Raw genomic sequence first — 140323 nt, forward strand, 5'->3', positions numbered from 1 at the left:
TATCGACGAGGCTTTTGAAAAAGGCAAGAACTTTATTTGGGAAAATAAATATGGTCACTTTGAAGAGTCAAAACTGTTCTTGGCTTTGCTTTGTTCATAGTATCGGTATCGGTATCGGTTTCAAAAAACCAATATCGTGCATCCCTAATTATACATGTTAACCCCGTTCGCAGGTGTTTGTGTGCTTGGTAGCTTAGCTTGTTACTTATTAGCCAGCTAAGGACGTAACCCTTTATGCATACATATACATTTTAGTTTATGATTCAGCCTTGGGTAAGACTTTTATAGTCTATGGCTATGACACCCATAATGCTAAACGGGAGCAAATGTTAATAGGGGACCCAATTATCCCAGTGGTGGCCGCCGGAGCTAACGGAGCCGCAGGGGGCTAGCTCCAGCCGGCGTCCCGGAGCTAGCCCACTGCGGCTCCGTTAGGTCCGGGCGGTGGAGTCCGTCTTTTCTCAACGTGTGAATGACAAGCATTAAGAATAACAAAATATAGCTAATTCTCTTGCAGATTGTCTCATTTGATTATGAATGTAACGTTTATATAGGGGAACTACACTGTTAGCAGTAACTTGGTATGCATGTATTTCATGTTAGCTTAGCTTCTTAGTCTGAGCTAAATCTGTTTACTTCCAGTTCGGAGGCAGCAGGATTAGACTCTGACGTCACAGTCGAGCCGTTAGTGGCCGACTCCGCCTACTAAGGGCTTCACGGCAACTCTGCAGAATCCTATGGGTGACGTCACGGACACTACGTCCATTTATATATGCAGTCTATGGGTGGGCCCCACCCTCTGGCCTCCTTCCGGTATAAATAGGAAGGCGGCCCGGCAATCTGCTCCCTCTTTTCTTCAGCAACCAGCAGTACTGAAGCACAGGAAGATCAAATCATGAGCAATGATAGTGTCCGCGAGTGTCCCTTGTGCAAAACGTGCATGCGCATGAGCTATGATTTGCACCCAATATGCGAATCCTGCCTGGGGCCAGAGCACGCGGACGCGGCTCTCAGCCAGCAGGTCGCATGTTCACATTGTGTTCGTCTCCCATCATCAGATAGGAAGCGAAGGGCGGACGCTCTAGCTGCTGCGGGTGAGGAGGACGATTGGCCCATCCAGAACAGGGGCAGCCTGTTTCTAGAGGTGAGTGGAGGGCTCCTACCCCGTCTCCCTCCATGGCTCGCCATGCGGCTCTCCCCTCCCCCCTCTTCCCCGGATGGGGGAGACGGGGTCGGAGCGAGATACAGGGGTGGGGGCTAGCACGCGGTCCCCTTCTCCGTAGCCACGACGCTACCGGCGTTGGGTGGCATTATGCTGGAGCTGCCGGAAATAATCAGCAAAGCAGCAGCATGAAGCTGAGGGCTCCGGTGGCCACCTTTGTCCCCTTCACTAAGGTGGCGGGATTCACAGAGGAGGGTTTTCCAACCACCCCCGCTCTGGAACCGAGCTTAACGGCGTTCTTCGGGGTTAGGCAGGCCAACTTGATCGCCGCCACCAAGGACCAGTATGTCGCCCGCCAGGCTGACCGGGCGCACCAATGTGCGTTTGAGGCGTCTGCAGCAGCGAACAACATCGCGTTGCTGACCAACTCGGTGGTGACGCTGGTCGAGCGGTGTCCACCACCGTGGCACCAGAGGAGGCGGAAGAGATCGGCAAGGCGGCCAGCACGGCACTCACGCTGTGCGCAGCCGTGGCGGTCTCCCAGGCAAGGATCGCAGCCTGGATGACGCAGATCCAGCGCCACCTCTGGCTGCAACAAGCAGCGGTTACAGAGCCAGCCAGGAAGGTTTTGCTGGATGCTCCGGTCAGCCCGGGTGGGCTGTTCGGACCCCAGTTCCTGACCATGGTTGAGTCCATGAAGGCGGCAGCGGAGCAGGCGGATGACATCCGCCAGCACGTCGGCAGCACGTCGGCTGGCTCCAGCCAGCGGTGAAGCATCAGCGACACCAGCGGCAGCAGCAGCAGCAGCAGCAGCAGCAGCCAACCCGGCCACAGCGGCAGACAGAGAGACACTCGCAGCAACAGCAGCCGAGGCGTCAGACTCGTCCGTCAGCGGCGGCTGGGGCACCGTCCCGCGCCTCCGCCCCCCCACTAGCAGAGAAGGGGGGTAAGAAGGGAGTGAGGTACTCCCGTTCGGCGTCTGCTCCACGAGAGCCGCCGAGAAAACAGAGCCGGCCCTGAAGGTTTGGGGGGGAGTGTGAGGGAAATAAAACAAGATTATTTCCCAACATGTTGTCTGAGTCATCAGTTGCAAATGTGTTTCACATCTCCTCCACCCTGGGTGAACCGGCTGCCTATGACCTATCGATTAATAGCCAGCAGGGTTCGTTACAAAAGCCTGCGCAATTTAATCTATCGATTAATAAGCTGCGGAGCACAGTAACTACACCAGCTGCCTCCAATCTGTTGATTAGTAGGCAGCAGGGTTCGCTGCAGAGGCCTGGTGGTTATAACTTTTCGGTTATTAAACCACAGACCTCGCGGCATTCCTCTGTCCGAGATACGCCACCTACACACGGTCACAATAAGCCCATGAGCGCCGTGGTAACGCCTCATGTGGATATCACTGCACACACCTCCCTCCATCCTCTGAGCGTGTACGCGCCTCATGATGAGAGTCAGAGTAAAATGCAGCGTGTGGAGGCCTCCTCACAGCCCTTTCGCTCTAGGCCCATCTTGGGTTGCCTCACGGGCAGCGGCGGCGAGGGCTCTGGCGTGGCTCGTCGTCATGACGACCACAACACATCTCGAGCATGTGCGTCCGCTCAGAGTGTTTCTCGGAGTGGCAGCGCGTGTGTCTGATGGACAGATGGATGAGCAGGCTGATCAGCAGAGGGTACACCCTGCAGTTCGCCTCCCCCCCACACAGTTCAACGGGATACAGGTGACACGCCTGTCATCCCGAGAACAGTGTCTTGCGCTCCAAGCAGAGCTACGAGAACTCCTGTTGAAAGAGGCTATTTCCAGGGTTCCCCAAGAGGAAGAAAATCAGGGGTATTACTCCCGCTATTTTCTTATCCCGAAAAAGACGGGGGGAATGAGACCCATCCTCGACCTGTCAGCTTTCAACAAGGCAATAATGAAAAGGCCTTTTCACATGCTGACGGTCAAAAGGGTGCTAGAGTGTGTTCACCAGGGAGATTGGTTCACCTCTATAGACCTAAAGGATGCATACTTCCATGTACCCATCATCCCGCAACACAGGAAATTCCTGCGGTTTTCATTCCAGGGAATATCGTACCAGTACAACCGTCTGCCGTTCGGTTATTCCCTGGCTCCTCGCACTTTTTCAAAGTGTGTAGAGACGGCGCTGCAGCCGCTACACAGAGAAGGGATGAGAGTACTATTTTACCTGGACGACCTGCTGCTGCTGGCTCGCTCCAGGGAGGAAGCGGCTTTACAGACGGTACAACTCATATCGCATCTGTCAAAGCTGGGTTTCATAATAAACTGGAAAAAGAGCTGTCCTCTTCCCTCCCAGAGTATGGTTTACCTGGGGGTGGAATTGAACTCAGCCCGCATGAGAGCACGACTCTCACGGCAGAGAATGGAGACGCTGACAGCTCTCCTTCGTAACGCCACTCTCCGTGATGCGGCTGCTCGGCATGATGGCAGCAGATCACGGGGTGATTCCCCTGGGTCTCCTGCACATGAGGGGACTACAGAGGTGGTTTATCAGCCTACGCATCGACCCCGTACAACAGAAGAGGCGCATGGTGGTCATCCCTCTGTCCGTGGGTTCAGACTTAACCTATTGGAAAAGTCCCCACGTCCTGTCAGAGGGGGGGCCCTGGGCAGAGTTACGTCACACATCTCGGTGTTCACAGACGCATCTCTCTCAGGGTGGGGAGGAATGTGCATGTCGCAAGCAGTGGGAGGACAGTGGCTGGCTCACATGTCCTTCCACATAAACGTGCTGGAATTGATCTCCGTACGGAGAGTAATTCAGCATTTTGCCCCGTTGCTGCGGAATCAGCATGTGTTGATTCGCACAGACAACAGAGCCGACTGGTCAGCTTTCTGTCCCCAGAGTCAGAACTAAACATGGTAAAGCAGCGTTCAGTTATTATGCTCCAAATATCTGGAACAAACTCCCAGAAACCTGCAGGTCCGCTGCAACTCTGACTACTTTTAAATCCAGGCTGAAGACTTTTCTTTTTGTCGCTGCTTTTAATTGAACTATTCATATCTTAGACTGCACTGTAACTTTTATCCATGTACTTTTTCTTTTAATGTTTATTTTATTAGCTTTTCTTTTTAATGACTGATTTTAAATGCCATTTTCTTAATGTCTTACATTTTTTGTAAAGCACTTTGAATTGCCTTGTGTTGAAAAGTGCTATATAAATAAACGTGCCTTGCCTTGCCTTACATCAATCGCCAGGGCGGTGTACGCTCAGCGCAGCTTCTGAACACAGCCAGACGGCTGTTGATCTGGGCGCGCGCACACGTGCTCTCCATCAGAGCACTGTATGTGCCCGGAGAGCTGAACAAAGGGGCAGACCTCATGTCCAGAGGAGGTCCTCGCCAGGGGGACTGGAGCCTCCATCCCGAGCTGATCGCTCAGGTTTGGAGCCGGTTTGGTGGTGGATCTGTTCGCTGCACGTGGGAACGCGCAATGCGCTCTCTGGTTCTCCCTGTCAGCACGGGACCACCCCCCCCTGGGGGTGGACGCATTCGCATATCGGCCATGGCCCAGGGGACTGCTGTACGCCTTCCCACCAGTCCCGCTGATTCCTCGGTTCCTGGACCGAGTGCAGGAGGAGCGGCTGTCAGTGATCCTAATTGCCCCGGACCGCACGGGAGCTTCCTGGTTTCCATGCCTACAGCGTACGCTGTCAGGCAGGCCGTGGGAAATTCCGTGGCGGGGGGATGCTCTCTCACAGGTGGAGGGAGCGATCTACAGTCACCCAGTGATAGGCCAGCCCTTATGGGCATGGCGCCTGAGCGGGAACACTTAGAGAGGTTGGGTCTCTCTCAAGATGTTGTACGCACCATTCAGGGAGCCAGGGCCGCGTCTACCAGAGCGTCCTACACAGCCAAGTGGGCAGCGTTCCAACGTTGGTGTGTAGAAAGAAGCCTGGACCCCATTACGTGCCCCCTGCCTCACGTGCTGTCATTCCTCCAGCTGTCCACCCAATAGCGATAGCCTTAGAGGGCGAAGCCATATACGAAATAGAACTGGGGTTACCTACTGTAACCCAGCTTCTATGAGTAAATGGGGCAGCCCTCTAAGCGCTGGGCCCCACTGGCTCTACGAATAGCTGAAGAAAAGTTATATTGTATGGGAGCAGATTGCCGGGCCGCCTTCCTATTTATACCGGAAGGAGGCCCGAGGGTGGGGCCCACCTAGCGGTTGGGCGTGGACTACAAGTGTTTCAGTGCTGCGCGGGGGCGCAGAGGGATAACCCAATAGCGATAGCCTTAGAGGGTGAAGCCATTTACTCATAGAAGCTGGGTTACAGTAAGTAACCTCAGTTATGTTTGCTCCAGGGATGTAAACACCAGTGTTTGTTGTTGCCATATAGTTATTTTCTGTAATATTTAGACAATATTTACAGTTCTTCATCTTATTGTTCACTTAATTCTGAAGCAAATGTTCTTGTCTGTGTAGCTTGGAACGATGTTACTTCACTCTTAAAAGACCCTGGTCACTTATCACTTGAATAAGGTCTTATTGCTTATGTTAACATGCATATCAAGAGTTTATGATTTGGCTCTGTTAATCTGCTTCTAGTTGATTATTCAAGCTGCTGTTTATATGCAGGATATTTGTGTTATTTGGTATTCATTTTAAATGAATCTTCTTTTGCTTGTTGTTTTGCACTTTGAATAGTGATTTTGAAAAATGTGATGATGAATTTTGTCATTTTTTCTCGTTTCCTCTGACTGCTCACTTTGGTTGAGGTTATTTTATACACTTCACCCATGTGATTTTTATTTTTTATTTTAGTTATTTACTCAGCTACTGTACTTAAATACTTTTTTGTCATACTTTAATTGAACTTTTTGCTACTTTTTAATTCTAGTCCACTACATTTTTAGAACATTTATGGTTCTTCTTTGCTCATTACTACATGTATTTAACAAAAATAGTTACCAGCTACTGTTTACACATAAAACACATTACACTTTATATGATTATATTGCAGTATGGTACTACCAATATCCATCCATCCATCTTCTCCCGCTTATCCGTGGTCGGGTCGCGGGGGTAGCAGTTCCAGCAGAGAGCCCCAAACTTTCTTTTCCCTGGCGACATCAACCAGCTCTGACTGGGGGATCCCAAGGCGCTCCCAGGCCAGCGAAGAGATATAATCCCTCCACCTGGTCCTTGGTCTACCCCTTGGTCTCTTCCCAGCTGGACGTGCCTGGAACACCTCCCTAGGGAGGTGCCCAGGTGGCATGTTCTTAATACTAACAAACTAGAACATTTAAATGATCTTACATGTATTTGTAAACAATTAAATAAGGAATCATTTAATATTCTATAACAATATAATACTTTCAACACAGCCATGGTGCATAATGGGTTCTTTTACTTTTGATACTTTAAGTACATTTAACTGGCAATACTTCTAATTAGGTAACATTTTGAATTCAGGATTTTCAGAACAAAGTATTACTGCTTTTACTTAAGTAAAGGATCTAAATACTTCTTCCACCACTGCATCTCAGGTGTTTCTGTGTCACAAACCATCTGAGTAGCCATCATTGGGAACTGTTTAGAAAAGGGAAGGCACTTTCAAAAATACTTGGCAGGTGATTGAATGAAGCATTTGTCAATCACATTCTTGCCAAAGCTTATTAGGGAGGAGCAGTTCTGATATAACTGATGCTATTGCAGCATCTACGCCAGGGGTGTCAAACTCAATTTCATCGCGGGCCACATTCGCATATAGGTTACACTCAAAGGGCCGGTTGTAACTATACAAATATATATATATAAAATAATGTATTATATATATTATATTATTGCCTCTGAATTGGATTATTATCTGATAGGATAATAACTTAGTAATTAACTACGTCTGAAAGCAGAAGTCCAGGGCAAATAATTTCAAGTCTCTTCAGTGCGCATGTCACAAAACGAGATGCATTGTGGGACATGTAGTTTATGGGCAACCTGCTTCTGTAAAGTGGCATGTAAACGTATAAGAAACGTATTATATTCTTTGCAAGCTCTTGCAGGGCCACATAAAATGAAGTTGCGGGCCGGATTTGGCCCCCGGGCCTCGAGTTTGAGACCCCTGATCTACGCTAACCTCTCTCGAAGCCGCTACCATTGTTTGACAATAACTGTCTTCTTTTTTTGTCGCATCACAAACACCTTAAACAACGCCGTTCCTGCCAGTAGCTCCTTGCAGTGTTGTAGTCAAGTCACCAATTCACGAGTCCAAGTCACCCTCGAGTCACCACTCTTCGAGTCCGAGTCCAAGTCCGAGTCACCAAGGGAGAGTCGTAGTCGAGTCCGAGTCCAAGTCCGAGTCACCCAAGGAGTGTCCAAGTCGAGTCCGAGTCATCATTACCTGTGTTCGAGTCCAAGTCCAAGTCCGAGTCACCCAAGGAGTGTCCAAGTCGAGTCCGAGTCCGAGTCATCATTACCTGTGTTCGAGTCCAAGTCAAGTCCGAGTCACAAGTCTTCATGTATTAATCTTCGTGGATATATGTTTTGAAATGTAGTTGCTCCTCTACATTGCTGTTATCCTGTCTATTGAACTGCTGTGAAGCGAGTTTGGCTACAATTCTTGTAATAGGTGCTATACAAATATAAAGCTTATTTCTAATATTAATATTATTATTATATATAAATAAACTATATTTAAAATGAGTTACCTTTTAGAGAAGTGATTATATTTGTATGCCAATATTTTCCTATTGTAAAGTTTTCGTTTTGCACTTTTATTTTGATAGTAATAAGATGGGGACTCTTATTTTGAAGGAACTTTTACGGGTTAAATCAGTTTACCGATAAAGATTTATCCCCAGAAAGCACATGGCTACTTAGCATGCAAAATGACGTCATTCTGCATGTTAAGTATGTGCTTTCGTTATCGGCTGAATCTTTATTTATTGATTAGATCACGTTACTCTGATGATAGTGTTCAAGACAGCCTATATGTCTGAACTCGATCCTTAGAGTAATGTGTTACGGAGCCTTCTCTTCTATATTGTTTCTACATAACGAGCATTTTGCACTGCTCTTTTCCAATGTGGAAGCAGAATGTGTGAAAGCATACAGCATGATGCGGGGTGTGTCTGTAGACATCTCTAGACTGGAATAGCGGGGCCCAGTACGTGAACTCGCCATACAGGATAGAGGACATCAGACTCCAGAGAAAATGTGCTCGAGTCCGAGTCCAAGTCATCCTGTGCGAGAATTCACGAGTCCAAGTCCGAGTCGCGTCAATCAGTGCGCGAGTCCGAGTCGAGTCACGAGTCCCGAAAATTGGCACTCAAGTCCGACTCGAGTCCGAGTCCGGGACTCGAGTACTCCATCTCTGGCTCCTTGCATATATTTGTGTGTGGTCTTGTGATCCTGTAATTCTAGCATAATGTTGTGCTTTTACGAAAATCCACCTGCCAAGCAAGGTAATGACACTTGACACTTTAGGGATAAAAACATGTCCATTGTCTTAGTCAAAGACCCATTTCTTCTTTGATAATTTACGAAATGTCTCCCTGCTGCCATCCATCAAGAGTCAAGTACACTGAAGGAACTGAAACGTTGACTTAAACACCTCTCAGCCTAACTCTAAGCATTTGAGACATTTCTAAACTCAATTCATCATGTTTGTGTGACAGCTTGCTTTACTGTTAATCATCTAATCATAAATGTAAGGAAGCTGCTTAGCCACCTTTTTATTATTTACACTTCTGCTCCATTACCAATCTAGAGCCCTAAGCCATGTACTGATTCTCATCTGCTGTTTATCAATACAACATCATTTATAAAAAGAGTTTGTCTTATTAAAAAAACATTTTGTATTTGTTATGTGCACAACTTAATGGGCACCTATCATGCAAAATGTACATCTTTTATACATGAGTGTCCCCGGTGTGTCAGGGAACTCACCAAGTGTCAGAAAATACAACCCTCTCTCTTTTCCTCTATACCCACATCTCTAAAAAAGGGGCTGTAACGGATCTGATACAGACTGATCCAGATTTGAATTATTTTCTATGTCACAAAAGGGGTGCTTAGTGGTCAATTCTCCACCTATCAGGGGAATGCGAGGTTGGGCCACGGCCGGCCATTGCCACTTGAAAGTGCTGGAGACGCTGTAGAACATATGCCAGGCCTGTAAGTGGCGCTGTAGTCTGCCACAAAAGCAGTGAAGAAGACTTCCCGTGCATGGTTGCCATGGTTGCCCTTCTGTTTATTCTCCGCTGTGGCTCTTTTTCTCCCTCCTCGAGGCAAGCGTTTGCGCCTCCTGCTTTAAAACAAATGAATAATGACTCTATATAATCATAATCCTTCATGCCGATCTAGATCCCTCCGCTTCGCGTCGGGCTCCTGATCAGCCTGTCGTGTTCTTTTCCCCATAATGACCGCGTCGCTGCACATTATCCCGCTTATTACATGGCCACATTCTCAACAAAGTAACGATATGACTCCCAATATTAATTGAAATGCTTTTATGGATTTAGAAAATGATTTTATTGATTTAAAAAATAGTTGTATGTATTGATTTAAATTGACATGCATCCGCTAAGAGAAATAGTCCGTTGTTACTGTTTGAACTAACGTAGCAACGGCAGGAACTGCTTCGATAGTGTTTTTGAGGAGCTTTTTGATTACAGATTTGAAAACATCGTTGCTTGCTTTAAAAGTAGCACAATTCATTATGTCAAACCTTGGAAAGTATCTAGATATCCCTGCCCTAATGCCAAAGGAACTGCACACTGAATATGTGTCGCAGTTTGATGTCTATGTCTGGACCGCTGCGTAAAAAGGAGGGTTTCTGCCCCATTACTTCTCTTCTTACTTCTATAAGAATAAAACACGGAGGACAGAGATCTCTTTTTGTCCCCCTCTTCTGACAGCCCAGCAGCTGATCTCAAAGCAGGCTCCCCTCTCCTGCAGGGGGGCGTGGTCAGCTGCAGCTCACAGAATCAGCCCCCTGCAAAAACAGCACTGGAAAGAGCAAATAGAGCGAAATGAGGCATTTGGCTAAAATGCAGGATCTTTTTGGTATTTTGAAAAAAAACACTATATTAATATACTTTATACTGTATAGGTCTGGCCCTACAATATATTGTTCAAATATAGCATGATATGTCCCCTTTAATAATTCTCTGCTGCTTTTCTGGATTGTGCTTGCTTTCTGCTGCGTGTCAAGTGAATTGGTGGGTGCAGATGTATCTATCCTACATCACTATAGGCTGTTCCTTTTAATGGCTAAAAACACTCTGTTGGAGCACATAGTGCCCACGGTCTCAATATCATCTTTGAACTTAAACCATATTCACATAATCATCCGTTCTGTGAGAGTTGGCAGATTGAAGTAATATATTGTGTGTCCTACAGTAGAGAGCCACATTCATTATATCACTGACTCTATGATGTGAGAGCATGTTTAATATATAGATTGAGATGACAGACGGTTCCAAAAGGCCCTTGAGATGACCTTGTTCTTTATTAAAGGGTAGTGTAACAATGATAATACATGTGATACTTTAATGGTTTTCCCTTATTAAAATCCCGCTCAAAATACATGAAAACCTCAGAGCAACTGTGTGGCCGTGGACTTAGAAAATGCATGGGTGGCATGTCAGTGGTTTGATCACAAATATATCTTAATAATTTATCTCTCAATTGAAATGGTGGGTATTGGAATGATTTTTAAAAGAGAAGAAATAAATGTCTCAAGTTGTATTTAGTTTGAGAGGCTACAGTATATTGTATCCCATACATCTTTCACATAGCAACACACATTTAAAAAATCCTTTAAATAACAATCAACAGGCTAAATTCTTATTTATTAAATACTTTTGAACATAGCCTTTTCTTTTATAAGTATTTTTCAGTTTAGTTTACAAAGCCCCAGCTTGTCAGTGTCTTCTCCTTAACATTTAGTTCCCAGGGTATTATTGCACTGATAATTGAGAGCAAACACTCTCAAATACACTATTGGTGTAGAGTTACATTTTTGCTTTAACCAGAGACTGAGTGGAGAACCCCCAGGCATGCCCCTCAGTAGAGGGGCTCAGTTTGAGAGCCTAGTGGAGGTTCAGTAAGGATAGGGGCTCAGACCTCAGACTCCAGGCTGGATACCCTGCCCCAGGGCTTTGGCACATAGGGACTGTTGACTCTGCGCCCCACCAACACCTGCCTCCGCTCTCTGCTCCCAGAGCCTGGGGTTTCCCTCTTCCCTGAACCATCGTAGGGCCCAAACATATTGTTGTGGTAAACCACCTGCCTGTCGCTCATACGAGGCATCATTGCTGCGTTATCTGGGCAGTGACTTGTACAGGGAAACAAGTGACACATGTCCTTGGAACTGTCATAGAACTGGGGCGGTCCCTGGGCAAGTGGCCCTACATACACCGGTAAGTCTGTGTACGAGTTCAGGTAGGTGGAGTAGTGTCTGTGCACCACTGTGGAGGAGGAGCGGCGCAGGGCAGCGGCATTCTGCAGGATGGCTTCCCTGTAAGAGGGCAGCCGGGTGGACTCACAGTACTTGAGCTTCTGCTTGTAGGGGTAGGATCCCATATGTGCCGGGTCCAAGTAAGCAGGCTCAGCAGCCAAGGGGTAGCAGGACAGGTTGTGCCCCAGACTGCCATATAGCTTGTGGGGCTTTGGGTTGGCCACTACCACCCGAGGAAAAAGGTCAGGCATGTCTACACGGGCGGAGGATGCAGATGTTGAGGGCTTTGTTTCATCTACCTGATGGATCCTGTCATTGCCCCATGTTGCTTTGAGGAACGAGGCGCGACGGTTGAGTTTGTCCTTCCCCAGGAGTGGTACGTCTTCCATTTCAGGCTCCAGATAGGACTTCATACAGGAGTTGCAACTTTTGCTGGTGCCTGGATAATGTCCCGCAGTGCAGCCAGTGGCAGCACCCACAGGGGCATGGTTGTTAAGGAGGTGATTGGCCCTCAACTCAGCAAGGCAGGACCGAGGTTCATCGTAGTCAACTCTGGCTCTGGGATCTGCAGCATCAAACACATAGCTATGGGTCCGCCTCTTCCGGCTCACACAGTCAGGGGGGTAGCTGAACTTCCTCCTCAGTGGTCCTCTATCTACGTAGATATCGGGCACCTGGAACTCTCTGTAAGGAACAAAAGGTGACGTGGGGTGCCGGGCCGGGTTTTCCACATACAGCCTGCTGCTGTGGTGGGGGTTAGAAGTACCAGGGGTAACAGGGTCCCGAATGGCGATGTGAGGACTGCTGAGGCTGGAGATGGGCAGAGTCCTCTCTAAGACATGCTGACTGTTGCGGCTGGGAAGCGTATATCGCAGCAGGGTGGGTCGGCTCACCATCCTGGGCTTCTCCAGGAGTGGCTGGGTGGAGGAGTCCCCATAATGAATTGGAAACGTGGGTGTGAGGGCTCTCTGAGGGTATTGTGAGTGGTTGTCTGAGATGCTGGAGATATACGGCAGACGACAATGAGCCATGTCTGTGGTTGTAACTCTAGGTGGCAGGCCAACCCGCACATTGTCGCCCCCCCGCCTGCTCCAGTGCTCTATTGTTTTGGTGGCATTATCTAGAGAGTTCTCCACTCTGGCAGAGGACACCATGTCCTTGGCTGTCTTCAGCATTTTTAGCATATTGGCTTGTGTATAGTTGGTAGTGACGTCCGGAGTCTGTAAGCTCCCATTGTGGTCAGTATGCTCTACTCCACTGAAGCAGCTGTAGATACCCTGTAAAGTAACACATGGTGAAATTATTATCTTAAAGAGGAATATGCTATCATATTTGTATTGTTCTAGTGTGACATTTTTGACATACTTTAATGTTCAAAGAGTGCCTAATTTTTCTCATACTGCCTGTGTTGCAGCACCACTTTTCACCCTCTGTCGTGAAAAGAGCCCAGTGTGCTCTGATTGGTCAGTTGGAACGCAATCGAAGCGCAGGTGTTAAATAGTGATGTCATTATGTTGCAGAAGAAAACAAAGGACTCCGAGGTGTTTCAGAAAGGGGTGGGGGGAGTGTGTAGGAGAGAAATTCCCCCTGGAGTGAACTTTAGGATTTTAACATTTGCAGATAATTTGCACGAACAAAAACCTATAGAAAACACTACAGAAAAAGGAAAACCACAAAAAGCATAAAAGGGTCTCTTTAAAGCCAAATCAGATGCCAGAGTTCACCAACAATCTACAAAACTCTCAAAAGGCTTTCAATCATGTTTTGCTACACGCACAGTGACCTTTTTATTGAAGTTTCAGAAAAACAGCTGTTCCTAACAAGTGACTAAAAAAACTACTGAATGTCATCACGACAACACGAGTACACATTTAGATTAGCCGTGGTAATGAGCAGCCATGCGACTGTGTTGTAGTTTGTTTATAGCTTTTTATATCTGCCGATTTTACACTGAAAAAAATCACAAAGTGGTGTTAATATAGGGATATTATCAGGGGTGCACATAACTTTTTTGCCCTGGTTCTCAAAGGAGCACCTGGAGATGTTGCTTGGTGCTCATCCTTAAAATTAAATAAACCGTAACTTTTGAGGGGGTCTTTATTTGCCAGACACACGACACTGAACACACATGCAGAGGTGAACACAGAACACACATGCAGAGGTGAACACAAGACAACATTAGCACGAGCAGTAATCCTACAAGCTGTCATCACTCCCTCCAGACTGTTCTCCTCACTGTCTTCCTCTCTGTCAGACATGGTAGCTGATGATGTAGGCCTACTACTTCTTTCTCTCTGGTTGAGTCTGCGATTAGCTGCTTGCATCCACAAGTCAACAGCTGGTTTTGGGTCGAAAGTCTCTGTTGTCATCTTAGACAAGTGGATGTAATCAAATAAGTATGTGAACATAACCAATAACCTACCATAGCCAATAACAAATGAATGTAACTTATTTTATTTGTGTTGTTCATTCATATCTTATTTTACCTTAACATTTATTTATTTATGCATTTATTTTATCTCTCCAGTTTGAAAGGATATTTTTGGTTACTGTCCTATAGTATACATTGGAATGATTTCAAACCTGTTTATCCCAATAATTATAAAGGAGTGCCTTGGAAATATGTGTTTACATAAATTGTGACCAAACCGTTTGAACTTAGACTAAAGTGAACTATCTAAACACTCAGAGTCCTTTACCTCACTGAGCTGTAGTTATCAGTCTGACTGGAGAGGACTCTCCCTCCACATTATTGTAGAAACATCTTCTTCTTATATCCGTTAGAGCAGCTAGCACCAGATTCTAATAACAACAGCGCCGGAACCGGTGCACCCTCCCTCTCTCCCTCGCTCACTGGCTTTGGCTGTGAGCTGCGGGTGCCAGATAAGCCAACATCCCCCATTTTCATCACTTACAGCGCCCATCGTACAGGGCAAATGAAACGTGTAACCGGGGTGAAAAGGGTGTTACATTTACTTAATTATGAATATTGTTACATCAAGGCCGAAAATTAGGATGAGCCCCAACGGTCAAAAATGTTTTTTTCCCTCCTAGAACTACCAGCGCAGCGCCTCCCCAGATCTGGCGCCCTAGGCGAACATCTAGCCAGTGCTACGGGCCGGCCCTGAGTTCATATGCAACTCGCAAATATCTTTTTTTTTTTTCTCTCTCTCTCTCTCTCTCTCTCTCTCTCTCTCTCTCTCTCTCTCTCTCTCTCTCTCTCTCTCTCTCTCTCTCTCTCTCTCTCTCTCTCTCTCTCTCTCTCAATGTTGGTACACAAATGCGCTTTGTTTCAAATGACCCGGTGCTCTTTTTTTGGCGGAGGTGCGCATGCGCACCTGCGCACCAGTTATGTGCAGCCCTGGATATTATCCTACTGAACAAAAAGTGTTACGTATCATAAAGGTGTGTTTGCCACAGCGCTTATTTTTTTTGTCAAGGGACCCCTTGCGATTCTAACTTCCGTGTCACTGCACAACTCTATTGTATGAAGATAATGAGGGCATTACATAATCTGTAAGAATGACTTACTCTGCTGATAGCTAAAAGGAAGTCCAGGCGCTCTGATTCGCGGACTGAATGTCGTAGTTTCCAGTAGAGCAGATGTTCCCAGGAGAAAACCAGCAGGCTCAGGCCCATGGCCACAAGCAGCATGTAGAAGACCCCCGCCATGTTGTCAATGTCCAGCTTGCTGCTCATCACCTCTTTCTTCTCATTACGGCAGATGCCTGTGAGCCAGACGGTCTGCAGCTTCTGAGTGTCGCCTGTGAGTGAGGAGCACAGTCTTATGTCATGGGATAATTAAATCCTTTAAAAAATAAACAGCACCCAACATTCAACTGGATGAGGTTTTACAGTTGTTCTGCTTGATTTAGTGAATCCCAGACCAATCCTCATCACTTTCTTATAATATATATATTTTTAAGGAGACAGCAGTTGTTTGTCCTAAAGCAAAGCAAATAATAGCTGCCCGAAATGTTTCAGCTTGTGATACCTTAAAAGGGACCTATCATGCAAAATGCACTTTTGCACGTCTTTTATACAGTGTGTCAGGGAACTCACCAAGTGTCAGAAAACACAACCCTCTCTCTTTTACTCCTTACCCAAATCTCTAAAAACGGGGCTATATATATATATATATGGGCAACTCTCCGCCTATCAGGGGAATGAGAGGTTGCCGTGGCATGGTAACAGCATGGTAACATGACGCTCGTGCCACGCCCCCCTCCTTTGCAGGGGGGCGTGGTCTGCTGCAGCTCATTTACCACAGAATCAGCCTTTGTGAAGACAGGGCTGGAATAGAGCAAATAGAGCGAAATGAGGCATGGCTAAAATGCATGATAATAATAATAATAATAATCCTTGGGCTGTGCAATTAATCGTATTTTAATTGCGATTACGATTATGGCTTGCGACGATTATGAAAACAGCATAATTGACAAAATACGATTATTTTGCTGGTTGCGCTTTCGCCCCTCCCTAAAAGCCCACTCGGCCACGTGGGAGTGACATGTGTTGTGAGTGTTCAGCGTGAGCGAAGATTTCAGAACAAGAGCAGCAACTCGTTAAAAAGAAGGGTCGCGGGGAGAATGCACTTGAACGCATCAAAGCTTTGGCCGGCGTCACCCCATGTGTCGGGGCGTGGCTGGTGAGCAGTGGGCACTAGTTCGCTGACGTTGTCCGTGTCAACAGGAATGACAGTCCGCACACACACAAGACCGCAATTATGAGTGGGAGGATGATTATTTTTGTATCTATTCCAATTCAAAGTCCATCTGTCTCATCTGCAATGCGAGCGTGGCTTTATCGGAGAAAAGTAATTTAGGAGCGGCATTTCAAAACATTGCACAAACGCTACGAGACGGAATTCCCTCCTAATTCTGAGTGGAATATGTTTTAGCAAAATGTTGGCTATGTTAAGGAGTTTTCAGTAGGTTGTAACAGTGCACTGCAACATATTTGATTTAATTTATTTTGGTCTAATTTATTTGTATTTATCATATTAATATATATTTAGTATGGTTTTGGAAGTGCGCTTCAACATATTTGTTGATCTTGTTTATTGGTAAAATATTATTTGTTTTAAAGTTCAATAAATGGTCAATGAATAATCGTCAAAATAATCGTGATATCAATTATTGACCCAAATAATCGTGATTATGATTTTTGTCATAATCGCACAGCCCTACTTTTTGTTATATATATATATTATGGAATGCTCTTAACATCCCGATAGCAATGAATACATTAAATGCTTTGACAATAAATACATAAAAAAACGTCATCTGTGGAAGCCGTGGTACTGTAAAAAGCACGACCAATCATTTTAGCCGGCCCGGCTAAAATAACTGGATGGCCTACCAGCCTGTCAGCCTTAAATGTGTATGCTGTTCCATGTTTATTGACATACTAGGAAAGGTCAACATATCTGGCAAGTTGCAACATTCTCAATGATATGACATTGCAGCTGAAAGTAATAATTTTAAAGCCTTGAGTAAGGCCTCTCAGTCCAACATGATATGCATTGGGCTGTATTATTAGTCGTGTCTTATGTCGCATAATTCTGCTAAAAGAAACCAGTGATTTGCCCTAGGCTTTGAAATAATTCGCCCAAGGAGTGGCAGAACAAGTGTCACATTTTGAATCACTTCTTGGAACTTAGCGTTGACATGCGCTTATGGGATGTCTCCAATTTGGATGAGTTTTACTATAATAATATTGTTTATCCTTGTAGCCCTGAGTGCTTTGTGAGTGTATGTATATTGGTTTAATGTAAGTTTAGGGTCATTGTCATAAATGTTGCACTGTTTTTATAAATATCTATTCTTATCCATTTATTCAATTTACTAAGTGGTTATACCTCGATTATAGCAGTGCTGGTAATATTCTGTGAAATGTAATAATAATTGCACATCTAAGAATACTTTACCATCAGCCAGGAACTGGAGCAGGGCCAGATCAATTGGTCGTTTCCAGCGTGAGTCCTTCTGCAGGGCGATGCCATAACCAGTGGTGGCAAACACTTTCCCACTGCCAATGGTCACCAGCTTGCAACCCTCATCTTTGCCAGCCATGTAATTCAGCACAGCAGCATCGTAGATAAAGGCATCCAGTTTCCTAGCAGGAAGAGAAAAAATTGTTTTTCTCAAATGGGCATTTTGTAACTGTTTGCACCGCTTTGGCTCGCAGCTCTTCTGTAAATATATTTTTACGAGCGTTGGCTGACACCTACCCTGTTTTGAGGCTGTTCAGGGCATCCTCTACTCCCTTCTGGTTGTATTTGACCATGTGGGAGTGCATCTCGGGGTAGTTACTCCTTATGTTGCGCTCTGTGCTTCCATTTGGGACCGTACCAAAGCGGAACGGAGGGTACTGCTCCTGTGGCTTTTGAAACTGTTGAGAGAGGTAAAATGTCAAAACATATTTTTGAAATCGATTTATAAAAGTTAGATTTTCTATCAGTTAGTAGTAGCGTATGTTACGTGCCGTGTTGTGTTTGTGTGTGTCTCTCTCCCCCTGATTGTCTCCCTCCTGATAGGGCTGTCCCGAATACCATTTTTCGGGCTCCGGATATGCGTTAGTAATCAGCAGCGAATATTCGTTCCGCGTGGGGGGGGGGGGGGTGCATAGTAATCAACAGCGAACCGCTTCGACACGAGTATTTCAATTTATTCACAGCATTCTTTTTGTTATTCTACAGTATTGTTGTTTTATAATTATTTATTAATGTATACAACCCAATTTGTGTTCTTTGGAATTGAAAAGGATATTGCATTGTGTGTGTTACTTTCGTTGCAGTTGTATATGTCTTAAATTAGACCCTCCAGAAAAACGCGATTCTGCGATCGCAGAATTTACCGCATAATCAGCAAAATGACGCAGATTATTAAAAGGCCGCATATTTATCAAAAGGCTGCATAATCCGCATTTTTCCACACAAAGTAAAAAAAAAATAACTCTTGACGTGAAGTGATGATGATGCGCGACGTCATCAGCTCGCGCATCACAGAAGGTAAACAACACCGTAGAGTGAACGTGTGGAGCTCACACGAGAGAAAACACCAAGATGAAAAAATGTAATACATCTCATTTACCGACGAACATTTCTGCTAAAGACCGGGCAAAGCAGTTCCCCGATGTCTGGGGGGAAACTATTCTGCACCCCGTGCAACTGTGTTGGAGCATAAGAGAACATCGACGGTGACGACCCACTTTGATTCATTCAAACATTCGAACATGCTTTCTGCTGCTGCGGACAAGAAAGCCAAACAACTCACGTTCACCGAGGCATCGACCTCCAAAACCCTTTCGAGGGCTACAAGAAACGAGGTGAGAAGCCTACAAAATTGAAGCTGGTCAGATAACGAACGAGTAAATGAAAACAGAATGAGGCGGAGAAGTGTGTGTGTGTGTGTGTGTGTGTGTGTGTGTGTGTGTGTGTGTGTGTGTGTGTGTGTGTGTGTGGTGTGTGTGTGTGTGTGTGTGTGTGTGTGTGTGTGTGTGTGTGTGTGTGTGTGTGTGTGTGTGTGTGTGTGTGTGTGTGTGTGTGTGTGTGTGTGTGTGTGTGTGTGTGTGTGTGTGAGAGAGAGAGAGTGATTCAAATAGCCCAATTGCTTTTACAATAAATACACATTGAATGTGTTTAATTGAATAGTAAAGAGGTTTAACGTTAGTGGCAGGTTGTGTGTGAGAGAGAATAAATAAATAAGACAGCCCAATATTTATTTTTTCCGCACATTTCGCAACTCCCCGCAATTTCACCGCATAAAATCACATAAAACCCCGCATGTTTGATCGCATAATCAAGGATTTTAGCCCGCATAATCAAGGATTTTTGCCCGCGTTTTTCTGGAGGGTCTATTAAGTGTAATTTGGCTTGGCTTCCTATTTTGTATGGACATGCTTTTATTTTGAAGGAGAGTTAGCGCTGTTGACAGGAAGTTGTTGTTGCTATGGAAACAATGTGACAGAGATTAATGGAGAAAAAGTAATATCTACATATAAAGACGGAGAAAGTAAACAATAACGTGTATGGTTAAGTGTTAGAACCCCCCGAAGAGGCACAAGCTCTTACGTTGATATTGGAGATTTCAATAAATAAAAATAATTTAAAAAACGAATATCCGAATAACGAAATTGAAACCCGAATAGTACTCCAACGAATGAATATTCGGATATTCGGGTACAGCCCTACCTCCTGGTGCAGCCTCTCCCTCAGGTGCTCCCAATCCGGAGTAAAGGACGTCCCATTGCTCTTAAAACTAATTTCCCTGCTTCTCGTGGTTTCCTTGCGTCTCTCCATGCTTCCCTGGTGGGAGGGACTAAACGCAGGGAAATGACGCAAGTGAGAGACACGAGAGGTTTCTGAATACTCAAATTTCCCCTCCTCGACTCCTCGGTCCTCTGGTAGTGACCCGGAAATGAATTTCAGCGCGCCATTTTGAAGGACATCTCATTTCTCTAAATTCACACCGAGGATCGAGTGTCGAGGAGGCTCTCTGGAGGAGCTATAACCGAGGAGACACTGATGGTTCCTTCACGGCTCCTCCGTGGATGCATTTCTGGGAACGGTGGAGGCGTGACGCACGGCCAGACTTATCTCAGCCAATGACAGCTCTGCATGCATCCCCTGGATATTATTTTCGAAACTGCTTTCATCGTGTTGCGATGTTTCCAGAGAGAACAGCTGTGAGGTCCATGCAGAAAGCAGAGCAGTGTGTATAATATATATCACTCGGTATAACAGGCCTACTCTCTTTATTTGCTTTAGTTTAGTAGATAACTACAAACAAAGAGTCGATATTTTCCTAAGACCATTTAGTGCTTCACAATAAAATACACAACGGCTGTAGCCTGATTATGCTTTAGGAGCTGTAGGTGTGTGTGGTACAGTGTGTAGGTGTGTGTGTCGTACAGTGTGTAGGTGTGTGTGTGGTACAGTGTGTAGGTGTGTGTGTTGTACAGTACGTAGATGCGGCGGACAGACGGGTCTCAGTTGGTTTGGTGTCCTATGCTTACTTTTAATACTTGTAAATACAACTTTTGGCCCGTAATTTCAATTCCCCATTTTAGCGACCAGAGAGAGGGGGAGGGGGATATATCCAGTCTCTGATTGTGTTACGTTATTATGAGAGTGCTCTCATACTTGTTTGATTCTGAAATTGTATATATTTGTATAAATATATATGTGTGTGTGTGTATATGTCCGCATCTGTAGCCTGTTATTGTCTCATTATACCGCACTGTCAATTAATCAAAGTAAATATATAAGTCGTCATGAACACATCTCTCCATCAGAGGGCTGCTGTGCCTCCTGTCATCATTAATGGACGTCTCTTTAAAATGAGAGGAGGAGAGGAGTTCTCATGTCTCTAACCGCCTGCTGCTTCCCATCCTCTCTCCTCAGTCCTCCGCTCGCAACTCCTGTGGGCGGGACTAAGTATCGAGGATAGGAGTCGAGGAGGGGAGTCGAGGAGGGGACATTTAAGAATTGAGAAACCTCTAAGGATTCCATTTAACCGACCTAAGATGCAGCCTGGGTGTTTCTCAATGTCGAGGAAGGCTCCTCCAGAGCCACTATTTGAAGGATGCTAGGTCATCAAGGCCCGCCGAAGAACTGTTCCAATGTCCAGGATCCTTGGAATTCTACAGAGGCCTGCGTCCTTCGTTGCGGGAAATTTCGAGGCTGCCTGTTCCACCATTCCTCGTTTTCCGAGGTTAGGAAGGATTCTTGCCTCGCTTCTGAAGGACCTGACTCGGAAGGCATGTCCTACGAAGGAAGCGTCCTCGACATTGAGAAACACCCTCTCTCTCTCCTTCTCCTCTGGGCTGCATGTGTGCAACATGTGTGGTGGAGTGTCGTGTCTCTGTGTGAGGCCTACTAGTTTAACCTGTATTTTGTTGATTGTTAGGAGATGTGCTCCAGTGTATCTTTGTGTATTGTTTTACTTTAGTCACTTTCTTTTAGGAGAAAGTTGTTCTTAGTTTACCTTAAGTTTGCTTTTCAAATTGGCTGGTGAGCCCTCTTTTTCTTTTATTAATTAAAAGACCATCTTGTGGCTTCACAAATCAGTTTTCTCTCCTTTTTTATTTTATATTTTGTTACCTCCCTTTGGTACCCCTAGTCCAGGAGGGAACGTAACAAATGGAGGCTCGTCCGAGATGTTTGAGACAAGGAGTGAGTAATTGATTGTTTGTTGTATAGTGTTAATATTGTGTTTAGTGGTGAGTAGTAGTGTGTAGAGGTGCGGCATTGGCTGACGTCTCTTGCTGTTGAACAGCTTCCTCAGTTTAGACAGGGGAGTGTCTAGCTGGGCTGAATCAGTCCTTCCTTCAGGCACTCATTTATTATTTTGCCTTTTTTATTTTTGGGGTGAACCTGGGTGGGGATTTAATCCTTGTTGGGGGCAGGCGTTTCAGGGTTTCGGCCGCTGCTGTGTGGCTTTTTTAAAGTTGCCTCGAGCTCGGCACGCTCCAGAAGATAGGTAGGTAAGTTTGTGGTAGGTAAAATCTGGGGAAGCTTGTTATTTGAAAGAGTCAATGCTTGTGTAACATCAGATATATTTGATATAGAATATATATTTGCCTATTGTTGAGTGAGGTGGTTTAATTATATCTATATATGAGTAGTTGCAAGTATGCTATCCGTGGTTAGCTGTAAGTCTATGGTGGTAGACTAGTACAGTAGTGTGAGTCTTGAAAATTAGTGTAGTGTGTTTAGTATGGCCTCCCTTGTGTGGAGTGAGTTCTCTCATACTGGTTCTAAATTAGAGGCCAAGTTGAAAGTGAGGTTACCACCACAGAATCACTCACATTTCTTGGCACTCACATAAGCAATAATCTCAAATGGAAGACCAACACAGACCACATCTACAAAAAAGCCAACCAAAGGTTATTCTTTCTGCGGCAGCTCAAGAAATACAGAGTGAGGAAACATCTCCTAATCCAGTTCTACACAGCCATCATCCAAAGCATCCTCACATCATCCATCACAGTCTGGTACAGCAGTCAGACAACCTCTCCCGGAATAAACTTCAACGTATCGTCAATAAAGCATCAAAAATCACCTGCAGTCCCCTTCCATCACTCGAATCACTTCACCACCAATGAACTGTCACAAGGGCAAAGAAAATCATTTCTGACCCCTCCCACCCAGCTCACCATGTCTTCCAACTTCTGCCCTCAGAGAGGCGCTACAGGTCACTGTCCACCAAAACCGCCCGCTTCAAAAACAGCTTCTTCCCCTTTGCAATACGGACAATAAATGGACTCTAAATAACCCCAATGAACAATCACAATCAATCACACCTTGAACTTTATGTATATATGTCATGATGTATGTATTTGCCCTGTGCTGTGTGTTGTACTTTTTATTGTCTGTTTATTGTATGTTGAATTGTATGGAACAAGCTGTAATACTCTGCACTGAACACGAATTCCAACAGCCTGGCTGTGTGGTCAACACACTCTCACTCCATAATCGTCCAGGAGCGACGTTTGGTCAGTGTCCGTGGCGTGCAGTTGTGACGCTCCTAGGCTCCTTCAGCTTCATAAAGGGACGCAAATAGCTTTCAACTGATTGCAATGTATTCCCATCTGCGGCAGGATTTGACGCTCATGGAAGCACGGCATTCGTTTGTGTCGGCTGCCCTTAAAGGCAATGTGAGCGTCCATTCCCATTGGATAACGGAGAATTGTACACCCGGAAGTAAGTATTCCCCTTACTGTCGATTGATTTTACAGTGATATCTGCACTACTCATCGACTGACCAAACATCGCTCCTGGACGATTATGGAGTGAGAGTGTGTTGGTGTGGTCATTAAAGATTCTTAAAGATTCTTAAAAGGTTAGCTCGTTTACAGTGGGAGAAGGACGAGCGTGCGCGAGAGTTTCAGCTCAGGAGGGAGCTGGAGATTAGAAAGTTGGATTCAGACACAGCTTTTAGGATGCATCAGCTAGAGCTGCAGACAAGTTCAGTTGGTACCTCTTTGGGTCCACAACCATTGTCAGGTTCTGCTGCTGTTTTTGATATTGGTAGGAACATTCAGCTGGTCCCTGTTTTTCGTGAGTCTGAAGTGGAGACCTACTTTGGTGCATTTGAGCGCATTGCTGCTGCTCTGCGCTGCCAGAAGATGTGTGGGCCAAACTCCTGGCCAGACTTATGTGGACTTCGCGAGGGAGAAGAAAATCCTCTTTGACAGGTGGTGTAGAGCTTGTAAAGCTGATAATAATTCCTTACATTTATTATAGTGCTTTTCCAGTGCTCAAAGCGCTTTACAGATATACATTACACATATTTTTTATACATGCAATGGTCACTGTGGACAATACCCACAGGAGCAAGTTCAGGTGAAGTGTCTTGCCCAAGGACACAACGGCTTTACAGACGCAGCAGCGGCGGGTTTCACCCCTTGATCTGATGATCATTGCACAGCGCACTGCGCCACACCGTCCATCTTCACGCCTCGAAGTCATCGAGGCGCTTTTACAAGTACACATTAGTATCATACATGTACTGTGGACAATACCCACAGGAGCAAATCCGGGTGAAGTGTCTTGCCCAAGGACACAACGGCTTTGGGCAATGACCTTACCTCAATGTGTGAGCTAATGATGTTGGAGGAGTTTAAAAACTGTGTACCCGAGCGTACTGTAGTTTATTTTAATGAGCAAAAAGTAACTACCCTTCAGCAGGCTGCCACTCTGGCAGATGAGTTTTTTCTCAGCGTGATCATAGAGCTCCTGACATATACGTCCCCTGTGCCAGTTTTCCGGTGTCAGGTCCTAAGCTACAAAAGCCTTGTTTTTTTTGTCATAACCCTGGTCATTTGATAGCAGACTGTGCAGCTTGGAAGCGAAAGCAGGATGCCACTATGGCGGATGAGGGAGGGATTGTGCTATCACACAGTGGTGATTTGGCTCAGAGCAATTCTCCTCATCGTGTTTCTTTCCCGGAAAGCTCGTAACAGGCGTGCCACACATGCTCATTCTGTTTCTCCTCCAGAGAGAGATTAAAGGCTTCTCAATTTTCTAATTTCCCCTCCTCGACTCCTATCCTCATGACTTAGTCCCGCCCACAGGAGATGCGAGCGGAGGAGTCGAGGAGGGGAACCAAGGAGAGAGGAGTGGAAGCAGCAGGCGGTTAGAGAAATGATAACTCCTCTCCTCTGAGCGGTCATTTTAAAGAGACGTCCATTAATGATGACAGGAGGCACAGCAGCCCTCTGTCTGATGGACAGATGTGTTCATGACGACTTATATATTTACTTTTAATTAATTCACAATGCGGTATAATGAGACAATAACAGGCTACAGATGCGGACATATACACACACACATATATTTATATAAATATACAATTTCAGAATCAAACAAGTATGAGAGCACTCTCATAATAACGTAACACAATCAGAGACTGGATATATGGCAGAGTCTAGTGGCAGAGTGTGAAGCTTGGAAGCAGCAGGTGGCAGCTTCAGAATCAGAATCAGAATTACTTTATTTCATATGTTAATTATGTGACATGCATTTTTTTTTTTAAAGTACTAAGTTATGATATAATTAGAAAAATATATATAATAAAAAATATAAAGTTACATAATTAAAAAAAGTACACATCCTGTAACAGTTCTTAGGATTTAACATCCAGGTATATATTACACAGTTAAAACGGCATTTATATATTGCACATATTGACTTCCAAGCAGTCTATGATAAAACCAAAAGACCAGAACCCAGTTGCAATGTGACAGAGTGGTGATTAAGTTCTGCGTCCGTCTGTGGGAGTGCTGTGGATGTGGTTGTTCCCGTCTCTGAAGCTGTGGGTGTGGACCTGGCTCAGAGCGGTGTAGATGTGTGTTCAGTGAGTGATGCAGATGCACAGCTGATATAAAGGGACACCTAGTGGTTAAAGCACGTTATTGAATTTCATTATTTTTATTATTAGATATTAATAGGATCCCTATAAAGTATATTCATTACTCGTTATTCTCGACTAATAGTTCATTAAAGACTGTATATAATGACTATTTTGCACATCCCTTTCAAGATTTTCTAAGGTTTACATATCATATACACAACTACGGTGTAGTTATGCAATGAATGAAAAACTTGGGTCGCAGGTTCCTCAACAGTGCATTACAAGACATCTATCAATATGGGTGTATACCTCCAGCAATGTTAACTATGTTGAAGCACTTATTTTAACTGATATTATACATATGTATTGTACTCTTATAAGATGTATGTAGATAGTATTAGAAAGGTGCAGAATATGACATTTCCCAACGTGCATTGTGGCTAAACCATCCAATCACCGAGCTGAGGATCTTGCCTACGTCTGTTTCCGGTATTTGTCTATGATGATGTGATGTGTGGGAAAATAACGTATCTATGCCACAATTTTAGATGCAGATTTTGTTAAACTAATACGTTTGCGCTGTGGACCAACACTATACATTGACTGGGAAGAGGGTAGCAATAAAGATAACACCATTAAACAGTTACACAACATAACAGAAATAATATCGATAGCAGCGTCCCTAGCAACCACCTTGGTGACAATGAAAACGTTGTATGGACACAATTTCCTGAAGTAATCTTCGTAATAACTAGCAAACTAAAGATCATGTACATCCACTGCACACATAATCTGAAATAACAACTCATATTTCTCACATCAAATGACATCAAATGGCCAAACTAACCTTAAAATAGGCATTTTCCGCCGAGAATAAAACAAAGGTCGGCCATGAATGGTGAAAAATAAGTAGGGATCCTACAATTTTTGGAGGCGTATTTGTAGAAATACTACGTCCCAAGTTGTGGACCAACATAGTTATTACACGTTTAGATGTGAGACTGGGTTAGATAGGAGGGAGCCTCGTTGAGCTGCGACTGTCGCTCCACGGAGTTCACTCCATCACGGAGGGGTAGTGTGTAGGGTGTGGTTTGGGATTGGGCCTCTCTCTCCTTCTCCTCTGGGCTGCATGTGTGCAGCATGTGTGGTGTCGTGTCGTGTCTCTGTGTGAGGCCTACTAGTTTAACCTGTATTTTGTTGATTGTTAGGATATGTGCTCCAGTGTATCTTTGTGTATTGTTTTACTTTAGTCACTTTCTTTTAGGAGAAAGTTGTTCTTAGTTTACCTTTTAAAGTGGACCTATTATGCTATATTGGAAAAATATATTGTAGGGCCATACCTATACAAAACATGTCTGTGAAGTTTTTTGCTTAAAATACCAAACAGAACCCCCATTGTAGCCATGCTTCATACTGCTCATACCCCTCTTTTGCTTCCCTGTTAGAGAAACGCGGATTTTGGGTCATTAGCTTGAAGAAAAAAAAGAGGCGGCGGAGCTAATGCCTGATCAGAATTCTACCAGAGATAAAGTTAAATTCTGCTGTGATAAAACGCCATCCTGTTCCAAACCACATCAAAGATTATTTCTGAAACAGTATGGAGCTCAAATGCTTTTTCTCTTGCGGGTTTATCACAAGGTGAGTTCCTTTTTTTATTTCCTGCTTTTTAAACATGTGCTCTTTAGTACAGGTTAGCTCTGAGTGTTAGGGAGGCTTGCTAATGTAAACAAAGACGAGATTACGTCCAAAACACGTCAGGCATTGTTTCTGATAGCAACTTTGTGTTTTTTCTCTCGCCCGGTTATTTTATATTTTGTCACTTCCCTTTGGTACCCCTAGTCCAGGAGGGAACATAACAGAGTACAAAAGCTTGGATGAAAACCTTTAGAATACATTAATATAATGACAGCCACCACCTAAGAAATGTGGTGATGTCAGCCTCAACTCCCAAGTGCTTTGTGCTAGTTATCCTGCTGGCCTTTTGCTCTACTACACATCAAACTGTACAATTCAAAGACGAGCAGACATTCAAATATCCTTGTCTGCTGTAAGAAATGAACTCTTGTTCTTTTGCTTTTGGCAGTGCTATGTGCATTTAAGTAGGTGTGAGGAGGCAAGTGAGAGAGTGAAAATGCAATTGTGAAAATTGTACTTTTTCATTAACCTTATGCAAATATGTTCTCAGTACAGTAGCAGAGCGAGAATTTGAGTTAAGTTTGTGGATGAGAATAGGGGTAATATCGTCTAGACATCAACCCAACATCTTCTGCATTCTGACATTAAACCTTAAGCAATCTCAGAGTTTTTTCTGAAGTCTGACTTTAATCTCAGATCTAGAAAAACATATCACTTTTGCTCAGATCTAATCCTCTCCAATAGATTGTGTTTATAGTGCAAAAAGGGATACAAACCTTGTACAACCCAATATACCCTACGACCTCCCGCTAAAAGATGATGTAGTGCTACAACAACTTCCTGACCTTGACGTTTATTAGGAACGTCTAATTATTTGCAAGACCATTCTGCATTTACTCTGAACAACTTAAACATTGCTTGTACTATTCTTTTCAATGACAACATGAAACACTTTTGGCATACACCTTATTGTACTACACAGGACAGAGATGTGGTATGGTGGGCACAAATGGAGGGTCGAAGGAGGTTGGGCAATGTCAGAGTTAACATGATATGTTACCCCATCACAAGGACGTATAAGTAAAGTGTCTCTCCGGTAGGGATGAGGTCTTAACACAGCACACTCTCCTTAGAGTCTCTATGCTAGTCCTCATCACTCCCCTCTCTGATACAAGGTCATTCTCTGTGGCTTCATCTTGTACTTAATTTACATTTACTTAACCTGAAGGGTGCTGCACAGCTGGACAAACAGCAGTACAACCCTGCATCCCCTCCATGCTGGTATGCAGAATACTGTTAAAAAATTGATGGAATCGCTGTTGAAATGGCTCTATTTCTTTGTCTGCACACAGCGATGTTAATGTATAATGAGAAGAGAATGACTGCCAGAATCGTAATGAGCAATGGACAGCTTGCTCTTTTCCTCAAATGCCTCTTTAATCCATTCAGTTGCCTGTGAGCAAAGTTTCTAGAAACCATTTCTTATGCTGGAGGTTTAGCATAGATTTACTTGTCAATACTCTTATAAAACACATCCTCAGGCGAGACGAATATGCATAAGATAATACCAAAGAATTGTAATAACCATCTGCCCGGAAAATCCACTTGTGTAATACATTTCATTTTACAGAAAACCCCATACAAAGAACCCGGGGATGTAATTCAATTTCACCACTTACTCTACGAACCCTTTTATGTTTTACGGGGAAAGGAAAAGTCATAGCCATGACATTGACACTTCTGGATTTTTGCCTTTCATAGCTGTATCTCACACTGTTTACACACCCACAATAGACCACTTTGTGTTTTTCCTAAGCTGTAGATCAAACACAACATCACGCCTGATAACACACACACACACACACACACACACACACACACACACGCACGCACGCACGCACGCACGCGCGCACAGCTCTGTCATTGGCAATGACAGAGCTCTGTACCTTTTTGTCACTGAGTCCGGAGACCGTGTCGATGTATTGCTCCTGGATCATGAAGGCTGCCAGGTTGGCTGTGTAGGAAGCCAGGAAGATGACAGCGAAGAAGGCCCAAACCAGGACCATGATCTTACTAGTGGTGCCCTTTGGATTCTCAATGGGGACCGAGTTGTTGAAAACGATTCCCCACAGCAGCCACACAGACTTCCCAATAGTGAAGGTGGGACCTCCGGGATCTAAACAGGACGAAGTAGAGTAGACAGTATCAGTCTATACATGGTGAACAATGCTGGAGGAAATGCACTCGTCTATTTACAATGGTCAAGATCAGAATGGTCCCTATAATGTTTTTATACTTCCGCCTTTGTGTAAAACTTTAGTCAACTAAAAAAAACTAAATTAGTTAAGGTTGGGGGCTACTGCGGTTGAACTAGCTCAGCCTGTAAGGACTTGGTTTAGCAACTTAAGGGTTGCCTGTTTGAAGTTGTGATCGGAAAATACACAGTGCTGTCTGGTAGCTGGAGAAGTGCCAGTTCACCTCCTGCCATTGAGCAAGGCATCACACTCCAGACTGCTCCCGGGCGCAGAAACAATAGCAGCACCTTCTCTCTGACACCTCTCCATTAGTGTATGTCTATAGGTCCTGTTTGTCTTAATACAAAGACAGCTAAATAAAAACACGCAAAACGTCCTAAAATACATCAAACGGAGGTGAGTAACCATGGCATGAGTTTAGTCCCTATCCTAGCCTTTCTTTATCCATTATAAGAAGCTTTATAGACCACATGGCTTCGAAATGAAACCGCAGTCAATTTGCCGGGCATTGATCCAATATGTGGCCACTGTAAAGAGGCTTGGATTTCACATACTCTCCGAATTCCCTCAAAACCTTCAAAACTTTACTATCTGTGATCTTTATATGTGGAATTTCAGGGATAACGATATTGAAATAAATTAATTCAAGCACATACAAAAATAATTCCATATCGTCTGCAGTATGACAAAGGTGAATTTAAAAACAAACAATAGTGTGGCAAGGAGATACTCCATCTAATGTTTGGCTCTATTTCATGTGCATACAAATGGCAAATGTAATTTAGTTTGCAGAGGAAAAAAGAGACTCGGCACACTGATTGATTTGCAGCCTAAAGGCTGTTTGTGCTGATCTGAATCTGTCAATCTGTTCAAGTTCAACAACAACAGAGAGCCAAGACTTACCTTTAGCAGTGACCAGGCTGCGGTTGTATCCAACTGGACTGCAGTATTCAAATATGAAGACTGTGATGGCCACAACAGTGAGACACATGACGAACATCATCACCCACACAGCTGGACTGTATGGTTCTTTAGGGGAAGAGGACATAGGACACAGTCAGACAGAAGAAAGAGTTCACAGAAACACTCAACCTTCAAAGCTCATCTGTTGCAAACTGGCAAACAATGACAAATTATTATCATCAAACTATCATACATTTTGTCATATAGGAATTGCAAGCAGCTGCATTCCATCCCACTAATACAAGTCCAATAACACTAATTAGTTAGTAATGCATATTGTATTCATGTTGTGAGGGTACATAATGTGACATTATTAATTTATCAGTTGAACAACTGTAATGAGCTAAGAAGGCCAATTTTCATCTGTTGACCCTGGCCAGAAATGATTACACTGCACCCTAATAATGTATTTTATTATATAAGGAATACAAAAAATAAACATTAAACACAAACACATACAGTTTAATATAAAAATAAATAACCAGTTATGAAATATTTCAAAAATTAAACATGCCTTCAAGACATATTACTGATTATTACAATTATAAAAAGTAAGTTGAGTTAAACTGTGACTGTTTCAAGCAAAGAGATACATACCCACATATGTATTCATTACCACAGACAAGTAGGAGTCTCTCACCTAAAAAGGCAGATGGTGAGACAGTCCCATTACTTCGGGCCACCATCACACTGATCCCCGTCTCCACAAAGGGCACTGAGAAGTCTATAATCTCTGAGCGCTCTTCGTTTATGGTCAACGAGCCAATGGCCATGTCGGCCCGCTTGTAGAATACCTGTCGTGGAGGGGAAGACAATGGAGATATTTCTTTAGGTGAGATGAGAGTGGCAAAACAGTGGATGTTTTTGTGGCATTATCATAAATTGGACCCAGTGTAACAGCATCTGACAATATACTGCTGACCTTTTAGACAAATCTCATCCATCAGTGAAGTCAAAACCCTCGGCCTCTGTCCCTGAGGGTGATGTACTGTCTGGTTCTTCCAGCAGCCACACTGGCACTACTCCAGGGGTACTCAAATACAAATCTTAAAGGTCCAAACTATTTTTAATAAGACAAAGGTCAGTTTATTACGGTCATTCAAACTTTTAAACAATTGCAACAAGATTCTTAACACGAGGTTGCAAAAACAAAAATAATCTGTATGCAGCAGTTTTCATTGTTATTGTGTCTGTGCTCGACCCCTCAGAGTCGCAGTGTGCTGCACAGTTATGAATAAAGGCAGCTGCACCCTCTTTCATTCAGCATTCCCATTATTGCTTTATAAATGTCTTGCCCCCTTGTGTGTCCACTGAGGTTCGTCAGGCCCAACACATCTTCAACAAACTCCCCCTTTGCCTCATCATAACAACTCACAAACACCAGCAACTGAGCATTGTCAGTGGTGTCAGCACTCATCCACAGCTAAGGAAATTCACTGTGCGTTTTTTTATTCCATCACAAAGCTGATTAATCAAATCACCAGCCAGTATTTATGTTCTTCTGGTTGCTGTGGAATCTGAGAGAGGATTTGCTTGATTTGACCTGTTATTTCCTCTTTTTGTTTGCCTTCAACATGGTCTCCATCACTTCAGGCATGCATTCTTTTATACTTCAGTTATTATCCAGTGGAAAGTCCTTACCTACTGGCCTAGTTCAATCAAGTGGTTACTTTTTTTTGCCTGGGCAGTGAAGTTTTACACACCGTCTTATTTGACTTTCTCAGGACTTAAAACTGTTTTTTGGGGGCAGACCCCCACAAAGAAAAAAATATATTTACACACGTAAGGTCATCATCTTAATAGTTTTGTATGCTCATCCGTGAGCAGAGCATCACGTTGACATGTCTATTACAGCTGAATGCGGCGATTACCATTTTGTTCAGCAAAACGCCTCACAAAATTAGTAAGATTCAAAGCTTTAGTGCGTTTGGATTCAATGCTGAGTACAGCCAAACTTGACAGTCTCTTCTCTGTCGTTGTAGACCGCAAATACCTCATTCCTTCAGTACTTGGGTCCGAATGCTTCTCGTTTTGCGCCGTCCCGTTCAAATTAAATCGCCGCCAATCATATTTCAACGCTCGCGCCAGGGCCGGGGGAGGGGCTACAAGACGTGCGTCTTGTGCTGCATTCACTTGCACTCGGACATTAGAGACTTTCTCTCATAAATGTCCGATGAGCCACAACTTTTCTTTCAAAACAAAGCTGCCAACTGAGGTGGCAGCTGGGGTGGCAAGGCCTATTTTTAGGTTGGCAGTTTCCACCCCATGCCAACCCGGGGTCCCCGGTAGGTGAAACTAGGCTACTAGCTACAGTACAGATGCAACTACTGTTGATGAGCTGTTAACTCTCGCTCTGACTTTTTTTTTTTTAAACACACATTTTTCCCACCCGCATTCCGCGAAGACCCGTCCTACTGTGCCTCTGATTCGCAGACTGTTGGTGGGGGGGAAAATACGCTGACGGGATGCTGAATAGAGAACCGCAGTGACGCGTCCTAAAACCCGGGAAAATGTGGGGATTGTCCACAGTACTCAATGTATGTAAGTCGCTTTGGATAAAAGCATCTAACAAATGACATGTAATATAAAAAAAATCACAGACCAAAGCAGTACACTAGGCTGTCTTCTGCCCTCTTCCTGACTCACTGACATCATCCTGTTAGTGTGAAACTGAAGGACATTTTCATCCCCACGTTCCTGGTAATCCTGCTGGTAAGTAAGCGGGAATAGAGAACTGCAGTGACGCGTCCTAAAACCCGGAAGTAAGTTAGCATTTTTTCCACGTCCGGTTCCTTCGATAAAAAGCAATGCAATTTCTCCATAGGATTTTGGAAAATAGCTGCAAATAAGGTCTGTGTTTGACACACATTGAAGAGACGGATCATGTTTTGTTCTACGACATTAAATACATCAGCAGTGACCCCGCTGGTGATTTTTGAAGAGTTTACGTGTCTGAAAAACGATGGTTGTTACCGAGTGGCTGAATAGGACTACAGAAGTTGTCCAGGCCGTTTTACGTCATTACACCGAAAACGTAAAACACTCCCACTAAGTTTGTTTGCCCTGTTCTGCTTGAAAGCAAGTACCTGCCTCCTGCAAACTGTTCAAACAAACACTTAAACTCGTACCATTTACAATCTGTATGTTTGAATATGGATCTTAATTTGGCGTGACGTTGAAGCAGCGACCCTGCTGCAGTTCCTTTATAGCATAACGTTAGCATTTGCTTCTTGCGACTAGATTTATGCTTAGAAAATTATAAAAGTAGGATAGACATGTGGATATTATCCGGCTGAACACAACGTGATCCGTCTCTTAAATGTGTTTCAACCACAGACCTTATTGCGAGCTATTTTCCAAAATCCTATGGAGAAATTGCATTGCGTTTTTGACGAAGGAACCGGAAGGAGTTTACATCCGGGTTTTAGGATGCGTCACTGCGGTTCTCTATGTGATTGGACCAATGCGTTGACAGACAGACAGAGCGCTGTTTGCAGTGGACATAGCGGAGAATTTTGACTCGTTGCGTTGTGGCGATGTCTCGCAGATAACACAGATAATACAGATAATACATATGAAAAGTATAATTTGCTCAGAGTCCAGAGACAGTTGTGGTTCGGTCCGGATCCGGACCGGAGTCCGGACTTTGAGGATGCCTGCACTACTCTATTGCCTATCCTAATGTTATCTTGCCTTTTTCCACCACTGGATTTTGTATGCATTAACCACCATCTAATCCCTCTCTAATGCATTATAAAATAGTGGAGCATACAGTATAGCAGAATGCCTATTAAATAAGGCATGCTGACAAAACATTCGAAACAGGAAGTGGAATTAATCACTGCAGACTAAACGTCCCTGGCGATCTGCAGGGTGTCAAACACTAACTTTTCGAAGTTGTTTAAAACAAAATTAAAGCTTTATTACAGCATCCCAACAAAGCCCTAAATCCTCCAAAAAATTATTCAGCACGTTCTCTCAAACAAATTACTGTATGCAAGCGAATAGATACATCGACAGGTAGCGTAGTCTTGTGCCAGTTCTGGCTTTGACAGCTGTATTAAAAGACCACTAAAGCTGCAACAATTTGTCTTCTTAACAATTAGTACATTTTCATACAAAAATGTCAGAAAAATACTGTTTTCAGCCCCTTTATTATAAAGATTCCAGTTTTTCTCTTTTTATCAGATAATAAGTGCATATTTTCAAAAGAGAAACTAAGGGAACTTTGGGTTTTTAGCCTTTGCAGATTATTTACATGCACAAAAACCTATTCAACACACTATGGGGAAAGGAAACCCCCCAAAAGTATAATAAGGCCCCTCTCAATTGACATTGACGCCTTGAACTTTGAGGAACACTGACAGACTTTTTTCACAATTTTCTTAGATTTTTAAAATAAAAAATAGAATAAAAGAGTCATCGAAAATAATATAATTGATAGTTGCAGAGCTAAATGTCACTTACAGTATACAATCAGAAATGTAATATATATATATTTTGGGATACTGTTTTGGCTATTCATATTTTATGTATCCTCAAAAGTGGTTGCCAACATCGAAGGAAACCCACATTTGGTTGTCTATTTTTCAAAATAGCTGTCAACTAGCAAACTGTTACTTTCGAGGCTTGCTCTGGCCAAATAGGAAGTGATCCTTTTTTGTTCCAAAGCCCTTGTCACTATTTTTCCCAGCCTATTCGGCCCTCCCACACCACTGTTTATCATATTGATGGAGAGCTGGTAGATTTACAGTCCAGGCACTCCTCCTCATGCAAGCCATTAACTCTCCTATGCAGGTTGATGCCTCATTGAGCACAATAGCCTTCCTGTTTTAGAAAAAAGAGGGGAAAACACGCCGACTAATGTTGTATACTCCAACTCCTCAAGAGGAGGGCCGGCCGACTCTTGCACAGGATATTTTTCATAAGGACACCTGCCCCTCCTTTCAGCAGTCCCTCCCTCACCCACCACGATGACCTTGGTACCGAGTACTCATTAATCACAACTCCAAAATTGCTTTTCCTTATTATTGTTTTTTTCTGAAGCAAAAAAGTCTAAGGAATTGAGTCTCATTTCATTCTTACTTACTATAAATGATACAACCTTAACTTTCACAATTGTTTTTCATTCTTATACCATAATGAGTAAATTATTGAGTTTTACTCCTTATACAGGAGTAACAAAAATACATTCCTTTTTGACGATACAGTTTATAAAAATCAAAAGGTCAGATTAAGAAAAAATCTCAACAACTCCACCTGTGCTTTGCAGATTGTGTCCACTCAAAAATCCAAGAAATTAAGAAATGTCTTTCTTGGAAGCACCTTAACTTTACGAATGAGTAATAGCATACTACATTTATGAAGTGTCCATAAAATATTCTTCCAAGAACATCTGAAACTATCATTAAAAAACCTAGATTTCTGAATGATTAATCCAATTTAAATACTACCAAAGTATCTTCTGACATCTTTGCAGTGAATATTTGCAATAATGCAAAGCAGCTAACAGAGGAAGAAATCAGGCACATATGGGGCTTTCACACCAACGTGATTCCTGTTCTAGCTCCGTGCTAGAGCTTTTCTGGTTCGGAACCGGTTTTTCTTTCCAGCCCCCGTTTAGTTCACACCACCCAGAGCCCGACTGGTGCTGCCGCTGCTGCGTCATGACGTCATCGTTTACGTCGCTTACGGCACTCACTACAACAACAATGGGGGACTGCGTCGGGTCGATGATCGTGTTGCTTTTAATCATACGAAGCCAGATTAAATTAAATAACGACTTCTCCAACCTTGTGCTTTTCTCCAGAGTGCCGTGGTTCATTGTTTATTAATGTGTTTCAGCTGCATTTACCGACCGCTGCAGTGCGGCTCTTCCATGGGAGTTTATTCTCCCGTTAGCTTCGGGTTAGCTCACACGGCAGCGGCTGATGTAAAGTGTTCACTGTCCGACTCACACAAGCAGCTGATGCATATCCCCAATTCCCCATAAGTGAATGTGTTTCAGTCTGAATTGACGCTGTTTGGCATCACAACGCTGTTATAAAAGTTTCTCTGGTATAAAATGGGTGATGTTAGCATAGCAACCGAAGCTAAACTGAATATCTTGACTACTTGTTGTTGCTATCCTATTGTGGCATAAGCCGTTTTCTACAGGCACATTTTACTGGCGTATTTTTCATTATGATTCTACTTGTGATAGTCGGACATGACAACCTGTGAAGCCCATGTATTGATTCCATCCGATAGCTGCTATAATACAAAACAAAACGTCTGCCTGCTCTCCACATTGATCCAAGTAAGGTACAAATCGGAGCGCGGTTTAAGCGTGCCATGCCCGGCCCGTTTTTGGTTGCATTTCCACTCGCCGTAGTTCCGGCTCTCCAAAATCGAGGTTCTTTCCGGGCCAACAACCAAATTGAGTATGCTAAACTAGTGAGAGAATCGGCCTATACAGACATAAATAAACCAGTGACTGTATTCACCATGACACATACAGTCTGTGGTTTGTACTTGTTTAACTTTTGTCTAGTTTCTAAACAGATATGAGGAGCTGTGAGCTCTGAGGGCTAACAGCTAACGGCTAATGTTGGTTTTGTGTTTCCGCATTGAAGATGACTTCACTGCTCCGCCTACACTGCGTTACTATAGTTACTACCCCAGTTCCTAAACTGTAATGGAAACACAGCATAAAGTGGGCCTGGCCTACCAATTAGGGATGCCAGTGATTATTAGATTATTCGAATATTCGTTACAGTCTCCATAATCGAATATTATTTTTAAAAATCATTTTATTTATATATTTTTTTATTATTATTTATGTTTTTCAACCAAAATATAGACTAATGCTAATAATAGTAATAGTATTAATAATTGTAAATGGCCATTGGTCACACCACCAGTTTGTTTTACTGTAAACTTGGAGGAAGCCTGTGTGCAGAGCAGACTGCTGCTGCAGCACGCTACACATCGACCACGCCCCCACCCCCCTCTCCCTCACACGTGCGACTAAAGATGAATAAAGCGGCAGGTAAAAAGAGTTCCTCCTCGTGGAACTACTTCGAACTTACAAGTCCAAAGGAAGTTAAATGCAAGCTCTGCGAAAAGACGTTGGTCTATCACAGCTCAACCTCAACAATGCGTTCGCATTTGAGTGCGAAGCACGCCAAAGAGGTTACAGAGAAAGACGCAGCACAGCCGGCCATTACCAACTTCACTTCAAGGCCACGGCGTTGTGATGACATGCGTGCAGGTGAAATAACTGCACTAATCACCAATATGATAGTGAAGGACATGCTGCCAATACGTTTCGTGGAAGGAGGGGGTTTCCTTAAGCTTATGGCAAGCGTGGAACCAGAGTACAGGGGGGCCAACAAACAAAATAAACGACAAATAAACCAACATCAACATGATGTTGGTTTATTTTTTGTTATTTTCTAAAGTGCCTGCCATTGCCTTTATTTGAAGATGCGCGATGCGCGCACAATTTATTTATTTCAATGCTGCTATTATTAATAATACAGGCTACAGCCTGTATTAATAATAGCATTGCAATAAATAAATTGCTATAATAATATGTATTGCAATGCTGCTATTATTAATACAAGCTGTAGCCTGTATTTAATAATGGCAGCATTGCAATAAATACATTATTTATAATAATCGATTATTATTCGCCAGGGCTGCCGAATAATCGATTTTGATCATGGTCAGTTTATGGCAACCCTACTACCAATGCCTAACTATACCGTACTATACCGTACGAGGCCCTGCAGTGGAAATGCGCCATAACTGCTGGTACTTCTTACCTCTCCGATCATCCCATTCCAAATGCCTCGGACCAGCTTGCCGTGCTTGCCATTGGTGACCAGGTAGAGGTCGTAGGAGAACTTGATAGTGCGGGACAACTTCTTCAGGGTGTCAATGCAGAAGCCTTTACAGCACAGCTTAGTGTACGGCTCAGTGTGACCCACAATGCTGAAAGGCAAAATAATATGGAAAAACAAAGAATGTGTTGGTTATAATGATCAAAAACAGAAGTTTATTCTTCAAGTTTCATGTGGAGGTCAGTGCAGTGTCTAGCTCTATGAGAACTGATTTCTTTTTTCTCACATTATTGGTTTATGTTGACCCAGACTGCTCAGTTGTCATTGTTATAAATGATGCCATTAAACTCTCATTATATTTTATCAATTAAATTGGAAATCACCAATAATTATATCTAATAAATAATTTAGATTGTATCATTGGAAATCCGAGTATAATCAAGGCTCAAAGGGGAAAATAAACAGTCTCATATGCAACATTGAATAATATTTAAATATGTAGGGTTGATATCTGAAGAAAGGAAAATTATAACTTTCAACAGTCATTTGAGAACATTTGAGAAACCGCTATTTTACAAAACATGCATCATGCATATAAAAAAACTAATAAGAGTTTATTGCATAACCGTGATAATCAAAAACACCTGTGTGCTATAATGTTATGCATTTTTACAGCTACTGTAGTCCTTACACAGATTTCAACAAGAACATTAGAAAGAATGAGCGAGTAAGACATTTAAAGCAGGTGACAGAGTTGATGAGAGAACAAGACGCTCTGACGTCAGTTTGTTGGAGGGGTGTTGGGAGGGACAGTAGGAGCCACTCCACAGGCTCGCACATTGTGTCACGGCCCGACAGATGGACAGACAGCTGGGTGGACTAAAACAAATCCAACGTAAATTAATCACAACAAACAATGGCAGACAGGAGTGAAACTCTTTGCTTTATTGTTTGGACTGGATAATTACAACGTGGCCATAGCCACCATTCTCAAAATGTCATAACGTAATGTAATGTCATAATGTATTCAATGAAAATCTAAGACTTCAGTTTTTCATTGCCAAGATTATAGGATATGAATTCATGATTAATTGTTTGGTCTAGGGCTGAACGATATACCGTGTCATGGCGATAACCGCGAAATGCGCGATATTCACACCGCAAAATCCTATGGAGAAATCCCATTGCCTTTTGTAAAAATATGTAAAATGTAAAAACTGTCAAGCTGTCGGTTTGCATTGAAATGTATTTGTTGTAGTTGTTGAGTCTACTGCGGAACATCTCTTATTGCTGTTCAAAAGCTATGCATTGCATCTTTTAAATATTCTAGAAACAAAGCAACACCCAGACCCAAGTTTGACCCAAACTTGGATTTGGTGTGGACTACAGTATGCTAAACTGTTTTAATGAGAGTAATACCGACCACCTGCCAAACTGCCTGAGTGACCCTGGAATAAAAAGACACGGCGTACCTGCTTATACAGTAGCCTACTGATATCCAGACAGAGCATGTAGCTCAAGCTTAACGGACAGTTTCAGGCTCAGCATACAAAGTACAAGAGGCTGACGTAAGGGTTGAAATCAATAGAGAACCGCAGTGACGCGTCCTAAAACCCGGATGTAAACTCCTTCTGGTTCCTTCGTCAAAAACGCAATGCAATTTCTCCATAGGATTTTGGAAAATAGCTCGCAATAAGGTCTGTGGTTGAAACACATTTAAGAGACGGATCACGTTTTGTTCAGCCGGATAATATCCACATGTCTATCCTACTTTTATAATTTTCTAAGCATTAATCTAGTCGCAAGAACAAAATGCTAACATTATGCTATAAAGGAACTACAGCAGGGTCGCTGCTTCAACGTCACGCCAACTTATATTCAAACATACAGATTGTAAATGGTACAAGTTGAAGTGTTTGTTTGAACAGTTTGCAGGAGGCAGGTACAGTACTTGCTTTCAAGCAGAACAGGGCAAACAAACTTAGTGGGAGTGTTTTACGTGTTCGGTGTAATGACGTAAAACGGCCTGGACAACTTCTGTAGTCCTATTCAGCCACATGTTAACAACCATCGTTTTTCAGACACGTAAACTCTTCAAAAATCACCAGCGGGGTCACTGCTGATGTATTTAATGTCGTAGAACAAAACGTGATCTGTCTCTTCAATGTGTGTCAAACACAGACCTTATTTGGAGCTATTTTCCAAAATCCTATGGAGAAATTGCATTGCTTTTTATCGAAGGAACCGGACGTGGAAAAAATGCTAACTTACTTCCGGGTTTTAGGACGCGTCACTGCGGTTCTCTATTCCCGCTTACTTACCAGCAGGATTACCAGAAACGTGGGGATGAAAATGTCCTTCAGTTTCACACTAACAGGATGATGTCAGTGAGTCAGGAAGAGGGCAGAAGACAGTGGACAATCCCCACAGGAGGAATTTGTGGTGAAGTGTCTTGCCCAGGGACACAACGACATGCTGACTGCAGTGGAACTGTGAACTCGCTACCCTGATTCGAAGTCCATCACACTATCCACTGAGCCACAGCCTCCCGATTTGATTTATAGAAAAAGTTTTCTTCTTCGTTTCCTATTTTCTTCACTAGACCAAAAGCAATAGACTTTACTATCTTTAATGGGCAAAATAACTGAATTTGTAATCCTCACAATTTATGGGATTTTATAATCCCATCAGAGGGGAAAACTTGTTGAACGTTTATTTGTTTATTAGCATCCTGAAAGTCAAGGCATTTGATTCTGATATTTTGGTTGCTTTTTATCATTAGTTGGAAGAATAGCCTGCAGGAAGCTTTTTGGTGTTTGCGTATAACAAGAAGCTAATTTGGTCTAAAGATGTAAATAAACTTTGAAAAGGTCAGAATCCGCTCTGGTGGCAGGAACTGATCATGTTTTCTACTTTATGAGCAATCAGTGATTCATAGACGTGAGAATATTCTCTTTGTAGTAATATCAACCATTAGTTGTAGTTAAACACTAATACAGGCCACTGCCTAGCAGAATATTTTTAGAAAAACTTGACGATCCATTTTCTCTGTTTATGTATCCACATACGGGTTATGGTCCCCCATTAGACTTGTATTTGCTCTCAGAGAAACCCAAACAGACACACCTCTATAGCGCATAAGGTGGGCAGTGTGAGGTGATGCGGCAGCTAACTAGTGAGCCATGGGCGCAATGCAGAGAGCACTAATGAGTCACCCCTAACCTCTCCCAGACCTTCAGTCTAATGGACTCTGCAGCCAGACATCAGGACTGGGAGGCAATGAGACGAACAGGCAGAGCTGAGCCACAACAAACCCAAACAAATGAACACTTCAGAGTCAAACATGGCTGCCAGCAGACCACGAGTAAACACAGCGCTCCTAACATCCCCCAACTCACCAGCTGCCAGGGTTCATGTCTGGCCTTTAAGTTGGCTGGCAGAATGTGGGATTTGGAATTGTGTCAAATGTATGTGTGAGGTATTTATTCAAAGTGCGGATATTGTTTAAGTTTATTGTAAAAACAATATCCGCACTGTGCCCTGTTCCTACTGGAAAGAGGTCACGCCAAGCAAGTTCAAGTGGCGAGGTCCCTGTGTACGGCCAGTTCAATGATTGGCTTTGAGCCGGCTTCCAACGCTGACCCAGAGCCAGTCACAGGGCACCGCCACTGAGGAAAATAGATAATGGAACAAATAGTCTTATCTTTAGGTTGGACAGATTCTGATTTGAGTACAGCTTTAATTGCTCTTTTTTTTTTAAATATTTTGTTTTGGGGACCTTTCTATGTTCATTAGGCATTGGACAGTTGCAACAAATGTTTGATGTGCATCTTAACCACTTGGTCACCAGGACGCCGCTAACTATAGCCACCCTATAAAACTGGCACACACACATTCACACCCTGAAACTGCCTATTATCTTGTATCTGTTCTGTTTGTCATTCCTCTGAAGCAGATCAAAGTAAGGTCCCTTGCAAAAAGGCATTTCACTTGTGGTAACAAGCTAGGGTTTTCTAACCCTAGCCTTCAGGTCGTAAGATAAGCTTTTTCTTTCTCGTGAAGTTTTACCTCCTTAGACCTCTAAGAATTATTGAAAGAACAGGGACTTTCACTTGTGAAATAGTTGTAACAGTCCCTTCACACACATGCTCTGATTAAGGCTCCCTAGACCTCTTGGGCCCTGAGGCCTGTTGGGTAATCAATTCATGATAAAGTAGCTATAAAAGGTTTGGGAACAGTTGTAGCAAACGGTATTGAGTAAGTTCTCTGTCCAAAGTGTGACTAACCAGTGAGCTTGTAAACATGAGAGTACTACACTCCCTGTATGTGAATGAATATGCAGTATACTAACGCTACGGGACACTATTAAAGTTACTACAACTTTTAAAGCATTGCATCAACGTTGCTAAGTCGAGCTTTGTCTTGCTTCGATAGTCTGGGTAGCTCATATATACAGCAACACTCGGTCTCAGCTTCAATTAAATCAAGTTATGTTCTAGCTTGCATTGAACGCAGTTAATGTATGATGACATTATCTTCCCAGGTCAATACAACCCTTCTACAGGGCATTACCTCTGAATTAATCTCCGCCACTGTGCTCTAAGAGTCTAAGGGAAAAGAGTCTGCCTGCAATACAAAGGCAGTCAGGAAGAAGATTTTCCCGCCCCTGCTGGAGAACATGTATGGCTCAAAGGAAAATAGCTGGAGTGATCTGCATTAGGCTACTTCAAACAGGTCTGAGACAGGCACTGTTGGCTGTTTGTCAGGCCTCTCTGAGAACAAATGAGGGAATTACACAGATGGTATACTATGCTGGCTCCGTATATGACATTGAAGGCGGTTGAGGGATTGGAATGAAGAACCTGCCATGTCCAATGACTCCCCATTCAGAAAGCATTGATGTGGGTCTGAGTTGTGTACACTTTGAGTGGTACAACATTAGGGCGGGGAGGAGAATTAGATAAACAAAGGTGACCCTGCTGCGAGGATTAGAGAACACAATTCCATATCGGTTCAAACAGAGGCCAAGTGATGAATTGGCTGGCTGGTATCACAGATGTGTCATTATTGCCACACATGTCTACAGACGAGTAAAAAGGGATTGCAATTCAGAAAAAAAAAATGGTTTCATGGAATTGGTGCTGGTGTTGCCATTTCATAGTTTGAACCCGTACGCTTAGCAAGAGCATGATGTGTATTTCTCTAAAAATAGTAATGTTTTGTTGTTGTTTTATATCATTGTAATTTGCTTATATTTGTTTTTTAGAAAGTTAAGTGAACAGAATTAGCAATTATTCACTTTGGGGTTTGTGAGAGTTCAAAGGGCATTCTCACTATTTTCTGAAATTAAACAAATTAGATAATCGTAAAAAAACAGTCCACTGACAAATATTGATTGAAAAGGATCTGTAGATGCAGCCATTGTCTTAATGTGCCCACATAGCTTTCTTCAGTCCGACTGTTAGTAGTGCAGAAAGCATTGTTGTCTTCAGCAATCGTCGCAACATATGTTGGTTAGTCCTCCCTCCACTTGAGGCAGAGTTACAGTGGACTGTGGACTGTGTAAATCAGTGGACTCATGCTGGGCCAAACACAACTGTTTATCTAATATTGGGCACGTTGGTGATGGAAACTGTGAAAGAGGAGTGCTGTTGAGGTGTTCGGGATCTAGGGCTGCCCTCGACTAAAGATTTTTCTAGTCCACCAATAGCCTTGAATTCTGGTGATTAGTTGACCAATCGTCATATTTATATGATAGATTATGATTATTAATATTATTTAATTTGATCCTAAAATAGTTTCAGTTTCAAGGGCTGGGAAAGAACGTTATTATAGGTGGTCTCGGAATGCTTGCTTGCGAACTCTGGAGCGGTTCATTGCTGGTGTGAACGCAGTCCGCACCAAAACATAGGAAGCGTAGTATTTAAGTGTCACAAGAACAGTGGCGGCGCCAGGGTATTTTTGTTGGGTAATCTATGGTAGGGCTAACCCATACAGTGGTGGTGCTCAAGTCAGTATTTGCAATGTAATTACATACACGCTATATCGCCCCCATTGACAGTGAAATGCCACCTGTGAGGTTTAGATTATTTCCCTGTCTCAATCAAAATGGAACTGTATGAAATAAAATGGCACATTTGTCTTGTGGTATATAAAAGGGATCATAGTATGATAGTACACGTTGAAGATCCAATGGGGATACTGAATGGCGGTTCCGATTGATCTCAATCAGTAAGGCATGACACAGACCCAACGTTGCGTTGCTCTGATTGGCTATAGGTCTATTCAAATTGCATTCGGAGGCATTTTGATCTGACCGCGGCCGCGCTAATATTATAACGCCAGAACATCCCTTTATATCTGCTCTTCCCTCTTGTCAGCTGTCATTTCAGGTGACAATACGCAACAGCAGCAGGGCTTCGTCCCAGCTCCAGGCATATATTCATCAGCTCCGCAGTCTCGAGGATTAAGCTACAGGCGGCGTTCCCCAGTCGGCTAGCGGTTCAAGCCGGCCACCCCGCAAACCCCGGACGCGGGAGGAAAGGGCAAGGATATCGGGCTCCACGGAAGTTCCTCCGGCTAATGGAAATGGACTACTTCACGCAAACAATTGACGCACGCCTTCAGTCTCTCGAGAGGGCATCACCGGCATCAGGGCCGCTCAAATGCGGCGCTTCACGCGGAACGGGCCTTCATCGCATGCCAAGCTTTACCCATTTCTGGCTTCAACCACAACCCCCTTGCAGGCAGGCAGGGCTTAAACTACACCCCATTGAAGCTACTTCTCCTCCCGGCTCAGTAGCCAGTACTGGACTGGCTCATAGGCGGCTAGCAGGTTCATTGCACAGCCCAGGCTCTCGCCTCTTTTCCCTGCGCCTCACCTCTAAAACAGGCGTCAGGGTAGCGCTGGCAAGAGGCAGTTTGCAACAAATTCACGAGATGTTCGTTATGCATTACTGCTTTAGTTCAGGGTTAAGGTGAGTTCCAGGCAGTGTCGGGTGTAACGTGTTACAGTATGGAGTTTCAGTACACGTATTACTTTGCCGTACGAAGTAACGTAACGCATTACTAATGCAGTTCGGGTAACTACTACCCGTTACAATGCTCAGTAAGTAACGCAGTTTCAAGCTTCAACACAGTCACGGATGCTGCCCCATCCGTTGGTTTTGGGGGGTTTCTTTCAGGGAGAAAGAGAAGTTCATGTAAGATGATAGAAGACAGTCTAATCACCCAATCAATCACATCAGCATCTATGTCTCACCGTGGTGTAAATAAACTGCTAATTAAGCTAGTCCTATATCATGGGTCATGTTTCAGTATTTACCTAAGCATACATCATCTTATGCTGCGCATATTGCACTTCATTTATATTTTGCTTTCATGCTCACATGGCTTACGATAAGCCAGGTTATGATATTCATGCATCACTGTACTCATGCTAACAGCTCTCATGCATTACATTGTCTACATCTCCCTTTTCGCCCAGACATCGGCTCACGCCGGTAATCCAAGATCTCTCCAGTTTACCTATGGTAAACATGCATATAACTGGTGGTGGTGTCTTAATAGCATTTCAGGGTTTCGTTCAGGATAGGTGCAGCCAACCCTGCCGCCAATCAAGGTATTTCTTCCTCATCCCTACAACAACTTGGACGGTGGTCCTCCTCTGCCTTCACATCCTACATTCGCCCGGACATCAGCGCCGTGCGGCCATCCGAAGATCTCCCTAACCAGGTATTTATGCATTTTAGTGGTAGTGTTCATCGTGTTAATGTTTAACCCTGCATCGCAGGTCATCGACCATCGTGTCGGCAATGTTTAGTGGTAGTGTTCACGTAAGCCCAGCGCTGATTCCGGCCGTCGACCTTCGGGTCAGCATCTTATGATGTACAGTGATTCCGGCAGTGATTCCGGACGTTGTTTAGTGGTAGTGTTCTCGTAAGTCCGGCGCTGATTCCGGCCGCCGACTCTCGGTTCAAGCATCTTATGATGTACAGTAAGCCCGGCAGTGATTCTGGCCGATTGTTTAATCCACATGTTAATCTCTCATTTCATCCATAGATCACCGCAGTCAGCCCACAAGGTAAGGAACTCATTACAGCTCAGTATGTCATACTTCACTTCTTTGGGGGTTTCTTCGGAGCGGTTCTTCCCCTCCTGAATGATAATCCTGCAAACCGGGGCCTAATCGCCAAACACCATTCCATTCTCCTGTCTCAATTCTGGCAATCAGTATTTCATTCATATGACGTGTCCCAGTATTAAATATGTATTTCATACATCAACGTCTCTCCTGATTGAAATGAAGCTTAGCGCAAGTTCAAGCAGGAAGACCAAGCTCTTCATTCATATTACACGTCACTTCCCTACCCTCTCCTCCCTCATTAAGTGATCGGGGGCGTCACTCCCCAGCTAACCAATCACTCCTCTCTCCATTCTCACAAGCCTATCGTTGCACCCGCTAATCCCTTTATATCTGCTCTTCCCTCTTGTCAGCTGTCATTCCAGGTGACAATACGCAACCCTCCTCCACCCCTCTCGCCTCCCGGCTCCTACAGGACCAAGCTAATCCTTCTCCGTTCAGACCGGTCCCACCTACTTATCACCACCACCAGTGTCTAGACCCCGGGGGGTTTCTTTGGAGCAGTTCTTCCTCTCCTGAATGATAATCCTGCAAACCGGGGCCTAATCGCCAAACACCATTCCATTCTCCTGTCTCAATTCTGGCAATCATTATTTCATTCATATTACGTGTCCCAGTATTAAATATGTATTTCATACATCAACGTCTCTCCTGCTTGAACTGTCGTCGGTGAAACACCTATCCTTACTGCAGAACGTCTCATTATATGTGTTCTAATGTTTTTTAACGCACATTGTATGATTATATAATCATATGCGCGGGCCGCTAGTGTCTGTTGATCTCCAGATTAACAGCAGCATGAGAATAACCTGCCGAAAGTGCCGATGCTCCATGGCGGAGGCTCCGATAGAAATTGCCGGGATTTGCGTTTTTACCCCCTTAATGTCTGACCAATGGTTGAACAGCATTTCCGTGCACATGACTTATGTTTAAAGTTTATAGTCCGTTTGAGTTTTGCCCGTGTGAACGCAAACCGAACCTTCTGAAAAATGAAACGATGTAACAAACTGTGGTCTGGTGCAGAGAAGTGGACTATTAGGTATGAATGCACCCTTTCATTTTTCAGAAGGTTCGGTTTGCTTTCAAAGACAGAGCAAAACTCAAACGGACTATAAACTTTAAACACAAGTCATGTGCACGGAAATGCTGTTCAACCATTGTATATCCGATATTGTAAATAACACGTCCCGGACGGTGGGACGTGTGCTTTTTCGCACACTGCTCTTTAACTAAACAACCGCGGATGTCTTGAAAGACTCTTTCGCTAAAGATTTTTGAAGACATCCGGGTTCTTGTGACACGTAAATACTACACTTCGTATGTTTTGGTGCGGACTGCGTTCACACCAGCGATGAACCGCTCCAGAGTTCGCAAGCAAGCGTTCCGAGACCACCTATTTTAGCGGACCAGAGTCCGGTTGTTTGGTTCACTTAAGAGGTCTCGGACTGCGTTCACACCGACCCAAATGAACCGCACCAGGGTTCGATTAAACCGGACTATAAAAGGCTGGTGTGAATGCGCCGAAGACTTTTTGAGCCGACAAACATTTAGTCTAATAATTGGGGGCCGCCCTATCTAGATCACAACCAAAACTACTTTTGGATATCTATATCAGAAAAACCTGGTAATTTGTCGCTCAGTATTCTCACATGCTGATACATTGTTAATACAAAAACATTTGAAATAAAATTTGTACTGAGAGGTTCCAGAGTCAAATTGGGATTCAAATGCAAATCCCAATTTGCATTTGGGATTCGGACTTGTCTAAAGTGTTTGTACTTCAGCAGACCACGGTACCGATTGATTCTTATTGACTTTATCTGCCTCTGCCTTGGATTTTCTTGCACCTCCATGAACATTAGCCCCACAGACTGTAGAGTTATGCAATTTATACCAGCAGGATGATTTGGTCAGCATGAGCAATGAAGCACTATAGTCTTATAACACTGAAGGGACGTGATCCTCATCTTGTGCCCCCTTCATCTGGTTAACACTATTGTCAGTAATGGATAATGGCCAGGGCTTCTTTCCCCCACTAATGCACACCAATATCAGTCTCTAGGTGTTCAGGATTGATGACATGGCCTAATCAACCCATCTAATTGATACCCTACTATGCAGCACACATATTTCCCTGACTGGGTCACAGGGTGATGCCTGGGATATTACGCTCTGGCCAAGCAGCCTAATGAGTATCTCACCTCATTGAGTGATAAGAAGTCATGCCTGGGCTAATGGCACGGGAAGAGCATCTTAATCTCATACCTAATGGCGCTCTCAAGTTGGATACAAAATCAATTAAGATGGATTTGTTAACATGTGACAGTGCATTCGGGATCGTACAGTGATATACTATAAAGTGGTTTTGCATAACAGGGATTCTTTGTGTTAAGCAATTGATTTTCTAATGATAATGCATTAAACATGTTGCAAATGTATTATCTTTTCAATTTACACACGGCATCTATTGCACGTCTGTCCGTCCTGGGAGAGGGATCCCTCCTCTGTTGCTCTCCCTGAGGTTTCTCCCATGTCCCCTTTAAACTGTGGGTTTTCTTCAGAAGTTTTTCCTTGTACGATGTGAGGGTCTAAGGACAGAGGGTGTCGTATTGTCATACTGATATTCTGTACACACTGTGAAGACCACTGAGACAAATGTAACATTTGTGATATTGGGCTATATAAATAAACATTGATTGATTGATTGATTGAACATGGACGCATTCCTGGCGTCTACAATGGCAAAAATAGATCTGACAGCGCAAGAATATATTATATAAACAACTACTTTTTTTTTGTTGAACTCCTGTTGATCAGAACAAACACATCTGGAAAATATGTATTTTTAGTAGATGTTTAAAAAACAGTCAGTCGGCGATATGCAACTAGACAGTTCTAACAGGGTATTCTTCCAGTGAAATGGGAATTGAGCTCTAGCTAATTCCCAATAATGCTATATCTAACTTGCCAACTGGCCTAAATGATACTTGGCCGTTGGCTGGTTCAACTCAGCAAGCAAGTACCAGATCTTGGGATCATTTGTCAATAACATGACCACACACTTCAAATTTGCATGCATTTTGGTAGTTCATGAAAGTTGATAGATTCAAATGTCCTCTCTTTGGAAATGATATCACTACATTGTACAACTCAAACTCAAAAATTACCACCAATTGTGAATGCAACATTATATAATCCTATTGGCCTAATATTTCTAAATCAGGACCCCCAGTTTTCAGAGCATGTTTCTTTCCTAACCGTGACAGTTCAATATGTGGATTTGTCTGCTTTAATAACAATAATAGCTATCAACCACCCCAAAAGGTTTATGCAAATCAATCCTTTAGGCTCTGAGTGTGTTATGTTGAAATGGGACTTTTTTATTGATTCTTATTGCCAACATCACTTACGACTCCGTCTTGTTGGACTGTCGTCTGCAGGGTACAGTGTTGCTGACGCATGTACCAGTCATAGGGTCCACTGCCTCCACAATGACAAAGGGCCTCTCCTCCAGCGTAGCCACTGTCAGATGCCTGTAGTCCGACACTGGCTCCAAGTAAGTGCCATACCGCGGCCACACGGGGTATCTCATTTGCAGAATCCCCATCTCGAAGGTCCCCACCTGAATGAGTTGAGAGAGAAGCGGTGAATCAACTCGAGCCAGTGAGAAATCCCTGCATCTAGCTCCAGGTGGTTACCATACAGCCATATTGCCTCACGCATATCTCCAATGAAAAGTAATGACACAACTGCATAACATTGTCTATCTTGACCTCCAATCTTAATACAGTTGTCACCAATTCTCCGACTGTATACATTGTTATCGCACATCCTTGTGATATGTGCATGTGCAGCGAAGTGAGATTTTGTTCGTAGTCGATTTGGAGGGAAATTGATTTTCGGGACACATCTACAGTATGGGATGAAGAGAGTGCAATTACACATCTTATGGAACGAAAGCAATTCCACCCTCTGCTATACTACCAGTTAGCTCATTTTAATTCGATGTTGTGGGGAAATGAGCTGAATACATAATCAACTTCTGGAATCAAACATTTGTTTGAAGAACCCGTGACCTGTTTAGGACCAGAGTTGGCTGTAATAATATTACTTTTGTCGGTAACGGAGTAGTGTAATGCGCTACTTTTATAATTCAGTAATCACACTACAGTTACTAACATTGCCCCGACACGCGTTACTTCGTTACTTACTAAAATCAGTCATAATCACACTGACACAGTGCTGCTCTTTACTACATTGTATTTAAAACATTTTATCACATGTGTAGCAAAGGCAAAACTCTGCAACTAGAAAAGGCTGAAATGAAATAAGTTTACTAAGATTGATTATGCAAAAAAAGTATCCAGGGATTGCCATTTACAATGCAGTAATCAACCAAAACTAATGATATGATCAACTATATGAATATATGGAAAATATAATTAATATTTTCATTGTACTGTGAAGGTAAAACAAAACACCAGCATTAGCTTTCGACTCAAGCGTGCTGGACTTCTGCCCCGTGTAGAGAGTGTTTTCAGGTAAAACATCGGCATTGGCAAAATTGTTACTGTTAACATCGGAATCAGCATCGGCTGAGAAAGGTGAAATTGGTGCATCCCTACTACTTACTTTGAATACTACGCAAGCCATTACTTTTCTGGGAAGGCTTTGCAGGAACTTGGTCCCATTCAGCCAAGAGAGTTTTAGGGATGTCCAACACTGTGTTGGGTGATAAGGTCTGTGTTGTAAGGCCCTGACAGAAAATGCTAATTATTCGACGTCATTGGGCAACTTTTTGCCATGTTTTTGCGTCGTGTCCCGCACTGTCTACATTTTTGCCACTTCCAACGTCCTCTGTAGGCAATATAAATTACTCTTAGATTAACTGTACAGCATTAATGAGTCTCTATTTTGCTTTTTGGGGTTTTCTATTTCTTGTAGTGTGTTACATACGTTTTTGTGCATGTAAATGGTCTGCAATGGTCTCCAGAAGGAGTTTCTCCCCCACACACTCCCCACCTTGCCTGAAATGCCAACATTGGACTGTTTTTGTTTAACAAAGAGCCTGAAAATGTAACAAAATAGTATGAAGAGATGGTATGATTATCCATATTGGGCAGGACTCAGCACAACGTGGCACGCTAAATCTGGTAATACTAATGCCAATCCAAAATGATGGGTATTAATCTACTTACTTTTGCTACTACAAAACCATCCATTATTCTTGGAAGGATTTGCAGGGACTTGGTCCCATTCAGCGACGAGAGCATCAGGGAAGTCCAAAACTGTGTGATTAGGTCTGGGTCGCAATCTGTGTTGTAAGGCCCTGACAAAGCCGATTATCAGATGTCAGTCGAGTTTGGACGTCGTTTAGCTCTAGGTTTGTCTTGCGCTGTATTTTTAGATTCTATATATATATATATATCAGTTTCTCCTTTTGAATAAAGAATACAGACTACCACTCCAGGGGGAGTAGTCACCTATCACGAAGGCACACAACATATGTAATAGCTGGCTGTTGGCTGTATTCTTGGTGGTGTGCAACTTTTTTGCCAAGATTCAGGCAAACATGAGGCGACACAACAGTTGGCCCTGTCACAACTTATTTGATTTTGCTTTGGTGTGTCAGGGCCTTTAGTTCATTGCAAAGGTGTTGGATGGGGTTCAGATCACAATTCAGTTCTGACACATCAAATTGGGTAAAAACTGTTTATTTATGGACCTGACTTTGTGCATGGGGGCACTGTCATGTTGAGATAGGGCTCTGTGATATATCCCGATATATTCTTTAATATCTCTATAATGATAAATATATATATATATATATACATGTTTTCTGGTAATTCAATCAAGAGTCTATATCAGGGGTCTGCAACCTTTTTGATCAAATGAGCCATTTTGCCCCCTTTTCCAACAATATTTTTTGTCTGGAGCCGCAAAACATATGTGATAGCTTGATGGCTTATAAAGTTGTATTTATTGTTATATCATAGACAAAAACTACATTTTCTTTGCATTTATTATTTATTACATTATAAAACTGTTTACCTCTAATAATAAACAAATAACTCTTATAAGGAGAATACAAAAAAATACACAGGCCTAATTTAAAATAAATCAACACAGCACTTGGGGAGTCCTCTGCACATTTGAAGGAAACAAAAATACAATTAAAATGGACCCACTTTGAAATAAATAAAACATATGGCTGCACCCTAAAAAGAGTCAACTGATTGAATTATGACTGAAGATCGTCAGCTGTCTTCCTCTCCCGTGTTGTTCCTCGATACGTAAAGGCTGCAGCACCTTTGGCAACTTCTCTCTACATATCAAACATACCGGCAAACCAGCATTGTTTGCTTGAAAGCAGATAACTGGGGAGAGCTTGGGATCAGGTTATTCACCTGCAAGAAAAGGCGCTGGCGTGGGACCGTCGCAGGATGCATATTTTAGTTGACCTAATGAAAAACGTTTAGTTTTTTATTTATGTGTCACAGTATCACCTCAAAATAGAAGATACGAAACATTTCAACCATGCAACAAAATGTAAATAGTCCTACAAATACTTTTTTTTCTTTTCTTTTATTTCCTTTTTTGTCTAAGCTCAAGGGAGCCAGAGCAGAGCGCTTAAAGAGCCCCAGGTTACCGACCCCTGGTCTATATGAATAACCGCAATGAAAAGCCTATTTGTGTATTTTCCTATTTGTCATCTGCAAAAATGTTGACCGAAAGTTTAAAAAAATAAATAAGATATCTCTTAATTTGAACCAAGACGGCAGGACAAAACAACTAAAAGAGCTCCAAAGGTACATACAATGGTTGACATAGGTGTCCCCCATACTGGACATACGCTTCTCATTTGTTTATCCATTTAAGATGTAGGCAACATCTAAACCCAAGTAGTGACCAATATGAAATGCCTTATTAATTATTTCCTACTACTGGGGATACAAAGTCTATTCATTTGTATCATCTGTAGAATATAAATATGTTTTTATTTTTCACAAGTCAATAACCCCTTTATCAGTCACTTCCATAGAGTAATCTATATAGTCTCGACAAGAGGCTTAATCTGCACAGTTTACCATGTGGGAATAGATGTGTCACAGTTAGGAGAAATAAGAGGTGAGAAGAGCAGTTTCCCCCTTTTTGTTTCATTTTCTGTACATGGATCAAATACACTATACTTCTGATATTGAGTAAATTGGTGTAAACGGGAGCTAACTCAAAGCCAAACATTAGTCTGTTTATTTCACACACATCAGCTGTGCTTCTGTAAAGGTCATGATATTCCTGGAGGGCTCAACAAAAACTAATTCTGGACAAAATGTTTTTCCTCCCACATAATCTCTGCTGTGTATGCAGGACGGGGGACAATCCTTTCTGATCACACCAGTCAGTAAAGCTTGTAATGACGGAATCATATAAATGAAAGGGAGGGGGAGTGCAATCCCAACTCTCTGTGGACTTTTCAGTTATTCCTCTCTCCTGCCAGTCATATTGATCAGTCTGGCTGTTTGTCGAGCGCTCCACTCATGGGCTTTTAGTCCAGTCAATCAGAATTTCTAATTCTAGGAAAATATACCGAGATGAATAACATCACGACCCTGCTCAGACTGTAATGATCTCACCAAATAAACACATTTTACACTTCATATTGAAAAGTTTGAAAAGTTGCATAGTACGGAGCCCTGGAGGGTTCATAGAGAGAAAAATAAATAAAACGAGGCCACGTTTTATTAATTCGTGCGCACGAGATGTAATTCGTGGCCTCAATTGAAATTAAACGAGGCCACGCTTAATTAATTCGTGCACACGATATACTTTCTTGTTCGCACAAGATACTTGTTATGGTAAAACACATCGAACTGCCCGATTATTACGCCATATTATTAGTTTTATGAAGAATATGTCCGGTCGCCAGGGCGTGAGTGTGTGGGCATTTGTTTATGATAGTGTCGTTCGTTCCGGTGCACTCCGGCAGGACTATAGCACTACATCGAGATTGAGATTAAACACATTTCTTTCACTTGGGAATACACATATAACTATGGAGTTAGCCAGATGTGTGTATATTATTGTTCATGGTCATTTGAAAACAAATGCCGGTGTCGGACATACACAAGCACACCGAACACACACACACACAGAGCGGAGCTGAGCACAAACACATACACACATCATGCGCATCTCCTTCATAAAATGAGTAATAGGGGGAATACTCAGGTAGTTATATGTGTGTAGAGGTGTGTGTGGTTACACGTAGCAGCCTCGATCTCTATTCAGCTGTTCTAATGAAGGGACACCCAGTGAAGTAAACCGTAAAAGGCACAGCTCTTTGCAGCTGGTGCTGCTTTTCTCAGATTCTGCTGAGTTACACGTTACTGCCTCCAGTGCCCTGTACGACGAAGCCAGTTCAACAGACCCTGGATATGTTTGAGTTACCCGGCTTAACTAACCCTAACAAACGCGATCTTGCTAGGCGGTCCTAAGAAGCTGGTTATCAACTCAGCAAATCAACCAGGGTTTCTCTCTCCGGCTGAGAGCGCGTTCAATCACAAACATGGAGAAGCGTGCTGACAGTGCAACGTGCTGACAGTGCAACGTCATACTTCATGAATGAATAGTAAATAGCAAATCCTGCTTCGTAGTACAGGCCACTAGTGCCGCAGAGATTTCATAAAGAGAAGGAGGTGTTCTTCTATAAAACAGCTGTGGGCAGCAGATACTGTGAGAGTCACAGACATGAATTCATAGATCAAAGCAGACTGGTTTACAGACTCTCCTGTTTTGCGAATCCGGTGCTTAAACAAATAGCTCTAAGCCCCTGGCCAACATGTCCCTAAATGAAGTCCGAGTTTGAAATATATCTCAAATAATGTATGCACTGCCATTTCTCCACATAAACATAACAGTCTGCAATGAAACCGTTGTCTCCTCTGTGTTCCACTTACTACTTGGCGCACTGGTAACTTTCTCGTGCGAACGAAATACTATCTCGTCTGCACAAAATAGTATTTTGTGCGAACGAGAAAGTATATCGTGCGCACAAGATAATTTTTTTCCCCTCCATGAACCTTTAGGGGCTCCGTAGCATAGTAATATTACAGGAAATCCATTGGGAAAATACTTCATATTTTTGGTTTATAACCGGCTAGTTGGACTGTAATTTAAGTGTCTGTGCGTGTGGCAGCCTGAACATTTTAGCTTTTCAGTCCTGTATATATCACCCTGCCTAATAACATCAGTGACAGAAACACTCCTTGTCTTCCTACCAGGCTTCTTTACTCCATCATTACTCTCTTTCTGTCATGTTTTTCCTCCATCTTCCCAAGTTACCTTGACTTTTAAATCCGGGAGGAAGTTGTAACACCAGCTGAACAACGACTCTTGGGAAATAGCAAAACAACTGCATTAGACCATTGAGGTGATTTAGGTTTAATAAATACAAAAGTTGAGTGTGATGCGAGTGTATCTACTGGCTCGCAGGGGAGAACAATGCCCTTCAACATGTACGTCCATCAGCAGGACAGGAGGCCCATATAAAAGTGAAAGTTGTTATTAGAAACAGCTCAACAGGAATACAAAAGGAAGGAAGAACAAAGGCTTTAGTTTGAAGGTGATCAGTCTTTGTTACCTTCCTTCTGTAACCGGTTCCTGCCTTTCATTATTTGATTGATTGATTGATTAATTTAATATTGTTTCCATTCTTGACGCCACACAGTTGCTGCTGTTTTGTGCACTGCATCTTGCAGAAGTGCAGGTAGGCAGAACAAATATTGATTGATATGATGAAGACTGGTATGCAGCATCTGTATGTGTTGTGTCCCGTCAAAAGTGTTGAGTCTAGTCATGTTTCATGTTTAGTCCATTTTTGTATTGTCTCCCACTTCCTATTTTGTTTTGACACTCACCTGTTACGTTTCATTCCAGGTTCCTTGACTCCCTACCCTTGTGTGTGTCTCCCGCTCTCATGAGCGCCAGCCCCACCCCCGATTGTTTCCACCTGTGCCCAGTTACCTCTTGTTTAAATTCCCCAGGGTGTTTCTCAATCGCGAGTAAAGCTGCTCCAGAGCCACTATTTCAAGCATACTACGTCATCGAGTGCCGCCGAAATACTGTTCCAATGTCCAGCATACTTGGAATTCTACCGAGCCCGGCCTACTTCATTTGGAGAAATTTCGAGGCTGCACATGTGTAGACTCCGCGGTCTTAAAATCCCCACAATGCTTTGCGCACGGACCAATTTCCCCAAATCTGGTGGAAAATGTAAGGCGGGGCTTCTCATATGACGCACACCTGCACACTTGCTCGCCTGTTCCACTCTTTGTTTTCCGAATGCCAGGAAGTATTCTTGCCTCGCTTCTGAAGCAAGACGCTCCAAAGACATGTGCTACCAAGCAAGCATACTCGAGATTGAGATACACCCCCAGTCTCCCCTTGTTTTGTGTCAGTTTGTCTTGTCCTGTCCCTATGCAAGTAGTCAGCGTGCCTGCGATTACTCATCTTGCCTCAAGCCTGATTTATGCTCTCAAGTTATTTTGTAAGTTTTGTTCCTCACTTAGTGAGCGATTTTCTTTGTGCCTTTTTTTAGCCTTTTTGTCATCTCGTTAAGAGTGTCGATCATTTTTTGTGTACACATTTTGGAAATAAAGTATATTACTTATACTTTACCTCTGTCTCCTGGGTCGTGCATGTGAGTCCTTTTCCCTGTGTATCCGAGTTCGTAACAGTATTATACAGTAGGGCTTTTCTATTGGCATTTATGCCAAGCCGACTCTAACATGAGGCGTTGATTTACATTTCTAACAGTTTAAGCATTGTACTGAGTTGTGCCCGATATGGACTATCATATTACTATTACTATTACTACATATTATTATTATCATACTATTTTAGTAACATGTTTAACCACTTTGATTATTCCAAATACCTAGTCCTTTTTTCCAAAGAAAATATTAAAGATATTAAATATTATGCACATTTTCAGGTTCATATTTGATTTTGTACTGTCACATGCTTACATGCTTTAATGCTTTGGGGGGGTGCTGCCAGGGCGAGATGAGGGCGGTCCGTGCAGGGGGGGTGGTTACTTTGGTTCGAGAAGTGAGGGGGATACAAAACAGGGGGTCTGTGGGCGCTCCGCAATGGAAATAGTTCTCGAGTTCCTGCTTTGCTAACAAAATAATGCAATCCAAGAAAATGTGTAGTGTATAATGCCTGGAAAACGTATCTAGTATCCTATCCATGTGAACCTGCTTTATTTGTGAGTGGATCTCACATACTCTAGGGGGGTCCGGGATCATGCTCCCCCGGGAAGATTTTTTTTTAAATATTACATAATTAGCTTTTGAAGCACCTGGGGCTGTTTACTATTTTTGGATGTTTAACTGAACACCCATACAACCAGTGGAGGAAGTGAACTCCCTCCAGTCAGGACGTCCACAACACATCCGCCCTCCTGTGGTTAAATTAATCAATCTCCAGACAAGTTAATGAAGCAACATATAAACGTGTGTGCGTGGGTTTTCTTGTAATATATTTTTAACGAGATGGAGGGTAGGAGGTGTGTGTGATGTTGTACTTTGTGTGGGGAAACTATCCTTTTATTAAATAGTTAATGGATATCAATGGTGCTCTGACTCTTCTGAATGGTCTTTGCAAACAGACCAGTGATGTATGAAATGACTGCCTTTAGCAAGATCAATGAAACCAACAATGTACCTGCCGAACAAAACTGCAATTTGTCTTTATTGTTACATAACCGTTTAGCAACAGTCAAATAGAAAATACTGATCCTTTGAAGGAAAGAAACCATAATGTGTTATCAACATATTGTGAAAGGCTCACCTTGTCCCACTGTCTCTCTCTGTCCAAAGTGATTATTGTCATGGCTGGATTCACCAGGTAACCGTTATTGTTGAAGGAGAAGTCCTTGTGTTCCCAGGTTACATTCAACATGTGCCTACAGAGAAACAAAGAGAAAGATGATCATAATTGACATTTAAAAAAAAACAACAGTATGCAATTTCCTGTAATCAAAACACCGTCTATACTTTCTTCTTGATGGACTATACTGTATATTTGAGTACTGTCCTGAATCTGAACGTTTAAACACCAGAACCCAGAAGATGCTCATCTCACCATCATATAACAGATGTCTTGGCTCTATAGTTGGAAGTATGACTGAAGTACGAACTATAACATTGATTTCTATAACATTCTGTACAGAACTTTATGGTCAGCAAAGGACGAACCCCTTTACTTTGATCAACCTGACGTTTCTTCCGGCACCACCATAGGGTTGACTTTTTAGTTCCTTTTTGAAATATCTAGACAACTATTCTGGTTTGCTTTTTATTTTGGTAAAGATATAGACTTTCGCCTCAGGAACTTAAATCTTTTTTCATGCCCTCAGTTGTCATCAAGAGACATGATTAACATTTTAATTGACTTAATACTTTGGTTCAGAGTCGTTCACAGTCCGTCAACATCTGGTGAAAGAGATATATCAGGAAGGATTTTAGGGAATTTTTCCAAATTAGGCACAAGCATCCAATGATGAACTGATTATAGTCAAGGCCAATGTGACTATAATAGTGTTACCGTAATATAATGATGCCATGATTTTAGTTTTTGTAGCTCATGCAAACATCACAATACAGTGGGCATTTAGCTCATGTGCCTCACATAGGCACAGCGTAGTCTCATTTTTATTTAAAAACATTTTTAAAAAACATTTTTGTTCTATTTAAATTTCATACATATTGCATTTACACTGTTTGAAATGTTTCCCAAGTTGTGGGAATAGCATGTGACTCTTGTGTCATAGCCATTTTAGGCTGATTGGATAAGTTCACAAATGCCTTTTCACCGCACAGAAAGCTGTGTCGTTGTCATAACAGAGACACAAGGTTTCCTGACAGCTTCTGCACCGTGATACAGAAACTGTGATCTCCTTTGATTCCATTGTGTCCTCACTCACTTCCTGTTATATTAGACCTGCGACGCGGCTCTCTCACCTCAGCCGACACTCCAGCAGAGGTGATGAAAGCCTGCTGGGAGGAGAATAGCCTTCCGCTCTTGTCTGTGTGAAAAGCCTATTTAATCTTGTAATCTGCAATAATCCCATTAACAGGTGAGCTGACTCATTATCAAAAGCTTGTGTGAAAAAAAATCTCCAATCAAGTGAGGACAAATCTGAGAACCGCGGGGGATGGTAATGTTTGATCTGGCTGGAAAGAATAAATTATGAACTATAAAGTTAATGGAAAGCGCTTTGTTCTGTCTTCCCAACCTTCATGTTACAGACCAGAGCTGCTGCTATGCAAATCAAGCCTGCTGGGTTTAGGAAGTCTATCAGAAGGGGAGTTGTACAGTATCAAAGCTGAGATAAGGTTCACTGCACTACATTCCGGACGTTTTGGGTTTACAAAAGAAAAAGTTGTCTACCCTACGGCTCTGAAGACTCCAAAAGTAAAAAAGATTCTGACATCAGAGAGAGAAAGTGATGTTTCATAATGCAAGAGTACTGTCTGACGATGTTAGCATCCCCTTGGTGACCATACAACAACATGCTTTGAACACACATTGGCCTGTATGACCTCGGTTTATATGAGCTAAAAGCTGATGCTGGTTCCTTTCTGGCTCTTCCCTCGGCTGATTGAAACATTTTACCTAAAAAAAAAAGTGCTCGACATTGCGTAGCACAGATGGCGTCAGATGGCTCTTTTGGACATGATTTAAATAAGGAGAAGCCCCACCCTTTATCGTCATCAACACCAACCCACCCAGCTTTCAAGGGACATAGGGGAGCGCTAAGTGCGGAGGACAAGAGCTGATGGATTGCAGTGAGGCTGAGGACAGTTTGGGAATGTGACAGTCGCCAAGCAACAACGTTTATTATGATCCAAGCCTATCCATTCATAAGAGTCATTATTAAGGAGAGCCGTGACCTCAGACCTATTCTACTTTCTAGGTATAAGGACTAAATAATGTCATTAAACAAGCTTTAGTCCTGAAGATTATATTTGTATTGGATTTGACTCTTGCCTAGTTACAGTAACTTTAATATTCATTGTAGTCAGGAGTTCAATTTGAAAATGAAAGTATCCATAGAGTCTAGTTCATGTTTAAACGCATCAAATCAACACACTTGAGATAGTCTAGAGCAGGGGTCTAAAGTTCAACGAGGTCCAGTTAGAGAAAATCTCCCCATGCAAAGGTCCGGAACATCAAAATGTCTAAGTTTATTAGTGTGATATTGAAGTGACCTGTAGCTTTATCAACGTCTGCATGTAATCAACAACTGACTGCCAATCAAATAAAGAAAGTACAATTCAAAAACAACAATATTTATTGTCAATTAACATTACTTAAATACTGTGGATATGTGTAATGTTTAGTTAAGTTAAATGCATCAATGTGGTGCACTTTGAGAGCAACATTAAGAGATCTATGGATACATCTCTCAACACCCATATGAAACAGAATTGTAGCATATTTTTCTTTTTAGATATTTTACAAATCACTCCCCTTTTAAACTCTATTCTTGTTATTTTTAACAACTTTTTTGTTGCTGTCATATCGTATTTTATACCTGTTTTTCATTTAGTCTCATTAATAACTATAATGATCATATCAAGGTGTGCCTTAACCTCACTGAGCTGAGGTTATTTGAGCCTCTCAGGAGAGAGCTCTCTTCCACCTGGTTGTAGAAAAGCTCTTTAAATTCGTTAGCATAGCTAGCTAACCAGATGCTAATAACAACAGATCGCCACTGTGCTTACAACTAAAGACACAGCCACGCAAACACTGCGGCATGTGTACGGCTCCTTATGGGTATTGCAATATTTTAAGGGCTGGAGCGACGTTCCGGTGCTCTCTGTCAGCACTCCTTTCAGACGAGACATATACCACGTGAAGACACGTTACGCTCGTGTTGTGTTCATGAACCAGGAAAAACAGGTACTCGCTTGTTTAATTATTTTTGCGGTCTAGATTCCTTCTTCTTTTTTGAAGTGAGAAGTTGTCCGTCTGTCGGACTGACTCCCTCCCCCCCACCCCCAAAACGAAAACTCTTCGGTTCTCCACGAATTACACAAGTCACCCAAATCAGCGTTAAAAAAGCGGGAGGCGCCGAAAAATCCCCTATTAATGTATTGAGCTCCGGGTCCGTATAGGTCGGCGTCTGGGTCCGGATCCGGACCGCGGTCCGCCTGTTGCCGACCCCTGGTCTAGAGCTACATGGGTTCATACTGTATATCACCATTAGCACCATTAACAGCCATCCACTACACAGTTGTTTCTGTGGGACGATCCTCCACTCAGTAACTCACTGTTGTCATTTATGACCACTGACTTCAAGTGGCCTAAGTGGCCATTTTTGTTCAATGTGAGTGTAGTTTACTAAGAGAACCACCACAGGCCACTAACTCCTTTTTTAACAAGCATCACAATTGTGTTAGTGCCTTTTTGATGTAGAAGAGCTGTACAAAGAATGGATGTCCAACCCCGCTGTCAAATATCCTTTTAAACATTTACAAAATGTAAAATACTTTGATCTATTCCACAGAAACCATGAAGCACGAGTCTTCCAAATAACAGTGGTATTCAAATAATGGCCATGAATTAAATACCAGCAGTTGACTAACAATACAGAACACGTGCAGTTTCTAAAAGAATGATGAAACACATAGAGGGGAAAGGAATTGAAAGTGTACATTTCCATTGTGTGTTTTTATTAAAAAAAGTGTTTGTAATTTTAGTTTTATTTATACTGAACTATTGGATTAAATATATTTGCAATATCTTCTACTTGGCTGTTTCGTAGATCGCTGCAAAGTGACTGTCAGTACAACTTTAAATGTTCTGCTCTTTTATATGATTAAAGACTTACTAAGAAATAGACTAATGTTGTCTTCTCAGCTGCCTAAAAGCTTTAATGTGAAACATGCGTTCAGGAAGTGTTGAGTTGAATTGTCAGTTCCTGAAAGCAACTAAAAGTGGACTGGTTTTGTGGAAAAGAACATAGTCGTGAATTTATCATGTAAACATGGACAAGAATCAACAGCAACAGAAGCAGATAAAAAAACAAGCTCCCCACTAAAATATCATAACATATAGTGAATATTAGAAATACCTGAACAGAGTGTCATTACTAGCAGATGGCTTGACCGGGTTGTGACAGTCACTTTGGCCCTCGGGAACGAAGCCCCTCTGTGTCTGAAAGCTCTGCACGCCCTTCACCACGATAGCCACCCCGTCCCGCACCCTCTTCCTCAGGCTCATCCTCCACCGGTCTGTGATGATGCTGATGAGCCCCACAGGGAAGCTTTCAGGCGGGGGCATGTCTGGGTTCCCCATTGCCAGGCTGGGGATAATCCAGATATAACCCGGCCCAACCAGTCCGGCCTCTGACGCCATTCTGAACAGGTACTGAGCCTCTTCATGGGAGCAGTACACCAACAGCACCTGGGCGTCGACCTGTTGCAGCAGCCTTCCTGCACGTAGGTCGTTCATGCCATCAGCAGACATGTCGAAGGTAAGCACGTCCTGCAGGTCCCATATGAAGTAGCTGGTGTCGGTGAAAGATTTAACATGATCCACGTAGGTTTCGTAGCCTGGGTAGAGGCTGGTGATGACTACGAAGCTGTCCCAGTTGTACTCCTCCATCACCTTGAACATGCCGTTGATCTGCTGCTCGATGGAGGATCCCAGCTGCAGGAAGTTGGAGCCCTCGCCCTGTAGGAAGAGGGAAAACATCATATCGATGGGTGATGGAAACCATATAAAGACCTTAATGGTTAGTTAACTGCATGCAATTTTCTCCTGACTAACAAGCAGAATTACCACATCCTAATTGAATTTGTATAATATGCAATGGGATCTCTAGAGGACCCTCTTTATACACACTAGGGAACACACGCAGAATTTGTGCTCAGACAAATCGCATATAGAGAAGTGTGTTCCCCAACCAGTAGGGTCTTTAGTGCAGAGGAGTTAAGTGATTCTGCTTTATGTTGCTCTTGCAGGCGCTGTAGACCCGATTCATCACTTAAACTCACACGTCTTACTTTTGCCGCGCAAACACTGGCCGTCATCAAGACTTGCAAATTGAGAGGGATGGTACTATCACTAGCCAGCTCTGGCCCTACATTTCCTTTTTTTTTCTGGAAATGCAATGACTTTGAGAGGGGAATGAGGGCGTTTTATCTTCCAAAAGTGGTGGGAAACATGCTTTTCACTGTCTTGTGGTGTGTGATACTTTTACCTTTAAATACGTTTTTTCGTCAATGTAGGACTCAATTAAAGAGTTTTTACAATCAGTTGTCAAAGTAAAAAACGCAATGACATGGATTGGGGTGTGGCCAAATGTTCCTGGTAAAATGCCTGAAAGAAAAAAAAACAGAAACTGTTTCTTGGCTGTGATTTAGTACCGAGTTACCCTTTAAAAGTGCTTTCTGCATCATTTTGAACGTAAAGGCAAGAAAACCTGGCCAGTGCACTTTACTGAACCATTTGTATTTGGTGAAATGTCTAGAGTCTAAGTGTTGCTTTCATCCACAAGGTAGTTAGTTGCAGGTAGTTAGTAGTATGTAGTAAGGTTGGCTTATTCAAAGGGACTTTCTTTAATTGGAAATGCTAGAAACAAGCTAAACAGTTTTGTGTGATGTGTTTTCTTACTTTTTAAAAAGGCATCAACAGGTTTGCAGTGTATCTGCAACTATTACTGTAGCTTTAATCAAAGCATAAAGATGATCACATTGAAGGAATTTCTCCTAATCTGGCAACCCAAATGTTGTATATCCCAATCTCTAAACTTTAGGATAAGTAAATGTTTCTTAAATATTAACCAATGGATAGTATTTATTTAATAAAAAAAGTATTCAATGCAATGCTTCTAAATTCACGAGCCAAAAGAAAAGGAAAGATCTCTGTACATCAGAGAAATCATCAGAAGAAGACAAACAGGGAGTAAACACTAACGGGAACATGGTATGGGCACTTCAGTATTTAAAGACTGGTTAATGGAAAATAAGCCGTTGGTACACAGTGGAGTGGACTATTTCATTTTAGCGGAAGCAACACCAGCATGTGAGCCAAGTCGTTTATGTAATACGTAGTCGTGCTTCGTGTCGGGATCCCGATCACCAAACATATTGACCAAAAACATTTTTATCAACAATGTATTAACAGACTCTTCATCAACTGCACATTTAATGACTACATCCAATAAGCAATGAGTCACGCATAAGCAAAGGTAGATTTATAGAAAGCAGAATTAAAATATAAAATATACCAGGCTTGCAGTCGTCTTAACCATGGCCTCATCTCTTTAAAGTAATTATACAGAGGTATCACGATTAATGTGACAGTGATGATGGATTGATGCGACTGTGCATGTACAACCATTCATTTCAGCAGAGATTATTGATTCTCGAGCAGATTCCTATTACTGTGCCTCATCTTGTGCTGCATTGTTCTGCAAAACAAACACTGTAATTAAATGGTGAGTCATTTTTAGAACGTGACTTTGGTGTGAGGGTATAGTTATTAGATGTATAAAATGCAAAATAACCCTTGCTTTTAATCTAAAGTAGAAATATATGTTTTGACTCATCCTCCCTTGGGCTGATAGTGTCACGATTCTCATGTTATGTCACATTTGTAGTTTTGTATGTTTGGGTGTTTGCTGTCATGTTTTCCTGCTGGGTTATTGTCTGGTCCTTTTCCCTGTGTTTTTCCTCCCGTCCTTAGTTTCCCTGGTGTGTCGAGTTGTCTGATAGTGTTCACCTGTTGTCCTTGTGTTTCTCCTCCCCTGCCCGGCTGTTTCTCGTCTTGTGATTACCCCTCCCTGTATTTAGTCTTGTCTCTTCCTGTGTTCAGTGTTGGTTCGTCTTTTGTTGGTGACTGAGTTCACCGGTGAGTGTTCTAACCTAACCTATCAGGCTCTCCTCTCCTCTTTCTCTGCTTCGATCTCTCAGGCAAAAAGCACTTTCTTTCAAGATAAGATCCAATCTTCCTATTCCAATCCTAAAAAACTATTTTCCATCTTCTCCACCCTCTTGGACCCCCCCAAAGCCCCTTCCCCCTCCTCCCTTCTGTCAAGCGACTTTGTTAACCACTTTGATAAAAAGGTTGATGATATTCGCTCTTCTTTTTCTGACTCACCTTTACTCACCGCTGGGTCACCAGACCCTCCTTCCACCTGCACACTAACCTCCTTTTCCCCTCTCTCTCCAAGTGAGGTTCTTACCCTCATTACCTCTACCACCTGTCCTCTGGACCCTATCCCTTCAAACCTCCTTCAGACTATCGCTCCTGATATTCTACCCCTTCTCACCCATCTCATCAACACTTCTCTAACTTTTGGTCACTTTACAAACAGTCTCAAGGAGGCAAGAGTAAACGCTCTCCTAAAAAAACCCACTCTCGACCTGTCTGATGTTATAAACTACAGGCCTGTCTCTCTCCTCCCGTTCCTGTCTAGAACACTTGAACGTGCTGTCTTTAAACAACTCTCCTGTTATCTCCATCAGAACAACCTTCTGGATCCACACCAGTCTGGTTTCAAGGCAGGTCACTCAACAGAAACTGCCCTCCTTGCTGTCTCTGAGGAACTGCAAACTGCTAAAGCAGCCTCCCTCTCCTCTGTCATCATCCTGTTGGACCTGTCTGCTGCATTCGACACGGTGAACCATCAGATCCTCCTTCACACTCTTCAAGAACTTGGAGTTTCAGGCTCTGCACTTTCCCTCCTCACCTCATACCTCAAAGACCGCACCTACAGGGTTACTTGGAGAGGGTCCGAGTCCGACCCTTGTCAATTAACTACAGGGGTCCCTCAGGGCTCTGTTCTTGGTCCCCTCCTCTTCTCCCTGTACACAAACTCGCTCGGATCAGTCATTAGCCCGCATGGTTTTTCATACCACTGCTACGCTGACGACACCCAATTAATTCTGTCCTTTCCCCGCTCAGAGACCCAGGTCGTCGCACGCATCTCTGCTTGTTTAGCTGACATCTCTCAGTGGATGTCTGCTCATCACCTCAAGCTCAACCTTGACAAGACTGAACTGCTTTTCCTTCCGGGAAAAGATTGTCCCACTCTTGACCTAACAATCAACATCGGCACCTCTGTTGTTTTCCCGACTCAGACTGCAAGGAATCTGGGTGTGATCCTAGATAACAACCTGTCCTTCACTGCAAACATCACTGCTACAACCCGCTGCTGCAGATACACGCTTTACAACATCAGGAAGATACGTCCCCAGCTGACCCAGAAAGCGACGCAGGTTCTGGACCAGGCTCTCGTCATCTCACGCCTAGACTCTACTGCAACTCCCTCCTGGCTGGACTACCTGCATGTGCCATCCGACCTCTGCAGCTCATCCAGAATGCAGCTGCTTGCCTGGTCTTCAACCTTCCTAAATTCTCCCACACCACGCCACTCCTCCGCTCCCTCCACTGGCTTCCGGTAACTGCTAGAATCCACTTCAAGACACTGGTACTTGCGTACCATGCTGCGAATGGATCTGGCCCTTCCTACATCCAGGACATGGTTAAACCGTACACCCCAGCACGTGCACCAGGGCTCTCGACTAACTTTTTTCCCCATCCTCCCGGAACCGTCCCGAAATACAATCCAAGCCGTCTCGAAAATGAATGTGGAGCGTCCCGATTATTTTTTTTTTTTCTACATTATCATTAGTTAAAATCATTCAAAGTGACCTTTAACATAAATAAAACATCATACAAATCATTAGATGATAATTCATCAACCTTTTTATTTTAGTAAATCATTCAATCACATAAACAAAGGCCAAATATATTTAAACAAACACACAAACGAGAAAATTACTCTAATATTGAATCCAATCAAGTCCCATCCAATTATCAAAAAAAATCCAACACTGTGTCCTGAAGACAGAACCCAGAGTAACCACTAACCAGGATGACAGTCTGTAACACAGTCAGGAGACCTTTACAAACTGCCCCGCCCCCTCGCACACAGACGGGACAGAGAGATCTCATCTGGATTGGAAAGCTCGAAAATACATCATAGACGCATATTTTAGTCTTATTGCATATTAGAAACGGAGTTGGTGAAACTAAAACTGCGATATAATGTGTATGTAGCAATAATACATATGACATATATTTTTTAAATGTCTCCTGTACCGATAAAAAGTCTGATAACGTCGGAGCTTAACGTTACCACTGTCTTTAATAATTCCGGCGCGGGGCCCGTTTAATACCGGGGCTCGGTACCCATCCCTACATGGGGAGAGGCGCAGCATATTGCTAAGGACTAAATACGATGGAGGGTTCTCATCTCAGCCTTATTACTCATAGGGGATGAAGAGGAGTAAGTAAATAAAGAGGCCGGCGCTCCAGGGTCTGGTTCTGCTGTGCGTTTTTGTGATGTAACGGTAAAACATTTCAGAATTCCTCCACGGGATGCCATTGTCATTGTACATCACTCAACCCGCGAAATACACACACTCAGTCAGTATATAGCTAGACCCAGAGCCATATTATATTAATCTGGCTAGACCATAGAGAGCGCGAATTTGCGGACCAGGAATTCGCGGGCACAGCCAGCTGGGCGGCTGGCTGACAGCCAGCGGCACAGCAGTGGCTACATGTGTGTGTATTTCGCGGGTTGCTAAATGTTTTGTGCGTGTGTGTTTATGTTGACAAGGAGGTTTAATAACTGTGTGCTACACAAAACGTGCAGTCGGTTTCATTTTCATCGCCGTTTGTAGTAGAGTTAGCAGGATATTTTTTATTTTAACTCGTCCCAAATTCGTCCCAAAATTATTTTGTATCCTCCCCGACACTATTTTTTTCGGCCCCGGGACGACGGGACGTCCTTAAGCTCGAGCCCTGACGTGCACTCCGCTCTGCATCAACAAAATGGCTCGCTGCACCCTCGCTGCGAAGGGGACCCAAGTTCCCATCAGCAAAAACACGTGGGTTTGCTATCCTGGCTCCAAAATGGTGGAATGAGCTCCCCATTGACATCAAGACAGCAGATAGTTTACACACCTTCTGGCGCAGACTGAAAACTCATCTCTTTCGACTCCACTTCGAGCGATAGAACTATTAACAAAGCACTTATATACTAATAAAGGACTGGCTTACCTAAAGCCAGTTGAGTAGCACTTGAAATGTTTTTGCTCTATGAAACCTGATGTACTTATATGATTCTGTTTTCTTCAAGTTTGTATTTTGTTGGTCGAACGCACTTATTGTAAGTCGCTTTGGATAAAAGCGTCAGCTAAATGCAATGTAATGTTCTGTTTTGTCTGTATTAGTTTCATTATCCTTGAAATAAAGGTTTATCAGAGTTATCTGCATTTGGGTCCTGCTTCCTTCACTCAACCGTGACAGATAGGTAGGTGGCCCCCTCCTGACCCTGTCTGCAAACAGGCTTGTGATCTGATTCCGCCTGTCTCCTTGTTGTCCTTGAAAGAAGTTCAGTGGTCTTGTGATGTATGAGCATCTTATGATTTCAGACGTCACAGCTAAATCCCTTGACTTTGTGCCTCTGACTGTACTGTGCTCACACCCCTGGAAAAATGTGCAGAAATCGCTGTTTTTTCTCACACCTCTCTTTTTACATCCACCAAACAGTGAGGAGGTTTTTCAAGCATTGTATTTTTATGGAAATAATGCAAATTACACCAAAACCTACAGAAATAATATATAATTACATTGTAACTGTGCCAGCGGTTTTACAATGCTATAATGTGGCAACTATGTTTAGCTTTCTTTCCCAAATGACTGATTACTGTAATATTCACAAAAATGAAATGCGGTTATCAGCGTCTTCACAAGGAATTGGTTTCAGCTCAGTGTAAGGGACATGCTGCGGACTAAGATGGATTAGTCTGCAGTGGAGGCAGGCTGGCTGCATACATCCACACTGGGAGCAAGGTTCTTATGCAGGTTAGTCACGGAGGAGCTTGAGAAGATCGTATAAATCTACTCCTTTTCTCCCTTTCCGTTCGCCATCCCACAGCAAATCTGTCAGCATTATTGCGTTATTCCTATACGTCCTGCTTCTGCAACGCCTTTCAATCAGTTTGCCTCGCGACAGGTGCTAAGGTGTCAGAGCGTGCAAGTGTTTGTGTTTATGCATGTGCTTGTGTATGCTTTGTGCATACTCACTAGCCCAAGAGTCTGTCAGAATAAAGCCCCTTGCAAACTACGATCTCAAAAGCTCAATTAGCAGAGAGCAGACTGATAGCGCAGTCCAAATGAGCCTGGGGCATTACCAAAGGCTCAGCTGCAGCTCAAAGCCTGAAGTCACGACCGCCCTGTCGATGTGCAGAGCATGTACGGTACTGTGCAAGGCATATGGTTGTAGGGAAAGAGATGAAACAGTCAGTCGGTTACACAAAATGTAATATGAATTCCTCACCAGTAGATTTTCAGGAGCAAAATGCAGACCCCTGTAGGCTTGAAGTTAACAAGTCTTATAGTTTTGTATCTGAATACATCTAAAGGCTAATATATGAATACACTTTCCACATGGCCACACTTGGAAGTAGCTTCTTCTTGGTTTCATCCCACCTTTCTTATTATCTGTTATTACAGCAGGGTATTTTCTACCAGAGATGGTATTTAATGACATTGGGATTTTTTAAAGACTCACTATCTACGTCCACATTTATCGACTATATGTAAACATGTTTTTCTGTTTTGGTTCACACTAAATGTGCATTCACACCAAGCCACTGGGAAGTGCGCCAGCTGTTGAAACAAATGTGGCTGAGCAACTTTGATAGGAATGAACGTGGCCCTGCCTCTGAAGCTGTATCCAGTTCTTTTTATACATCCATTGGTTCACACCATTGTTGTTTGGAAATAATGTTGCCAGCAGGCTCTTCACAGTTGGCTAATAGAAACTGTGATGCATAGGGCGAAAACTATTACATGTTCTATTAGTGTATGTAATGTATTTTTATATCATAATAGATCGCGAAGAACCAAAGTACTTTACCAGATACAGAAATCTAAAATCTAGAATAGAGACGATTAGAGTGATTGTAGAAATACTGAAATCTCCCCTGGTTGATGAATCTCTATCGTCTCACGACATACAGAATAATATCATAGTGCACAATACTATGGATAATGTATGTTAGATTATGACCTGGGTAAATGTAAATGGGTATCAACCATTCAGTCAGTAAGCTCTATTGCAGTGTTGTCCACAGAATCTCACAGTAATAGTCTACAGTCCCAAAGAAGATTACGACCATTGAGTGGAAGCTTAGCTTCTCAAGGCTGAGATCACATTCACAAGGGTAAAACATACAGAATAACTCATATCACTGTACCAACACACATCCAGACATTCTGCACTACAGTTCAGTCAACTCTTTTGACCATCTAAAATGTTATCAAATTTGTTGCGCTGAAATCTTGCGATGTCCAGTTAAATGAATGCTTTGCAGCTCGAAGATTAGTGTTTAGATGCTTTAAAACTGGTCTGAGTTGGAGATAGATGAGTGTAAAGCAGTGATTATCTCTAAACCACAGCTGTTTCTGTGTCAGCGTAACCAATACTTCTTCTCAGATTTTACTGGACCACTATACAAACTGCTGTGTTTACCTGCACTAAAATTCCCAATGGGTAGCTGAATGTTATTTAAATGACTCAGGTGAGGAGTGCGTATTGATAGACTTGGACTGCATCCAAAATTCTAAAAGAAACAAGAGATTGCACTCACTTAGCTCAAAAGAGGCTGAAGCCAAATTGACATTATGCATTGTGCTTTATTTGTTGTTGCAGTGAGTGGCATTATAGCGGAAGAGATGGAAGTGGTGTATGGTTCCCTTGGTCACATGACTAAACTGCAGCCATATCACTCTGTTCCTTCTGGCAACGGCTCTTTGCTGCGACATATGTCAGCCTCCGCGGCGCAGCAGGAAATGCCCTGGAGTCGCTTTCCTATACTGTTGACGTCACGTAGATCCTGCGCGGCAACCAGGAACAGTCCTACAACTCCGTGGCCATTTGCCACTTAACAAAAAAAACATGACACTGTATAGATGGCATAGAGTAATACTCAATGGAGCATGAATTTTCTCTCTGCATTTGCTAGGATAAAAGGAAGAGAAGTAGAGTAATAGGTATTTTTTCAATTTAAAACGTCTTAGATTACATATTTTTGGAATAATCTCGCAACACCATGTTCACTTTTAGCATGAAAAATACAGTAATGACAAGAATAAAGCACCTGGCACGGTTGATTGGCAATATAAATTACCCAAACAGGTTTTACAAGAAAGCATTACATTAAAATATGGCTTATCGTACTGTAATACCAAAATACAGACAGTTTAAAAAGGGCTTTGCAAGTACTTTCCTTATTTAATCACTATCTTGCATTTTTATCACCTTTCTCAAAAAGATAATACTCATCTCCCAGACAATTATCATAACAACTTTTAAAGGACCTTCTTTCTCTAGACAGGCTTTATATGATTTTAATTTTTCCTGACCTATCATACCTTTTACACTGTTATTTGCAAGTGGTCAAATTGGATTTGTTCGTCCACCATCTATCTGCATTGAGATCATCTATATAAAGTATTTATATGTATTTCAAACCACGGTTTGGATCAACATTTTTATTTGTTCGGTGTTCAGACTTTCTAAAATCATTCTGAAAACCATAAAAAACACAAACCGATTGTTACGGTAAGGACTTCCTCCAATTTCTAACTCGAAGCATCAAAGAGGGTTGGTTGCCCCGTTAACACTGTACTTGCTGATATATAATTTATTTTGTCACTATATATCTCTCTTCAACATTACCCTGATCTGAGCAGTATATAGTTTAAGTTACTCTTCACAAACTGTACATGTATACTGGATCACTGCCCCCCTGGCTGCTTTATATTACTCTTCTGTACTTGCTTTGCCTCACTTTAGACAGGTGAAACTGCAACTGTGTCAGTGGTTTTTAAATGCAGCGGATGGCAGAGGAAGAGAAAAGCAAGTTTAGGTCTGAGCCAAGACAGACAGATACAAAAATAACTGCTCTAGTTTTTTAGAAAGCCTCTGGCAAATGTTCCTGCGAAGACAATCAGAGTTTTGCTCTTGTCTGACTTACATTTGGTCCACTTTACAATGCTCTGCCTCGGAGGATGTGATCTGTCAGACCACAAGATGAATGGTTCAAAGAATGCTTGTATTTTAGGTCAGTATATTGAACTAAATGCATAATGACAGAACAAGTGGATTTTGTGCAACTGCATTTTGTGGAAATCACTGCATATATTTATATGATCAGAGATTTGTGACAACTTTTCCTGCATAATACAACAAAACAAGTTTATTCGACATGTTTGGAAGGATTTTCCTTTAAAACTAACTGTCTAACTGACTGCCCTAATAGTTTTTTCACTGTCCCGATTTCATGCTCCAGGAATTGATTAATCAAAACATAGACTAAAGTCCAGCACCATTCAGCTTTTGTAATATGAACTCAATCAATCTAATGTAACCCAAATAGTTTTAGATACAGTAATCTAGCCAAATGTTAACCATACAGGTAGCAGATTAGAGTCTATGTTGTTAATATCATGGTTTTTTTTTTTAGACTGATGAAAAACTGCTTATTTCATCGTTTTTGGAGGACTTTTCAAGCTCTGGGCTGTTTTGTTCTGCCAAAGAAACAGCCATTATTAATGATATTGGTATATCCACTGTTTGCAAATAGAGCAGACTTTTGGGAACCGATTGATCTGCTGGCAATAGTAAAGTACCTATCTTGGATTTTCTGTCAATGTGAAATTGACAAATGCCTGCTAGAATCTTAACTAGAAGAGATGCATAAACAATAAGCATTATTCTTAGTGGAGAGAAATGTAATACTTACTGTCTTAATCGTAACATTAGTTTCTTCTGATCTTTTGCTTTTTATAATTTCCTTACATTTCCTCATTGGGATAGAAAATGAAAATGGGTTGATGCTTAGTGCGCCCTGACGTTGCCGATCAACAAATCGGTCAAACAAAGTGTCCTGAGGATACACTGTAAAATATTACAATGATTTCACAATATTTAGCTGTAATAGTTTACAATAAATTACTGTTTTACCACTTTACAGTCTTTACCTGTAATGTTCACAATATAATACTGTACATTTTGAATTTCACAGTGAAATCAATACAGGCACAGTTAATTACAACAGGATAAATGATTTCCAGGATTTCACAACATGTTACTGTATTATTTCACAGTAAAATACTGTATTCAGACCATCCTCTGTGATAACACAACAAATTAAGTGATTTTCTTGCTTTCATCGCTCTTGCTTGGCTTTAAATACTAATGTCTTTCTTTGGTGCAGGTTTTACTTAAATTGAAAGGGGCACCGCTGCAGTTGCCTTAAAATAAACAATGCAACATATAAATGTAATCTTGGCTTATTGTTTTCAGGTGCTTCCTGGGCATTAATCCTGAGACGGGCTCGAAAGCCAAAAAGAGGCATGGCAATTTAAACCCCCATGTCAGCACATTCTTCAGAAAAATTGTTGACTTCGAGTGGATGTCGTCTGTAGACATGTGTTACGTGCTCCCCTCCTTGTTTTCTTTCTGTCTCCCTGCTGCAGGTGCACCTGGTCTGCCCCTGGCTCCGCCTCTGCCCAGGTGCACCTGGTCTGCCCCTGGCTCCGCCTCTGCCCAGGTGCACCTGGTCTGCCCCTGGCTCCGCCTCTGCCCAGGTGCACCTGGTCTGCCCCTGGCTCCGCCTCTGCCCAGGTGCACCTGGTCTGTCCCTGGCTCCGCCTCTGCCCAGGTGCACCTGGTCTGTCCCTGGCTCCGCCTCTGCCCAGGTGTTCCAAATTCCACTCAGCCGTGTATATATAAAGAGAAGCTGGAGGAGAAGGATGTCTCGCCTATCCTAACGCCGGGAGACACTCTCCTTAGAATACCTCTTTGCCATTTTGAGCTGTAGGCCATATTTTTGCAGATGTGTTTATGTTTAGCCTGGAGGACCTGGTAGTCCAGTTTTTGCGGCTTTATTTTGTTTCCCATAGGGTTTATAATTGATTTCTGGTTAGGGGGGGAGCTCTGGGTCCTACGGCCCGTGGTGTGGCTGGCTCGGGTTCCCTCCTTCTGTTTGTTCCTTTTGGCCAGTCCTCCAGACCTCTTTTTGTTTCCCGTTTCGCTTGTGTGAGCAAACGGCTGATTATCAATAAATGCTCGTTACCAAGTATACCGGTTATTGCATGTGTTCTTTCATGTTGCGGGTCTCAGCACGAGCCACTACGCGGAGTAGAGGTTGGGGCCGTAACAACATGTCCAAGACACTGTGAAATGTACTTTGCACTTCAATGGAGTAATACAAAGTTAAAATGGGCATTTTCTTTGTTTTTCTTTGTTGGTTGAGCTGATTGAATTGTGTAGTTATGGTAAAATCCCAGTGAACTAGTCAGATTTACAATATATTATCGTATTATTTACATTTTATATTTACAGTAAATTACTGGCTACTGTGTTGCATTACTTCTACAGTAATAGTGTGAAAATAGAGGTAATTACTGTAATTTATGTACAGCAAGGTACCATAATATCACAGCTCTGTACTGCTATATCACAGTAATTCCATGGGCATGGCAACTGTAAAGTCACAGTATTTAGTTGTACTTTTATTCTAATTTACTGTAAAATATCTACAGTAAATTACTGTGAAATATTCACAGTCAATTACCGTGAAATCCATGCAACTAGTAGCCAGTAATTTACTGTAATTTTACAGTCAAACATTTTACAGTGTAGAAATCAGTTTATAATTTGATGCTATCACTTCCAGAAAGATCAAACCCTGGGCTCTAAGCGATATGTATGAAAAGTGAATGAGCGCCATTGCGTTATTGACTACCGTTGACAGAGACCAATAAATCAATCGACGGGGCGGCGTCAGAAACTATTAAACTAATAAATGAATAAAGAGGACATATTTTTCAAATGTTCAGTTTTATCTTTGTATTTTGTGCCTCTACTGTGACATGTTTTCATGCTTAACTGTTCAAAGATACATTTTTTCTTTGGGAGAGAAACTCCCTCTGGAGGGAGCTTTGAGATTGTACAAACACCTATATAACACACTAAAGGAAAGAGAAATCATCAAAAAGTATAATAGGGCCACTTTAAAGCATTACTGCCAGAATAGGTTGTAACTAATAAATACAATACTTGAGTCACATTATACGTTAAAGAAAGAAGAAATATTTATGTAATAATTATTTGCGTTAGTACTTAGTGGTCCATTTTATTTTTTTTCGGTCCTTTGCAAACTGGAATGTGTGATATGCTGCACTATAATAACTTTTGAAAGACTATGCCCAGAGGTAAAATCCTACTAAACCAGCTCTCTTGGCACAATCCATAGTTGGTCCCTTGGATGGTAAGCAAATGCTGACAGACTCCCTCTTTCTACTTCTAGATAGCCTGCTATTGGCAGCCCCTTTTCACTGAGGCAGCATGTCACTGATGCGGCTTTCACACCAGCGCTTTTCAGTTTCTAGCTCCGAGCGGGAGCTTTTCTGGTTCAGCTCCAGTTTCCCTTTTCAGCTCCCGCTCTGTGCACACCGCCCACTGGCGCCCCAGAGCTGCCCTTGCTGCGTCATGACGTCACCGTTTACATCGCTGATTTGCCCCCCAACGGCAGCTCACAACAACAACTGCGTCGGGTCGATGATCGCGTTGCTTTTAATCACACGAAGCCAGAATAAATTGAATAACAACTTCTCCAACCTTATACTTTGCTCCAGAGTGCCGTGGTTCATTGTTTATTAATGTGTTTCTGCGGCATTTACCGACCGCTGCACAGCTGCTCTTCCACGGAGTTTATTCTCCCGTTAGCTCCCGGTTAGCTCACACTGCAGCGGCCGCTCTAAAGTATTCACTGTCCGACTCACACAAGCAGCTGATGCATATCCCCAGTTCCCCTTAGCCTAAGTGAATGTGTGTCAGTCTGAATTGACACTGTTTGGTATCACAACGCTGTTATGAAAGTTTCTCTGGTATAAAACGGGTGATGTTAGCATAGCAACCGAAGCTAAACTGACTACTTGCATCCGATAGCTGCAATAATACAAAACAACACGTCTGCCTCTCTCCACAATGATCGATAACGCGAACGGATGGTCAAAGTAAGGCACAAATAAACAGAATCACACGAAGCCTGGTTAGTGTTGCCTGACTTTATAAAGTGTGTTTATAGGCACTACTGCTTGTAGGCAGGCATAACAGTCGACCCATGGGAGGTGGGTTTAGTTTCCTGCACGCCTCGACGTGAGAGAGACGTAAGCGACGTCGCCTCTTAGCTCCAAAGCTCTTGCCTCTGGGCCGACAATTTTTTGGAGCTGAAAATGAAGCGGATTCCGGAGCTAAGAGCCGGCGCAGCTCCGGTGTGAACTGGAAAACCCGGCGCTTTTCAGGCTCTAGCTCCGAGCCGGAGCTGAAAAGGCGCTGGTGTGAAAGGGGCATGAGAGCTTGTAAAGTGGGCTAGGCAATCTCAACACTATACGGTTGTGTAGTTGTCTTTTCATTGATACTCATATTCTTTTTTTCAAATCTGAGATGGGTGAATTCATGAGACACATTGTGTAGTTATAAAACATATTGTTAACATTTCCCCAAATATAGCCTTAGATCTAGACCATAAGACTACATGTTTGTGTATTTATCTTAGCAAAGTACATTTTTTACGCACAATGTAGGGTGCCTTGCTCAATTACATACAATTAGTGAACGATATCGGCCGATATTCACTCTCTGCCGATCGATCGGTGCTCTCTATAAAGGCCGATCGTGAGAGCCGATCACATGACGTAAAATACAGAAAAGGCCTTGAGGTTTAAGTTTTTTTACACTTAACAGCATTTTAAAAAGACATGCAGTTTAAGTCCAAGTTTGAGCACCTAAAAATGGAAGATGTACTCCACGGAGGCCCAAGACCATAACAAAAAACATTTAATTATAAGGGGACACAGGGAGGTGTACATGTCAATCAGAGGGGTGGGTACCTCAGTGGGTACCAGAAGATTACATTTTGTTACCAACTGGGTTCATCCTTATTAATAATGCATGCACTCACTGTTCTGTGATGCACTTTTAATGCATTCACTATACACCATTCAGTTATGTTCTCAACTAATTAATGATATAAAAAAAAGCCACATAAATTAAGGGAATTACTGCACTCTATGTATTGTCTCATTGTGTCAAACTAAAAATAAAATGCTGCAGGATTCCAAATGGAGAAATAAAGAAAACTATAGGAAATTCTAATTCTGACTAAAATATAAGTTAAAGGTCGCATGTCATGCTTTTCTGGTTATTACCCGTTTTCTGGTTATTACCCGTCCCCTTGTGTTATGAAGGTTTTTATGCATGTAAACGGTCTGCAGAGTCACAAACCCTCAAAGTACAAACTCTAAAACAGAAAAGATCTGTCCCCAGAACGCCTCGTTGGAGATTTCTCTTTTTCCATTTTCCACTCGATGTGAGTTTGGAAAATTGCACAATATAAATCTATTTTAGTAGACCTCAACAATGGAATTATGATCAGTAGAAATGGCCATGACATGGGACCTTTAAAGACTTATGCTTTCCTTTGGAGTTGTGATCCTTTGAAGAGAAGACACTCATTTATGATATTTATTAAGTTTACTTAGTATTATTTTCACTCTATGCTGCTGAAATTAAACAAAATAAAAGATCTGATCTCCTTAGCAAACTCCTCAACAGCAACTTTTTTAATTGAATTGAACTCAAGTACTATACTTTGCAACACATTTGTGGTAAATTACTTGAATCACAGTACTAGTGCCGGGTACTTTAACCGTTACACATTTAGTACGTTTAAAAAATACTTTGCAAGTCCTTTGCCTAAATTTATATTTTTTACACTGCTATTTGGCCACTTTAACGTCAAGTGCAAGATCTAAATATGTACATGAGACTTACATTATAACTGCTTCATCACAGAGGCCTAATCTATTAGTGTTTCAGGATATATGAAACAATTCCCTCACACAATTCCAGATTGATCTGTCTGGATATTTTATAACCGGCCTCTGTTGCTCTACACCTGCCTACTTCCCTTAAAGCTAATCATGTATAACAGTTACCAACCAGGATTATGGCAAGAAATGATGGAAAACCAATGGCTTTCAGCCGCTAGCGTATTCATTTTAAAGGCTATTATTTAACCTATAACATGAGGAAAACTGTGTGTGATTTACAACCTACTGTAATGGTTGACTGCAGCTGATGACATCTCTATTGCCCAGATTCAACTGCTGATGATCTGTATTCAGGCTGTAATTTCATGTTCATTACAGTTCTCAGTTTAGCTGCAGTATGTTACGTGAGTTGCTCACTGTGAATGATATTAATAAGACATTACCTGAAGATCTAATCAGGGTCATCAGACTTAAAAGTTGTATTTTATTTAGACCTTGCAGCCTGACATATTTCAATAATGTTTTCAGGGCATATTTAATGCAAAGGAAAGTTGTTGAAAAGTAAATTAATTTGTTATAGTTTGATGACTTTAGAATTGTAATCTTAAAGGGTCCACAAGTAAAACCCAAACTAGCCCTTCCATAGCTTATTCCCTGTCCCACCAGTGTATAGACATTCATTTATTGTGGCGTCCCACAGGGGTATGCTATTGGACCCCTTTTGTTCCTCATCTGCTGCTTCATCATTCGTGTCTCCCTTGCTTTTAGCTGATGATGACAGCTATGTTGCTTTCACATTATCATGTTATCATACCTATTTTTTCTTTTTGTTATAGTTGATGACCTTGACATTTGAATTTAAAAGTGTCCACAAGTGAAGCGCAAAGCAGATCTTTCTTAACCCTTTCCCTGTCCCTTCCGTCACACTGACCTTGTAAGGCAGGACAACAGCAGAGCCTCCGCTGATGCCCACGATGGGGACTGCCGTCTGAGTGGAAATGAAGTCCAAGATCTGGGCCACGGCCTCAGAGCCAACGTTGTCCTCGAACACCACTCCATGGACGCGGTTGGTGGAGAGGGTGTCACAGATGCGGGTTAGCAGTGCCCGTGGGTTTGTGTTGTTGACCAGCACAGTGATGGGGTTCACTTCAAGAGGCAGGTCCATGAAGTTTTCCCGGCTCAACCGCCCTTTAATTTCCGTCTGGTAGGCCGAGCCACTGAACACCACCGCCACGTTCACAGCGGGAGTGGGAACTCCGAAAGGCCGGCCTGAGCAGAAGGGCACAGTGAAGAACAGCAGCAGCAGCAGCGGCGGCGGCCACCACGGGGAGTCGCTCAAGCAGCCTAGACGAACGCCCATCTCAGTCACCTACTGCCTGGAGGTGGGGTCAGAGTGGAGGAAGGGGTCAGCAAAGGGATTGAAATGTTAGATACACAGCACCAGTTGTTGTCTTTTTCTGAAATGTTGTGATAATACGCAGTAATGCCTGTTTGGCGGCCAACCAAACTGCCTTTTGTTTAGAGTTGGCTTATTTTGATCATTGACCTTTTAGCTTTATCTCGCTTAGTGTGCTGGTCCGCCTGCAATAACTAAGACAGTGTAAGAACCCATTAACAGGCCCAGATTGGTTTATATTTAGAGTGAGGCCATGGTCAGGCTGTTGTGTCTTAGGGTGGCAGCTGCCACCCTGCTGCTGTTGTATTCTGCGGGCCAACCCAACAGATGGTGTCCAGTGTTTAATGCAACAAATGGAGAACAAGAGGGTTTATAATTTTTTCTCTCGTGACATTACTTTTGAAGCTGTTGCTTAATTTCTTTCAGTGGTCTCCAAAGCATTCAAACTAAATCTACCAACGGTCTGCAGGCATGTGTTTGGTTATACTGATTAATTACAATGTGTTATCTGTTTGAGTTTTGTATTAGGTTAGGTTATTTTTTCTAGTTTCTAGATACTGTCCTTTAAATTATTACGACAAAAAAAAAGTTTGTATACAAAAGGATGAAATTCAAAGAATTTTAAATAATCCAAGCTCTTTGTTCTACATTGCACCACTAATGGACTGGAATTGAAACCAGTAACCCTTTGCCAAACTTTTCATATTTATTCAAAAGCCCTAATTCCTGTTTCCTGCCCTCTGGAAGGTAATGGGGGAGAAACACCACGAGAGAGCTTTGGTATGTCAATCCATGTAGCGTCAGTTTAGCTTTCACATTGTAGCCCGACAGCAGTTTGTGTGTTGCTGTCAGACAGACTTAGGCTCTTTGTCAAATCTGTCACAGTAGTGTTTGTGGCCCTGAGAGAGTGCTGCACACTGGTCCCCTGTCACAGAGATCTGATCCACCATGTGATGGAATCCCAGTGGGGTGAATATATTGTAATCCCTTGGTAATCCCTGCCAGGCATCATGGCCTACAGTAGGGCTTGATTGTAGTGTATAAACTTATCAAGAAATGTGGATAGTGCACAAGGCTCACTGTAGCTGTAGCATGTTCTACTTCCTGTGTGGGACTTAGCCATGAGCTCCCTTTAAAGAACAGGCATGCGGGTAAACAAGCCCGGTTGTAGAGGATCATCACTAGAATAGTTATCATAGAATGTTTTTCCAGTCATGCTGAAATCCACATAAAGATGTTGCACATGCGTGGGAAACTGTATATGCTATGTCCTACATGTGATTTTCCAGGTAGGCTTTGGCTCGTAAATCATTTTATAAATTGATTAGTCCCCACTGTTAGAGGGCATCATGACATTAGTCATGTTTCAGCTGTGACAGCAGCGGAATGGTTTGGGTTAATGTCTTTGATGGGGAGTATACGTGGTGAAAATGCTTAAAAGCTTCGACCTCCCATAGGTTTAATCAAGTCATGGAAACAGCTGTATGAAGGTCGTATCCTGGGGTTGTGGATATAGAGTTAAAGCAACAGGAAGTGAGTCATCAATAATTATTTGACAAGGCTTTTTAAAGTCAACACACCTTCATATAACAAGACAATTGATAGGTTTGGGAAACAGGGGCTTCCAATATAACTTATTTAGTATTGAGATTCTGGATAGTGCTGTCACTAAGCCTTGTGATGCAGCTGAATGGCAGATTGCTTCTGATTTGCTTGGCCCTGACCCCTGAAACAAAAAGTCATCTGAACCTGTAAACTGCACCAATTCACAGAGGATTTTATACTGTGCTTGGGCTAAATCCTCCAGAAAAAAAACATCCTGTGTAAACAACCGCTTGAGGCTTCACTCTGATGTTGGGGATCAAAAATCGCTGTGGCTTGTGCATGACAAGGTACATCCTCCACACATTATCATGACACAGTCTATTTGGCTCTGAAGCCTGGTTCTAAAGGATACAATGTGCAAACTGTAGTCTGAGCCGTGAGCAAGAGACAGGTTGCTGTTTGCGTCATGACACTGCCACTTACTGTGTGTGATATACAGAGGGACTGACATCGTTTACTATAAACCTTGCTATCCTTATGTTATATATAGACATGCTGGTAAGACTCTTTTGATGCATTGTAAACATTAAACAGGCCCTATTGTACTTTTTAGAGTTTTCCATTTCCTGCAGTGTGTTATATAGGTTTGTGTGCATGTAAATTGAGTTTCTCATCTACACACTCCCCCCACTGCCTGAAAAGCCTCCATTAGACTCCTGTGTTCACTTCCATACCATAGTGACATCTCTATTTAACACCTGCACTTCTATTGTCTAGCACCCCAACAGACTGTAAATGATAGTCTAAGGGGCGGAACATCTTTTAGCGGTTGAACAATCACAACAGAGCCATCCAGCTAACCAATCAGAGCAGACTGAGCTCTGGTTTCAGACAGAGGGTGAAAGTGGTGCTGCAGGACAGACGGTCATAAAAGCATGTAAACATGTCACCAGAGTTGGTGATAATATTACTTTTGTCGGTAACGGAGTAGTGTAACGCGCTACGTAATCACACTACAGTTACTAACATTGCCCCGACATGCGTTACTTCGTTACTTACTAAAATCAGTCATAATCAAACCTCAACAAACACCTGCAAAGAACACATGCTAAGGTGAAGCTAACGCACAGCTAGTTGTTGTTTGTTTATATCACGTAGTCTGTTCTTCTTCTCTGTTTTCCGGTTGTTGCCTGTTTTGAATGACGAATGCACACTACCGCCGCCTGCTGGTAAGGAGAGTTATTGCCACTCACGCATGCGCAGTTCGTACGTGCTCGGCTGAAGTCTTTGCGGTGTCTGGTTCCAGTGCAACACATGGCCAACATGCAGGAGAACACGCCGACGCAACAGCGTGAGCAGAGATATACTGTGCAAAATATACAGATAGCAGGAGACAGAGGACAGCCATGGTCAGATAGGAAAACATTCAGGATCTGGATCAGTCTTATCAATGGAAACTGAACTAAAGAGAACATTTGAAACTTTAGCAGTCTGCGTGATCTGCCTGCAGGGAGGGGCGGGCCGGCCCTGCGAGTAAAGTAACGAGTAAAGTAACGAGTAAAGTAACGAGTTACTTTATGTAGAGAGTAACGAAGTAGTGTAATATATTACTTTTTTTTTTTTTAAAGTAATGTGTAATATGTAATATATTACTTTTTTTTAGTAACGACCCCATCTCTGCATGTCACAGTAGAAGCACAATATACAAATATGAGCATCATTTGTCCTATTGAACCTATTAACAAGTACATGAAAATACATTATATGGGCTATTTTTTAAGGATTTTGGCCTTAGAAATAAGGTATGGAGGGGAAGGTTGTATGTCTAAGCTTTCCTGCCATGTTTGGGAATCAAGTCCCCATAATATCTCCAAAATGTGTGTCCCCGTAACATGATCAATATAAGTATACACACAGCAACTCCATCTCCCAGTGGCAGATCATTTAAACAGCTGAAGTTGTTCTAACCTCTCTTGCTGGGTCACGCCAATGTTAGTGGCCTAACGAGGAGACATTTAATGAAATGTTACTGATGAAGTCGCTTCAAAATAGCTCACCTTGTATTTGTGCTGTTCTGTTGATAATGTGAACATTATTAGAATATTTCAATGACAAATAAGATTAAATAAAAACTAATGTGAGAGAACATTTCTGTAGTACTGAACAATCTTTGTATTCTCTGTCTGCAGAGTTGTTTGACTAACAAACATTTATGATGTGCTTATCTCCCTCTAGTGGGTGACATATGGTGGAAGAAGTCTCTTTACAGAATTAGCTGGCATTTAAAAAACCTGTTAGGGCTTTATCGTACTATACCGTCATTCTTACCATCCTGCAATACCTTCACTCTACTGACTTATATGTACATTTTGATAAACTAAGCACGTAATAAAGCAAATAGTACATCTGCATGTTCTGCCTCTATGTATGCTCGCTTCTACTGTATTTTGAATATTGTTAATAAGGTGAAGGAATTGTTTGCGCACGTTGACAATTCCTGCTCAATATGTATGGCTTTCACAGACTCAGTGATGAGAATACAAGCACAATTTAATACACAACTGCTGCAGTATGTTAATATTATAATCTCACATATTGGTATTTCTTCATGGTATAATTTACCTCTCATTTATTTTCTTATTTATACTGTCTTTGGTCATTTAAAAAAATAACTGCGTATCACCTGTGGGCAATTTATATTAGTTTTTCTACATTTTTATATTGAAATGCCATTGCTTTACTCTGTCAGTATTTGCTGCTGCAACAGCCAGGCATCCCCACAATGCAATTCCTATTCTCATTTTGTAATATCCTGTAAGTTCCACAGCTCTTCATTTTCTGATTTTTAACATATGAATTTGAATGAAAAGCTGCCACCTATTGACGAGTCACTGCCTAGCCGTCCAGCCTTCCACCTGATTTCTGATCCAGCTCATTAACGTGAAGCTGCAGCGGTAAATACCTCTGGCTGAGTAGTGAGGTCTCATCAATAGGCACAGTGTTTAATGACTGCCTTTATATTCCGGGCATGACGCCTCGTCTGCAGCTGTTTAACAACGTGCACCTGTCCCATCTTCTGCTACATGATGAATACACTTAGCCATGCATCTGCAGCCTGCTGCGTCAATGCCTCACGTGCTAATAAACTCGTCATATTCTATGTCATTATCAGGAAAAACTGCTGACCATCCATACAGTCCACAGCATTGCCTTCTAGGTGAAGTTTTGATACTGTACCAAGAGCCATTTAGTAATCTTTGACCTTTATTGACCTCCATTGGTAAACTATAGGAAAGGTGATTTTACTTTGTCATAAACCAACATACACCTGGCCTCATATCACCCCTCCATTAAATGATGCTCTGTAATTGACACAAGAGAAATTAGTAGGGATGATCCGATCACGTGATCGGGGATCGGAGCCGATCACGTGATTTTCAAAAGATCGGAATCGGGAGAAAAAAATCGGGGATCGGGAATCTTTTTTTTTTTTTTTTTTTTTATAAAATATTTTTATTATTTTATTTAATGTTACAAAACAAAAATGACCATGTTCACGTCTTAAAGTCATCCTGAGGCCTTAGTTTTGTTTTAAAATTACACAACATCATGTATGTGTTGCTTTCTTTGGGCTTGTTTTCAGACCAGAGTGGGGCGCAGTGTCTAATAGTAGCAGTAAGCTAACGAGAGGCTACGTTCAGCTGGTGAGTCGGGACAGAGAAAATGTCAGGAGTTTGGAAGTATTATAAAATTGAAAGCGAAGGCAGTGTAACAGCCAGATGCAATGTTTGCAAGGCAGAGGTTCCACGTGGTGGAAAGAACAGAGCTACGTTCAACACGACCAATCTAATACGCTACCTGAGAAACAAACACCAACAACAACACGGCGAGTACACAGCGGCCACTCAGGTAACGGCACTGAAACAACCGACACTTTCAGAGACTTTTAAAAGGAAAGAAAAACTGCCCCAGAAACAGTGAAAAGGCCAACACAATAACAGCCAAGATAGCTGAATTCATCGCGTTGGATGACCAGCCGTTATCTGTTACCTTTTTTTTCTCTTAATGCATTGTATAAAGATCGGATCGGGAATAATCGGTATCGGCAGATTGTCAAAATCAAATGATCGGAATCGGATCGGGAGCAAAAAAAGGTGATCGGGACATCCCTAGAAATTAGGGTAACACTTTATATTAAGGTACACAAATTAACCATCAACTAGTTGTTAATTAACAGTTAGCAGTATAGTGGCTCTGTATTAGTCATTATAACACACTTATTAATGCCTTATTCTACATGACCATATTCTACAAGTAATAGGCCATAACTTGAAAGTTTTTCCTCAATAACCCACTTATTTATTGCAAGTAGCCTAAGGAAGTTGTTGTACATGAGTTTTGGTCTTAATATGCTCTGCTCAATATGGGCCTAATAAGGTAGTAGTACCACAAGAATAGTAATTCTCCCATAATAACACTGAACAAATATGATCTATTCTTATGTAACAAGACATGAAACTATAAGTGTTAATTGTGTCTAAATAACTCAAAATTAGGTATTTATATCTAAGAATATGTTTTGGGGTATTGACAGTTCAGCTACCAATAGCAAGGTGATATTGACCAGTATGTTTCATATTTGCACATTTATATTTTTGTAAAATGTATGCTGAAGGTTAGACAGGAAACCGTGTAGGCTACTGGAAGTAGGAGAAAGTGAACTGAATAGCATGGCAGTAGACTACTACTAATTTTCCCAAGTCCGTCAGAAAGCAATGACCGTAAGTGTAAGCCTTACACTTACACTGTAAGGATTAGTAACATGTATTGTGTTTATGTGATGACATTTGTAGATGTTTAAACTCAATGAGAAAATGCGTTAGCATTCATGCAAGCATTCACGCTAGCGTTAGAATACATGCTAGCGTTAGCTAGTGCTGCGTACCGGCAAGCCGAACCGGTACTGGACTTGTAAAAAGTTTCGGTTCAAGTCCGGTTAAAACCGGAACGTCGGGAACCGGTACTTGGACTCGCAAAAAAACTAGCACTTACGTATATTCTGGTGTCTGTTGTTATTTAAACATTCCCTGATAAACGTTATTCAGCGTCAATAAATGAGTGCTAATCCCAGTGTGCTCAGTGTACAACATCACATGTCATTTCACCTTCGATTCACGGTTTGAAAACGTAGCCTTTCGCCACATGCTAATGCTAACCGGAAGTGAAGAATTTTCAGAATAAAAGTATTAGTTAAGTTAATAGTGTGAACTTCCGTTTTATTCAGAATAAAACTGATTTAAATTAAATAGTGTATTTAATTCAAAATTACGCCATATCAACATTGATTTTAACAGTATGTATGTACATCACTATGTATGTAGTATGTACTGTATAATGTACACATGTAGAGTTGTAGAAAATGTACAGACAGTACAGTACACTCTGACTGTACAGTCACTACAGTTTAGCCTATACTGTATAGTAGGTGTGTAACAGTGTAATGCGTATAGTCTACTCTACACTCTACCTTTCAGCAACGTTTTAGGGATTTAGGCTCAGTCAGCTCAGGGACTGTTTGGTTACTTTAGTTTGGTAAATGAAATAAATGTTTGAACTTTGTAGTAGTTCACTGTAGTTGCTGTCATAAGTCATTTGTAGACTAAGTGGCAAAAAGTGTTTTTTCTACATTTGTACTTTGTAGAGAAATGTGGACACAAGTTAGATGGGAGCACAATAAACCTGATGAGTTTGAATTTGAGTTGATTATTGTTAATTTTAAATTGATAATTAGCTCACAATAAGTTCACTTTAGTTACTCACACAACTTGACACAAGACATGGGTTCAGGTCCGGACTTATAAGTCCGGACCTGAACCTGAACCTCTGGACTTGAGTCCGGACCTGAACCTGAATGTGAGTCCAGGTACGCAGCACTAGCGTTAGCCATACTTGCCTGTATAGAGTGGCGAAGTCACGCCCATGTACTTCCGCCCCATGGGACCTTATTTCGGAAAAATTATGTATTGAAGTCAATGGGGAGAGAAAGATTATCTTTCTATCCCGTTTGAATTGTGCCATGAATTACACATATGATGTTTGTCAATCTTAAAAAATCATTTCCATGTCAAAAAAGTCACAGTTTGTCGTAAAACTGTTGAAATATAAGACTATGAAAAATACGCAACTAGAAAGACTACAAATCCCAGATTAGCTAGCTGACATTAACGTTACACATTACACTCGTGTTACTCACCGAAACCTTGTAAAGCCACATGCTGGAACCGACTAACTCCCCTTTTGTGTATGTACAGTTCTCAACATGGCCAGACTTGTAGTGATTTTCACCTCTTTTAATACTTTTTGCTTCATTCTGAAAGAAAGAGGTGAAATGTGCTAAGGTGACGGCCATCTTTGTGTTGGTGACGTATGCAAGACCAGAGTTGTAGTTCATTGAGCGCTTCACACAAACAAAAGTGTTACTTCACAGTTTTACGGCACATTTTAATTTTTTTGACTTGCAAAATTATATTTTAAATTGACAAACATCATATGTGTAATTTGTTGCACAATTCAAACGGGATCAAAAGATAATCTTTCTCTCTCCATTGACTTCAATACATACTTTTTCCGAAATAAGGTCCCATGGAGCTCCCCTGTAAAGGGAGGGACTTCGCCTCTCTATGGAGTGGCGAAGTCACACCCATCTACTTCCGGTGCATGGGACCTTATTTCGGAAAAATAATGTATTGAAGTCAATGGAGAGAGAAAACGTATCTATCGATCCCGTTTGAATTGTGCCATGAATTACACATATGATGTTTGTCGATCTTAAAAAATAATTTCCATGTCAAAAAAGTCCCAAGTTTGTAGTAAAACTGTTGAAATATAAGACTATGAAAAATACGCAACTAGAAAGACTACAAATCCCAGAGTCGCGTAAGTGATGTCATAACTGTTCCTCCACTAAGAGATAGCTAAGATCAGCGCCATATAGATATAATCTATCTATATGGCGCTGGCTAAGATAAGATAACTTTAACAAGATGCCTGTGTGCTTAGTACCAGGTTGTTATCATACCAGCAATGGGTCTTGCTCGTTCTTTTGCTTCCTGTCTGATGAAAGGACCAGGAGTGGCTGGATCAAGTTAGCTACCTAGCTAGTAGCTAGCACGTTAGTTAGCATTACAGCCTTGTCATTTTTATTAGCCTTAATATGAAGTAACATTAAGTAACCCAAAATGTTAAACAGTAAGAGTAGTAGTCATATTTCGTGAACCCTTTGAAGAGTACTGTCACCGGTGTGATCATTCTATAATACACAATGTAAGCCCGGGGGAGAAATGCTAACGCTAGCATCGGCGATCGCCGATCTTTTCTACTTCATGCTATCTGCACAAATGGTTGACATTAAACATTAAAAAGACCAGGCAGTTCAGAGAGAATCAAAGGAAGGCAGTAGGGTTGCCAGAAACTGACCATGATCAAAATCGATTATTCGGTAGCCCTGGCGAATAATAATCGATTATTCGACCGATCCCCCCCCAGCGCGGGAGAGAGCAAAAACAAACTCAGACAAAAGGAATTCCGTTGTTTTCTTTACTGGAACATGTTTAACAGTACAAACAAAATAAACGACAAATAAACCAACATCAACATGATGTTGGTTTATTTTTTGTTATTTTCTAAAGTGCCTGCCATTGCCTTTATTTGGAGATGCGCTATGCGCACACAATGTATTTATCGCAATGCTGCCATTATTAAATACAGGCTACAGCTTGTATTAATAATAGCAGCATTGCAATAAATATTATTATAGCAATTTATTTATTGCAATGCTATTATTAATACAGGCTGTAGCCTGTATTAATAATAGTAGCAGCATTGCAATAAATAAATTGTGCGCGCATCGCGCATCTTCAAATGGATGCACTCAAAACGCATTGTTGAGGTTGAGCTGTGATAGACCAACGTCTTTTCGCAGAGCTTGCATTTAACTTCCTTTGGACTTGTAAGTTCGAAATAGTTCCACGAGGAAGAACTCTTTTTACCTGCCGCTTTGTTCATCTTTAGTCGCACGTGTGAGGGAGAGGGGGGGTGGTGTCGGGGTGTAGCGTGCTGCAGCAGCAGTCTGCTCTGCACGCAGGCTTCCTCCAAGTTTAGGGTGTGGTCACATTGAGTGCAGTGACTGCTGGGGTAAGCTTCTCTTTCTCTCTGCTAGCAGCTCCGTGATGCTACAGGGACTCTGCCTGCTCAGTTCATCCGGGGGAGATAACTTGAACTCGGCCGTGTTTGTTTGTTCTTCATGCTTATATCGGAAGTCATGTACAACAACTTCCTTACTTGCAATAAATAAGCACTAATTAGAGGGTTATTGAGGAAAAACTCTCAACTAATGGCCTATTACTTCTAGATTATGGTCATGTAGAATAAGGTATTAATAAGTGTTTAATAATGACTACTAAAGAGCCAATATACTGCTAATATGCATGTTAATTAACAACTAGTTGATGGTTAATTTGTGTACCTTAATATAAAGTGTTACCGAAATTAGTATACACACGAGTCAAGTAGCTAAGCAAGGAACCATCAGTGACCTCCAGTGAGAAACTTCTGCATCACCGTACAAAATAATTATGTTATAATGCTTTATCAATAATGGCTTTAACATATGGCTTGAGAATTGAAATGTGTTGTGACTCTCTTAACGTTGTCCTTGTACTCCATGGCTGTCTTCCTAAGATAAACTACAACAGGCAGTGGTTTTCTCAATTCCTAAATACAACATGTTGATGTTAAACTGACAAGATTCCCAGAGGCATCATGAATTATGGCTCTTGTCTAGTTATACTCCCATAAAACCTCACAGCGAGGGAGTCGAGGTGAATACATGGGATGAATGCTGCTTTTCTTTCTTTCTCCTATCAGCAGTCAACATCGGTTTCTTCTTAATATGACAGGTTTTTCTAACAGTTATTACGTTTTTTGTGCCAAACCTAGGTATGAGCTGTCATGTATACATAGTTAAAACATATTGTGATTAGAAAGGTTTGAAAGTAAAACAAATCAGAAATTGAGTCATTTTCTTGCCATCAGTACATATACTTTATCGATTCCTTAAGAGGGCTATAACCTATCCCAGCAAGCATTAGTGAGAGAATGTGTATTCCACATTGTTTACCCGGTGTAAACAAATACATTTAGCAGAAAACACAGCCTCAAATAAAGATAGAAAATGTGACATGCTTTATAAATTAGGGTTTTATTGCACGACTACTAAATTAATTTAAATCCGTTTTCCTGATACATTTTTGACTATTATTAAGACCAATTCGTTATGAGCCTAATGGATATTTGACCTCCACAATAACAAAGAGTAAGGACTCATTTATCATAATGACGTTTTGACCGTCTCTTCTCTTTTTGCTTCCACTTGTATGAATATGTTTAATTAATCTCTGATGGAAAAATACAGCCATGCTAATCTTCTTAAATCCACAGCCATTTACCTAATCTGTTGATTCATCAGCATCATCAGTAGAGAGAGGTGACAGGCCAAAAAACTAAACTAAATTACCAATAGTTTGACATAGTTGGCATGTGTCCACTCTGTTCTAGTCAATGTCAAATCAAAAGGATTTTTTTAATTCAAATTCCCTCCAAAGCTTCTCTCCACTGGTCTAAATGTAATTTGTCCAAAATATCGTGTGACCCATCTCTGATAAACAAAACAATATCTGGAGCCAAAATCATAGATATATGTGCAACCCTGCGTCTATCTCTGACCTTCCCCGGCAGGTCCTGAACGATCTATTTTGGAAATGCTGAATGAGATTTGAAACCAGATTATTATACATTTCCCTGGTTGTCCCTGATATCCCTATCTGATCTAAAGATATGTGTTCAGAATACAAAAGACACAAGACACATCTCCTCAGCATATCATTTCTCTGTGAATGGTTTGGCTGCTCATCTTAAACATTTGAACAGCTTGTAACATTAGGTATAGACCACTACAGAGTCACACAAACACAACAAGCTCAATTCAAACCCATCATGGGAACGACTAGTTATTCTTCTGTCTGAATCTGGCACAGCTCCACGTAGCCTGACATTGAGCAATGGAAATTGAGTTAATTAACAGGGCATGACCATTTTCTCCATCGCAAAAGTCCAGATAACTCACTTTACACTGTAAAAATCCCAAGAAACACTACCAGAACAATGATGGTTTTATGATGACATTTACTGGCTTTAATCCCTGATGGGAAAGACAGGACGGATGGTAATATGCTGGAGGCTTTACATTTAAGCATCACTACTGTATAGTCTGAGAGTAGCAGTAAAGATATGCTTGATCCTTCCTTTTTGAATAAACGTGACAAAGTCGTGTGCTTGCTACTCAATCTGGACTTTTGTTGCTGAGACATTTAGGGAACAAACACTGAAGCCAGAGTTGCATTTAGTAAACCTCTATGGGACAGCAGAGGGTACAAACTACTCGTGCGTTCGTGCCATTGCAAATATCAAATAAAATATGAATGGACAAAAGATTGCACTCCTCTGTATGTTCTTTCAATCCCCGAATCTCACAATTCTTTTTTCAGCCACAATCTGAGAGAGGCTTGAACAATGTAAGTTGCTTTTGATGTTTGCTAATGCCCTTCACATTAAACAACACCGAAGAGAAGTCTGTGTGAATCAACCAACGGGCCTACAGGTGTAAATAGTGAATGAGATGCTGAAGTGCCTTAAACCATGCATTCTATTTGAACAGCCAAAAGGGGAACTGGTTGCAAAAGTCTATAAGAAAATGATCATCAACATCTGATTAAAGACCTTGGTAATGAGTTATTGGTCTCAATCGGTAGTTTCAAGTCTTCATCAATGCAGCATGATGTTGTTTTTTATAAATGATGGTCTCCTTAGAGTAAAACAATATGCTTTAGGGTGGGCTTACCTTGTGATTTACAAGATGCTAACAAGGCAAAATCAGGTTTGGGTTATGTCTATGTTTTCTTCTTAAAAGTGTAACTGTTTCACAGTTTTCACTTTTTTTAAAGGAAATGGTTACATTTGGTAGCTCTAAATTGTACTTAGCCCCACCCTCTTACGGCACTTCTATTTTCCAAAAACCAAAACGCCAATGACCAAACCGCCAAATTAGTCCACACATCATTATGTTACTTCACAGTAGCTATATCCTTCTTGTATTCAGTCTTTGGTTATAACATATCAAACATGTTTGTTTGTATTTTGGACTCTTTTTTGACAAAACATCATTGGTTCCTCCATTTTCTGAAGGTCAAATAAGATTCCTAATTCCTGCAGTGAGTGTGAGAAAGTTCCACTGTTGGCCATATCTGAACCTGTCCGTTGATTTACTGCTCTATTCTTTATGGTATAGTTTTCTATATCATGGTCATGTGATAAATGGCCACCCCACGCTGTCATAAAAAAGACCAAGCCATTGTCCAGACATTCACGACTTCACATTTACAATACATGACAAGTGATTGATCTGCCAGGGGGTGAAAACCTATGCGGAGAAATATCAATAAATCTGATCTGATCTTTACTGCTCTCTGACCAAGGGGCTGGTGGGTAATCCTAAAATGTCTTGTACATTTTCCACATACAGCAACAGGAATCAATTGAAGGGTATTCAGGCTTTGGCTGGTATCTGTGTGCATTAAAGGATTTAAATATTCAGCGGAGGAGTGGAGCTGAACTGAGCAGTTGGATATTCTGACTGTATAGCATCAGAGCGGCCGTGCTCAGCAGGTTTTAAATGCCACAGCAGATGGAAAGCTGTGTCGTTGTGCTTTATTACAATTCTGCCTTTGAAATCCCATCTAGTGCTGAAGCAAAGCTCCCTGCCCAGCATATGTAGTATTCCTATGATTGTGTATGTCACACTGTCTTTACATTACAACAACTGAATAGTTTGATAATGCAGTAGGTGAATCAACACAATTCAAACAAGACCATCAAAGAAAGATGTGTTTCTCTCAAGAACACAAGTCCTTGTGCTTGCCAGTCATTGGACAGATGTTTGATATATATCTCTCCTCTCTGCTTTATCACTTTTACTCCATTTAGTGCAACACTCCATCACACGGCTCTCTCTTTGCCTGCATGCCGTGTAGCGAAATTGAACAGATTGTATGTGCAAGTGTTTGGAGCGTAATAATGTTTGCGGGGCGGCAGATTACAATGTCATTGTGAATCTAATCCATTTTGCCACAACACATGGGCGGATGTTTACCTGAAGCTTAAGGACCTAGACAAGGCGATCGGATATTAATATTCCTACTTTGACCCTGCTGGCTGACCTGGATATTAACCCGCAGTGGAAGGTGACCCGCAGTGTGAAGGAACAATTCTTCGTCAGCCTCATGTGGAGCAGGGATCAGTGTAAGACCCTGGTTAAGCTGAAACTGCGGTTTCCCGTGCAGAACAAGACCACGCCCCGCCCTCCACCCCCGCCACCTGTCCAGCTGTCATCAGCCTGCTCTCCCAGTTGACTCGGTGGCTGCCCACACATACAGCTGACCTCTGACATACACACACATGTACACATGCTTTAATCCACATATGAGCATACCACTTTGTTTTTAATCTCTCTGTGTGTGTGTGTGTGTGTGTGTGTGTGTGTGTGTGTGTGTGTGTGTGTGTGTGTGTGTGTGTGTGTGTGTGTGTGTGTGTGTGTGTGTGTGTGTGTGTGTGTGTGTGTGTGTGTGTGTGTGTGTGTGTGTGTGTGTGTGTGTGTGTGTGTGTGTGTGTGTGTGTGTGTGGGGTCTTATCAGTGCTTTGAAATGTACTGACAATGTATTCTTCCTCTGTTCTTCCTGCTTATGTGTTTAAAGGAGCCACCTATAAAATAAAAACGATGAATTTAAAGGGCCAGTGCATTTAAGACAACACTTCGTGCTGTTTGTGGTATTAAGCCATCCAGATCATTGTTTTAACCTTAACTTGATTTGATTTGCAAAATGAATGCAACATCTCAACTGCTTAATGTTTTAATAAGATAAATAAAAAGAAGACAGCAAGGTCAACCATAATAAAATGTGCAATTCGTATGTCTGATGACAATCCTTCACACAGATCACAGAATATTTTAACAAAAATAAGGAGTATGAATCGTTTTTATATTAACAACCTGTACGCTTGCTCGCCTCTTTTAAAATCTGAAATGTGGACCCTTGGAGCTGAAAAGCATAAAATGTGATTTGCAGCTATCACATATTGCTCTCGCTTTGAAGAATATCTGTCCTTTGAACTGATATAAATATTCCACCTTTCTTTATCCAGATAGATTGAATTGCTGATCAAAACAGCATCAAACATAGCACAACAAAGATACAACAACAAAAAACCTCTTTCAAGCTGCAGGTGATTGAAATATATTTTATTATGAGCAAGTCGTTTTAAAGAGAAGAATAATTGCAATCGATGTAAATGTCACAAATATTGGTTTGAAATGTAATTAAATCATGATATAATATTTTTTATGAGGAGGAATGTATGAGAATAACAAAAAAAAACATAGAATAAGACTTACCAGACAAATAAGTACTTAGTATCATGTACCAGAACATCTTAGCAGTTATCGCTGTCTGGCTGCCTGCCTCAGTGTCGTGTGACAGACAGGTCGTGTCCTTATAATTGTTAAAACATGTCAAACTGCTCAATGGAAAGCAATCAGCGCATGTCTCAGACAACTCAGCTTTTACAGTTTTCTCCAGCGATGATGTATAGATGTTTTGTGCGATAAACAGTCTCCAGGAGAGGGAAAAGCATTTTTCATATTTTGGCCAAGAGTTGTGCCTGTTTTTAGCACAGCTCTCCAGACCTGCTGAGCATGTTGGCTGTATTTGTTAGGTGTCGACGGAGAGTGACAAGAGGGACTGGGAAAGGGATAGAAGAGATGTGACAAAGGTAGGCCAGAATAAAAAGCTAAACTACGTCACCATCTCAAGCTGCCTCTGCCAACTGAACCACCAGGACGCCTTGTCACTTTTTGTTAGACACTCCTGCAGAGCATCCAGCCTGATTCGTTAAGATTCATCACGCAAAGTCACACTGCTCTTGCTGCGTGGACGCTGCGAGACGTACCTCATCCCCACCACCCTCCACTTTGCAGGCTTCATTTCTAAGGTTATCGGTGTCATCATCCTTCATTGAAACGCTCCCCACCGCGTCGCCGCTCGGGGCTTGAAAAATCAAGTGGCACACATGCAGCGTTGAATAGAAAGCAATTAGGCTAATCAATTTCATGTATTACATTATTGCATATGCACCCACCCGTGCCACACAAGTGCACAAGCACTCAGGTTGGTATCGGTATCCACAAGAGGCAAAAGAATGACAGGGAAACAGAGGCGATGCCCCCCTCCCCACCACCACCAATTCTTCAGCCCACGGCGTGTCAGATTTCCTTCTCAACAGGGACAGGACGTTAGACGAGGTGCAAGCGGTGATGCGCCATGAATATAAATGGGCCGGGAGTCTCTGTTGTGCCCGTGAGCGCAGCCATAAACTTAGGGAGGGAGAGCAACACAGCCTGCCAGACTTCTTCAGCCCCGAGTTTAAAATCTCATCAGATAGCCCCACATAGTACGAGAGCACCCCAAGGACTTGTTCACCTGCATAATCGCAACACCGATCTGTACTTGAACACGTAAAAGTGGCCCGTAAAAGTGGCGGGAGAAAGGATCACATGTTGTCGCAGCATTGCCTGATTCAGAATGAGATTTACTACTGCTCTCCTATGACCTTGGATCAATTGCTCTGATGTCCTGCAACCTCCATCCCGCCCCCCGCAGTAAATATGTGACTGCCCTTGATGCTTGTGCCTGGCTGTCAATCAGCACAATAGCCATTGGAAACAGTTGTTTATGCAAGCTTACCCCACATTTTTATTTAAACTCTTGCGCCAGTCCGCCCAACGCCTCCTGCTTTTTGTCTCCTGTGTCCTGTCAGCCTCCTCCCGCTCCCTCCTACTCATCTGCAGAGACAGTGAAGATGGCGTGAGGTTCGCTCTCTTAAGAATTGATGAAGCACAAAGGCACTAAGTGTCCATGGAAGAGCTGGACAGCTGACTAAGCAGCTGCTAACCTAGAGATACAAACCCAGAGGTCGTTTTAGTCTGCCGCAGGCTGCACAGAGACGCAGAGATGCTCCAATGCAACAACTCAGCAGGTCCACATTTTCCTTGAAAGTCCGACACTCATTTAATGGGATGTTGCCCCAGGATTGGGCGCTATGAAGGAATCTTTTCTCTTGTGATTAAGCCATCTTTGGCAACCACGTGTTTCAAACTTTGTAACTTTAGTTGTTTCTGTAGATGCTCATTTCATTTCAAACCTTTATTTATCCAGATTGTCCCTTGAGATCATAATCTCTTTTTCAAGGGAGACCTGCAATGCTGTTGGTTTCTTCTTTTCTATCAGTTCAAGTTCTAACAAATGTTATAACAGATTCATTATTATTTTAATCACTTAAAGTGTCATAATCCCAGGTTCTCGACCCAATGGGATTATTTCAGATGCTTCATTATCACCTTATTGTTGAAGTCATTCATCAAAATATCTTGTCATTGACGTTTTTTTTGTTAACTTTCATCACGTTTCTGCTCTCCAACCCACGTCCTCTTGTAATTCCACTAGACAGACAACAAGCATACATTATATCACATCCGTTATTAAGTAAAGGCTAGGAGACACTGGATGAATAAAACAGCATCCAGCATGAGTTGGCTGACTAAAATGATTCAGCCACAAATCAAGCAGAACACTCGAGTTCATGTAAATATGAAAATATCAATAAGGATTCATAAGTTACATTCATGGGAGGCGGCTTTGCTCGCTGCAATGCGCCCATGTTCAGTATGCGTTACACCGCAAGAACATCAGATACATACAGATTGTGTGACACACTGACTTTAACAGCACACCCAAAGGCAAAGCTAAGTTAATTACTATGCAAATGAGTGTGTGTGTGTGTGTGTGTGTGTGTGTGTGTGTGTGTGTGTGTGTGTGTGTGTGTGTGTGTGTGTGTGTGTGTGTGTGTGTGTGTGTGTGTGTGTGTGTGTGTGTGTGTGTGTGTGTGTGTGTGTGTGTGTGTGTGTGTGTGTGTGTGTGTGTGTGTGTGTGTGTGTGTGTGTGTGTGTGTGTGTGTGTGTGTGTGTGTGTGTGTGTGTGTGTGTCTCTCAAATATGTAGATTTCCACTGTTTTATTTCACATTAAAGAAAATATCCTTGAGTTTGGACAGACAAAACCATTGAATATTTGTAACTTCTTTTTTTAGAACAAAACGATTAATTGAGAAAATGATCAGTGGATGAATCAATAATGCTAATTGTCATTGCATCCCTTGTGTTACATTCCTGCGCATAATGAAAGTAAGCAATGCCTCATCCTGTCCTGCTCATGTAACACTATAATTGATCACAGCTGTCTCTAAGGTTAGATCAACATCTATTTACAAGACTAGTAACCCCGCATGACAAACTGTAAGTGATGCATGTGTTAACATGTCAGGTTGACGTAACCGCGGCTACCTTCGACAGGACAATCTGAGGTTAACCTTGCCAGTAAGGTCGTTTTGCCCTCACTGCTCTACTGAGGGTATTATATTAATGAGGGTCCTTTGACTATAACATATTAAGACTAACAATTCATTTTATTATCAATTCATCTGCAAATCCTTTTCTAGATTAATATGTCTATAAAATCATAATTATTTTACATTTTTAAATATTTGATTCCAAAACACATGGATATTCAGTTTTAATGATCAATATTCTTAGAAAAGCAGGATATCTAAAATGTGTTAGAGGCTAAAACTGGATGTTGGTATCCATGTTTGCATGTAAATGTGCTATAATCATTACTTTCTCATTACAATAGTAGGCATTTGCTTTTCCCCCAATGGACCAATCATTGCAGCTCCACAGTTTATGGGTACAGTGATGTTTTGGGTGTGATGCCAACACCAAATTAATGTGCTTAATCACTGAATGTTTCAGCTGTGTTATTGATCAGGCTCCTCCCTCAGCCTGACATCCAGAAGCATGCTCCTCCATCATGGTCAATTGTGTGTGTGTGTGTGTGTGTGTGTGTGTGTGTGTGTGTGTGTGTGTGTGTGTGTGTGTGTGTGTGTGTGTGTGTGTGTGTGTGTGTGTGTGTGTGTGTGTGTGTGTGTGTGTGTGTGTGTGTGTGTGTGTGTGTGTGTGTGTGTGTGTGTGTGTGTGTGTGTGTGTGTGTGTGTGTGTGTGTGTGTGTGTGTGTGTGTGTGTGTGTGTGTGTGTGTGTGTGTGTGATATGCTGAGAATCCTTGCATCTGTTTCTCCTGTCACATGTTGCCTTGGCGTGCACACAAAAACACACTCGCAGTCACACACATGCTTGTAGCTTAATGCTCTCATATACATAGAACTACGTCCAATGACTGGAACTAGGATATGGTTGGCATAACATAATGAACAGCCATTTTTCATCAGCTCATTCTAAACTCCCTTGTATTCAAGCCAATGGAGAACAAGCACATTTCATCAGGGCAGAGTTAAACCTCCACCTGGAGGGATGGACGAATGGAAGATTCTGTCAAAATGATAACCAATAAGGAATAATTAACGCCACTAACTGCTGATGTCTGACGTCTTTTATCTTGGGGCAATTTAATCAAATTTGGCACAAACATCTACTTGGACTTGAACTGCTTTTAATCTGGTCGTCAAAGGTCACTGTGACCTCACAAACATGGGTTTAGTCATGGTTCAAGACTTCATATGCTATTAGTGTCAATTTGTCAAAAGTGTCTTAAAGGATAAAGTTATGTTTTTTTTGGACACACTCCATCTTATGAATCACAAATGAATTGTTTGCTTCAGGACTGAAATAATATACATCTGAAAGAAACAGTTAACCACCAGACATATGCAACCTATGATGAGGTAGGCTCTCTTTGATCTGGCCATACAACTAAAAGATGTTCAAACTCCGTTGTAGAGAAACCGTTCATGAATATTTTTCTTAGAGATTGCTTCAGTTGTGAGTAGATGTATGCTTCTCAGGTGGTTTCTTTCTAATAGTTTAATAGAGAACAGATACAACGATGCAGTATTTTATCTTGTCAATCCTATCTTTTTAATCATTTGGCAACCCTTCACATATGTCTTTCATTAAGATTTAAGATTGTCTCACCCTAACCCTAGATGTTGGGAATCACTTTTCTGAAGACTAACAAGATAATATTGTTTTTGTAATTTGGTTGAACTGCCCCTTTAAAATCAGGCAGGTATATCTAACCCATCCTAACGATGATTATAACATAATCAGTTTAATTACATATCCCCCAGTGCAGATCCTTTCGCATGCGTTACACATTTGTATGCTGTGTAGATAAAACATGCTTTTGCTCCATGCGGTACCCGACTAGATACAACTACAGATACAAGTAATATGTGTTTATTTTGAAAGTAGGGTAAGCTGAGCCTTTAGATTAAATGCTGGATAATTGCCAAAGAAGTGGAAATGAGACTGAATTCTTGGAAACCATCACTCTGATCTATAGGACGTCCCAGTGCCAGAACCAATCAAATCAACATTTCAATACATTCATTGACCTCTCACACTCATATCTCTTACCAATACGTTTCAGTTCGACAGGCGTGTGCGGTCCATGACAGAATAATCTAACTGGTACTTTGAGATAAAAGGCCTGTTACTCAGTCACATCAGCTGTTATGGATGGATTCAGCCGTGTGTTGAGCTCGCAGTGCAGACGGCACCTTGACAATGTCTAATCAGGACACACATTGCTGATAAGCAGCTGCTTCTACGTGTTATTACACTTTGTCCCTGATGATTCAATCATGTGGCAGTGTTGATAGGAAATATGGCTTTGTCCCTGTTCTGCTCTGCTGCTCTTTTGTTGCCTTTTTATTTATCGCCTCGCCTTGATTGTTTCTCCGGGTAAACCCAAAAGGTCCCTCACCTCTACAAAGCTATCAGATGAGTTCCTGTTCATCATTCACTGCTGTCACTTTCAACATTCCAATTACAGATATAACAAACTAGGATTTCAAAAAGAGAAAACTTGTTCTGTATTCATGGAGCCAAAGTGCCAGAACGGATCATTCAGTAGTTACAGGAACCTCTCCTTCTCTGGCATCCTGAAAAGTCACTCTTCAGTGGCAGTTCAATTGCCCATGCAGCAGCGGCATCATCCAGGGTCCGGCAGGCAGGTATCAAAGCCCCTCTCAGCTGCTCTAACTGTTTACAATGACGCATCGATCCGCTCTCTGCTTAATCCCCCCCGGTAGCTCGCTGGGTTAAAGCAACAGTTACAGCCACCACACACACCTACAGCGGGCACAAAAGCCCAACACAGTGTGCCGTCTGATCCCCCCGACAAGGATCCTGTCGAGCCCCGCTTTTGATCTGATCTTCTGCGCTCAGATAATTCCTCTATTGACATTCAGATGAAAGAAGGAGGATGGGGAAGGAGAGGGGTGCTACTTAAAACTACAACACCTCTTCAAACACAAACAAAAAGAAGCGGAAAGCATTTCTACACTCAGTTTTTGAAATTGGAAAAACAGCATTTGGGGATTTTTAACCTTAAGCAGACAGATAAATGTGGAGAGTAAAGTGATGACACATCTAAGTGCAGCACTAAGTGGAAGATGAAGATGATCTTACCTGTGTCGGCAATCCACATCCAGCCCTGGCTCGTCACCACTCATCCCGTGTCTGCTGCTTCAGCCGTCCTGTTCCCGTTTTCTCCCCTTTTTTTTACCTCCTCCTCTCCTGTCTTTTTCTCATCCTTCTTTCTCTCCCCTTTGGCCCTCTTCTTCTCTTCCTCCCCTCCTTCGTCCTCTCCCTCCTCCCTTCACTTGTTTGAGTCTATTTCAGTGGCAGCAACAGAGGAGCCCGCTGCGTCGGTAGCATGGTTTCCAGCACTTTGGCAGAAGGTCACATTATCACTCGCTGGTGAAAAAGAGGGGAGGAAAGAAGAAGAGGAGGAGCAGGAGGATGGATGGAGTGATGGAGGGAGATCGAAGTGAACAGGTGCCGGAGGAGGAGTAGGAGGAAAAAGGAAACAAATGACCAAATTGTTGCTGTCTGTAGTCGCACTTAAGCTTTCGGCTAAATGTTCCCGTTGAGAATTAAAGTCGAGACAGCTATCTCAGGTGTTCAGGTAAGATGTCCCAGAATGCTTTGTCAGTGTGCACATTTGTGTGTAAAGCCGTTGCTTTTTTAAGGTCTTCAGCAGCTGCTCACCTCTGGGGAAGAGATAATTCCTCGCTTGGCTGGAGATTAAGACTTCAGAAAAGCTCCAGAAGCTGCCAGAAACTTACACCATGTTATATATCAGCGCAAAACAAACTCCTCCGCCTTGTCCTTGCCCGTGACTGCCCAGTACATAGAGACACAGATGTACTCCATATTTCGGCCGAGACACCTGTCCGCGCTGTGAGTCCCATCTATCACAGATTGTGCAGGGTGACCCTCGTCTTCATTTCCCAGACTCCCTTCTTCGCCCTCCTCTGGTGCGAGTTGTGCTCTTGTGGCCGCTCCATCAAAGTAAGACAAAAATGATCCAGCTGCCCAGGACGAGGCTGTTGGCGGCCGGCGACAGATGGCCGGGGCAGGGGGACAGATGCGAGTCAGCCACTGGAGTTTGGGAATGTCGTCTAAAATGTCTGTTGTGCGCTGTTCCGCCCCCTGCCTCCCCTTGAAACACACCTTGCTTGTTTGGTCTGCACTTAGCCGCACTTGATGTTCCTGTTGGTCTTTTCCTACCTACGCCCCTCCTTCCTCCATCCGCAGATCTGTCACTCTGGCCGGCTGTAATCCTGACTCCTACACTCTGTGTCACAGGAAGGGCTTGTGAGCTCTAATCATTATGTAGTAAGGATTTATCCACTCATTCTCTCTCCCTCCCCCCTTGCTTCCCTCCCTCCACCCCTTCCATGTATTTCCCTCCCTCTGCTTTACAACTATACAACATACTACAGCCTCTTTTTCAGCCATCACAGTATAATGTATCATCTCTCCTCCATCTTCCCCGGGACCCATTCATTGTTCTTTTTTTTGGCTTCTCTCTTTCCGCTCCGTGTCTTGTCTGTCTTGCCGCAGCTCACATCAACAGGTTTGTCCTTGAAACGTTCTCTGGGACAAACAGAATCAGTGCTCACCTTTTACTTTGTATCATTGACTTTATCTGTTGAAATAAGAGCTTTAAGATGCAGGATGTTTGCATACAGGGCCGTACAGGGCCGGCCCTAGACATTTTGGTGCCCTAGGCGAGATTATGATTTGGTGCCCCCCCCCCCTCCAAGCAATACACAATAGAATATATAAAGAATAAATGAAAAATCTCTACAAAAGACCAATACACTACAAAACAGAAACGTAATATACATAAAGGTTTCAAATGTATTCATTATTGTATGAACATGTTTTAATTGGGGGGTGGATGTCACATCCTCTAGGGGGGTCCGGGGGTTAGCCCCCCCGGAAAGATTTTTTTTTTAACATTTTAAAGTAAAATGCTTCAATCTGGTGCACTTTGAACATTACACACACTATAAATCAAATGAAACAGGCAATCAGAACAACAAGTCTCTGCTATGTTATTGTGTCCTTCAATTAGTTCACATCCTTAAAGTCGGACACGTCTGGACTTCCTTGCTGCAAATTCATTTATTGTATCGTCAAATGATATTTGCCCCGAAACCTCGCGATTGATGCTTATTAAAGCTAATCCATTGAGGCGTTCTTGAGCCATTGACGACCTCAGGTATGTTTTAATGAGCTTCAATTTGGAGAAGCTCCTCTCCCCAGCAGCAACTGTCACTGGAATAGTGACAGCGATCCTGAGGGCCACCCACATATTTGGATACACTTCGTTCATTTTCTTCTCCTGTAGGAAAGTCAGAAGTTCCAGGGTGGTCATGTTGGCTTTTGGCAAAGCTGGGAAATTCTGCATCTCCAGTGCAAGTTCCCTCTTATCCAGGTCTGACTGTCCACCCCAGCTCAGGGTGTTGCTGAGTGTTTCATACTGCTTCGTCAGATCTTCCTTTGGCAGGTCAGGGAAGTTGAGTAGCACCCCAAACTTTTCCTCTACTTCACCTAATCTCTCCTGCAGTGATGCAATGGAAACATCCACCACCATATTGAAAAAAGAAACTTCGAGTTTCTTTAGTACATCACTCACTTGCTCTTCCAGGGACTCATAGGAGAACTGTCTCTTGGTTGTTCTCAGCCTCTTCTGCTTGAGAACAGCTTCCACATTCATTTGGCCACAGATGTCTTTTGGCAGATGCTTGGGCAGAAGCAAATCCATTGCTTCTGTAGCTGACCAAAGAAACTTCTGTTTTTCTCAGGAGGTCAACAGCAATATCCAGCTGCATTGACACTGATTGCAACATTTTGCTGACATGTTTGATGTTGGTCAGGATGTCATACCATACCACAGTGCATATTGCAAAGCGGTATGATCCAACCTCTTCAGCCAAAGATTGTGCCTCCATTTTTACAACTCCATCTGTAGCTTTATCCCTCACCTCTAGAAGTGCATCTCTGACTTCTGCAGCCTGATACCTTACAGCCTCTATGCTGTTGATCCGACTCTCCCATCTGGTATCAGACCATGATTTCAATGTGATGTTCACATGGCTTTTCTCACTGTATCACTCAGTGCTGGCCAGTCAGCAGGATCTGAGGGGACTGCAATGTTGGACTCAGATGGGCCTGGGCAGTCAGCAGGATCTGAGGGGACTGCAATGTTGGACTCAGATGGGCCTGGGCAGTCAGCAGGATCTGAGGGGACTGCAATGTTGGACTCAGATGGGCCTGGGCAGTCAGCAGGATCTGAGGGGACTGCAATGTTGGACTCACATACTGTGCTCGTTATTCCTTCACCTGCAGGCAGGCAATCCAAACATGCAAAGAAGTTATTCATGCTTCAGTTTTCATTATTTATCATAATAATGACAACAAAGCAGTGTATTAACGATTACACAGAGACCATAAATGTTTGGCAAAACTTACATTCTTCAGAGTGTGATGTACATGGGAGATCAGATGTTCCTTCTCCAGCAACTGGGAGCTTTTAAAGGTATTTCTCAAGTGCAGCTGAAAAATTATAGGGTAGATATTAGTACATTACAAGCAAAAACATGTATATACAGTCAGGCAAAAATAACTGCTGCAATCTGCCTCAGCTGTATGCAAGTTCACAACTGGCCTATATAAAAGTTAGGTCTGGACTTGGAATCAGGGGGTAGCAAGTTCGAGTCCCACTGCAGACAGCATGTCGTTGTGTCCCTGGGCAAGACACTTCACCCCAAATTGCTCCTGTGGGGATTGTCCACAGTACTGAATGTATGTAAGTCGCTTTGGATAAAAGCGTCTAACAAATGACATGTAATGTAAATAATAACACATGCCCATATTGGTTGGTCAGCCTCACTTTATACAAAGGAGCAGTTATCCAGATAGCTTTCTTCTGGCTAACATTCACATTATTTCGTTACAGAAGCATATAAAACAAAGCATTGCACAATAATTAGACATTAAAAAGAGCAGAAAATAAACAAATTCTAAAATATAATAGAAAATAAACAGAAAAATAAATATATATATATATATATATATATATATATATATATATATATATATATATATATATATATATATATACACACACACAAGTTGACCGTGAAAATAAACTATCTGACAAATTAAACACTATTGGAGGATCAATTTACAGCCATCACAATAGAAAGGTAGTATATTATTTACAACAAGATTATAGAAGAATAATAACACATAAATAAAAACTTTAAATCATTTGTATTTATCATTCTGTATCAGAGGCTCGCGGCTAGCATGGCATCAAAGCTGTATCATGGGCAGGCTACCTCGCCTGCCCATGATACAGCTTTAATAGCTAGCTAGCTAGCTAGCTAGCTTAAAATCAAATGTCTAACGGTACAGTACTGACTTTTTTCTTTTTTACACAAGCCGACTTACCTCTGTCTTTGACTTTCGATTCCTCCTGTTTTTTTTTCCGTTTCCTTCCCGTTGCCCCTGAAGGCTTGGACCTTTTCATAATGCTAATGGTTTGCCTATTGCTGTTGCATCGTTGCAATCTCCGACACTTTCAGCTGGAGCTGCCGCGTCACTTTGGCTGTGAGCCGCGGCCCGTGGGTGCCAGATAAGCGACTATCCCCCCCTTTCATCACTTACAGTTACAGCGCCCATTTTACAGGGCAAATGCAAAATGTTGCCGCCGGCCCGGGGTGCAAAGGGTGTTTACTTTATTCAATTATTAATGTAAACGTATTACATCAAGGGCGTATTACATCAAGGGCATACAATTAGGCAGAATTGCCAGTGGGAAGGGCCGGCCCTGTTTGCATATATGGGTGTGCAAGTACATTAATCCACTGTATGTGAATAGGGTTGGGGTTAGGGTTATGGTTATAGTATGTGAATGTACGATATTTACAACTGACCTATCAGAGAGAACGGCCATGTTGGTCCTGCTCAGTCCAAGAACAAAAATATTTGGAAACCCATACAGGTTATTCCAAAACCATTGGCATTATTCTGCCTCCACTCTTATGGTTTCAATCTTTCTATTGACTTTGGAACAAGGCTGCAGGGATTGGCTCTCATTCAGTAGCAAGAAGGAATGGTGCCGTAGAAAATGGGTTGTGCCTAATGCCAGAGGCTCTGCAAGTTGTTGCATTTAAAGAGTCCATATTATGCTTTTTTGGGTTTTCCCTTTCCTGCAGTGTGTGATGGTTTTTGTGCATGTAAATGGTCTGCAAAAGGCTAAAATCCCTAAGTTCCCTACAGAGAGAGTTTCTCCCCCCCCCCCCCTGAAAAGCCTTGATTGCCACATGATGTTAAACCTTTCTACCTCAGTTTTATTATAATACATAAGAATTGTGTTAAAGCGATTCAATATGTCAACTATTATGACATTTACTTTACAGTTCGTTCCTGGCATTGAGGAGTACATATGTTGCCGGTATGAGTATAGTATAAATATGGCTCTAGTGAAGTTCAACACTGATGTTCGGAGATAAGGTCTAGCTGCTGTTCTAGTTTTTGCAAAGTTGTTGGATGGGGTTGTGAGGACATCTGCACAGTGGTCCAATTATTTACACCAAACTTGGGGCATTTCAAAATAAAGTGTAAGAACAGGAAGCTATACTGTTGTCGATAATTGTACTATATGAAATATATATGAAAGAGTAACAAAAAAGCCTGCTTTTTTCAATGTTCAGATTTCTGTTTTTGAAATGCATGCCTTGAGTGAACACAATTATGTTTGGACTACATTGTTTGCTTTTTATTCATTACAATTAATCAAATGTGGTTTTCCGTCGATGGAACAGGAAAGACCACTGCACCTGACCTGGATTTTGGTTACAGTGCTAATGAAAAATATAGTTCAAATATTTTCCAAAATGTTCAATTTGGCAGCAATTTCATTAAGTAATTTGCAAATAAAGCTTAGTCTTTTGCCCACATATGCTATTCAGAGCCTTCTTTTGGAAATCCAAATGGTCTTTTTATTGTACAAAGGGAAGGTATATAATAAAATACATAAATTACATATTGTATTGGTGCAAAAAAGAGGTGGAGCAATCATCCTATCGCTTGTTTAGCAGCTTGATTCTGCTGGGTGTCCTGCACCCAATTAACCTTTTACTAGTTTTCATGAAGCGCACAACATGTACATTGTTTCCCACAGATCTGAAATATACTTGTGGTGGTAGCCGAGAACGGGAAGGGGGGGTGCTAGTGGAGCACGCTCATGAACTGTTCGCCGGAGCCTCGCAGCGGAGTTACTGCAGAGCGCATAAAGCAGATCCTTCACGCAAATAGTAGAGCGAACAGGTACAGGAGGGGTAGTTAATCGATCGCAGATAGCGCCGTGCTCGCGGACGGATAACAAAAGATTTAACCTAAATGGGTCGCGAAATATACTTTGGCGGACGTTAATATACCTGGGCGGCCCGCCAAAGTAAAGTCTATCTGTGTGAAACCCTGATGTATAATGCATGACATAGAGTTTAATTGGCAATGCAGCTCACTAAAGGTATTCAAGGAACCTCTGACATGCTGCAAACGGTACAATGACCACTCATAGCACAGAGCCTCGCTGTTGATGTCTACAGGATGTGTAAAGTTTAGATTTCTGAAAGGTCACGCTGCTATTCAGGACAAGAAACAGCAGTGAGGCTGTCAGCAGGTGCCTCACGTCTGTCCCCTTTTCTCTCAAACTCACCACAAACATGTTGCCTGAAGCAATATCAGCTCCACTTTCCTGATGGGGGGGGGGGGGGGGTCAGGGCATGAGTCCCCGCTGGAGTTCAGGGAAGAGAAATGCACCTGCTGATTTGCAGGACAAATGATTGACCAAAAAATAAATAAAACACCCTCTTCGGTGCTTTCCAATGCCCTAATCTTTAACATCTTATCCTGCTTTTACTTCTCACCAGAGACCTTCAAAAAGCACATCATCATTCTGTGAGCACCCATTTATACACTTCCAGGTCACATTTACATATTGCCAAGCTGCAAACAATCACCTTCCCAAAGACATTACATGTTAGACGCTTTTATCCAAAGAGACTTACATACTCAATAGTGTGGGCAATCCCCACAGGAGCAATTTGGGGTGAAGTGTCTCAGGGACACAATGACATGCTGACTGCAGTGGGGTTTGAACCTGTGACCACCTGATCCCAACACCAACTTACAACCCACTGCACCACACGCCTCCCTACTAGACAATTGCAAACTTATGGAGAGCACAAAAATCCATTCATCTTAATTTCTGTGTCCCCTGTGGAATGAGACCCTCGAAAAATGAATCCTTTCTCCCAGGCAGGAGGACATCAGTGGTATTTTTATGAGGCTGTCAGAGCCGCACTGAGAGATTTGTCGGCAAGGCCATATTTGTTTCTCTGTGGCCGATGGTGCAGGCCGGGCAGCATGACCTCAATCGATTGCTGTACCATAATAAATGTTAATGGACCCCTGCTTGGGTTCAACAGCTTATACAGCGCACACTAGGTGATCGATAGGACATACAGATGGGACTGTAAAGAAAGGAATAATTACGTATCCTCTGAAGTTGGGTGGGTTTCAGGAATGTGTTATGTTTTGAAGATAACAGCTTCTACCTGAAGACCAGCCTCGTGTTAGCCGCGGATCGACCTGTAACTGCGCAACATAGGTTGGGAGGGTTACTTTAAAAATGTATTCCGTTGCAATTACTAGTTAGCTTTAAAGAAAATCTTATTCGTAACGTTATCTGAGTATCAAATATAACAGCAATGTAACCTGAACATTTTTCGTTACTTTTGGATTACCTCAATATCAAATGCAATGCAAATAAATACAAGAGAAACAAAGTAACAAAAACATTTGTATAACTTAAGTGTATCATGTAAGACAACAGAACAATGTGACCTTAGATAAAGAAACCAAGATATTGAGGATCAAAAACTATTGTATTAAAAGGAAAACCTGCCTTTCATTTAGCATATGCAGTACTTTATACACCAACAATGAAACACATGAGCACATACTACAGTTTAAAAAAGCAGACATAAAATCTAAGGTAACAGAAAATGCTAGTTTAATACATACAGTTAAGCTCACACACACTATTTTATGAACTTATAGTTTCACCTGCTGAGTTAAAATAAAAAAAATAAACCAAAGAAATTGAAAACCATAAAGCAGGCAGTAGGCGTATACAGATTCAAACTTTAAGTACTAGCCTACAGAACAGTACAGTTTACAGAGAAGAAATACAATCTGATCCTTTTACAACAAACACTATATGCTGTTTTTTGTTTATAGTAATATTGAAATCCTGCGAGTAATCCCTTATGTTTAGAAATGTTACCGTATTACGTATTTGTGTATGTAACTATGGGGGAATACATTTACCTTTTTTTGTATCCTGATTCCGTAATCAGTTTCTCGCCAAGCCTGACTGCAGCGTCATGGCCATCCTTACGTTACTTGTACGTACGATGATGCATATAAATAGCCTATTCTGTCGAAAAATGAAACTTCTGCAGTTTTAAGCCATAAGGGGAAAAAAATGTCATGGCATGTGAAAGTTTGTTTGAGGTTTACATTTTTAATACAGCTTTGGCCCGTAATTTCAATTCCCCATTTCAGCGACCAGAGAGAGGGGGGGATATATCCAGTCTCTGATTGTGTTACGTTATTATGAGAGTGATCTCATACTTTAAATTGTATATATTTATATACATATATTTGTGTGTGTGTGTCCGCATCTGTAGCCTGTTATTGTCTCATTATACCGCACTCTCAATTAATTCAAAGTAAATATGTGGGGGAACAATGTTCAGCTGATCTAACAGAGATTATAAAATATGACAAAATACTCGACAGCTGATGCAGCTGTTGCCACGTAATAATGAACGGACGTCGCTTTAATATGACCGCTCAGAGGAGAGGAGTTCTCATTTCTTTAAACGTCTGCTGCTTCCCCTCCTCTCTCCTCGGTTCCCCTCCTCGGTCCTCCGCTCGCATCTCCTGTGGGCGGGACTAAGTCTCGAGGAGGGGAGTCGAGGAGGGGAAATTTAAGAATTGAGAAGCCTCTAAAGATCTGCTTGGGACGGAGAGGACGCAGCGTTCAAATGTATAGTGATACTCTAAAAGGCTCAATGTGGACAATCCTCGTTATCAATTAGCATATTCGCGTTTGCGCGGTAAAACAAGCAATCTGTCCAAACATCTTGCTAAAAGGCAGAGAAATGCATTGTTTTCGACTTCCATTTACGTGTAAGGTATGAAAAGTACTCAAATATTGTACTTAAGTAAAAGTATAACTGTGTAGAATACTCTTTTAAAATTAAAAGTCCTGCATTGCAAATTTTACTCAAGTAAAAGTACAAAAGTATACGCATCAAAATATGCTTAAAGTACCAAAAGTAAAAGTACTCATTCTGCAGATTGGTCCGTTTCAGAATAATATATATGATATGTTTTATAATTATTGATCATTAAAGTGTTATCAAAGCTGGTAAAGGTGCAGCTAGTTTTAATGACTTTGCAGGGTAGCTTGTGAATTGCAGGTGGAACTAAAGTCTGATTTAAGAGTTGATTATATTTCACATCATTAATCCAAATCTGCAAAATAATTAATGGTATTCAGTAGGGATGCTCTGATCGCCAATTTTGGGGCCGATCGCCGGAATCAGTATCGGCCAATACCGATCGCCGATCCGATCGAGTGGGCGGGGCCTATGGGGGTCTTCCATTTAAAGTGATGTTTAAAACTCAGTTAGTGGAGCTCATTCACTGGCGCTTCCACAAACAACAACCAACATCATTATTACATTTAAATGAAGTACATTATTCAAGTTTACATTAACTTTGGATAATAACACGGGAGAAATGAGCGGACGCGCTCTCTTTTCCTCTCTCTCCCTCCTGACAGCCTGTCAGTATCTCATGCAGCTCACTGATCCAGTAATGAGTGACCCGACTGTGAAGAATAAATATATTAATAACTAGTTTAGCTTGTTCCAGAGGTAGATCAAATAGCTAAGTGTGTTAGGTCTAACTCTTAGTGTGTGTTTTTCTCCACTCACCGGTCCGTCACAGCGGGTGGAGCTGCAGGATTTCTGCTCAGACACATTGCATACCGCTATTTTATTGTCATTTTCGGACACCTTAAAATACTGCCAGACTGGTGAAGCCATTTTGACGAGCTTGTTTTGCCGCGCACAGAAAATAATGTTATGTATTTTACGTCAACATTTTACGTCATGCGATCGGCATTTTTAGAGAGCACCGATTGGTCAGCAAAGAGTGAGTATCGGCCGATATCGATCATCGGCGGCCGATCGATCGGAGCTTCCCTAGTATTCAGTGTTTCCCACAGATCTGAAATATACTTGTGGTGGTAGCTGGGCACGAGGGGGGAGTTTTAACAACATTAACATGAACCTTTCTGTTGGTTGCTTGTTAGCAGACCCTTCACGCGATAGCAGAGCGAAAAGGTACAGGAGGCATAGAGCGAGGGATCATTGTCCACTAGTTAATCGATCGCAGATGGCGTCGTGCTCGCGGACGGATACAAAAAAAACAAGAGTAAATCTACATGCTGTTACTTACTGCATGTTATGTGTTCTAGCAGCCCAGAATCCACAATATACATAAAAAAAGCAATGGTAATTATGTTTCCAATTTGTTTAGTTTTTCCCTTATAAAACATAACAAAAAGAACCGATGAAAATACTGTTCAAGTACCGGATTGTTAAACAGTATATATAAGAGTAGCAGTAGGCTACTGTTCAAATCTTAACGACACCCATCCCTACTGTTGCTGTAGGCTGGCATTCATGGTAAACTACAAGGCTCTGCAGAGCAGGTGGGCTGAGTGAGGAGGAAGTAACACATGTCAGGGGCGGCAGCAGAATAAGAGGCGGGCATATGCTCTCTCTTTGTGGCCTGGCCTTGCCGCTTCACCGGACAACATGGCAGAGATACACATCTGACCCAAAATAATATCCTCACAGATGGAAAAACCCAACGTCGCCGTGGCTCAAACTCCTGGCATTTACAATCACGCACTCGTCTTTTCCATCTGGGTTTGCTTGAGGCTATTTTAAGAAGTGTTCTTGTGACTGAGGCGCAGAAAAGCAGCGAGGTAGAAGAAAAAACTTGGCTGTTAGAGATCCCAGGAGGAAGGCCGAATTTATCCCAGACGTCTCTGAGTATTGACAAGTTGCATCTCGGCTTACACCCTGAAAAGGGTGTACACAGAGAGGCTCTCGGTGCTCTCCGTCTATACTGCTGCCGATCGGCAAAATAAATCCCACTCAACCATTGTTAATTCTCAAGAATGATGTTTATTAATGACTTGTGTTTCAAATGTCTCGATTTATTTGCCCTCTTTGTAAGAACGAACAACATGTGCTTGACCTACATTCTGCGGCAGTGGAGTTTAATAATAGCAGATATTGAGTAAGTATTGATTTTGCTATTTTTACGTCACAACAAGTCTGTAAGACTGTTTTATTTCAAGGTTTTTCAGGTTTCTAGGTTACAAAGGAACATTGTCTTATTGGTATTTGAGTGTGAAGCAAGCAACACTGAAGTAAAGTCATTGGTACAGTATGCTGATAAACAATGGTTAAAAACAGTTTATGTAATATCGACGTTTTTTACCTCAAACTTACCAAAAGTTACTATGCACAAATAGATAAACAAAGGTATTGGCCATCATTTAAAGAACCTCTTCTGATGCTTTCCGGAAAAAGTTATCTCATGTGATTATTGGATAAATTACTGTCCCAGTGTGTTTTTTTCAGAACCTGGCAGTGATGAATGTTTGTTGTGTGACTTAGAAACAGGACTAAGATGGTGTCTGACAACATTTTTCTATACTTTTTAGGACTATTCCAATCTTCATACCAAATAGTTTAAGTAGCCTCAAATTAACGAAAATTAACCATAGAGTTGGCAAATAGAAAAACACTCAATGATTCAATTCAAGATTCAAGGTTTTATTGTCATGTGCACATAGCTACAGTGTAGATATGGCAATGAAAAACTTAAAGGGGACTTATCATGCAAAATGCACTTTTGTACGTCTTTCATACATGAATATGTGTCCCCGTTAGGATTCGAATATTCGTTACAGTCTCCTTAATCGAAAATTATTTTTAAAATTCGATTTTATTTATATATTTTTTTATTATTATTTATGTTTTAGGCCTAGGCTTAATTTCAACCAAAATATAGACTAATGCTAATAATAGTAATAGTATTAATTATTGTAAATGGCCATTGGTCACACCACCAGTTTGTTTTACTGTAAACTTGGAGGAAGCCAGCAGCGCAGGCTGCGCAGAGTGCAGACTGCTGCACCCTGCGCAGCCCTTCACTGCGCTGCTACACACCGACCCCGCCCCCCCCCCCCCCCCTCTCCGTCACACGTGCGATCAGAGGCGCGGGAAGGTATTTTGAATGGGGGTGCTGAGATGCTGGACTCCAGTGAACACTATTACGGGCGCACAAAAGCACTCACAAACACACAGTACACCCGCGACTGTTACAATGAAGGCTCGATAATCAGCTCACGGCATATAGGCAGGGGTAAAGTGCTATTTTTTACGAGTGGGGAGCGGACCTCACCTCCTATAGGGGGGTCCGGGAGGATGCTCCCCCGGGAAGATTTTTTTTAAATATTGAAGTTAAAAGCATCAATCTTGTGCACTTTGAGAGCAACATTAAGAGATCTATGGATACATCTCTCAACACCCAGATGAAACACAACTGTAAGCAGATGTTCTTTTTCTTTATGGATATTTTACAAATCACTCCCCTTTCAAACTGTATTCTTGTTTTACTGCCATATAGTATTTCATAACTGTTTTTCCTTTATTCTCTTATTTGTTTTATAACGATAATGATCATATGAAGGTGTGCCACGGAAATAATCTTTTGAATAGTTTGTGACCAAACTGTTTGAGACCCACTGAGATAACTTAGACTAAAGTTAACTATCTAAACACTCAGAGAGTCCTTTAGCTCACCTGAGCCTCTCAGTCTGAGAGGAGAGCTCTCCTCCAGCTTGTTGTGGAACCAACAGCTCTGTATGTCCGTTAGTGCAGCTAGCTAACCAGCTAGCTAACCAGATGCTAACACGGTCCCTGCTGCTGGCCACCGGTCCCTCTCCGCACCCCCTGCCTGCCGCTAGGGGGTGCTGCAGCGCCCTCAGCACCCCCCTTCTCGCGCCCATGCGTGCGATTGATTTATTGGAGTGAGAACACAACTAAAGATGAACAAAGGAAAGAAGGGTTCCTCGTGGAACTACTTCAAACTGACAAGTGCAAATGAAGTCAAATGCAAGCTCTGCGAAAAGACTTTGGTGTACCAACAATGCGTTCGCATTTCAGTGCGAAGCATGCCAAAGAAGTGCCTGCAGAGAAAGACGCAGCGCAGCCGGCCATTACTAACTTCACTTCAAGGCCACGTCGTTGTTTGCTTTGTACTGTTCTACCTGAATAGCCCTTTTATTTGTACCATGTACATGTTCCAGTAAAAGAACACAACGGAATTCCATTTGACTGTGCGCAGTTCTCCAGTGAAGGGGGGAGTCTCCCTCCGCAGCCGGTTGGCGTAGTTTTGGCACAATTCCGTTGTACAGACCGACGTTAACAGCAGCCCTTTTTATAATAATCGATTATTATTCGCCAGGGCTGTCCTATTTTCGATATTGATCATGGTCAGTTTCTGGCATCCCTAGTCAGGGAACTCACCAAGTGTCAGAAAACACAACCCTCTCTCTTTACTCCATACCCAAAATCTCTAAAAACGGGGCTGCAAAGGTGCTGATTATTTTTAGAATTTTTCTGACGTCAGAAAAGGGGTGCTCCGCCTATAGCCTACAGATGTAGCGCTTCATTTCAGACGCCTACCCGTGCGGGTCCGTTATCTGCACGGGGTGGGCCCCTGCTGAAAGGAAAACCCCCTGCAGGACTTGATACGCCCCCTTGATAAATACATGTAATTATAATGAAACCAGCTGCAATGGATCATGGATCCACCAGGGGGACCCGTGATTAAAAAGCTGCCACAGTGGAACTCATGTGAAATAAACAGCTGATAGATCTACAGGTATCTGATATAGCGGATATTTGTTAAGATCCATATGTCATGGATAGGATCATATTCTGTGCTAAATAAGAGACATGTAATCATTTACAAAACATCACCATGTTTTTTTTTAACAAAATAATGTTAGTGTCCACGTAGGTGTAAGTACAAAACCATCGCTATGTTTTTTTGTCAGGAAATGCAGACCGGCTCCAACTAATGATTTGTAATCATCATCTTCACGATCATTTAATGTATCATATGTTCGCCAAATTGAAATGGATGCACTAATACATGTAGTTTAATCCACGTGAGTTTACAACAACAAAAATAATCGCTTTGTTTTTATATCACATCCGACCGGAGGAAAATGCAGCGTGGCTCTCACTACCGATAATCCTAAACCCACGGGCAAACAATAATATGTACAGTGTTAATAGTTTACTGTATTATTAGTGTCTATAACAATCACAATCAATCACACATTGAGTTGTTAAAATCAGACCGTTTTTTTTTTTTAAATGAAACGGCAGCTCTCAGGTGATCAGCTGTGTGTTTACACAATAAAATATGCATAGTATAATTTAATAAATCCTTCCAACACACATTGTAAGAACAGTTCTGTTTCATATGAGTGTTGAGAGCTGTATCCACACATCTCTTCATTTTACGCTCAAAGTGCACCAGATTGATGCATTTAACTTCAATGTAAAGAAAAACATCTTCTGTTGTAACAACAATAACATTATAAATGGTAATATAGCTGAACATGGTATTGCACATTTAGCTTTGAGTGTTACTGACCTGAGATGTTTTTATTACATGAATTAAGGTGACGGAGGCTTTTTAACATAGACTTTTCAGTGTCCCACATTTTGCACAGAACTGTCTCACATTAGGACATGCAGATGGTCTGAGACAACTTGGCACTAAGAGTAGGCCTACTGATATGTCTACCATTTCTTTTATAAGTGTAATATCTGCATTTTCTCTTTTGGTTTGATTAGGACACTTCCTGGGGATTTCAGAATGGTACTGGATTTTGATTGACTGTATCGGCTTCATATCGCAATATATTCCCGAAGTCTGAAATGCAAAAATGTCCCACATTAGGGCAATTCACCCTACATTTAATCATTCAAACAAAATCATATTTCGTTTCTTTTTAACGAAATAAATGTGGTTTAATCCACATAATTTACTGTGTTAATTGTTTACTGTAGTATTGTTTAACTTGAAAGTGCCTGATGTGAACATTTCCAGAAGAACGTCTCTTGAATGGCCTTTGTATGTATACAGTAGGCTACAGTATAGCCCAACCATTTACACCTTCCTTTTTTCCCGTCAAGAGTTTGAATTGGAGAAGGGTAATGGTTATCGATGGTGCTTTTAAAGCCTATTAACTAATAACTGTGTGATTTATATTGCTTTTCAAATGCATATGGCCACCCATTGGTCCCAATCAGGTGCACAACTTTAAGGTGCATACCGCCACCTCCGGAGTCGGCTTGACTCGGTTTGCATTCATAAAGAATGCACAAATGTGTTTAATCATTAATGTCAGATATGTACTAAGTAAATACATGTGTCTCAAGATTAGATTCAACTTTATTGTTATTGCACAGATTACAGGTACTGAGACAACGAAATGCAGTTTAGCTTCTAACCAGGTGCAACAAGCAGTAAAGTGAAAAGTAATGTACACAATCTACAGAATAAAATATAGAATTAATTAAATGATGATTAAAAGTGAGGGGTATGATACACTAGATATACACAGCAGCCTGTGAGCAGTATGAACAGTGGGTATGAATACACTAGATATACATAACAGCCTGTGAGCAGTATGGACAGTGTGTATGAATACACTAGATATACACAGCAGCCTGTGAGCAGTATGAACAGTGGGTATGAATACACTAGATATACACAGCAGCCTGTGAGCAGTATGAACAGTATTAACAGTGTGTATGAATATGTTAAGATATATAAAGTATGAAAACGGTAAGTGCAAGTATAGTATAAAATATATAGATATTAATTTCATGATAAACATTGTGGAACAATGATGAAAAATGTGAATGGAAGTGGCGACGTAAAACTGACACAAAACAACAAGAAACTTTTGCCGAGCCAATGGAGAGTTTTATCAGCAGCACGGGGTAAACACCACCAATGAGCGCTTAGCTCGAGATACCAGCGAGTGGAGAGGGAGAATGATATCTACATTTTCTCTGTTGGTTTGATTAGGACACATCCTGGGGATTGTGTTTACAAACATTGACCATACCGTTCACCAGCCCCCATGTTGCCTATGCTGTTGCGAACTCTTTGTTTAAAACTAATTGGCCATTGGAATGTGTAGAGGAAGTCTCCCAAGGGGGATGGTCACATTCCCCCCCCTTCTGTGATCTCCCAACCCCCAGTCTGTAGGGTTGTGTTCGCATATTTAAGCTGTCGCACTTCCTGTTGTTTCTGTCGCGCATTGCCGGTATGAAAGGGTCTGTGCCGGAAATATCAAACATTTAATAAAAGTGAAAAACAATGAACAAGACTTAACGTATTCATAATAATTAATTATATTTATTCCGTTTGGATGTAGGATTTTTGACTTTGTTTAGAGCAGTGATCTTCTCTGCAGCAGAGAGCTAAGCGCTGTCAGACCGGACCTAACCCTGAAAAGTATTATCATCTGAAAGTAATCATTATGTTATTAATATTAAATACATATAAGTATTTTTACAACTTGTATTTAGAAATACTCTGTCGTAATTATTGATGCATAAATGTGTTCATCCATTCAAAGTGGCATCTGCTATAATGGGGTTAATGTATGATATTACTTAAAGTGCCCGTGAAGTGCAAGTTTTTGCGCCAAAACGAAATGGCAGTTTCATTCCTTACATATCATTGTGCCTGTTCATGGCTAAAATAATTGTAATTATTAATTAATTAATTATTAAAAATTAAAAAATATTTTTTAATAATGACGGCCGTCTGAGCCTACCGGAAGTTGCAGACGATAGCGGCTGTGACGTCACAAGATGGGCCCGGTTGTGATTGTAAACATGGCGGAGACTTTGGAAAGTGATACAAGTGTGAGAGAAATGATTGATTTTGACAGTTTTTCGGACAGGATAGATGAGGAAAGTGGCACAGAAGATGGAAGTAACGATGAGGAAGCGAAGGACATCATTGAACCCTATAGATTTGAGCCGTCAGGGACGTCAAGTGGGGAGGATGATGGCGACGACATGGACGAGGGGGAAGACATTGACCGGCTACAGAACACTGAATAGTTAGCAGGTTAGCAGTAACTGTGCTGTCACTGTCGATTGGAAAATAGGGGGGGAAATAATTTGCTTATGTACATGTCATGTGCTAGAGTATTATTAAACTAGAATGTTCTGGTCATTGAATTAAAACATACGCCAGGGTGACCAGCCCTGTTTTCCTGCAGCTTATGGGAATAATTCCACCTATCAGATAATCAGGGGGCGAGAACAAGAAATTATTTTCATGCGCACATAGTCTAACTTTATTGGATCTTCTGCATAAAATTCAACAATATACAGTTCCAAGTTAAAATAATAAAATCCAGTGACCTTGCAAAATGTCGCAACCTGACAACACTGAAACATCCTGGCATTCCTGCTAATCATAATGTTACATCTGTTTTATATGTTTTAGGTGTCAGTGCGACAACTGTAACAACATGGACACTGTAGCCGAGAGTGTGTGCTGTCGGGAAATCCCCGCTGTCACCAGGACCATGGAGGAGGATGGTGTCCACAGCTGCATAATCGACCACCCCGGCTTCCGATCTGGCCGTCTAGACATCTGGGTGCTGCGTATAGCATACTATGGATACAGGCAACATTATAGCCATCTCCAGCAAGAGGGCAATGAGTAAGCCTTACAAACACTATTTACAATAAAGTCTATTACTAGTATATAAATGTATCAGTCATGACAACTTTTGCAACTTTATACGTTTGAATATTAGTCTTTTATGATCTGAGTATAAGAAAATGTAACTTTGAAGTTGACCTATTATCATCTATTGTCCTTCATTTGTAGTAGTCTCTTGACAGTAGCTGTCGTCATATCAATGCTATAATGTTTTATCTTGCAGACGCCACCGATACACAGCCTACCGCCAGCTGGTGAGACTTTGCTGGGGTTACCTAGGACGCGACATAAGAGTGCCACTGCCCTCTTGTGCAGTGAACCGAATTCGTCGACAGTTTCCATCCATGGACTATCACGGTTATGAAGAAGGACAGTGACAATACAGTTCTGAAGTGAATGTTTAATACAGTTCCACAGTTGAAGCTGCACAGTGACAGACTATTTGGTCTTGAAACGACTGGCATGTGCCTTGATGGCCTCTGCTTTGTCAGGCTTCTCCATTGCCGAGGACAGAGTGGGAGGCTCCTCCAGCTGTACAGGCCTGTCTGCGCTGGGTTTCTTGCAGAGGTCGACCACCTCTCTCATGAGATCATCCACATAGCCTGCAACAGAATACAAAATTCTGTTAATAATAATAAATGGTGTCTGTCATCAAGCCGAGATCATTCTTTCAATTGGGGTTTTGAACTGAATTAGTTACTAAATCATTAGTACCGGTACATTACCAATCTGGACAATATTATTTTGAGTAATTTAATTTCAAACTCACTGAATGTTGCCTCTACTAGGATCTTCTTCACAACATGACCTCCAGCCTTGTACTTGGGTAGCGGATTTTGAACCTCTGTTCTCCCGCCTTTGTAGTTGCAGTATGTCTGCTGGCATTCTCATTGTAATGCAGTCCGGCAAGAAGGGTTCTGTTAACATAAACAAAGAAACAGTTTTAAAAATGTGAAAAAAATATCTCTCTTTTGTAATTATTCCACGTCTATACATGAACAGCTCTATTAAACTTGATATTGATTCAGAAAGTGATTTAGTGTTTTATTTTAGTCCTGGCAATGTGTGTCTTGGAGTTGACTTCATCACAGTTCCTTCCTCCATTTTGCTCCAATGCTCGGTTGACTCTGCCACTTAGTTGCCTGCAGACAGGAGTCACATGTTTGGTGGATCGTAAGTAGTGTTCCAGTGGTTGTCCACACTTGACGGATGTCGACACTGCCGCAAGATGGACAGTGGCACCACTGTAGCAGTTTCCCGAGGCTGGAGCCAAAGACGATGTATTTGGGTTCCTTGTGGCAGATCTCATCCCCAAATGCTTCCCGACTTTCTGACAGATCTGACTTGTCTGAAGAATCAGCCGCTGAGATGAGGCTACTGGGTTCCCAGTCTGAGGAGCCTGATACTGATGGTGGTGGAGCTGGACTGCTGGACGGCGCGTCTTCCAGTTGGTGTTGCTGCAGCTTTGACGCCTGGCTGCTGCTGCTGCTAGAGGCAGCCTGTGGTGGCTGGTCAGGTGTAGCTGGGTCTCTGGTGCCATGGACTTTCAGCTTTCTCTGCCTCCCTGGTACTGGTAGACTTGCAGTCAGCATCTCGGGCGTCACCTGGCATGCTGGAAATTAAATGATCAATGGAATACTATATTGTGTTTATATAAAACCACAAATCTATGTTGATCTGTTGCTTACTATTTAGAGTTAACAAACTCAACATTAGAAGGAATATCCCGTACTGTAATACAGTATTATATGACACACTCGCTCATCCTGTCAAACTGTTGTGTTTTTCTTTTTTTAGGAACTGATTAAACTTTGATTTAATAGTGCAGTACTATTAACCAATCAATAGTGGCATTACCCTTTGACTGTGTCTTTGTTTTTGTGAGTTGTTTCCCAGTCTGTGTCTTGATGCTGACAGTAGCTGTTGGAGTCCAGTCTGTCTGGCAGGCCTGATCTTGACTCTGTTGTTCCTGCCAGGTGAAAACATACATTTCATAGTGTGATGTTGTAAAATATTTTCGAGGGGTTAGAAGTTCTAGACAATATTATCATGATAAACATGTACCCTACAGTAATGCTTAGCTAGAGCCAATGCATATGTAAGTCAATATCATGCCTAAATAATAAATCCAACCATTTAGTCAAAATATAAGCTCTCTATTCTATAGGTAATCTATTATGACATCATTAACATGGCCATGGAAGTCAATTTAGTTGAGGACAATATTTTGTCATAGATCTAGACAAGGGTGTAACTTTGGTTTGAGAAGTGGGGGGGACAAAACAATGAAAAATGTTCTCCATTTAATTCCATTTCCTGCCTTTCTACAAATATATTAGGGACTATAGTGTTAACAAATCCAAGAAAAATGTGTAATGTACATAATGAGTGTGCACACTTATCTAGTATCCTATCCATGTGAACCTGTTTTATTTGTGATGACCTCACACCCTCACCCGGGAAGATGTTTTTCTTTAAATTGAAGTTAAAGGCATCAATCTGGTGCACTTTGAGGGCAACATTAAGAGATTTATGGATACAGCTCTCAACACTCATATGAAACATATATTTCAATAATCAAAAAACATTGGAAGGATTTCTTAACCTATTTTATACAACTAACATAGATGGAAATATTTGTTTACATAGATGACCAAACCAACTGAGATAACTTAGGCTACAGTTTACAATCTAATCACTCAGAGTCCTTTACCTCCCTGAGCTGACGTTATCTCTCTCAGTCCAACAGGAGAGGACTCTCCCTCTTGAAACAGCTAATCTCCGTTAGCTCCGAGATAGCACTAGATGCTCAATCAATCAATCAATGTTTATTTATATAGCCCAATATCACAAATGTTACATTTGTCTCAGTGGTCTTCACAGTGTGTACAGAATATCAGTATGACAATACGACACCCTCTGTCCTTAGACCCTCACATCGTACAAGGAAAAACTTCCAAAGAAAACCCAGTTTAAAGGGAAAAATGGGAGAAACCTCAGGGAGAGCAACAGAGGAGGGATTCCTCTCCCAGGGCGGACAGACGTGCAATAGATGCCGTGTGTAAATTGAAAAGATAATACATTTGCAACATAGGTAGTCCAAATGTTTGGAAATGCATGTGTGTATAATAGGAAGATGAATCCACGAGGATATCCATCCAGGACCACAGCCACGACTCAAGATCCAGCGCTCGCGATCCAGGACACAGGACCGCAGGATCATCCATGACTCCGGATCCCAGCGTATATAGACACCAAAAAGAAAGACATTTGGGGAAGCTGGGTTAATCGGAACATGAGAGTACACAGGTATAGACAGCGAGAAGGAAGATGTCCCCCGACAAACTAAGCCTATATCAGCAAAACTAGGGGCTGAATCTAATCAGCCCTAACTATAAGCTTTATCAAAAAGGAAGGTCTTAAGCGCACTCTTAAAAACGGATAGGGTGTCTGCCGCCCGAACACAAACTGGAAGCTGATTCCACAAATGTGGAGCTTGATAAGAAAAGGCTCTGGCTCCCATTGTACTTTTAGAGATTCTAGGAACAACCAACAACCCTGCATTCTTAGAACGCAATGCCCTAGTAGGACAGTAGGGTATAATGAGTTATTTAAGGTAAGATGGCGCCTGCCCATTAAGGGCTTTGTAGGCGAGAAGAAGAATTTTAAATTCTATCCTGTGTTCTATAGGGAGCCAGTGTAAGGCAGCCAGAACAGGAGTAATGTGGTCCCTTTTCCTAACTCTGGTTAGTACACGAGCCGCAGCATTTTGAATCAGCTGAAGCGACTTGATTGACTTCTTGGTACTCCCTGATAATAAAGAGTTACAATAATCCAGCCTAGAAGTAACAAATGCATGGACTAGTTTCTCTGCATCGTTTTGAGGCAAGATATGCCTGATTTTTGCAATGTTACGTAGATGGAAGTAGGCGGTCCTTGAAATTGATTTTATGTGGGCGTTAAAGGATAAATCCTGATCAAATATAACACCAAGATTCCTTATAGTGTCACTGGAGGCCAAATTAATGCCATCCATAGTTAGTATATCTTTAGATAATTTGTTTCGTAGATTCTTCGGGCCAAGTACAATAACTTCAGTTTTGGTCGTGTTTAACATCAAAAAGTTTAAGGTCATCCACGTTTTTAAGTCCTTAAGGCAGTCTTGAATTTTATTTAGATGATTAATTTCATCAGGCTTGATTGATAAATATAGTTGAGTATCATCCGCATAACAATGAAAGTTTACAGAATGATTCCTTATAATATTGCCTAACGGAAGCATATATAATGTGAACAAAATAGGTCCGAGCACTGAGCCCTGTGGCACTCCATGGCTAACTTTGGTTTGCGTTGAAGATTCATTAGAATATCATTTGTGACTTTAACCAGAGCTGTCTCTGTGCTATGATGTGTTCTAAAGCCAGACTGAAAATCTTCAAATAAATCATTGTTTTTTAAGTAATCACACAACTGTTTTGCGACCGCTTTCTCAAGAATTTTTGAGAGGAACGGAAGATTAGAAATAGGTCTATAGTTGGCTAAAACCTCTGGATCGAGGTTGTGCTTTTTAAGAAGCGGTTTTATCACTGCTACTTTGAATGATTGTGGAACATAGCCTGATAATAAAGACATATTCATAATATTTAATAAAGAAGTGCTAATTAATGGAAAAACTTCCTTCAACAGCTTAGTTGGAATTGGGTCTAACATGCACGTTGATGGTTTAGAAGAGAGAATCATTGAATGTAATTGTTCAAGGTTAATGGCTGAAAAGCATTCTAGTTTACTATCTAGTGTAATATTATAACTTACGATTCCGGGAGCTGTTGATAACACTATACTGGTCAAAGGCAAGAGGTCATTAATTTTGTTTCTAAGAGTAACAATTTTATCGTTAAAAAAGCACATAAAATCATTACTACTGAGTGCTATGGGAATAGAAGGCTCAATGGAGCTGTGGCTCTCTGTCAGCCTGGCTACAGTGCTGAAAAGAAATCTTGCATTATTCTTATTCTCATCTATTAATGAAGAGTAGTAGGCTGCTCTCGCTTTACGCAGTGCTTTCTTATATTCATTGAGAGTAATATGGCAAATTAAACGAGATTCTTCAAGTTTAGTGGAACGCCATATCCTTTCAAGTTGTCTAGACTTTTGCTTTATTTTGCGGGTTTCGGCATTATGCCATGGAGCTAATCTATGTTGTTTTATTTTCTTCTTTTTCAAAGGAGCAACAGAGTCTAATTTTATTCGCAGCGCATCTATAGCACTATCAACAACATGATCAATTTGGGGTGGTGTACATTTTGTATAAGTTTCCTCCCCTACATGCAGACATGCTATCAAGTTAAGTATTGGTGGAATATCTTCCTTAAATGTGGCTATAGCACTAACAGATAGGTTTCTGCTGCAAGAGCTTTTGACTAATGCTTTGTAGTCTCGTAATAGTACTTCAAAAGTTACTAAGAAATGGTCGGATAAAGCAGGATTATGCGGTTCGGTTAGATGCTAACAACAACAACCCTGTAACTCTCTCAGTCTCTCTTTCTCTCTCTCTCTCGAATCGACCAGTGGCCTTTATTTGTCATGAACAATCAACGAATCTACGAAACAATGACACCAGCCAGACTCACCTTCATCTTTTGGGAACAGAAACATCGCCACTTCGGCAGACTTGACATTACTACAGCCAGCGGCAATGCATCGCTTCCCGTGTGTTTTTCCTCCCTTTTTCTTCACTGTCGCCTCCATTGTCAGGTTTTCTCGATTGGCAATCACTTCCAGTCGACTCCGACACACTTTCCAGTAAAATACTCGCTCAAATACTTTGATAAATTCGACTTTGAAACAGAGAAACAATAAACTGTGATGAATGTAAACACTTCGGAGGCGACCATCTCGTGACGTCACGCAGTAGATCGCAAGCCACGCCCACGAAGGCGGAGGTCAACTGCGGATTTCACGGCGGCAAATTCAAACTCATCAAATTAGTTGCTATCCCAACATCTTTTGATATGGGTTCCAATGGACAATTTTGGTCATTACTATATGTATTAGCATAACAGATCATGCACAGGCGCACACTTCACGGGGTCTTTAATAATACAATACATTATAATACATGATATGATAATTACATTTTAGTTTTATTCATTTCTTATTTCATAGTTTCTCATTATTATTATTTTTTTCGCTCATCTTATTTTTGATTTTATTAATCTGTGTGAATCTGTGCTATCCTGTTTTTCACTCTTACCCTGTTGCTGTTTGAACTACTGAATTTCCCCACGGGGATTAATAAAGGTCCATCTTATCTTATGTATCTTATGTATGAGTTGATTTACTTCAATCTACTGTACTGTGTAAAAACACCACAACAATATTACAAAAAATATACTGCATAAAGCAAACTATATACTTTATTGGATATAAAATATTTATGTTTTTTCATTATAGTAGCCTGTGAAAACCATAACAAATTATTAGTGATTAAATGCTACAGTATTCAGCAAACACAACTGCAGAGCTGCAAACATTGCAAACAGATTAAGGCCCATTCCCAAACCGCCCCCTACACCCTACCCCTACAGCCTACCCCTCCGTTTGCACGTTCACGCGGAGGGTCCGCCATATTGAGGGCTGTTCCAAAGCAACGAGTGTGGAGGGGGAGTGGGGTATCAAGCCCTCAAACAGCGAGTCTGCAGCGGTGCTGACTTGAGACCGGTCTCTACCTGACCGAAGTCACGCTGTGTGTGTCCGTCAGGAAACACGCTGTTTACAAGTAGTTCCAGCAAACATCCACTGATAAATTGCAATGTTAACAACCTCATGATAACCTCATGTGTTTTTAACTTAGGATCATACTGTGTTTAGTCTAGAAAAAGGTAAATGTGTGCATTTTATTACAAAGTTGTGTATATTTACAGACCGTTGCAAAAACTAAGAAGCTTATAAACATCAGGTTTAAAACTAAAAGAGCTTTGAAACACAATGAAAGATGTTTGGAGTTTTATTTGAGTTATTAATTTAAACTTTTTGTCTAAGAGATGCTGATTTGAAACTGTTGTTGCATACAGTTACGGCATTTCCTGTTTCTGCCGGAGAGAAGGGAAGCCGTCCCAAAGCTTGCTGCTGTATTTTCTCCCTCCATCTGACAGGAGGGAGCCTCGTTGAGCTGCGAGTGTGGCTACAGACGGAGTTCACTCCATCACGGAGGGGTAGGGTCGAGGGAGTGGTTTGGGATTGGGCCTTAGTTCTACAACACCCAGTTGTCTTTGTGTATTTGTGAATGAAGCGCCATCTCATGGTTAAATCCTGTAATTGAACAAATAGGGAAATTGGGCAACGCCCTCTAGCAATTTGGCAACACCCCCAGCCATTGGGATCCACTGGGCTTTTGGTTGGGACACACCCATTGAAGTCCTATCTGGAGTGCTACATCTGTATGGGCAACTCTCCACCTATCAGGGGAATGAGAGACCACTCTAAAGTGCTGGAGACGCTGTAGTACATATGCCAGGCCTGTAAGTGGCGCTGTAGTCTGCCACACAAGCAGAATCAGCCCTGGCAAAAACAGGGCTGGAAAAGAGCGACATGAGGCATGGCTAAAATGCATGATCTGTTTGGTATTTTGAAAAAAAAACTTCACAGACATGTTTTATATAGGTATGGCCAGCGCCATATAGATAGAAGAGTTACGACAACGGAAGTCCAAAAACGGTTATCGTCACGTGGTTCATGTAGACGAGGATCGTTCCCTGGAAGTTCATGGCGGGCAATGTGAATGCATTGATAACAGGAGATAGAACTACGATTTTTGGTAATTATTAGTGAATAAAGGTTTTGATTTGCAATATTTATACAACAAATCGATATGTGTATGTATTTACATCAATATGTTTTAAAAAATAAAATCGAATTTGCTAATATTAAGTGATAATATTAGGATTAGTGTGAACAACTAGTTTACATGTTACTAACAGTGCCTTGGTTAAAGAGCCTGTTGCTGTTTATTTATAGCTTTGAATTCTTTCAAACCAATATTATCTTCTTAAACTTGTATGGTAGTCAGGAGCATCACTTTCTAATGTTTATTGATACATTTAGAGGGAGGGGATCTAAAGTAATGCTTTAAAATTCAGATTGGATTCATTTCTACCATTTTCTTAAATTCATGGTAGTTTCAGTAATCCCCTGGTAATTGAGGACACAAGTTATCTAAATGACTAATGTTCTTTATGGCTTTCAGAAAGGACAGGAGACCGACAGGTGACTATCAAAGGACTAGCAGCAGCAGCAGGACTAGCAGCATATGATGATGATGATGATGATGATGATGATGATGATGATGATGATGATGATGATGATGATGATGATGTTAAATGTGTTGTTTTAGGAACATCCATTGCAAATACATGGAATTCAATAAACATTGAATAGCATATCATGCAGTTTGTCGGTGCCTTTTCCTCCGTGTTGTCCTGGTTTGCTGTGCTGCCTCCTAGTAGCCACCATGGTTTGATGTGCTGCCTGGGGATGCTCAAATCGCTCAGAGAAAGGAGTACGAATGTACGGCTTCCCCACTGATACAGAGCGGAGGAAAAAATGGCTGGCTCAAGTCAGCAGGAGCAATTTCACGACCAACAGCAACAAAATATGTGATGTAATTATATACAAACACTGCATTTGCACTTTTTCACAAAACGAAAACCACACCATTGGGAAAGCTTAATGTTTTGTTTAATACAAAACAATAGGGAAAGGCTTGAAAAACACTGAGAGTTGAGACTCAGGGTGCAGGGTGAGGGTCTCAGTGCAGGTATTCAGGCTCCATTGAATCCCCCTCTGGTTCTTGTGCTGAAAGAGGGAGTAACAGACAGGAGAAAGGGTTATACACACCTATATAGCACACCTATTGCCTTGGGGAGATAACGTGTTTACTTATATAAAACAGTAGTATTAAACGTACCTTGTGTTTTCACTCTCACTTAAGTCCCTCTCCCTTTGCCATCAATCCAAAATCAGCTGAGCTGCAACATTATACAGACAGGTAATAATCAACATAATCACAAGGACACAATATGGCTCTGCTAAAAACACTCACTCTTACACGCACCAAAGTTATATTTATCTAATATTTAACTCCCTCCACCCCCGCATACAATCCCGTTTAGAAGCCCCTCTTCTCTAATTCAACATGTTGGACGAAATTACATTAAGAGAACGGAATTTACAATTAAAGGCTGTTCAACGTGTGTTGCTAACTTGCTTCGGTATGCTAGCTTAATCTGTTATCTGTAAACGTTCCCTAAATCTACTAATTTAGGGATAATCCACTGACATCCTTTAATACACATGTTCATTTGAATCAGATGTACTGATAATATCCGCAATATAAATCTTTAAACTTCTTCTTACCTTTAAAAGTCCGTCACGAACGGTCTATTATGCTGCAACTCCACAGCTCTGTCAGCCTTGGCGCTAACTTCCGGGGAACGATTGAGAGGCTCCACGATCCGCCATTGCTGTAAAAAAGTGGTCCATTGGAGTGAACGGAGATGTCGTAACTCTTCTATTAAATGGCTCTGGGTATGGCCTGTTTCAAATATAGCATGATAGGTCCACTTTAAGTCACAGGCTCCTCCAACAGTGCAACATGAATATAGGACATTACATTACATTACATTGCATTTAGCTGACGCTTTTATCCAAAGCGACTTACAATAAGTACATTCGACCAGGAAGACACAACCTTGAAAAAAACAGAATCATATAAGTACATCAGGTTTCATAGAGCCAAAAATGTCAAGTGCTACTCAACTGGCTATAGATAAGCCAGTCCTTTATTAGTATATAAGTGCACTATTAGCAGTGCTTTGTTAGTAATTCTATCGCTCGAAGTGGAGTTGAAAGAGATGAGTTTTCAGTCTGCGCCGGAAGGTGTGTAAGCTTTCTGCTGTCCTGATGTCAATGGGGAGCTCATTCCACCATTTTGGAGCCAGGATAGCAAACCCACGTGTTTTTGCTGATGGGAACTTGGGTCCCCCTCGCAGCGAGGGTGCCGCGAGTCGTTTGGCTGATGCAGAGCGTAGAGCACGTGCTGGGGTGTACAGTTTAACCATGTCCTGGATGTAGGAAGGGCCAGATCCATTCGCAGCATGGTACGCAAGTACCAGTGTCTTGAAGTGGATTCTAGCAGTTACCGGAAGCCAGTGAAGGGAGCGGAGGAGCGGAGTGGTGTGGGAAAATGTTGGAAGGTTGAAGACCAAAACAATAAAACATAAAACATAAAACAAATTAAACTAGTAAAACACATGAAAGATCATAGAAAATGTTTGTAGTGCTCATTATTGTTTGACACGTAGATTTGAAAAAGGATTCAGATTATTTTCTTATGCAACAGTAACAATACAATAATACAGTAAACCATTTCATGTGAAAGTCCTGCATTTAGAGTTTTATAAATGTGAAACATAACATGCATTTGTATGTTTTTGGAACTCTCAAGAATAATAAAATGTGCCTGGTTTTGATTTAGTTAAAGATTACATGCTCTATTCAAACAAAACATTGATTATGTTTAAATGACTAAATGGTAGACAGGCAAAAGCAATCTGACCCAGGGTTATTGCAGTGACTAATTATGCGGTAGTGTGTGATATAGGTTTTTGTGCATGTAAACCCCCCCCCCCAACTGAAACGCCTCCATTGGACTCCTTTGTTTAATTCTGTAACATAGTGACATCAATACATGCGCTTCTATTGGCTAGCGCTCCGACTCGTACGTGATAGGCTAAGCTAACCAATCAGAGCAGACTTGGCTCTGGTTTCAGACAGAGGGTGAAAAGAGGTGCTGCAGCACAGGCAGTATGAGAAAAAATAAAGAGCTTTTGGAACATTGAAGCATGGAGACATGTCACAGTAGAGACACTAAATACAAATATGAACCTGAAAATAGCATAATTGATTCCCTTCAATTGTTGTTATCCTAATGCGATATCTGTCACAGCATGGATTGAACATAAACCATAACAAAATATATGAAGACAGTATTTGTACAAAAGACACATGGCCTCATAAAACAGTAAAACATTAAACCGATAGTACATCCAGCCATTATCATCCAACATTACCATACTAATGCAGTTAGAGTCATTCAAGATGATATTAGACTTCCTTCCCAACTAAATGTTGTATTCCCTTCCTCCAGGTCTGTATCCAGGTCATGTAGTCATATTGAGGCTGGGCAGTGTGGTGACATTCAGCTCTTCACGCCTCTTTTTAACCAGCTATCAGGGTAAGTAGCTGCAGCCTGGGCCTGCGGGCCCCTGGGCCTCCTGAGGCTGTCTGGTGACTCCGCCCAGACGCCGGCAGCGTCTCGGTCAGGGCCCGGAGAGCCTGCACACAACCAGTCATGCCATTAAGCATCTGTGCACTCTGGGAACCCATGCCAAGCAGATAACCTGTTTTCTGATGGAAGATGTGAACAACTCTACATCGTGCTCAGGACTCCAGTCCATTCTCTGCCTTTCCTGCCATATGTCGCCCAAAAAGAGGAAAGTCCATTTAAATATACTGAAAATTAGGTTTTGCTTCATCTCTATCGAGCGTGTGTGTGTCCTTGTATACTATCTACCACCTGCAGCTGAGCTTAGCATGGCTCTATCGCCACGTCCGAGTGTACACAGAGCTGACTTACAATCTGTTTCTGATAAACCTCCGTCTTTGTCAAACACGCATCCTGTTGGCAGACACAAGCCGGTGTTATCCTGTAACACACACAACTGCACACCAGAGCGGGAAACATGTTTGCAATCCAAATCCATTAGCTAAACTGTCACAGTGATCGGAGGCCTCTGCGTTTCTGGGCGGACAGTTACTGGGGCTGATGTATGTGGAGAAAAGTTTGGGAATATATATTTATATATATATATAGAACTGTAGTGCAGAGGCCCTGTTGCTCACAGAGTCCTTCAACAAGACATCACAAACTGCTACGTTTAGTTATAAAACCCCAGCTAAAATCTTGCCTAGCCTGTTAAACCCCAAGCTGTTTTTTTTTTCACGACACTGTCTCAGGGGATCTTAATATTTAAGAACCTATTAATGTGTTATACCAGATTAACGGAAATAATCTCAGCTAACTGACGATACAAACCATTTTTACCAAAACAAAACACAAGTCTCTTAAGAAGCATCTAAATGACCCCTTAGAGAAAAATGCTAACGGACATTGGCACAGAACTCAAGATAAAAGTACCCTTATTACTTATCGTAGCTGCACATACAAGATATCCGATTAAAGCTGAGGTTCCACAGATTATTTAGGTATATAGTATCATCACTGAGTGATCCGAACTCGCGACAGGGGAAGCAAACACAGACATCACAACACGTACCTTTACGGAGCTTCTAGGGAGATCGTCTCACCGTAGCTGTCAATCTGATCAAAAGACGTGTTCAATGGCATTAAAACGAGAAAAACGTGGCTGAATCGGTTAATCCATAGGTTTTTAACGTCTCTGTATAAAAAAATTATTTCATTTATAATCCATAATTCCATTTTTATGTAAAAATCGGAGAGCAAAAGTTAGCTGCTAATGGTAGCCACCAGAGTGGCTGCTGCTTCCGGTCTAGGCTATGCGGTAGTCTCACACACACATTACCAAATAAGGACTGTGTGGGAGTTCCGTTCGATTCCATTGGCTCTGACGGTCAGAAAGAGATGTCACATGTCAAAATCCAGCAAGGGGGGCCAGAGATATGGAAAATCCCCGAATGGCCCCAGAAGAGGGTTTTTGTTGCTAAATCTGTCTAAAGAGGTCAAATATCACTTGTTTTGCATCAATCTTGATACAGGGTACTTATTATATGTTGTACTTTGGATTCCTAAAGCTTTTAGTCTACTAACCCATCATCCAAGGTTAGTTTTCACTATAAGTGCAAAATATGTTTTGGACGGACACTATAATTTACAGTTTTTTACCATGTTCAATCTGAATTTTCTTTAAAATAAAAAACATCTATATTGAATCTGACTTTTCTACATCCAACTCACAGGTTTATCATTACTTTGAGAACAAATATTATTAATTTAACCCTTTTAGAAGGGAAGATATGGTCATTTGTTCTGGGAATGTCATTTTCGAGCCTGAAACCTGAAAAACAGGCTCGGGTTTAACAGGCTAGGGCAGCAAATTGGTCAGGACCGGCACGAGTACATTTACTCAAGTACGGTATTAACTACAATTTCGAGGTTCTTGTACTTTCCTTGAGTATTTTTAATTCATGCTACTTTATATTTTAACTCACAATCCAATATTGCAGTTTTATTCCTATACATATATCTGAAAGCTTTAGTTACTAGTGACTTTACACATACAGATTATTACCTTAAACTAAATATAAATCGACTAATACATAAACATTTTCATATAATTATAAATGACAAAGCTCCACGTATACCAGACGTGATGAACACATCAATGCATAAGTAATCATACTGCCATAATTTAATAAATATGATGGGCCATATTGCTTAACCCCACCCCGCACTCCCATTGCTCCCCGGGCGCTGTACAATAGCTGCCCAATACTCCTAGTACTAGACTCCTGGTACTAGGATGGGTTAAATGCAGAGGCCACATTTCACTGTGTGTGCTGTGTGCTCTGCATGTGTGACGGGTTTCATCCCTCCGATTCTATCTATTCTATCTTAACAAGTACTTTTTACGTTTGGTACTTAAATACTACAGTATTTTGATGTCAGTAAGATTTCATGATTTTAAAAAAATGTGGTATAGTTACCTTAACTTAAGTAAAAGGACCTGACTACTTCTTCCATCACTGGTGAAACTATATGTCAACAGATAAAGAAATGTCCGAACATTTATCCGGATTTGCACCGTCTCACAACTTTTTCAGATAACATAAAACATCTTGGTTTTACTAGTAGTTCAAATATTATCATACTATATTTAGCTTTTGGGCACACTGGACTACTGTTTATAACTTTTATAATTAGATGTCTCCAGCATGTTGTTCTTGCATGTTAGTCTACATCAGTGGTTGACCAATCAGAAGAGAGCCGGCCAGCTAACCAATCAGATCAGACTGGGCTCTGGTTTCAGACAGAGGGTGAAAAGAGGTGCTACCGCACAGGCAGTATGAGAACAATAAAGTGCTTTTTGAACATTAAAGCATGGAGACATGTCACAGTAGAGACACAAAATACAAATATGAACCTGAATATTTGCATAATTGCGCGCCTTAAATATACTGTTTATTAAACAGATATTTAAAGGTGGGGTAGGTAAGTTTCAGAAACCGGCTCGAGATACACTTTTTGTTATATTCCATGGAATGCTCTTAACATCCCGATAGCAATGAATATCTTAAGTGCTTTGACAAAAAATCCATAAAAAAATGTCATCTGTAGAAGCCGTAATACTGTAAAAAGTACAACCAATCCGTTTAGCCGGCCCGGTTGTTCCTGTGGGGATTGTCCACAGTACTGAATGTATGTAAGTCGCTTTGGATAAAAGCGTCTAACAAATGACATGTAATGTAATGTAATGTAATGTAATGACTGCTCTTCACTTTCCAGTGCAATGATCAACACTTCTTTTTGTTTCCAGTGCAGTTGTGTTTCCTCCTGTCTGCTGTGGCAGGCTGAGGAGTCTGATTAAGGACGTTCTCTGCCGGCCAGCGTCACTTGTTAGCACCGAACCCGAGACTTTAAACACACATGCTGCGGCTGAGAAGTGCGTCCTCACACCTGTACAAACATCTGCTGTCATGAGCAGTGTGTCAGCGCCCTCTAAAGGCCGCTCACAGGGATAACCTGACACCAACAACCTGATTTGATTCACTATCCAAAGCTTTAGCCCCTTTGGCTAAAATAGGGAAACATGGAAGAAGAAGAAGAAAACATGCATTTGTGAGGTATCCACAATTGTCCATGCTCTACATCAGGGATGGGCAACTTGGATGGTGGTGGGGGCCACATCATTTATGTACTGGCCACCAGGGGGCCGCATATTCACTTGGAACACACCCACACATCCACACACGCACGCACACACACACACACACACACACACACACACACACACACACACACACACACACACACACACACACACACACACACACACAAATTCCATGTATTGTATTATTAACAAATATACTAAGTCTGACATCTTCATTAACATTTTACAATCTTTCAGGGAACATCCTCTAATAAGCTCACTAAACAAATATCAGTTCACAGAAATGTTATTTAATTTTTACAAGTGGCATGCTTGTATTGAACAGGTTATTTAACAGTGGAATAAAACAATTTTAAACTATTGGAGAGCACGGAAATTGTGTGTGCATTGAGATTAACCATTAAGATGACATAAACATGAAGTCATGAACACTAACCCAGACATTAGTTGTCTAACTTAAACCTAAGACACTGTTCTCTGCATTCCCCTTATTCCACAATAAGGGGATGTCAACACAGACACCTGTCAACCCGCACTCTGCTGTTCCTCAGCGCCGCTCCCCCCCCCTCCAGCTGAAATTATGAATGAATAGCGTATAGTAATCATAACATGGCAGTGACAGTTTGTTTTCATCTGATTTCAAATAAACAAAGTTTTGATTTTTAGAATATTAAACTTGTTTCGCCAAATTCAGATGATAAATACAACTTTTAAGCTTGTAAAGGCATAATTACAAGAGGCAACTTAACGTCACAGCAGGCATAACAACAGCCGGCGTTTGGTACAATACGCTCACACGTGTCAGAGATTATTTCGCGGTATTTGGCTGCCGAACGAAATCATGTACGCAGCTCGCGAAGTAATTAGGAGTCTAGTGGACGGTATCAGTACTACAAGTAAAACAAAAGAATAATTAATTACGTTGTTTATAAATTAATCTGAGGGCCGCAAAAAGAGGAGGTGGGGGCTGCGTGCGGCCCCCGGGCCGCCATTTGCCCATTCCTGCTCGACATGCAGGGCACCCACCTGCACAGGCCTTGTTTGGCTTTGGTTCTACTAGGGCAGCCTTGCCAACTAGTCCTATAATCCACAGGGTGAATAAAAATGGATTTGGCTGGAACAGACACTCAGTAAGCCGCCCTAAACCAACAGGCAGGATCGTCCACAACAGATTCTCTCCTGTATCCTCATTTTTTACAGGTCATACATTTCTCTGCTGTAACGCCAACCTACACACATTTTTACACCAAAACGTTTAATCTGAAATGAGATTCAGCATGCAAATAAGGGAAACAAAGCAGCCTAGCCAGCATTTTTCACTTGTCCAAATAAGGATCCCATTGATTATAATTAGATATGGGACAATATCAAATGTTTTCCAAAGTCATAATAAAATACAAAACACTCCCAACAAGTTTAATTCGATTTGTTCTCCTTTTTGTTGTATAGGGGGACCTCATTATCTGTGATGCAATTAAGGATATTTAGTTTCTTAAGATTTAGGGTAGCCTACAGTGATCCTGTTTTAATTCCATTTTAAGGGTTTGGCACATTTTTATCGTTATGGCATCATAAATGGCAATTGTATTGATCAGGAAAATCGTTACATTGTATATGATTCCATGACTAAGAGATTGAGTCAGGTGATCAGTCTAATGGTATGAGAAACCTCTGAACATTCGTCTTCATGACTGAACGCTTGACACTCTTCATAATGATTTAGTTTTTCCACCAGTAAAGCACCATCACTGCACGTGTTAGTGGAGGACTGTCAGTGTTTCCTGGCACGCCGTCCTCTCCTCCTCCGTCTCCAGAGGCCTCGGACAACAGACGGGTCACAGCGAAGCCACATTTTAAATCCGGTGTGCAGATGGACACCAGTAGTTGTTCTAAATCCTGGAACCGGGCGGCACAGAGAGGGCAGAGCGGATTCTCTACAGTGAACCACATGTTGGAACCTTTTTACCTGTGATCAGAGCTACCGCACTGTGTACGGTTAAAAGAATGTCCCCTCGTTATATTTGAACTATTATTTATGTTTTGTGGTTTTATGCTCAAATGCTCCATTTACAATTACAATAAATAAATAAGAATTTTTGAAATGGGATGTATTTTTTGATAATTCCAGTATTTTATTGGTTGAAATTATTCCAATGGAATAACCGTAGAACACACTACAGGAAAGGGAAAACCCCAAAAAGCCTCGTTTCTCCATCAGTTCCTGCTGCTGTTGATTCACCAGCTCGTGCCAACCATAGGCGCCAACAAAGTGAGTTTGCTAATGCTCACAGATCACCCAATCGTCCGCCTGATCTTGCATTACCCACAAGGGTTTGGGTCACCGGTCGTGTGCTCACTTAATTCCACAAATTGTGTCAGGAGCTCCTGTTCTGTCGAGCCCAGCACTTTGGTTTCCATTTATAGCGCAGAGCTTTTCAGGATTCTTATCATTATTTCCCCTAATAGGTTGAAGGAGGGAAGGTGAGCTTCAGCCCGGCTGAATTCCTAATGACAGCACCTCCACACTGTTGTAATGGGTAACGAACCACAATCATATTAAGCCGGCTAGAGTGGACTGAGTGTCACGCAGGCCAGTATTTCTTAGTGCCTTCATGTTTGAGGGTGGGAACACTATGCTGACGAGGCTGAACAACTGATTTAAAGCTTGCCGTGCAGCATGGCCTGGCCGGCTGAGGGAGATACTGCAGGATGCTTGGTACAGCATGTGTGTGTGAATGTCAAATGGCATCATTGAGACTGAGAGACTTCTTTTTGAGATGTATGTGTGTGTGTGTTTACAGTAAATCAAGCAGCAGAAACACAATACAAATGGGAAAAGAGCAAATTGTCCAGATGAGACTTTAAAGAGGACATATTCTGCTCATTTTCTGAGGTTCTCACAGATTTGCAGTCATGTTTTTTAAATAATAAAAGAAAAGGTATACATTTCCAAGATTGACTCCCAGTATAATTGTTGTACTTGCTGCTGTGATGTGAAGGGATACAGGGACATGCTGTCTTTTCTGGTTGGAAGTCAAAGACCAATAGTGCAAAGCTGAAACAAACCCTGTTCACTAAATATTCACAAATGTTGATTTAATGTACAAAACTCATGTCAACTTAAATCTGATTGCATACATTTCTACAAGCGTGTGACTGCCCAAAGTGTATTATTTTCTTCTTAAGCACGTCAAATATACACCATCTTAACTTTGTAAGTAAATCCCAAGTTCCTCCATCGTACATGATGGAGGAACTTGGTAACACAAGTACAGGAAGCGCAAAATTGAAAACATTTCATTGAATGTAATATTTAAATGTCAAATAACAACCCAAACAAAAAGTTGTTATCTATTTTGTTTTCAACTTACTCTTTTTAGCAGGCTAGATCTCCATGGTAATATATGCTTAGCGGCTAACCTGGTCGGGACCAGGTTAGGTTGCAGGCTAAGAGCTCAACTCAGTGAAAGCACTGCCTGCTGACCAATCAGAGCTCAGTGTGTGGAGTTTAAAGCGATCAAGTCATATTACAGGAGAAAGGAAATACAGAAAAGCTGCCGTTGCAAAAATCACCGACTGTGTGAACGTGAACATGAATAGAATATCACCTCCCATCTTCAGAGCAATCTGACTATTATAACATTAGCGTTAAGAAAGCTTACTTAAATATCTGCCACAACATAAGTACACTGAATGCAGACGTCGATGTGTCCCATTATCATTCATATCACATCATAATGTATCATATATCTCCTTATCTGAGTCAGCTGAGCCGTATCTGGCCGTGCAACACTCACAGTGTCACATTAAACAACACATAAGTTGACGAAACACTCGAGACAAATGTAATTGAAGTCAGATCGTGTTTTAGACGGGGCAGTGATATCATAAACCTGTTAATGTACGCATTCAAACACTTTTTCTTTTTCCAGCTGTATTCACCTTGCATGTGCAGCTATGTGGCTTTTATCCTGGATAAAGTGTTTAAGTCATGGATGTTTAAAGTTTAACTTCTTCATATGTCTAATATTATAGTTGACTTTTCATTCAGGAAGTATAGGCGCAATAGGCGCATTCACACTGCGGTACTTTTCCCACAAAGGTTCATGCGAACTTAGTTCATGATCGCGTTCACACCAAAAAGAGCCGGTACTAAAAGTAGTTCATGCGAACCTTTTTACCCCCTCGAAAGTCCCTGCTAGAGAGCAGGGACTTTCGAGCGGCTCTTTTTTGAGAAAAGAGCTATATTCCTGATTGGCTGGGCGAATTGCAAACCACGCCCCGTAAAACTCCCAAAAAGTTTTGTGAAGCCGCCATTTTATTATCCTCGCATTAGCATTATTAGCATTAGCATTAGCCCAGCGCAGAAACGCAGAGAGACTAACTTATGGCAACACAAAATAAAACATGGGAGCGGTGGAGATGAGGAGGTGTCGGCGTTCTGGCGATTTACTCGGAAGGCTTCAGTAGAAGCTGCTGGGACTCCCAGCAGCTTCTACTGAAGCCAGTCCCCAACTCCGGGGACTTCCGGCCGGGGACTTTGGGCGGCAGTATACGCTGTGAAGTGGTTTGCGGCCTGCCAGTAAACCCAAAGCAGAAGAAGAAGAATTGACGTCAGCGGCTTCATTTGCCTAATCCACCCCCAGGGACTTTTTCTGGTGTGAACGTGATCTGTACTTAGTTCATGCGAACTAAAGAGTTCGCATGAACTAAGTTCGCATGAACCTTTGTGGGAAAAGTACCGCAGTGTGAATGCGCAACCCAGTCTCACGGCATTTCGTGTTCACCAACACGACTTTTAATCTATTGATTCGTGTTCACCAACACGATTTGCCCCTTTTTTTCGTGTTGCACAGCACGATTTTAAAAGCAATGTATTTCTACTGGTAACGTGTTTCGTGCCTGCAGGCTGCAGCACGTCTTTTTCTCCGGTCGGGTCGTGGAAGACCAGAAGCTGTGTGGTTCATAAAAACATGTTCTTACTCAATATCAAGCCACAGTTATTGCTTTTATTTTAAATCGTATAATTTCGGACTTTTGTTGTCATCTGTGAGGAAAATAAATGGGGCTCAGAGCCTCAGGATACTGAAATCTGTATTTTTTAAATCTTTTTTTCCTTCTAATTTGTTATTCTTTTCAAAATAATACAGTGTTATCTACTCACCAATAACACACAATTATCCTTGCTTTTATTTATTGGTTTGATTTCATAATCTCGGGCTTTTTTGGCGTCCGTCAGGAACTGAATTTCAAAATAAATATAACCGGAAACAGACGTAGGCATTTCGAGCGATTACCCAAGATCCTCAGCTATGGTTTTAAGCTCTCTGATTGGATGTGTTAGCCGCAATGCATGCTGGGAGTTGGTGTTTATATTATATGAAATCCGGAAAACATTTTAAAAGTATAAAATAATACTTAATTCCGAGTGCTCTTGCTTTTCTCTTTGAAAGTCATCACATAACGGCATTGTAATACACGGTTCGGCTGCATTACATATTACAGATCTGCCGTAGTTCTTTATTTAGAGAGCCCTGATGAGAAGACTTTTGGAAAAACTGGAAGAAATGGCGCCGAAACTGAATACTTGACGTGGATCATAAATATATCAACAATTAAACAACATCTTCAATTTCTCTTCACACAATACGTCTCCTTGCAGTATCAACACTAATTCGGCTGACTTTTACATTTGATCTAATTCATAGATAGGTTATATTTACACCATAACGGTGCACAACTGATAGAAAATGACTGTAGTTTTTAAAGATATTACTGATTTTTTTTTAATGTAAATACTGAGTCTGAAATAGTATAGCAATATGCTGTAAAATGATATGAAAGCATGCATAAAACTATACATCTTCAGATGTTGTACATACACACTAATAATACAAAGTTGTTATGGCTGTGTGTACCTTGTGTGCACCTCCTAGTGGTTAAAGCACGTTATTGAATTATTGTTTTTATGTGTTATATTTGATATTATACACATGAATTATACTCTTAGATAGAATAAGAAATGTGCAGAATATGACAGTTTAATGGTGGTGGTACACACATATTGATAGATGTCTTGTAATGCACTGTTGAGGAACCTGTGACCCAAGTTTTTCATTCATTGCATAACTACACCGTAGTTGTGTATGATATGTCAATAAACCTTTGAAAATCTTGAAAGGGATGTGCAAAATAGCCATAATATACAGTCTTTAATTAACTATTAGTAGAGAATAACGAGTAATGAATATACTTTATTACTTGTTTCCATTCATGTCAATTGCAGATACATGTTTAGTCTTCTCAAGCACCAGCTATCAAATATCTCTCCTGATTGTTGGCACTTGACAATCACCTTACCTGAATTTTACTCAGGTGTAACTAAAGTCTGATTTAAGGGTTGTTTATATTTCACATAATTAATCAGAATCTGCAAAGTAACTCAAATAAATGCAGTGGAGTAAAAATACCAGGTTAACCTCTGAATTGTCGTGGAGTAGAATTACAAAGTAGCAA

The 140323-nt window shown here is 41.8% G+C and overlaps 1 protein-coding gene across 1 annotated transcript; it reads right to left on the bottom strand.

The window, feature by feature from the left end:
* Positions 1–10609: 10609 nt before the first annotated feature.
* Positions 10610–102095, bottom strand: grin2ca (glutamate receptor, ionotropic, N-methyl D-aspartate 2Ca). The gene is made up of 13 exons (XM_034088382.2): positions 100926–102095; positions 79206–79650; positions 62418–63019; positions 58127–58241; positions 49684–49895; positions 38113–38281; positions 30945–31098; positions 30245–30370; positions 29033–29262; positions 17825–17985; positions 17522–17709; positions 15124–15356; positions 10610–12869 (listed from the first exon to the last, which is right to left on the bottom strand). The coding sequence occupies exons 2-13, from the start codon at positions 79632–79634 to the stop codon at positions 11253–11255; spliced, it is 4236 nt and encodes a 1411-aa protein (XP_033944273.1). The 5' UTR covers positions 79635–79650; positions 100926–102095; the 3' UTR covers positions 10610–11252.
* Between the last annotated feature and the right edge of the window lie 38228 nt (positions 102096–140323).

Source organism: Pseudochaenichthys georgianus, chromosome 8, assembly GCF_902827115.2.
Source record: "Pseudochaenichthys georgianus chromosome 8, fPseGeo1.2, whole genome shotgun sequence".
Taxonomy (NCBI): domain Eukaryota; kingdom Metazoa; phylum Chordata; class Actinopteri; order Perciformes; family Channichthyidae; genus Pseudochaenichthys; species Pseudochaenichthys georgianus.

Excerpts from the sequence above, each read along its gene's own strand:
- grin2ca (XM_034088382.2), bottom strand. The coding sequence starts at position 79,634 with ATGGGCGTTCGTCTAGGCTGCTTGAGCGACTCCCCGTGGTGGCCGCCG. Across the intron at positions 29,263-30,244 it reads CAGCCTGGTCACTGCTAAAG|ATCCCGGAGGTCCCACCTTC; the intron begins GTAAGTCTTGGC and ends CGTCCTGTTTAG. Across the intron at positions 17,710-17,824 it reads CTGAACAGCCTCAAAACAGG|GAAACTGGATGCCTTTATCT; the intron begins GTAGGTGTCAGC and ends TCTTCCTGCTAG.